Source organism: Polypterus senegalus, chromosome 7 (genome assembly GCF_016835505.1).
Source record: "Polypterus senegalus isolate Bchr_013 chromosome 7, ASM1683550v1, whole genome shotgun sequence".
Lineage (NCBI taxonomy): Eukaryota > Metazoa > Chordata > Cladistia > Polypteriformes > Polypteridae > Polypterus > Polypterus senegalus.
Genome location: NC_053160.1, coordinates 105,281,426 through 105,425,604, shown reverse-complemented (window position 1 = coordinate 105,425,604; position 144,179 = coordinate 105,281,426). Strand labels below are relative to the sequence as shown.

Here is a 144,179-nt window from a genome sequence, read left to right as displayed (position 1 = left end):
TAGCTTTAATTGTTTCTGGACCACAGATTCTCGTAGCATATGGTCCAGAATTGTGTAAATCTACATTTTGAGCATTGAATGATGTGAACGCGAACAGATTATTGTAGATTCAGGTATTTTGTCTGTAGTGTTTGTGGATTTCACTTTCACCAAACAACAAATCTTTTAATTCTCTCCAATACGCCTCTTAATTGGGAAGAAACACAACTTTTCCCTGATGGCAGCACGAATTAGACGACCTACAAGTCTCTTACTTAAATTTTAAAGCCGGACAATATCTGCATACTCCGAACAGTATCTGCATACTTCTGTCATATCACCTATGTCCATATATTTGATCTCTTTTCGCTATTCCGTTATTTCAGTAATAATTTCCGTTTTTTAGTGCTAATGCGATCTTTACTATCAGTTTTTTGAGAGTTTTGAATTTTAGTACTTTCATATTTGCTAACCTCTGCTCTGCATGTATATTGTGCCAACGTTTTTGAACCTCTTTACAATGTTCTACTTTGTCTTCTACTCTTTGTGTTTTATTTCTGTCCCCACTTGGACCTGCTAGGTTTTCAATTCCACTTGCTCTGGGCTGATTATTACTTTCCTTATTTTCCGAATTTGCACTTAAGATTATTATTGTTCTTTTTTTTAATTCTTTTCTCTGCAACGCTTTTGGGCCTCTTTTTGACGTGTTGCCCTTTCTTCTTCGCTTAGTCATTGGCATGTCATCTAGAACATATAAAATTAATGTCCAGAAAAGGACTGTATTGAAGGAAATAAATGGATTATATGTCTAAAAATACTGTCCAGAAAAGCTTTTTTAAAGGATGAAACTGAGGACTTTTCATAAACGACTTAAAATGAGGAAAATGTAAAATTTAAGAGCCGAGAGCGCAGGAACTGTATCTGACAAAACCATTTACACGAATGAAGAGTTGAGTGGACCATGGGCGTGTTTATAAATGGTTGAGAGGAGGGCGGGACTTGACAGAATCTCTTGGCAAAAGTCTTGTCTCAAGATAATAGAGAGATGTATTTCTGGGTGCTTAAAATTAACATTTCTAAAGTCTTGTCTCAAGATTTTCCTTTATAATAGAGAGATGTATTTCTGGGTACTTAAAAACACATTTCTAATACTTATTAAGTATGATTTATATGCTTGCTTATTTTGAAGGCCAGTTCTATTTATTGGGTGTTTTGTGCTTATGATTGCTCACCCAGGACAGTTTTTAAACCATGGGCTGTTAAACTTAATAGACATTTTGAAACAAAAGGCAGCTCACACACTAAAAAACAAAATTATCACATCATGAGAGCAGCAAGTTTAACAGGAATCATAACTAAAGGGAGGAAAATTTGTGCAAGCTGTCATGTTCTTCCTCCTTTGAATGTATTGAAATTGTGAGGCTATATGCAGCTTGTAAAGTGGAAAATGTTTTTTCCTTAGGTGTTTTTGCAATATCACCGTTATATGGGTTACTTTTTTCATGCCATTTCTAATATCCAATTATTTTTCCCACACATTTGTGTTGTTTCACCAGCACAAAGATGTCATTGCCAGGGGAATCAGATTGGCTTAATCCAGGCCTGATCCTACCACATTTGATTTCCTACCGCAGTTGATTTTTCAAGGTTCCATGCTCATTTCCCATGTGTCCTTATAATCTTCCCATAACAGATGAGGGCAACAGAACTGCATCATCTATATTGGTAGTGATCCCTTATGAACAGAGGATAAATTAGATACCCCTTGCAATAGAACTGGTTGCAAAAATTAATTTTTACTTGGCTAGTTGACACATTTATCCAAGGAAACTCAAAACACTTGGGGTACAATTGGTTACATTTATTTAAGATTTTTCTAATTGGAGCACATGCAAATGAAGTGACCTTCTCATGGTCATAGTGTCAGTAATGGGAATTGAACAAACAACCTCGGGGTTTGAGGTCCAAAGTCATAACTGCTATACCACACTGCATGCCCACAAAATTGATTCAAGCCACTGGAATGGCTTTGGACATGTTGCAGGCAAATAACTGTGGCACAGTTATGGGCACTCAATGCTGTACCCACAGCATTTCCTTCCACCTCTCTTTCCCTGTTTGACATTTCCAGCATGCCACCAAGAATCTACTCAGTCTCCTTTCTTTCCCTGCTGAAACCAATAAAGACTGCCATCTTACCAGGCTGCCTGTCTGCATGGAGATGGAAGATTCTTCAATTTCTTTTGGACAAAGAACCAGCAAAATGAAAAGGAATAAATGCTTGAAATCCATCTGTGTGTAATGAATCTATATAATATATGAGTTTCACTTTTTGAATTGAATTACTGAAATAAATTAACTTTTAAATGATATTGTAATTTATTGAGAAGAACCTGTACATTTGTTCATGCTCTTTAAGGTTACAGCCATGAATGAGTCAGAGTTTTTCTGTTGTTTATATGGCCATAATATGTGCCACAGGGCATTTATCTATTGTCATGTTTTTAGAATATTCTGTATCCACCACCCTCTGTAATGATGTGAAATCTTGTTTCAGTAGAATGAGAATGTCATGTACAAACATACCTAAGGCTAAGTTCAGTACTTTTCCATATATAAGGGTGTGATGGGTGATGGGGACTGTTAAAGTGCCTGATACCTAAATTTGGCTGTGATTAACCTGTTGCTCCTTTGATGTCTTCTCTTCAACTCTAAATGCAAATAAACAGAAAAAGAGCAAAATTTGGAAGGTTTCAAATTTTCTATACAGGGGTCTCTGGATTCCTTTTTTATAAGGTACAGTTGGGGTGTTCATCTGCACCATTTGATTTGTTCTAATTTCTTCTAATGTCCTTAATGGCTTTGCCTGCCAAGTAGTGACTAAATTCAGTCGAAATGAACTGTAGTCCATTATCAGTAGTCATAATATCTAGCAGGGCCTACTGGGCAAAAAGATAATCCAGGCCTCTAATGGTGAATTGGGTTGTTAAAGAGCTGAAACAGGGAGGGCTTTTGGCCACTTTGAATGGAGATCATATCCCATGAAGAGATATCCTGCATGGGTTAAAGCATTCTACAATTAACCACAAATATCAACCTGAATGTGCTTTCGGGGAGCAAAGGGCCACTGTAAAGGAGTGAGAGGAGTAGGTGGGCTGAGCGAAAGTTTACCAATACCTCAATATAACTATTTAATTCTATATTGTCACACATGTGCACATGGGAGGCAACTGAAGGGCTCAAAAAGGGTAATTCCATGCCAGTCCATGCCAGATCATGGGGTTGCACAGTGCACTGATCCTTTCTCAACTAATTTCATCTCCAGATCAATCGTGCCAAATGCTGCCTGAACTCGATGACGTCACTGCCGGTACCGGGCCCGATGACGTCATTTCCCCTGCCCGACATTAAAACCATCATGTTTCTCTGTTTGAACTGTTTTGGATTGATATCTGTCAGTCTGTCAAGACCTTTTCAGTTGTTGTACCAGACTCTCATCTTTGGCAGCCTATTTCAAGTATATGGGCGGCTACCCCAAATCTTTTCCTGTGTTGTGTGAATCCTTTTACAATATATTCTGTTGAAAATATGTCTGTTGGAAGAAGCCATTGCACACACCTACCAGTGCATTAAAATCACACTGCGAATTTTGAGAATTTCACATTAAGACCATTTGCACATCATAAAACAAACAGCACTGCAGGAATATTTTATCAATGAGCAAGAGAACAAAAAGATGTTATTTACATAGGGGGCACACTTTGAAAGAGCTATCTGGTCTGGGCACCAAGTTAATTATTGTAAAAATGGAGATATTAAAGAATAAGGTGAACTAGAAATAGAACACAACACTAAGCATAATAGTTCATTTTTGACAATTCCTACTGCAATGGTAGAAGATGACTACATCACTTATCCAGTTACTTTCCATTAGTTTAGCTATTTTTGTTTTTATTGGTTAGTTGCAAACTACTTTAGATACAAAGATTATGAAGCTCTTCCAGCTATCAACTCAATTTCTCAGCTTGTGTTTCCAGTATGGAGTTACACTAAACTAGAACCTATCCTGACAGAGACATTTTCAAGACAGAATCAATCTATTACCAAGTACACTCATGAATGCACCAATGCTCACTCACACTAGGGCAAATTAAAAAAACTAACTACTAATATAACAGTATGTCAATTAACTGCAGGAGGATTCCAGAGTGTCTGACAGAGAGATAGCAATCTAACAAAAGATCCAAGTTCTCTGAAGTGACAGAAACACCTACTGACAAACATAGTTTCTGAAAACACAATTCTAAAGATTTTATACAATATGCCAGTAAAATAAATACATTCTGTCAGCAAGGTTTATTTGCTTTCATAAATTATTTAATATTACTGATTCTAAGCAAACAAGACCCTCTCTTAACTCTTTAAAAACTTAGTATCAAATCATTAAGGGCAATAAAATGTTGCTGGAAATCATTAAATGATTTCTGTTGCTGTATTTAGTTTAATGAAACTAAGTAAAACTGTGGCCCCATAGGTTTCTGCCATATTAAATCATTAGTAATAAGATTTTTAAGTGGCTACAATTTTCCCAGAGTTACTGTCAATTTTGTAAAAAATTAAGTCATTATGCATATGCATTTCGTAGTATTCAGAGTAATTTAAGAAATATAATACCTTTGTATGAATTCTTCTTTCTGTGTCAATGCTCTCTTCAGGTCCACACATATCTCTAAACTACTGCACTTTTCTTTAACTTGCAAGTTATCATAATCCTCATCTTGCAAACATGGATTTTGCTCCATACTCTGAAGGAAAAAGCAAAGATTGTCATGTGCTTAAGATTTTTTCCAATTATCCATGTTCTACTCCTGGTGTAGTGGTGTGATTAGAATGGCACTATAACATTGTATAAAACTGACAATTTTAATTTTAGCTAATCCTTATAAACCCTATGTCAAAATAATAATCTGTCAAAAACAGCTGATTTTAATATGCAATTAAAAAAATACAGATAATTAAAACTGTTGGGATTGCAGGCTTAGGCAAACCATTTCTTTTTAAATAGAAATTCTAAACATAGTGATTGAAATCTGAAAGCTTAAAGTGCAGCTGCCTCAGATTAACTTCCTGATATTATAGATAAAGTAGTCAGAGCTAAACACAACATTTTGTTGCCCACTATAGCTGCAGGTTTTTGTTCCAGCAAGTTCCACAACAAGTACATTGATTTAACTCTGGCTTATCTAATTTTTTAATTTGCTGGTATTTGTTTTCTTCACACATTGCGTACTCAGAAAAAGCACTACATTTCTAAGAAATTTAGATACATTGATATTCTTGGAGTTTGATCATTCCCAGGGCAAACAACACCAAACACTTAAAGGATTTTAACTAATTCATGGAGATATGCACTAGCATGCTCAGATACCAACTATTGTGAATCAGAACACAAGGAAAATGAAAATCATGCTGATGATAATGGAAAACATTAAAACCAAGATAAAATAAATGGAAAATTATCATTAAGCAACAAAAATAAATACCTGCAGCTGCAAAGGACCCCATGACTGAACTTAAGAGCCAATGCTTTTGATGCCTTTCATTACTACAGAATCTAGGATAAAAGTATCCAGATGCTTTGATCCTTTAAATATTTCAGATTACAAATAATACCTTTTTAATATTTTTATTGTAATTTTGTTCTACATCATTTATGAGGGAGGGATATCTGTCAAAATTCAGCATCTGAACTGAAAGGGATTTGTGAGGAAATGCAATGTGGAAGCCAATATACCACATCCCTGAGATGATGGAGGTTTGTGGTGTTCCAAATTGTAAATAAATAACCGGGTGTCCAAGAGCATGCAGGCTTTAAGCAGGTGCACGTGTGCGCATACATGCACCACTAAGAAGTTGACTGGGGTGCTTGGCTGATCATGTATTCACGTGAAAATATGAGTGGGTCAGAGGAGATGAAGGAAAAATGGACATAGCTTCTTTAAGTCTACTAATAAAGATATCTGCAAAATATTTGCAGATCTCAGAAAGATCATTATTATACCAAGCAGAGGGGTAAAACATTAAAGTGGATCATAAACAAACTAGCCAATGTTCTTGAGTGGTTTAGTCAAAGTATTGATTAAAAAAAAATAATAATCTTGATTTAATTTTTTGTTCTTCTTGAGTAAGCAAGATTTTTTAGGTATTTGTCAACTTTAAACAATTGAGAACCTTCAGTAATCTATGGAGAATTTGTGTTTTAACCATGCTGCATTTGTAGTAATGTTTATCACAGTAGTCATATAAGTAGAAGTGTGCTTTACAGCAGCAAATTCAGTTTAATTTATAAAATGGCTTGCTTATTTGTCTGTTCTAAACATTTAACCAAGTTATTAGTCTATTACTTTTTTAAATCATTGTTAAATTAGGCATTCCTCTTATGCACTGATTTGATAGGATCAGAATTTTGATTTATCTAAAGCTTAAAACAAAAAAAGATTCTTATATATACTGCTCACAAAAATTAAAGGAACACTTTAAAGAAACACATTAGATACATCAGATCTCAATATGAAGTTGGATATCTATACAAATAACGACAGGGCAATGTCTTAGGAACAAAAAGATGCCAAGTCTTTTAATGGAAATAAAAGTTTTCCGCCTACAGAGGGCTCAATTGTGTAGACACCCTAAAATCAGAGTGAAATGAAGATGTGGCAGGCTAGTCCATTTTTTCAAAAACTTAATTTCTGCTACTCAAAATGCTTTTCAGTATCTTGTGTGGCCCCCACGAGCTTGTATGAATGCTTGACAACGTCGGGGCATGCTCCTAATGAGACGACGGATGGTGTCTTGTGGCATTTCCTCCTAGATCTGTATGAGGGCATCCCTGAGCTGTTGTACAGTCTGAGGAGCAACCTGGCGCCTAATGGACCGAAACATAATGTCCCACAGATGTTCTATTGGGTTTAAGTCAGGGGATCGTGAAGGCCATTCAATTGTTTCAATTCCTTCATCCTCCAGGTACTGCCTGCATACTCTTGCCACATGAGGCCGGGCATGTCGTGCATTAGTAGGAAACCAGGACCTACTGCACCAGTGTAGGGTCTGACAATGGGTTCAAGGATTTCATCTCGATACCTTATGGCAGTCAGAGCACCATTTCCTACGTAGAAGATGTCTGTGCGTCCCTCAATGGATATGCCTCCCCAGACCATCACTGACCCACCACCAAACCTGTCATGTTGAACGACGTTGCAGGCAGCATATCGTTCTCCTTGTCTTCTCCAGACTCTTTCACGTCTATCACAGCTGCTCAGGTTGAACCTGCTCTCGTCTGTAAAAAGTACAGGGCGCCAGTGGCGGACTTGCCAATTCTGGTGTTCTTGAGCAAATGCCAGTCGAGCTCCACGGTGCTGGGCAGTGAGCACAGGGCCCACTACAGGACGTTGGGCCCTCAGGCCATCTTCATGAAGTCTGTTCCTGATTGTTTGGGTAGAGACATTCACACCAGTGGCCCTCTGGAGGTCATTCTGTAGGGCACGAGCAGTGCTCAGCCTGTTCCACCTTGCACAAAGGAGCAGGTATCGGTCCTGCTGATGGGTTGAGGACCTTCTACGGCCCTGTCCAGCTCTCCGAGAATAACAGCCAGTCTCCTGAAATCTCCTCCATGTTCTGGAGATTGTGCTGGGAGACACATTAAACCTTCTTGCTGCAGCACGTGTGGATGTGCCATCCTGGAGAAGTTGGACAACCTGTGCAACTTCTGTAGGGTTAAGGAATCGCCTCATACTGCCAGTAGAGATAATTACTCAAGCCAAAACTAGCACGAGTGGAAAACCAGCCAAAAAAGATCAAGAGGGAGAAACTTGAAATGACCTCCACATGTAAAACCAGTCCTGTTTTGAGGGTTTTCTAATTGTTGCCACTTTAGTGCACCTGTTATTAAGTCCATGAACACCAATACAGCGGAAAGTGATTAACAATGACCTCAGCTGATTAACCAACCAGAAAATTATCAGACAGGTTTAATTGATTTCATGCCAGGCCCAATAAAAAAAGTGTTCCTTTAATTTTTGTGAGCAGTGTATAAGGTATACCCAGCAGTGCACTATTTAGGAGGCCCTGTTATCAGATTTAAAAAGTATATTTGCAACTCTTTTAAAGAGTCAGCAAGGGAGACAATGTTGCTTTAACATTCTGGTAAGGGAGAATGACACTAATCAACGAGGAGCCATGAAAACATTTAGGATGTCTTCTGCAAGCACTGCAACAATTTAAGATAGGTGGGGTTGTCATGTAGTTTTTTTTTCTGCCATCCTACAACAGCATGTCTCACCTGAAGGGCATTTTTCACAGAAAATATTCATTTCTTATGTATAATTGACTAGCAAATTTTAACAAAAGAGAGATGCTTTTCCTAGTCACATATTGGACTGTATAATGCCTTTTGATATAGCATTTCATATCTTTGGCATTCATTTCTGCTTAATTTACCTCAACCTTTTGTTTTAAGGGTGTCATGCATGTGCGAGTAGGAGGCCGTGGACGGATCTTAAAGTGCTTCGAAAGACGTTCGCCGGCAGGGAGTGGTGGGGTACTAATCTTTCTCCTTTGTCTTCCAGAAAAAGAGACGCTCCACCATCATAGCCTGCCCGTAGTACGTCCACTTCCGCCCTTCCTCCGTCATCTTTCCTGACGTCAACAGTCCCATCCTCCCTCACGGTTCCTTCCCAGCATTCCTCCACTTCCGGCTCCTCCTCTATAAAATGGCCGCCGACGCCTCTGAAGGGTGTCGCGCATATGAACTATTTTGTTTATATTTTGACCTGTTTTCTTTTTGCAATATTGTGGATTGTCTGCAATATACGGGGCCGGAAAACCCCAAAACTTGATATTGTCTATTGCTTCATCTTTTACAAGGGTTACAATCAGTAGTAAATGATACATAATGTAATATAATGTAAGCAAGCCACTAGGATGTGTAAAGTGCAAGTCAAAGGAGGTTATGTATAAGTTGTACAAAGCAGTAGGACACCTCAGATTAGAACATTAGCATGTAAAGATAAACATCCTATTGTTTGTGCCAAAATTATCCTTAATATGTTTACAACTGTGTGCCCATGTTCTAGATCAGTGTTTCCCAAACTCGGTCCTGGGACCCCTGTGGCTGTAGGTTTTTGTTCCAACCAGATTTCTAATCAGTGACAACACCTGATAACACCGATCTCATTTAATTGGTTGGTATTTTTTTTTCTTTTATTTGACATTCAGTAAAGCATAGCAGCATGATATTTACATTTATAAGACATTTATAAATATTTCTGCTTTTGCTATTGATTTTAATGCTTACCTCTCTTTTGTTGATTTCATTATACTTTGCCCTTTCTCTGTGCAGTTTTACTCCCTTCGTTGTATCTTAATAATGCCAATTTAAAACTAACAGATCAAACCACATAGGCAAACAATACTGAATAATCAAAGACTGCAATTACTTTAGAATCAGACCCACTAATTAGTAAATAATGGATTAATTAAACAATTAGAACACCTTTAAAAGTAGAATGAAAATCAAGATGAAAATACTGTTAAAAAGAAAAAAATACATTATTCCTATATAACTGCTTGGTACATTTTAATATTTTTTTTTTGCAAACTTAGTTTTCTAATTTCTATATTGTTCCCTAAACACAGAACTTGGGAAATATCAGTTCACTTAATTAGCCCAGGAGTTCAATTAAAAGTAAAAGCTAGTTGGAACAAAAACCTGCAGTCACAGGGGGTCCCCCAGGACCTAGTTTGGGAAACACTGTTCTAGATTAACTCTTTTTAGTAGCCTGGAGACCAAAACTGCACACAGTACTCCAGAAGAGGCCTCACCAGTGCATTATAAAGCTTAAGCATAACCTCCTTGGATTTGTACTCTACAAACCGTGCTATATAACCTAACATTCTGTTTATCTTCTTAATGGCTTCTGAACACTGGAAGTTGATAGCTTAGAGTTTACTACGACTCCTAAATCCTTCTCATAAGGTGTACACTTGATTTTTAGATGTCTCATTGTGTATTCAAATGGATATTCAGTTAGAGCATTGTGAATAGTTTTGGTCTTCATGTTACAAAAATGATAAAGCGGCACTAGAGAATGTTCACAGAAGAGCAAGTATGCTGATATGGGGACTAGAGGATCTATTAAGAGGGGATATGATTGAAGTGTTTACTATTATAAAAGGATACCACATATAAATATATACAGTATATCCCAGTTGTTACTTTAAAATAAAATCTGCAACAAAAACACAGAGACAGTTAGTCATTTGCTAAGGGCAGATATCGTACAAAGGTTAGAAAGTTTTTCTTCACAAAAAGAACATGGAATAAATTATGTAGTGTAGTAAAGAGCAGGGGCCTCATGCAAAATGCCATGCTTAGAATTCACACTAAAACATGGCATATGGACAAAAGCGGAAATGTGCGTACGCACAAAAAAATCCAGATGCATGAATCTATTCATACGCCATCTTCCACATTCTTCCTCTCTATAAATCCCGGTCAGCGTGAATAGTAATGCACGTGCACGTGCCTGCTGCCACTGCCCAACTCCTCCCACAATTACGCCTATTTGAATATGCAAATCAATATAAACAGCCCTTAAGCTCAGTGTTCTGTGAAAGGGCAATAGAAAAAGCATGGGGAAAAATAACAGAATTTCAGCGAATACCAAGTGGACGCAAGGAAAAATTTACTATTTGTTGGTTTAAACAGTGGTATAAACAACAAATTGAAGTTGATTGAGTGAAAAAAATTGTTGGAGAACCTGAAAAGTTCAAGTTCACAATGTCACGCATTGCCCAAAATAAATAAGAAGTTGTCAGATATCAAAGTCGCCATGAAAAGGTGAGATATATGTCACCATCTGAGATGCATATGGAAAATTAATAGGGTACAGAGTAAAGAAAAATAGGCACACATTGGCAAAAAAAGCTTGCAAATGTAAACTTTAATCTTGAAATTTCCACTTTAATCATGTAGTATATTTCGTCATTAAAATAGAACATCATAAACTTCTTCTTAAAATCATTTAATTTCCTAGTTTCTCAAATACCATCGTAACTAAAGTAGCACGTTAAATACTTTGTATTGTATGTGTTCTTCTATCTGCTCTATGTGTGTGAATCACTATGTGCTTCTTAAACAGGCTTTCTCTTCCTCCAACAGAACACATAATCCATTACATTCATGATATTACAGCTCTCTGAATAAATTAAATACTGAGATGTATACTTGATATAATTTTCATGATGATAAGAATTAAAGCATGTTATTAAATATGGGAATGCAGTGGGACAGTGAAAGTGATGAGTTGGTGCCCTGTCCAGAGATTGTTCCTGCCTCATGCACGATGCTTGCTGCGCCGTGCGTAACCTTCGATGAAATAATTTATTGTGGCAGTACTGTCTCTTTCAAATGTACTAACTCCTAATTCCTGTCCTTCCATTTCTTTCTTCAAGTACCCAATCGCCACACAATCATCTCTGTAATAGATGTCAAGCCATCTGTAAGCTTAGAACACAGATTCTTCAAAACTTTTAAGGAACATTGAAATATCTTCATAGTACATGTTTAATTATTCTATTCATTTATCCATCCAGTGATGCACCAGTCCCAGCAAGAATATAGCATGAGGCAGGAACAATCCCTGAAGTGTTGCGACACTGTGTCCTCACATGTTTAATTATTAACAATATAGATTATTTAAATGATGTTAAAATTTTATCTGTTTAATGTAAAAAAAACATTTTGCTGCATTTCATCATATGATATTGTTATCATATGTAAATACGTGCTTTATTAAGTGACTTAGGTTGTACAATATTATAACTGTATCACAAGTTTACAGTGAGGTAATTGTACTTATAAATACAAACAGTTCTATAAGGAGCACATCATGGACTGATTTAAGTGCATTTAGAGCTCTTGGGATGAAACTGTTTCTGAACCACGAGGTCCCTACAGGAAAGCCTTTGAAGCGTTTGCCGTTTGGGAGAAGTACAACATGGCTATATACTGATAATTCTCTTTCCAATCAGCTGCTGTACAGCTGTGATTCCACACTTGGATACAGTGGGATAAATACTCCAAGTGGTGCATTGAGAGCAACAGTGCTAAAGCAGCTATGGTATTTGGAATAGTTTGGCCATTCCGTGGACCATTATATTATTATGGGTTAATTACAATCAGATGCCTTAAACTAATAAAAAATATGCGGTTAATTTCAGTGTATTTGATAAAGCTGCGTCAGGGATGTGCATCTAAAAAAGGGAAACCACACTGGAACTAAAGAAGGTACGTTGGGTGCCGCCAGTTTGCAAAACCGAGTGGATTACTTGCATATGCCAAAAATTGAGGTGGTGTGAAAATGTGCATGGCTTTATACCAAGTTTAGTTTTTATACATTGCAATGTGAGCGTGGAAACAGGCGTACACAACATTTTTGTCTGTACGCACTGTTTATACATGAGGTCCCAGAACTTTAGAGATCTTCAAAGCTTGACTTGATTTATTTTGAACAATCTAGAATAATAGGATGGACATGCTATTTTGGAGTGAATGGCTTGTTCTTGTCACATCTTTTCTAGTGTAATTAACATCTCTGCCTGCATTATAGATAGGTGAAAAATCTGGATCAACTGAATCCTTGGATATTTAAATTCTGTACTGCAGTAGCATTGAGTATTTCCCTCTAGACTGATTTTCTTCCTTTTTCCAAAACATAACACCAATTCCAGGTAACTTCCATTGTAACACTAGCAGGTGGTTCAATTGTTCCCATTGCCCAGAATACTTCCAGTGAAACCTGTGAGAACATTGCTGTATTTTTCACTCAAAAAATTAATGATATTAGAGATAACATAGTATATCTCCCGAACACTGCAGAACCTCCAAAGCCCCGGTACTCCGTTATAAACAAATTAAATGCTTTCACCAAGATAGATTTACCTGAATTACATAGTATAATCTCTCAACTGAAATCCTCCACCTGCGTCCTTGACCCAATACCAACCAGGTTTTTCAAAGAAATATCAGGCGTTCTAATTGACAATATTCTGGATATAGTAAATTCGTCATTAGATACGGGGGTCTTTCCAGACTGTCTTAAGACTGCTGTAGTTAAACCCCTTCTTAAGAAACATAATCTTGACCCCTCTGCCTTTGAAAATTTTAGACCCATTTCTAACCTGCCCTTCTTAAGTAAAATTTTAGAGAAGGCAGTCATTATGCAGTTAAATGACCACCTAAATAAACATGCTATTCTTGATACTTTTCAGTCAGGCTTCAGAACAAATCACAGTACAGAAACTGCACTTGTTAAAGTAGTAAATGACTTGCGGGTAAATGCAGACAGAGGCCATTTATCTGTTCTCATCCTCTTAGATCTGAGTGCTGCATTTGACACCATTGATCATAATATTCTTAGAAATCGCCTTAGTCAATGGGTGGGCCTCTCTGGCAGTGTCTTAAATTGGTTTGAATCCTACCTGGCAGGGAGAAAATTCTTTGTGAGTTGTGGTAATCAAATCTCAAAGACACATGATATCCGATATGGTGTTCCACAAGGCTCTATCCTGGGTCCGCTGTTATTCTCAATCTACATGCTTCCGTTAGGTCAGATTATCTCAGGTTACAATGTGAGCTACCACAGCTATGCTGATGACACACAGCTGTACTTATCTATAGCACCTGATGACTCCGACTCTTTCGATACACTAACACAATGTCTTACTGGTATTTCTGAATGGATGAATAGTAATTTTCTCAAACTAAATAAAGAGAAAACTGAAATTTTGGTAATTGGCAATAATGGATTCAGCGAGGTTATCAGAAATAAACTTAATGCACTAGGATTAAAAGTTAAGACGGAAGTAAAAATTTAGGGTAACCGTTGACTGTAATCTGAATTTTAAATCGCATATTCATCAGACCACTAGGACAGCATTTTTCATTTAAGAAACATAGCTAAAGTTAGACCTCTTATATCATTGAAAGATGCTGAGAAATTAATTCACGCTTTTGTTTTCAGTAGACTAGATTACTGTAACGCACTCCTCTCAGGACTACCCAAAAAGACATAAATCATTTGCAACGAGTGCAGAATGCAGCTGCTAGAATCCTAACTGGGAAAAGAAAATCCGAACACATTTCTCCAGTTTTGATGTCACTACACTGGTTGCCTGTGTCATTCAGGATTGACTTTAAAATACTGCTTATGGTTTATAAAGCCTTAAATAATCTCGCTCCATCTTATATATCGGAATGCCTGACACGTTATATTCCAAATCGTAACCTTAGATCTTCAAATGAGTGTCTCCTTATAATTCCAAAAGCTAAACTTAAAAGAAGTGGTGAGGCGGCCTTCTGCTGCTATGCACCTAAAATCTGGAATAGCCTGCCGATAGGAATTCGCCAGGCAAATACAGTAGAGCACTTTAAAACACTGCTGAAAACACATTACTTTAACATGGCCTTTTTATAACTTCACTTTAACATAATCCTGATACTCTGTATGTTCAATTCATTCATAATATCTATTCATAGTGGCTCTAAAATCCGTACTGACCCCTACTCTCTCTTCTGTTTCTTTTTCCGGTTTCTTTGTGGTGGCGGCCGCCACCACCACCTACTCAAAGCATCATGATGCTCCAACAATGATGGACTGAAAGCCAGAAGTCTACGTGACCATCATCATCAGGTCCTTCCATGAAAATATGATGATTTATGTTAGGTAGAATGCCCAGAGGGGACTGGGCGGTCTCTTGGTCTGGAACCCCTACAGATTTTATTTTTTTCTCCAGCTTTGGAGTTTTTTGTTTTTCTGTCCACCCTGGCCATCGGACCTTACTCTTATTCTATGTTAATTAATGTTGACTTATGTTTATTTTTTATTGTGTCTTCTATTTTTCTATTCATTTTGTAAAGCACTTTGAGCTACATTTTTTTTGTATGAATATGTGCTATATAAATAAATGTTGATTGATTGATTGATTGATTGACATGGTATGGATTTGTTGAACACCATTTTCCCCTGTTACATAAAGTACTTTGAACAAATTACAAGCAATCTAATGGATAGTATAAAAAATTACAATTTATATACTGTATATCTGCAGAGAGACCAGACCATGGGGAGATATACATAAAGCAGGATTTGATAACCACTTACCAGGATCATATACAGTATATTTACTCACTACAAACAGCTGTAGTCTTTCTGACCCAGGCATATCTAGGCAGACACTATCAGCAAAATATATCAGCTTTGAGAGGAACTATGAGAGAATTTAGAGAAGAGCCATGGCAGGGCTGACTTGCAAAACTAAGTGTAGTACTTGCTATGAATATTCTTCCTCTCAACATCATTGCAGTGCCTTTGCATAACTTTGTGGGTGTTGATGCAAAGACCCACAAGCCCAATGGTGCATTTATTAATTAAATAGCTGCTCCTGGTAGATGTTTGCCTGTTCTATAGTCAATCACTCATTATTGGATTTGGAGCAGATTAAACATTTTATTTTAACAGCATTGTGAAGTGTACTAAATATACCACCACCTTATTTTATTTTACAAATATGTTTAATTTTTTTTTTTTTACTTTTTGTTATTTTGTCTGTTCTAGCCTTGCAAAATATTTTCCTTGATCAATGTTCAAGTGCAAGTAAATCCTACAGTTTATATACATCCAAAAATGTAATCACTCTTGTACTTTTAGTACAGTAAATCTGAGAAATAAAATTGTTTGAATATCACCAATCCCCTTTGCTCTTGAAGTTTTTGTGTTAGTTGGATGGATGGAGAGTGGGATTTTTCTTGAGTCTAGACCAGGGGTACTTGTACCTAGCCATTTGGGGAAAAATGTAAGTAGGAATGGGTGAGAAAGTCAGGTTGTCAGTTGTAGCTGTTCTAGGCATTGTCAATTTATGTATTCTCAATACTCCTCTGAAGGTCATGACAAAATAAGTTGTTGTGCTATAACAAACTGTAGTAAATATCCAGTTTCTCAGTAATTAATATTTTTAATCACTAAAACCATTAAGCAAGCTGAGTAATCAACAATTAGTTCAATTTAAAAGTATGAAAAAAAACTTTACAGCTCTCACTTTGCAACCACTGCTTAAACTCTCCAAGGGCAAAGTCTTCCACTTTTTGCCATAGTTGTGATTTTGTCATAGCTCTTATGAGCTCTGTAATGTACATGTGAACCATTTAAGTTGAAGTGTTTTCCTGTTTTATAGCTTAGCTTTTATTTAAGGTGGTGGTGCTAAAGGAGGTTCTGTGGTAGGGTGGCTTATAATGAAGTGCCTGACTGCATTTCATTTTTTTTCATTATTTTTTAATATTTTTTTCTATATTAGAATTCACAAGAACATTTTTCACCCTCTTTTAATAATGCTCATGTAAACAAGTTTTGCCTATTGGGTACTATTTGTGCCAAACTGAAATAATGAAATACTCACAATAAAACGTACAGTGATATACTGTATATAAAAAAGTAACTGGATTATGAAAAAATGCACAATTCAAGTCACTTAGCTAATATAAAATATAATGTCATTATTTTATTTTGGTTGAATAATGGCCTTATTCCTAAAAACTGTTTTCATTTAACAATGCAACACAGCACATTTCCAAATCCCTCTTTTTTGCCAGTGCTATTAATTTCAGAATGTTGGTTTTGTTACTTCTCAATCAAGACAAAGACTATTCATATTGGTTAATCTTTTATGTTGATTCATTTTCCCCAATTGTAGGCAGTGAACTACTAAAGATCTTTATTTAGTGTTACTTGCAATCCAACAGGTAAAGACAATGGAAATTAAGACTTAGTTTTGCAGGCTAAATAGAATGAGATCATGATGCTATTTTGAGACGAAGTGATGTTATACTGGCAATGCTCCTGACAGATAACAACTCTTTAAAATAATGATGAAGAAACTATTAGTAGTTTAAGGCTCATTGAGCACTACTACCACACAAAAGGGTCCTGTTAATTAATTGCATAGAACATTCACAGATAGAAATTCCAGGTAACATACTTTCAGATGACCTTCTCTGTGGACAACAGTATTTTGAAGAACACTTATCCTTATAAGCACACTCAGGATATCATCAGTTTGTCTTAAAAGAGCCATAGTTAACAATAGGCTGCTCTTCAGATTTGAGGGTCTAAATGCTTGGGTAACAATAACCTGTTAGATTGGGGCAAGACACCCCTATATTCTACAAACCTTGACAATATGAAGAACACATGTTAAGACTTTCAGAGAGTGGAGAAATAGCAGCCCCATGCAGGAGATGTGGATAGTGGATAACTGTCTTGATGCTTTGCTAGTTTGAATGCAAGTAGCACTAAAAACTTTGATAACCTGCTAACACAATGAGGCAAAAGTAATTAATAGGAAAACAATTTGCCAGTAGAAATATGTTCAGCCCAAAACAGTATGTCATCACTGAAAGAGCCATTCTGAAATAAATAGCTCTGGAATTAAAATAGACATTCGGAAATGATCCATTTGGAAAGTGTTTTATTATTGAACAAAAATATTCTTTACAAATAAGGACATTTTACAATAAAACCAGCAATTATTAAATGGGAAATAACAAATAAAATGGTGAAACTGTATAAATTTAAACATTTAATGATACCTTTATGACAATTTGACATTTGATTATTAATTTCATAATTTCCATTTTATTTATTTCATATATGCATGTTGCTGCTACTCCTCCCTGTTAACAACACTTTTTGTTAAGCAAATTGAGCATGGGAAAGGTGCTATATAAATTAAATTAATTAATTATTATTTATTATTAAATGTATTATTATTATTAAATGGTATTCCATTTTGAAATGGACTTCTGTAGTTACTGTAACTATATAACTTCATTTTAATTAAGTGACATTTTCACAGAACCTTTTAGATGTATCAGTTTTTGTATTCTTTTTGTTGGCAACAGCCACAATTTTGTTGACGGTAATGCATGGCTCAGTAAAATAAATATCTGCTTATTGGATCCAAAGAAAAAAAAAAAAACCTTTGTCACTTTCATTCTAGTGGTAGTAGCAGTGAAAAGGCACTACCAAATAGACTTTATTATCAGAACCACTGGTTTGATTTTTGGATGTCATCTTTGATTAGTTTGCTCTGGCTTATTTTTCTGATTTGAAACTCCTGTTTTGTATATCTTTTCCTGGTTATATTTTTAATTATTCTGCAGTATTTCCAGCTGTGTCATAACAACATGCACTGTCAAAAGCATAGTAAACTGCAAAGGTTTGACTGACCTTGATGTATAGGCACTGTAGATTCAGTGTCTTCTTAGAATTCTATTAGTTTCAATCTGTTTTCAAATTAATCTTTTCACTATTGTAATTTCCCAGTTTCTTTCTTATTGCTGCTTAGTACCCACTGTTCAGTTTCAACAGTTTGTCACAACCACTGAGAGTATGCCCCACTGGTCACCTTGGTTGCAAACAAGTACTGCCTTCTGTGTGAAAATTGAAAAAGCAGTCATCTTATCCAGCTGAGACAAAGGAGATCTCTGTTTTTTCCAGTAACAAACTTTTCTCTGACATCCACGGTACCCTTTTCAATAGCAGAATCTGCTACACTCACATATACAATAACACAACCAAGCTAGTGGGACAATCCTGTAAAGCCATCCAAATCATATAGGCTACTTTATTACTGTATGCTGTATGCACCTTGTTACACATATAAAGCTAACAATGATAAAACAGCAAACAAGACTACCCGATACCAGCCAACTATTAATCATAAACTCTAGAATACATTAAAATTACCTAGCGATTAAACTACTATACTGTAATTTGCCACAAATGTATCTTTCTTATCTTGAGGTGCCGGACTGATCATTTCCTCTCTACTAGCAGGATGCATACTTGACTACACCAAACTACCATGGATGGGTGTTAACACAAGTTTGAGCATTGCCTTTCCTCTTTCATGTCTCATCCTATGGTTCTGAAATTCCCGGAACATCTGTCGTGTCAAAGCGTGGTTGAATGTTGCAAATATAAAACACTATCTTTCTTTTTACCTTGCTAATTTACTCTGTCAATTTTCTTTAAAGCACTCCTTTTTCACGTTCACTGGCTCAGCTCCATTTTTTGTATTCATGACGTGTCAGGTGAATTGTTTATAAATAGTTGCAGAATCAAAATATAAATTTTAATCCATAGAGTACTTTAACAGGCATGAAGCGAAAGCAGTTTACATTCCTAATATTTATAACTAATAACATGCACAGCATGTGGATGGTGTTTGATAGCCCTCAAAGACTTGATGATCTCACAGTCATGGCACCTTATCCTTTACCTACACTATAGTACCTCAACAACATTAAAAAAAAGATTTTAATTTTTTGGATACTGTTTGGAAGGTTAAATGCAAATAGCTAAACAGCAATAGTACTTTAGAAAACTTTGTTGAGAATACTGTGACGGGTTTACAAACACCTGCTTTTTAAATATTGAAGAGTTCTTGTGGTATTATAGTGAAATAAGTGACATTATCCGGGTGCTACCGTGCATTGCAGAGTGATGTAAAAAAAACTTTTGATATAAATGTATTTTAAATCTCCCTGGGTACAAATAAGTGTTATAATAATTTTCCTTAATGCAAAAAGTGTGTAAGATGCCAAATTTAGTGATGACTGGAAATTCTAAAGAGTATGAATGTGTATGTGTAAGTGAGCCCTGTGATTGACTGGTGTCCTGTCTAGGCCTGGTTTCTGCCTTGTGCACAGTGGAATAGGCTTCCTCCTTCCAACAGCAATGTAGTGGCATTCTCTATTGTTAACATACATAAACAACAATGCTCACAAGATAGTGTGTTTAAATAATGATCTACAAAATTGCAGAGGTTTCTTAAGAGTCCAGTAAGAGGAACAAATTGTATTTTTACAGTTTAGGTAGTTGAAGTCTATTATTTAGTTAAATACAATATCAAAAAAAAAGAAAACATTATTTAGCAAGCCATCAGAAAAAGAATATACTCTACTTCTCAATTTACGGATACAGTCAGTTTTAGAAGGCCAATACACTTTAAGATCTTATTTTACTTATGCAAACATTGTAACACTAGCCTGAACATGATAAAAAATTTGTAAAATATAAGAAAATATCACTTTTATATACTATATGGAATATTAAAACTTTTCTTTTTATTTTGCTACATGGTTATTTTGAAAACATATGGCATATTAAAATCTCAACTTTGTTTTGAGATTCTACTATGGAAAAGATATTAATAAAAAAATTCTGTGCAGTCTCTCTTATTATTATTAAAAATGCCAAGTCATCACTGTATATGGAAGATTTAGACAACATACAGGAAGCAGCCCAGGCAAACTCTCAGCATTCTTTTTTATTGTTTCATCACAAACATTGAATTAATTTTTAGTTCATTTATTGTTTTATGTTATTTTGTTCTAGGCTTTCATTTCGTAAATACCTTGCAGTACTTCCCAAAAACTAGACCATTCAAACTATGTTGTCAGCAATATCTCCGATGAGGCCCAAAGTGAGATGATTCATAGGGGGGCTGTAATTGGTAAAACCAAGAACCTCACCTAGAACAGGGTTTACTAGGACTAAATTCATATGTATAGTTGGCATTTATCAGCAAATACCTGATGACAAGTGCTATGCCTTGTAACAGATACCAGTAAATTTAGAGAAATGAGTGTGACAGATTTAGACACACTAAATCCTCCATTTAAAATTAAACTTCCTCTTGCCCATACTAGGCTTACATTTCAGGATGTTTTTATTAAAACAATTAGCAAGATGATAGCAAGAAGGTAGTCACACTGTAATGTACACTTGCAACACACTAAATCAATGGTGGCAATGTTTTACATTCATAAAGTGTAAAGTTTCTTTTTTTAAGTTTCATAATACTGAAAATGTTTTTAATCAAAATTTACATCACTGAATTAGTTTCAGTTTGATGTGGAGTCAAAATGTGGCAATTAAATTATAATTTCTACTCACCCCAGATCCCATTTTGATTATTGACATTGATGGTTATATGGCTGTGTTCAAATACTGCATTCTTGTACTGGAATGTGACTTCATCAAAGCAGTTTCTGTTTCTAGAATATGAATCACTGGGTAGTACCATGAATATTGATTTTGGGAGGATAAAATACATGATCCCAACATTGCTCGGAAAATAATGTCTTAATGCAATTTTTTTGTTATTGGTATGATATCCTACATTTAACATCCTATTATGACTTGAAAAACTTCAAGATGTTTGTCTTATTGTGGGGTATTACAAACATTTAGCACAGTCCATGATTAATAATAAAATGGAAGCTTACACAGCCTTTTCAATGAACCTATTATAGTTAATAATTTGATGCTCATATATACTGATTTGAGAGCACAAATAGTTTCCATTTTAATATATACATATGAATTATGTATGTTTACCCCGTGTAACATTTGCATTAAATTGTGTTGAGTAATTTTGTGATGTAATTGAGATGAACCATTCTTCACAGCTTGGTCATTGTCCATTTTTATTTCAATCTTTCTTAATAAAGATGTTGGGTTTCCAAACTTGTGTTTTTGGAGGAATATTTATAATGTTGTTATAAGTCAATGAACAATCTTTCCCTTTCATTAAGTGGATTGTTATACTGTATATTGCCTAAAATGTGGAACAGATTAAGTGGATTGTTATACTGTATATTGCCTAAAATGTGGAACAGATTAAGTGCATTGTTATACTGTATATTGCCTAAAATGTGGAACAGATTAAGTGCATTGTTATACTGTATATTGCCTAAAATGTGGAACGGACCTAGATAGATAGATAGATAGATAGATAGATAGATAGATAGATAGATAGATAGATAGATAGATAGATAGATAGATAGATAGATAGATAGATAGATAGATAGATAGATAGATAGATAGATAGATAGATAGATAGATAGATAGATAGATAGATAGATAGATAGATAGATAGATAGATAGATAGATAGATAGATAGATAGATGTCATGGGGGAAGCAATTGAAAATCCACATGCTGAAATCCCCAATGGAGACCACACATCAAAATCAAAACTGAGAAAAGACCCAGTGTCCACTTGCAGCATTGCTAAAAGTATAATGAACTCTCTGTTAAGGAGCAAAGTCACCCAGGGGCATGTGGAGGTCTTAATCCAGCATTGTCTATGATACAGTGACCGAGTCCCATGATATTACTCGCATGTGATTGAATATAGTCTTCCAATCTGTCCTTTGAAAATAGCTGTTAAGAGTCATTTCAGCCACCAGGGTCCTGCTGCTGTCTAATAACTGGCTTTTAGGTAGAAATCAGATCATATCTGCCCAATGATGCATGCTATTCTAACATATACATTGAAATAAGATAATTGAGACAGAGTGTTGGGGCACCCTTGGGGAAACCCTGCATAACTCAATTTTTTTTTCCAAAGTAAAGCATGTAAAAATACAATATAAAGTCTTCTCAGATCAGAGACCTATTCTGACTGCCCAGGATGGTGGTTCTTCCAGTCGTATGGTGCCTGGGCAGGAAGAGGTGGGCCCAGGCAGATGGACACTGGAAGTGACATTGGTTGTGAAGAGCTGTCAGTCTTTGAGTCTGCAGAGGGAGGAAAAAAATAAAATGTCATTATATAGCACCATCTTCTGGAGTGGCAGAGAATTACCTTCATCAAAGCCCTTAAACTTGCTCCCACGCACATGCATGGCCAAATCAGACTAGCAGGGTCTTTGTTGCAAAGGCAATACCTTTGTTAGACCCCTTAAATTAAAGCTGAAAGTCTATACTTCTGTCAAAACCTTTGTGGTGTTATACAGGGAGAAAATTACAAAAAATGCATCACTTTCCAAATGCTTATGAACATAACTGTATTTATCTACTTCAACAACGTATAGCGAGTTATAGGGCATTCAAAATAAATTGGATTCATTGGAAGGTCTGTGTTGAAAATTTTCCAAGTTTAAAGACCCATTAAAGACTTTTAAGAAACGCTTTGAATGTTTTATATACAATATATTTGATAACCTGCTTGTTATACTGTATTATATAAAGGGAAATAAATGTTTAATTATATTTCATATTTAATCTTAAGAAAGTATATTTGAACAACATATATTTTATATTATATTGAAAGATAGGTCCTCATTTGGATGTATTGCAATGTATTTAAATTTTGCAATGGAATATAAGAATATTTTTTTCAAAGAATGTGATTGTCTATTTTATTGCAACTTCCATTGTATTATTGGTGCAATTATCAAGGTCAAGTGACCTTCAAGATGGAGTCACATAAATAAAAAAAAAAGCTAAGATGTTACTGAAAATCAGCTTTTAAATTACAAGCTGAAACATGAAAATAATATCAGAATTTGAATCCTCATGCTTAAAAAACCCAAAATAGACAAAAACACATATAAAAATAAATGGTAATACTGCATATATACCCACCAAATCATGATACACATACTAAAAGTGTAAAGCACAATAAAATATCTTTCCACCCATCAATTATACATACACATTTCTTCCTGTTAGAGTCATCTAAATTTAAATGCTACGCGTATTCTGTTGGAAAAACTGAACCTAGCTATTATAGTGAACATTAACATATTCACTAAACATGAACATCATTGTCAGAGGAAAAGACAGAAAATTCAATTAGACATTGTGTTTTAGGAGTTAGTAGCATGCAAGAGGCTGTCAATTTCATTTTTTATGTAATAAATATTTTAAATGTATTATATACATTTCTTCATACTATCAATTATTGAAAATGTAATTTTGGAGTAACGTGTATTCAAACTGTAATTTAAGAAAACAATCAAGGAGTTCTTCATCCATGCAGTCGTTTAGATCTGGAATAAACTACCAACACATGTAAATAAAGAATAAACATTATTTGGTTTGTTATTTTGTTAATTTTAAGAATCACAATTCAACATTTGAGACAAAGAACAACAAAGAATTAAATCAATACTACTTTGCAAGCATTTCCATATCAAATCAGTTCAGGTAAATATTAGCACATACACAACTCAAAAATACCAATATGTAGTAGTCCCTGTTATATGCTGAAACATGAAAAATCATCTCTCTATTATAATAAAATAATCCTGCGATGAGATGAGGCTTTTTAGCCTGGGACGAGATGGGACTTTTTCAGAAAGACACTTTCACGTCCTGCGAGTCAAGACTTTGTGCCAAGAGATTCAACCACATCTAGGTCCGAAAATAAAAGACAAAGAGTTGATGACAAAGTAGAACAACATAAAGAATTAAAAAATGTAGGCATGATACACATGCAGAGCAGGTTAGAGATAATGAATGTACTAAAATTCGAAAGTCTCAAAAAAATTATAGTAAAGATCGCATTAGCACTAACAAATGGAAATTATTACTCGGTGAAATAACAGAACAGCAAAAAGATATCTAAAATGTTGTTTGGATTTAAACTTTAAGTTGGAGACTTGTAGATTGTTTAATTTGTGTTGCCATCAGGGAAAACTAGTGTTTCTCCCAATGAATAGGCATATCTGTGAGAACTGAAAGATTTGTTGTTTTTGTGAAAGTGAAATCCACACACGCGAGTGGCAGAGAAGCAAAGTGCCTGGCGTGTAGAGCAGGCTGGTGGAGGTTGCTGAGCGAGCAAGCAGGTGGCAAATCCCCCTAGTAGGTTTACATTTTGAAAAATATACTGCAATATAAAAACATTATAGTAATTTATATATTTTTCAATGTATTTCAGTATACTGTAAGGTACTGTAGTATATTTTCCTTCAAGTAATGTTGCAACATTTTTTAAAATATATTTACAGCATATTAGTAACAATACACTATATATTTTTTTAAATGTAACTTACATTTCATTTTTGTAATAGCTAGTTAGCCATAGCAGTGAAATGTAAACTAAATTTATGATTTGATAAAGTTAACAATTAAATCCATACTGATCCATTCTCATATATAATTCATTTTGGCATTAACACAGATGCTTTAAGTCCATTTGAACTGAAATATAATCACTTTGTAAAACATTTTTTTCAGTAGAGGTATTGAACACTTGAGCACTTTCCAGTCAATAGTTGGTTAATACTAATGGCATCACAACTGCAGCTCACAGATTATACCATTCCAGCTGTAAGAGGGAGAAATGTTCAGATCATTTGGTATCATTTTTATTTGATGCCATGAGGAAAATCTCTTAATCCAATAATTTTCACTTCAATTCACCCACTAACTTCTATGGTAGATACAAAATGATATTTGTTCTTAAGACATTTTCAGTGCTTTCAGTGTCATTTTGTTCCTCATAAAACTCAACCTATTTCCTGATAACACTCTACCTAAATAAAATGGAAACTGTTAGAAAGCAGAATGAAACAAAAGCAACAAGAATGCAGAGTGAAAAAATGCCATTTATAGTGGAATCACTGGTGAGCCATTTCTAATGTAATAAAGTTTTAAATATTTTACCAGTTATTTCATTTAATAAAAAAGTAAAATTATTAGAGATGTAGTCTTATTAGTATATACATTTAATGGTAGAATATGAATCCCTTACTCAGTTTCCAATGATTTTGTTTTAGTGCTCCATTTCTTTTTCTTTGATTTAAAAAAAAATTTGAAAACTGTATGTTATGAATTATTCTCTCTCTGTGATTAATGGGATATTTTTTGTGTCAAGTGTGGCAACAGGCAATAGTGGTGTTTGTCTGTGTATGTGTATCATACCTTAGGTTATGATCAGTAACCAGAAACATATATCTATCTAGATTTTTTAAAATGACACAAAGTGTCTCAAAGTCAAAGTATTAAGAAAAAAATATAAAAAAATTACTTTATGCCAGAAATAGGAGTAAACTACGAGGGACATTTAAAAAGTTTCCGCACTTTTATATTTTCACTGGAAATGGTGACCGTAGGAGGACTAGTAATTGGGCATAAAAAAGTGGATGTTTAGATGCTTATCAGTATTTTTGGCTCTTTTGATATTAAAAAATAAAGTTAAAAGAAACTCTGAAGTCTCTCAAAGCAGCCACTTTTATTCATTATTTTTGCAACATCATTTTAGGATCATTATTATCACATGTACAGAGCATATGAAATCCTTGCATGCACCCTATGATGCCCCCTAAGAATGTCATTGAAATCATCTCTATTTTCATTCAAATTTCAACCTGGTCCAAAACTGTTAATTTTTAATTTGGTAACAGAAGTTTTGGGTTGTATATAGAATAGAACATTATCATCAGAATAATGTTAACATAATATATTTTTGTAATTGTACTGTAATGTTCCAATATTGTGGATCTGAATGTTAATTGTTTTGCATTCCAGAACAGTTAGAGAACAATTATAAATAGGTAAAATAACCATTTCCTAAACCTCTCTCAATGGAATCAGAAACCCAATGAAATGTTGGAAAACCAATCTGTTAAATTCCACCCAAAAAATTAACACAAATGTCGAAAGGGATAACATGAAATATATGCTTGTAATGGACGGCCGGGATGCTTACCTGGACCAGAACGACGGAGGACAGCTCTCCTGGTTTGCTACATTGCCACAGAGCAGGAAAGCTGAACCCTGCTGCGGCTCATGGACACCGGGGCCGTGTGGATAACGGCTGTGCCCTCTTGTGCAGGGCTGCTGTCTCACCCAGAAGTGCAGCTGAAAGCTAATCATGGAACAGCTGGAGCACTTCTGGGTCCTCCGGAGGCGAGCCAGAGTCGGGTAGCAGTAGACAAAGCTTGGAGGAGAGCAGAGGAGTGAAGCCTGCTAGAAAAGAAGAAGAAGAAGGGACTGAGAACTGTGGGGAATGGTGCACTGTGTGCACTGTGCAAGTACTAAAAATAAAGGTGTGCTGTGTGACAATGGTGTGGTGTCTGTCTGTCGTCCGGGCTGGTCTGTTACACATTATATGGATGAAGGTTTTTTCTGACAATTAAAATCTAAAGTTTTTGGACACCCCATTCCAAGACAATGGAAATTAATATGGATTTGCAGTAAACATTCTGAGATTATGACAGCCTCCACTCTTCTGGGAAGGCTTTCCAAAAGACTTTGGAATGTGCCTGTAGGAATATGTGCCCAATCAGCCAAAACAGCATCAGATAGATCAGGCATTATAGTTTTTTAATTGCTAAGACAGATTCTGCAATACTAAAGCTGCTTTCTCAAAACTTTTCATACAGCCTGCAATGCCAACACACTGTCTGACCAAACAGTTAAGCCCGCAGTACAAAATGCACTACAACCACCAAAACAGTTAAGCTCTCCTCTAAAATGAACTACAGCACCAAAACAGCAGCACTTTATGTCATGCTGGAACAACACTATATCATACACATAACAAAAAGCCTACAAAACACTAACAACAGACAGCATTACCTAAAATGTAATATGGATCGTCATGAAAGTATCGTCTGTAAAGCAAATTACATTATTTGTTGCAAACATTCTATTACAAAACAGAACAATTTTGTACTGTATAAAATGCCCAGGAATAAACAAACCACACAGCAGTATATGTCAATTGACTTTACATTACATTAAATTACAGTAGCATACATTACTGCATACATAGCCCTATATACCTTTGTGTTATATTTTACTTCAAATGTTTGTATGGAACTTGTAAGGAAGACATCCTTATTTGGAGCTGTGTATAGTTGCACAATCCTGCTGGAGCAACTCTGGCTTACAAAGGATCTTGCTCAATGGCAAGGTAGTAGGACTTGGACAGGTTTTGTACCCTGGACTGCAATGTTCATAATGTAATCTACAAAGCCACAACCACTAAAGAATGAGACACAATAGATTTATACTGAATAGACCTCTTACCTGGACATATTGCTATCTGAGTTATTTCACTTGTACACTGATCCTCTCAAATGGGACAGTGTATAAGCGCTTCGTGGTTAGTTTATGCTTTTGTAGCAGTCTGGCATTTGTTGCTGTGCTGACACTTGTCACATTGTCAGATTTCATGGAGTCATATGGCATTGTCAGCAGTGACCATGTCAACAATGGCAGTTTCTTGCTCATCATTAAAAATTCTGTCTCTGCCCCCTGTGCAAAGTAATCTTTATATCCTACTGTAAAAACAAAAATCAAAAATCAATAGTCAATGCATGTCAATCAACTGTATATAGCACATACTGTAATGAGCTATTCTGACACTACAAACAACTGCATCCTACCTGCTGGTTTGCTGAAATATTATGATTAATGCGACTGTGGCTCGCTGCAGATTTGGCTGCACTCGTAACCCTGCTTCTCGGTGTTATGTATAGAAATAAATGTAATAATGTTTGGTAGTGTTCCTAGGCAGCAGGGGGCACGACATTGAGGTTAAAAAATATCTTTGTACAAGTGGTTGCAGAAAATTCTTAGTAAAAGACGACTGTGCAGGTAACATTATTTCTGGCCTCAGTGTCTATCATTGAATGTCAGCCATCATCAGCCTCAAAATTACCGGACATAATAAACTGGCAACGAGGATATCAAAGTTGATGCCCAGTGCATGAGTACATCTCTTTGTGACTGCAGCGGGAACTTGTATTCAGTATTAAAAAAAAATTGTGGCAATATGGCTGTGAAGCTGGGGCGCATGGATGATTTTGATAAAAATGTGGAGCAGTGGACCACATGCACTCACCTAAAGGATTATTAGGAACACCATACTCATACGGTGTTTGACCCCCTTTCGCCTTCAGAACTGCCTTAATTCTACGTGGCATTGATTCAACAAGGTGCTGAAAGCATTCTTTAGAAATCTTGGCCCATATTGATAGGATAGAATCTTGCAGTTGATGGAGATTTGTGGGATGCACATCCAGGGCACGAAGCTCCCGTTCCACCACATCCCAAAGATGCTCTATTGGGTTGAGATCTGGTGACTGTGAGGGTCATTTTAGTACAGTGAACTCATTTTCATGTTCAAGAAACCAATTTGAAATGATTTGAGCTTTGTGACATGGTGCATTATCCTGCTGGAAGTAGCCATCAGAGGATGGGTACATGGTGGTCATGAAGGGATGGACATGGTCAGAAACAATGCTCAGGTAGCCCGTGGCATTTAAACAATGCCCAATTGGCACTAAGGGGCCTAAAGTGTGCCAAGAAAACATCCCCCACACCTGCACAGTGGTAACAAGGCATGATGGATCCATGTTCTCATTCTGTTTACGCCAAATTCTGACTCTACCATTTGAATGTCTCAACAGAAATCGAGACTCATCAGACTAGGCAACATTTTTCCAGTCTTCAACTGTCCAATTTTGGTGAGCTCATGCAAATTGTAGCCTCTTTTTCCTATTTGTAGTGGAGATGAGTGGTACCCGGTGGGGTCTTCTGCTGTTGTAGCCCATCCGCCTCAAGGTTGTGCGTGTTGTGGCTTCACAAATGCTTTGCTGCATACCTCGGTTGTAACGAGTGGTTATTTCAGTCAAAGTTGCTCTTCTATCAGCTTGAATCAGTCGGCCCATTCTCCTCTGACCTCTAGCATCAACAAGGCATTTTCGCCCACAGGACTGCTGCATACTGGATATTTTTCCCTTTTCACACCATTCTTTGTAAACCCTAGAAATGGTTGTGCGTGAAAATCCCAGTAACTGAGCAGATTGTGAAATACTCAGACCGGCCCGTCTGGCACCAACAACCATGCCACGCTCAAAATTGCTTAAATCACCTTTCTTTCCCATTCTGACATTCAGTTTGGAGTTCAGGAGATTGTCTTGACCAGGACCACACCCCTAAATGCATTGAAGCAACTGCCATGTGATTGGTTGATTAGATAATTGCATTAATGAGAAATTGAACAGGTGTTCCTAATAATCCTTTAGGTGAGTGTATATTGAGCGTTTCAAAACCTTTGCATTAGCTAATGATATTGTGGAGGACAAACTGGTGCCAGTACTATTAAGTGTAATTGGACGCATAAATTATGGTTTGCTGCATAGCTTTTTAGTACTGGAAAAACCAAAGGACAAAACTTTTCACCAGATATTTTTCTCCAAAGCATTTGGTGATATCCTGCTTGGCAATAGTCTCATCTCATCTCAGAATGTTCTTTTATAATAGAGAGATGTTTGACCCAGAAATATTTTAGTTATTTTTAGGTGTTTATACAGTTCATTGATTTATGACATTTCCACTAATCCATATACTATTTAATATACAAAAAAAAAAGGTATAAATAATAAGACAATTAAAATAGATAAAAAAAAGAAAACTGGTTACTATTATTCAGTATTTTAGACTAAATCAATGCAATTTATTGTATACTTTTCTCCTGTTTTTTTCTGTATGTACATGGTTTTCTAATAATCTGTAGAACCACACTGCTTGGCCTAAAACTTAGTTGTACCTCTTATGGTTTTCCTGGTAATTACATTTTCCTAACCCGGTCTATTTGTTGGTTTATATAATTATTAATATAATTGTCGTATTGCTCTGATTTTTTGTTTTTTGTTTTAATACTTTAGTATTTAGCTTATATTATCCATTTGATTATCATATTTTTAAGGTACATGCAAACCAGACTGGAAATTTACATTTTCTGCTCATCTGAAAAAATCTTTGTTAATGAAAACTGATATGATATTTTACCTACTATCCCATTAAATAGTGTGTTCCCAAGTTCAGTACTGGAGTGTTATAGTGGCTATAGGTTTTAGTTGGAGCCAAATTTTTTTAATTAGAATCTTTGCAGATAACAGAACCAGTTTTAACTAAAAATTTTATACTTGGCTGATGTTTTAGTCTCCACATTAGGTTATTTTTATATGACATGATCCACCCTGTTCTGTGTCCCAACCTGTAACACAGCTGGACTTTCTATACATGCAGTAAGCCACAAGCACAAAAGAACGTCTAAATAAAAACTAAACGTTGAAGCATTATTTCATCTAAACGAGTAAATATTCTGTACATACTCAACAGCCACATCATGAATAATATATCCACAGATGCTCTATGTCTTTGAATGAGAATTACGGGCAAATATAGCTCAAAAAAGGAAAAGGTTGTTCCCGTGATAGGAGAGAAAAGGAAAAAGAAATTCTATTACTTCAGGTTTTTTGTTGTGTAATGTTTTTGTTTATAAATGTAAAAGAAAAATCGATTTTTAAAATCTTAATCTTATTTGAGTTGATCTCTGACAGATTATGGTCTCAGTAGCAGACAAACAGAGACAATCTTCTTGATGAGACATCATTCAAATTATTTTCAAAAATCAAACTTCTACTTCATCATCTGTAGCTGCCATAATCAGGTTTTAAGTACTCAGATGAGAAAAAATAACAAATTGGGTAACTCATTAAGTTCAGAAACATTAGATGCATAGGAACAAGACACAAGGAGAGGAGGTAACATACTATATTCAGTAGGAACTCAACTCAGTGGAAAAGACTGCTTTTGCAATGATATTGCAAATTGAGGGGCAAATGTAAAAAAAAATCTGAATAGTGTGAGCTTCCAAATGTTTTTGAAAAATGTATTTCTTCTTCTTTCAGCTGCTCTTGTTAGGGGTTTCCACAGTGGATCATCTTCTTCCATATCTTTTTGTCCTCTGCATCTTGTTCTGTTACACCCATCACCTGCATGTCCTCTTTCACCACATCCATAAACCTCCTCTTAGGCCTTCCTCTTTTCCTCTTACCTGGCAGCTCTATCCTTAGCATGTTTTCCCGCCTCTCTGACTTTGTCTCCCAACTATCCAACTTGAGCTGGTCTCATTACCGTCCTGTAGACCTTCCCTTTCACTCTTGCTGATATCCGTTTGTCACAAATTACTCCGGACACTCTTCTCCACCCATTCCACCCTGCCTGCACTCTCTTTTTCACCTCTCTTCCACAATCCCCATTACTCAGTACTGTTGATCCCAAGTATTTAAACTCATCCACCTTTGCCAACTCTACTCCCTGCATCCTCACCATTCCGCTGACCTCCCTCTCATTTACACACATGTATTCTGTCTTGTTCCTACTGACCTTCATTCCTCTCCTCTCCAGAACATATTTCCACCTCTCCAGGGTCTCCTCAACCTGCTCCCTACTATCGCTACATATCACAATGTCATCAGCAAACATCATAGTCAATGGGGGCTCCTGTCTAATCTCATCTGTCAACCTGTCCATCACCATTGAAAATAAGAAAGGACTTAGAGCCGATCCCTGATGTAATCCCACCTCCACCTTGAATGCATCCATCACTCCTACCGCAAACCTCACCACTGTCACACTTCCCTCGTACATATCCTGTACAACTCTTACATACTTTTCTGCCATTCCCAGTTTCCTCATACAATACCACAGCTCCTCTCGAGGCACCTTGTATTATGCTTTCTCCAGGTCCATAAAGACGTAATGAAACTCCTTTTGGCCTTCTCTGTTCTTCTCCATCAACATCCTCAGAGCAAACATCGCATCTGTGGTGCTCTTTCTTGGCATGAAACCATACTGCTGCTCACTAATTATCACCTCACTTCTTAACTGAGCTTCCACTACTCTTTCTCATAACTTAATGCTGTGGCTCATCAATTTTATCCCCCTGTAGTTACTACAGTCCTGCACATCCCCCTTATTCTTAAATATCGGCACCAGTACACTCATTCTCCAGTCCTCAGGCATCCTCTTACTTTCCAAGACTCCATTAAACAATCTTGTTAAAAACTCCATTGCCATCTCTAATAAACACCTCCATGCTTCCACAAGTATGTCATCTTGACCAACTGCCTTTCCATTTTTCATCCTCTTCATAGCTGTCCTTACTTCCTCTTTGCTAATCCGTTGCACTTCCTGATTCACCATCTCCACATCATTTAACCTTCTCTCTCTCATTCTCTTCATTCATCACCCTCTCGAAGTACTCTCTCCATCTGCTCAACACACTCTCCTCACTTGTGAGTATGTTTCCATCTTTATCCTTTATCAACCTAACCTGTGGCACATCTTTCCCAGCTCAGTCCCTCTATCTAGCCAACTGGTACAGGTCCTTTTCTCCCTTCTTAGTGTCCAACCTCTCATACAATTTATCATATGCCTTTTCTTTAGCCTTCGCCACCCCTATCTTCACCTTTTGCCTTATCTCCTTGTACTCTTGTCTACTTTCTGCATCTCTCTATCCCACTTCTTCTTCGCCAATGTATTTGAATGGGTAAAATGGACATTACATTTCAAAGCAGCTGGAGTGCAGTGCATCAGATAAACAGTAAGTAAGTACTAGCACCTTAAGCTGAAATTCATGTTCATATGAATGTGCCTTTTGCTATTATGTATTAATAAGGATAGTCTTCATAAGCAAGTTTAATAAGCAACACTTGTCTCAGTGAAATGTTTCATTACACTAGAGGACAAGTGAATTATGTTTGCTTTCCAATACATATTTAGCATATATCTAAGATGCTAAGTCCATTAATATTCTCTCTATATTCTTTATTTCAGAAAAGATGCTTCACAAATCTTGTGTGGAAGAGTGGGATTTTACCGGTAATTTCTAAAATTTATATTATATAAACTATTTTTAAGTACGCTTTCTAAGGAAACAATTGAAACTAATATTAGATTATGCCTGTTGTTTTACGATAACATTAAACTGAATAATCAGTCTGGAAATGTTAGACATACAGTGGTAGCTCATAAACCGTATGGTCAGCTCCCTGAATATGGAAATTGCCCTGATTTGCGGTGTTGATGCCCTTCTTCAAAAATACTTTTATTCCCCACATAACTTGTGGTTTCATCTACATCATTTTCCATTATGTAGCTTTTCATCCCTAAGATTAACATTACATGTACTGCAAATGAGAATCTGTACATTTTACTAGTCTAGTGACAAATCTTTTTTCTCTGCATTGTTAGGAAATTAAATGTAATGTCACAGTAGCAATTATTTGAACTTGAACATAATAAAATGATCTGAAACATTATAAGCAATCTGTCATCCATCCCATTGTTTCCAGCCAATTTCCCAACCTCTTTAACAAGAGCAAGGTTGTGGGGAGCTGGAACCTCTCATTTCTTTTTATTTTTTTTCAGTGGCTTTTTAAAATTTGATTCTAAATCAAATTTTAAACAATGAAGTATAAAATGGAAACAAAAGCTAAATTCTAAAAAGTGTGTTTGATTGTCTCAATTTAATTCCTATTTGAGTTCTTCAAAAAGATACTTACTGCTAAACTATGCAGCTTAGTTTAGTTCACACTTTTAATATGCAAGTTCCGCACGGTGTACACATTTTCAGCTATATTATATTCTAATCTACTCTCTCTCTATATATATAATCCTAAAAGTGCAACAATTTTGTGCAAAGATTTTATGCAACTTTTTATGTCACATTTTTGTCACAATTTAAATCAGGCTAATTTTAAAACTTACATATATATGTTTGGTATAATTCTTTTCATAATTTATCGAACTTTAATGTGATAGTTATATTTTCAGATTCTTATTCCCTGTTTAAATTATAACTAAAAAACATCAAGAACTCACTTCCCACGAGACGAGACTTTGTGCCAAGGGGTTTAAACACACCCAGGGCCAGAAATAAAAGCCAAAGAGTAGATGATAAACACAGCTGCTGTACAGGCTTTTAAATGTTCAAAGCGCTGTGCGAAATGCAGGTCACGTGGCACGGCAGCAGCAGCAAGCCACCAGGTAATTGAGCAAAGAGGAGGTAAAAAAAAAAAACCTATTTGTTTTGTATTGTATCACCGTTTAAGAGGGGGTTTTGGGGTGCATTCTTCACAACACGAGCAGCAGAGACGCGAAGTGGCTAGCACAGTTAGTGCAGAACAGTGAAGTGAGATTAAACATAATAACTATACACAGGTTCATTTCTTTTCATAAAACCCAAAATAAATGCCTCTAGATGAATAATGTGAAGTATCCCTAAAAACAGAAACAAAAAAAAAAAACCCACAATATTATTTGCATTTAAGAACTGTTTCCGGACAGCCCTAGGCACCCCAATATCAAAATACATTTTTTAAGCAACTTAGTTATATGATGCTCCCTGTTGTCTTTCTTTTAAGGCCTGACACATACCGTAATATCAGTGTGCACTCTGTGGTAGCATTCTTGCTTCTAGCTATCAGAGGTCCAGCTCAGACCTGGAATTTGGTTTGGTGTGTTTTTCTTGGAAAAAGAAATTCACCATTTATATTCTGTTCATTGTATATATATCCTGTGGGACTAGAAAAAAAAAGAATTTTAGGCATTTATATAGGACACCTACTGCAAGATATTTTTGCATCATTTATCATACAAAAATAATTTTACTATTCACAGTAATCACTGTCATCCAGACTGGGGCATTACGTATCAGTCACATTATTGTCTTGAATAGAATACACATGTGTTTGAATAGTTGCATATTGTGTGTCTTTAAGTAAGTGGTCAATGCTTTAGAAGAGTTATTCTTCCAACAGGCATTCTGCTCTGTTTAAACTACTATTGAAAATGATGAAAATCTCTGCTTATTTTTTAGATTGCAGCTCCTTCACCTCCTGAAGACACAGACAAACAGAACCAAGTATGTTTATAAGGTTACTTCCTATGACATGTTTTACTAACATGGAAATTTTACAAAATATGATTTATTGTTGAATAGTTTATATTATTGATAAAATAATTTCAAAATATATTAAGTTATTTAGTTAGTGTGCTATTCAGAACATGTATTATTGAATGCATCATGATGGAGGTAATGATTTAAGCACAATGCTGACCCATAATTGTAGCTTTTCTATATATAGATGAAACCTCTTATTTTTATCTATTAGGAAGCACAAGGATTTCAGCTTTTGTATTCTGAATAATGTCATACACTGTAACATTGCATACAGTTGCACAGGATTTTGTTATTGGATCCATGTGAACAGCCACTAACATAAAAAAAAAAAAATTGAAAAGCCTTCTTTGCCGTAAATGTTGTAATGCACAGCATGCAGAGACTGGCATCCCTGCTGGGATTAATAAAGGATCCTTACCCGACTGGAAGGCCAGTACAATGGAAGGAATGGGGGACATGAGAATAGATAAATATTTTCTGCCCCAATACATTTAGGCGGCATCCTCTTAAATTTGCACTCAGAATTGGCTTTGCATTTCTTGGGATTCTGGATTGGAACAGGTTCATATAATGAATAAATTAATCCTTTTACAGGTATACAGTGGAACCTCGGTTCACGACCATAATTCGTTCCAAAACTCTGGTCGTAAACCGATTTGGTTGTGAACCGAAGCAATTTCCCCCCATAGGATTGTATGTAAATACAATTAATCCATTCCAGACCGTACAAACTGTATGTAAATATATATTTTTTTAGTTTTTAGGCACAAACATAGTTGATGAAACCATAGAATGCACAGCGTAATAGTAAACTAAATGTAAAAACATTGAATAACACTTAGAAAACCTTGAACAATAGAGAAAACTAACACTGCAATAGTTTGCGCTATAGTGCTAGGAACCGCTCACTAAAAACACTTTTTTTTAATGAGTTTTAAGCACAAGGAAAAAAAATGAACATTTGAAAAATACGTAATTTAATAAACCACCAAGAAAAAGTAACATTGTCACAAAGCACGCTATGAACCGATCGCTGTAAACAGAACTGAAAACAAAAACAAGTCTTCTCTACCTTATGCGTCAAGCCCTCACTCTCTCTTTCATGAGCCTGGAGCACCTGTGTGTGTGTCTCTCTCTTTCTCTCTCTCGCACACCTGTGTGTGTGTGTGTGTCTCTCTGTCTCTCTCGTGTGTGTGTGTGTGTGTGTGTGTCTCTCTCTGTCTCTCTCGTGTGTGTGTGTGTGTGTGTGTGTCTCTCTCTCGTGTGTGTGTCTCTCTCTCTCGTGTGTGTGTGTGTGTGTCTCTCTCGTGTTTGTGTGTGTGTGCGCCTCTCTCACACGCCTGTGTGTGTGTCTCTCTCTCTCTCTCGTGTGTGTGTGTGTGTGCATCTCTCACGCGCCTGTGTGTGTGTGTGTGTGTGTGTCACGCTCTCTCTCTTGCTCGCACAAGGAGAGACTGAACATGTACAAACCAAATAGAAAACTGTCTTGTTCATATACCGAGTTTGTGGTCGTGAACCGAGGCAAAAGTTTGGTGAACTTTTTGGTCATAAACCAATTTGTATGTGTACCGAGATGTTCGTGAACCGAGGTTCCACTGTACCTTGATTAACGAGATTAATTAATCCATTGGTATTGCCACATTATGCAAAACCTTGCTAATTATATATAAAAACTAATGGGAAAAAATATTTATATATCGTTTAAAATGTGGAAAATCTACATGGAAAAAGTACTGGTATTTGTGTGTATAAAAAAAAAGTCAAAATGCAAACAAAATCTGTATTAATTAAAACTAACATCATGTTTTAGAAGAATTTATGGAGGGTTGTTTAGACTGTTCATTCTTTCTTCTGGCTTACGTAGATCTGTCTGTAACAAGCAATTTGACTTTGTAAGTTGCGGCAGACGAGCGTACTGCCAACATTAGGATCCATTTCAGTAATCTGATGTTTATGGGTTTTGAACATAGAGAACATTGCATCAAATAGTTTCAATATTGTTTCTTTGGTTTGAGTCTCTTCATCTTCATTTTCAGTTGATTCACTTTCTTGCAAAGCCTTCCGATGCTCAATCTCAATCAGGTCATAATCACATAAATCGCTCAAATGTGACACTAATAATTCACTGACGTTTTCAGCATCAATATTGTTGAATCCAAAATTTTTTCCAAGGGTGGATATTTCTTCAATCACTTGCATCAATGATTCTTCAAAGCCGCAAGAATCGATAGCGCACTCGGGTAAAAGTTTCTTCCAAACAGACAGTGAGACGTAACTTGCTTCCAGGATTCGTTGAAATTAAATATTGCATGCTTAATGTTGAATTGCTTCCAAAATTCTTGAAGAGTGATGGTTTCTTCTCCAGTTGTCACTTCAATTGCCTGTTCAAAGGTTATCCTTTCCTTTTAAAACACACGTTATCGGCAATACACTAATAACCCAATTGTGCTCCACTCACTTAGAATCTGGAACCAATGTAGAAAGCATTTTAAGACGGAGAAGCTTCTTTCTGTGGCACCCCTGCAAAAGAACCACCTCTTTCAACCTTCACAAACATATGCAGTTTTTAATATCTGGAAAAAATTTGGAATTAACTTGCTTAGAGATCTTTATATAGACGTCTTTGCATCCTATGAACAATTACATTCCAAATTTAACATTCCAGCTACAAATTTCTTTCACTATCTTCAAATCAGGAACTTTGTTAAACAGAACCTTCCAGATTTTCCTCATCTTGCACCCTCATCCACGCTGGAAAAAATATTGCTCAATTTTGAGGAATTAGACTCCATCTCTACAATATATAAAATCATTTTACAATCCCTTCCTTTCAAAGATCCAAGAGGACACTGGGAAAATGACCTCTCAATTAATATCAGAAAAGGAGTGGAAAGTAGCAATGCAGAGAATTCACTCAAGCTCCATATGCGCAAAGCATACAATTATACAACTCAAAATTATATATCGAGCACATCTGTCTCGACTAAAACTCTCCAAAATGTTTCCAGGGCATGATCCAACCTGCGAACGTTGCAACCTAGCCCCAGCCTCACTAGGTCACATGTTCTGGGCCTGCACCAAATTAACATTATTCTGGACAAAATTTTTAATTACCTCTCAGACAGCCTTGGACTCACAATCCCTCCTAACCCATTAACAGCTGTGTTTGGGGTTCTTCCAGAGGGTCTTAAAGTGGAGAAAGACAAACAAACTGTGATTGCATTCACTACACTGTTGGCACGCAGACTTATTCTGATAAACTGGAAGAACCCAAACTCTCCTCTTTTAAGTCAGTGGGAAACTGATGTGTTATATTATTTAAAATTGGAAAAAATCAAATACTCAGTTAGAGGATCTGTACAGACTTTTTCAAAACATGGCAGGATCTAATCAGTAATATTTTAAAATAAGTTTATAAAGCACAGAGAATTTATTAATTTAGGTATTTTTACAAGCCTTAAATTTTACACCGTTTGGCTTGCTCTCTCTCTCAAGGGTGGGGATCGATCTGTTCTTAGCATAATTCTTTTTTTTGTAAAAACTTGATTGCTATGTATTGATTGTAATAAAATTAATAAATAAAAATTAAAAAAAAAAAAAGAAAGTAGGCTTTGAAGGTTGAAATAATGCCCTGATTCATTGGTTGTGAATATCCATCCATCCAATCTATATACATAAAATTCTTTTCGCGTTTGAAACGGAAATTACGTATGACCATGCAATATGGAAATTACATATTACGTAGTGCGCCCCGCATCGCCCTCTCTCAGCCCTCCGCTCTGAACTCCAGCGCTGAGATACAGACAAAACTGCCATATTATAACTTTTTTTAAATCCCAGTACTTGATAGTAGAACTGATGAAGAAAACAGCTTTGCGTCTTTCCACGTTTTAACTGCGCCGAGCTGTAAACCACCTTCAGCGGCGACGTGCCTAACAACAAAGTGGATGCTGGGAGGCGTGGTTTACTAATCACTTAGTGAAAAGAAGTACACAGAAACACGCCAATCTATCCCATAGAAGTGCGCCCCAACTTACTGATATTGAAAAGAAGTAACCAGAAACACTTACTGATATTGAAAAGTAAACAAATGCACGCCGATCTATGCCATAGAAGTGCGCTCCGCGTCGTCCTCTCCCAGCCCTCGTCTCTGGACTCCAGCGCTTAGAGACAGACAAAACTGCCACATTGTAACTTTTTTTTTTTAATTCCCAGTACTTGATAGTAGAAAACAGCTTTGCTTCTTTCCACGTTTTAACTGCGCCGAGCTGTAAACCGCCTTTAGCGGCAACGGGTCATAAGAACAAAGTGGACGCTGGGAGACACAGCTAAATTTTAATCACATGGGATGTGTTGTTCAGATGGCAATGTGAAATTAACACCTTTAAGCCATCCACCTGTTATCTCTTATTTCTGGCACAAATCCCTTTTCAACTCATTTTCTACAGAACATTACGAAATACAATTCGTGTTTTCAGATGACATCGTTTGGCAGCACGGTTCCTACCGAACAGTCTAGGTTTATGCCGACATTTACAATACCGGTGCAAATTCCCCAAAAAATGTATTGGGGCACTTAAGGAACCGTCAAAATGGACAAAAAGAGTCAGGTTACACAGAGAAAGTGAGACAGAAGCAGATCGAGATAGAAGGCTTGCTGATCAGCGTATGTGACAATCACAATTGAGGGCCGCACAAACACCCGAACAACGTGTTGAACAAAATCTGATTCGAAGGATACAGTCTTCACAGGCTACCACGTCACACAGGCGTCAGTTACCTGATGTGAGCCACAAATTCCTCCAGATTCTGCATGCAAGGATTGCATGCTTTCAGTCTTTGATGTCAATTTTCCTTGACCGCAGTAGGTATCTTCCTCTCCTAAAATTGGCCTGATAGTCGATTCATTGAAGCCGAGATCCCTGCCAATGTTTGCTTTTGTTTCCCCACGATCGTATCTTTTAATCATATGAAGCTTCACATTTAAAGGAATAAGCTTTCTACTCTTCTTTTCACTTTCCAATAAGGACTAACGCTTTTGCTTGTTCATGTGTGGAAAGGGCAAGCGCTTAAAAGAAAGGATAAAAAAGCGTCAACTCTCTGTGCTGACTGTTGGCAACTGAATTGGTGACTCATGACTCATTGAGAGTTCGAATGCCCATTGAAGCCGCATCGTTGGACATGGGTGTCGGGTGGGGGAATCGGACACCTGCACGTTCAGCCGCAACCTCTCATTTCCAATTTCACGCAAATAAAAAAAACGCGCTAATCAAATTTGTAGCCGCGGTATTCAAGAGGCTTTCACATTCAAAATAAGAGCGTTATTCAAAACCCGCGCTTAATACAACTGCGTTAAACAAGGGATACCTGTATTAGATTTTATCTTAATGTATTTTATTTAAAAAAAAATAACATTTCAGTGGCATGCTACTCAGTCAAATAAGTAACAAAAACTTAACAGATAAAACCGTTTATTTTAAAATGAACACAACGCATACATACACAAATAAGCAAACAAAAAATATTCAACCCCAACCCAAGAGTTAGAGAAAAAGAGAAGAGACAAGCAAAAAAAAAATGCCTCAACTAACTTTAAAATAAAATAAGTCATAGCATGAGGCAATTGATCATAGGCTCAATATGTTTATTCTAAAATAAGAATTCTTTCATTTTATTAAAAAAAATGTACATATCCTTTTAAGAGTGAATTCAAATTTCTTTAATTTCAGATAATACAGTATAGAATGTCACTTTCCCATGGAGCTGTATGTGGTGGAATGGAATTCTTCCATTTAAGCAAGATAAGCCTGCATGCTAGTGGTGTAGTATAGACTATTGCAAACAACCTATCCCTTTACTCTTTAATATGGCAGTTAGTAGATTAGTAGTGATTGTAGCACCATGAGTTTCTAAATGGCAGTTAGTAGATTAGTAGTGATTGTAGCACCAAGAGTTTCTAAGAATTATGTAAGAAGTTTTGTGCTAAATGATGTTAGTTTAGAGAATTCCCAAAATATACAGTCAAGAGTTTTGTATTTTAAAATAAAAAAACGTGTACACATTGACTTGGTGAGAATTCCACTAATGTTGGAAATTCCAGGGTAACTTGATATTTAATTTTAAGATATTTAGCATCCCTGTTGAATTGGATCTTGAAAGCATAAAGATTTTTTTTTTTTTTAGAAATGCTATATGAAACTGTAGGATTCCTTTGATCCATTTAGTCCTGAACAGGGTCACAGGGGGTGTTGGAGCCTATCCCAACTAACATAAGGGAGCAAGGCAGGAAAAAACTCTGGAAAGGGCAAACGCACACTCACACAATTTAAATATCATAAAATATTGTCTAAAATCCTTATAGCATATAATATAATCTCATTTCTTCACAGGTATATGTGGAAAATTTTGCAAATTACAGATTTTCATAAAACATATGCTGTTGTCTTGTTTACTTTGGTCCATTGTTATGTAGGATTGTGTTAGTTGTAGTAGGTTCAAATTCACTTTTTAACATGCCCTGCAAACTGCTGCTTAAAGTATATTCATTTAAACAGTGAAGTAGTTAAATAATTTAAAAGCAATGACACAATTTGTGTAGATTGCTTCTGGTTGAATAGACTTTGAACACTGTAAAAAATCAATCCTACTCCCAATTAAAAAATATTAAGTAACTGATTACAATGTGCTTTTTGAGTTTGCCCAACATTATATTGACAAATCCAGCCAATTACAAAATTTGAGTTCACTGGATATAAGCTACTCTATGCCAAACTAAGAAAATTAAATTAGCTCAAGTAGAAATAACTAATATGTAAAAACAGCATTAAGCCCATCTAACATAAATTTTAAGGCTTTGTCAATGTCATCTCTAATTGGCGTAACTAAAAAACCTATGCTGAATAAACGTAAGTAAATTTAGGCAAACTTCAAGGTAGTAATTCAAGAAATAAATATAATTATTTTTTGCAAACTCAAAAAGCACATTGTAATCAGTGTGGACACTTTTTCTCTAGTGTCATTTCTTGTGACTGAAGACAGAGAGATATAATTAAAGTTAGTAAAAAATATTTTATTAATACACACCAGGCAAAGGTAAGAATGACAGAGAAGCACAGTCCTAGGACACCTGCCCTTCATCTGCGCCCAGGTGTCGGTGTCCTAAATCTTTTATAATGCTAAGCGCAAAATTTGACCTTATGACTTTAGTTGCACAAGAATTTCAAGACATTACATCTTTACAATAATTTTGTTTGGATCAGTAGTTACACAATTTTAAAGGTCATCAGTTGGGCACTTGTAACTTCTTGTTCGTTACAGAAAACAGAAGCTGCACTTGTCGCAAGACAGACTTCTCGTGGCCCTTGTCACGCACACCAGATTTGATCAATAACTGATTTTTATTTTTCCACATTCCCCCCTTTTTATCAATCTGGGCATGACAAAGAGTGAAGAAAATTCAGAAGGTGGAGGTAAGGGATGGGGAAGGAGGAGGAGAGGGGGAAAGGGATGAGGAAACTGAAGAGGCAATTTGGAGCATATGTTCCTCGTGTAGCATATAGGCCTTGGCTATAGAAGCAGTGAAATATTTGGATATTATATAGCGAATAAGAGGAACAATGCAACATCCGATAAGTAAAAGGACAATGAATACTACTGCCAAAGAAATAAATACTGATTTTAGCCTTTGGCCCCATGACCCAAAGGTGGACATGAACCATCGATCCCAAGGGTCAGAAATGCCTGAGTTAGTGGCAAGTTCATTGGAAAGAGATGTTAGGCTGGCTAGTGCTCGAGTAATGGACCCATCAGGTGCAGTATTATTAGGGATATATGTACAACAAGCATCACCAAACATAGCACATACTCCACCTTTCTCAGCAAGTAAACGATTTTGCCAAGTCATTAGGGAGGTACGATCTAATTGTTCATGAATACCTTCTATAGCATTTCTAGTAAAATTAAGGAAACGCTGCTGGTTATAATATAAGTAACCATCTATTCTGGTCTCCATAACCAGTTTCTACTGAGAACGTGCTTGTTAAGGTGGTTAGATTCAAAGCCTGGACTAGGGTTTTTCCTCGCATGGATGCAGTAGTCAAAAACTAAGTAGGAAAGGGGGACAGAGGAGAGGGAGCAGGTGTCTTGACCTTAATTTGAAAGAGTCCTCGGGGATCATGACCACTTGCATATGCAGCTAAGACATAAGTTCCTGAATCATGCAAAGAAGGATTCTTTAGAGTAATGATTAATGGGTTACACTGATTCTTAGCACACTCATGAGAGGCATGTCCCTTTAAAATAGAGAATCGAGTCTTTAGGCCATACTGAGTAGCCTGCCAGGGTTCATAACCCCAGTCATTTGGTCCTGTGTTTGCAAACACATCACTCCAGAACAATTGCACAAAAGTCAACCTGGTATGAGGCAGTTTCCTCAACCTGGAAAGTCAGTGTCACCCGTGAAGTGGATAATGGAAGAAAAAACAACAAGAGTATGTATATTATGGGTGCCATCTTTTGCAGTGCGGCGTGAATCCAGGCGGCAATCCTTCAACCTTTACAGCGTGTGGTGTGGACAAAAGAACTTGGAACGGTCCTCTCCACCTAGGCTGATGCCAATGTTTCCTCCGGGTGTCTCGAACCAGGATCCAGGTGCCCAAGGGAATCGGCGAGTCCTTAGATGGAGGGCTGGTTCTCCAAGCCTGATTAACCTGCTCGTGGACTTCCTTCAGGGACGCCGGAGGCCTGTAAGACTAGAGAGAAGATCATTGTCCACAGTATGCAGGTTCACATTTCCTATAACCATGCCAACGGGCATGGGTCGTCCGGTCAGGATTTCAAACGGCGATAGCCCCAATTGCCGGTGTGTCCGTCCCTCAATCCCATTAAAGCCAGGGGTAAAGCATCTGGCCAGGATAAATTGGTTTGTTCACAAATTTTTGCAAGCTTAGCTTTTAGGGTGCCATTGCATCGTTCCACAATACCCCACTTTGTGGATGGTATTTGCAGTAATGATGTACATTGATCTGTAGCCAGGTAGTCAATTCATTTATTATGGAATTCACAAAGTGAGTACCATTATCTGTCTGTAGCTTTTGGGATGCCCCATCTTGGAATAATTTCTTTAATTAGTGCTTTAGCAACCGTTTTGGCATCATTGCGTTTTGAAGGGAAAGCTTCTACCCATCGGGAGAACACATCGACAATCACAAGGCAATATCGGTAACCTTTAGACGGTGTTAGTTCAATAAAATCCATTTGGAGGTGTTCAAACGGACCCATTGGGTTAGGAGTAACGGGACTTACCTGAGTGCCTTTTCCTACATTAAACCTTTCACATAATGCACAGCGTCTACAGAATTGCTCTGCATATGTAGAGAAGCCTACAGCTTCCCAATGTTTTTCAACATCTTGAACCATGGCATCTTTCCCAGCATGGTCAAGGCCATGGGCTATTTTTGCCATACCTGGAAAAGAAGCTTTTGGGAGAAAAGGTTTGTTAGTTTGCTGATGAGTCCAGACTCCATCAGAGAGGGATCCTTCTTTGGACCACTTTTTCTTTTCAATGTCCGTGGCTGCACTCTGTAAAGAAATAATTTGATTATCGGGGTCCTTGTCATTTCTCTGTTGGAATAAAGAGATTGGTGTGTTACTGTATGCAGCCTCTTTAGCAAAGTAATCTGCCAATTCATTTCCTTTGCTGACAAGGTCCTGTTTTCCTGTGTGAGCTTGACATTTAACAATCGCTAGTTTTGATGGTTTAGTTATGGCTTCCAAGAGGGATTCGATTAACTTTTGATGTTGGATGGGCTTGCCAGTACTGGTCTTAAATCCTTCAATTTCCATAATGCCCCATGATCATGGCAGACTCCAAAGGCATATCTGGAATCTGTATAAATTGTTATGATTTTTCCTTCGGACAGCTGACATGCTCGGGTGAGCGCTATTAATTCAGCTGCTTGTGCACTTAAACTTGATGAAATTCGATTTGCTTCCAGCAGGCGGTCCCCTTGGACCACTGCGTAACTAGTTGAGGGTGCTCCGTTTTCCAATCGCAAAGAACATCCGTCTACAAAAATATTTTCTCCAATTTCTAAAGGTGTTTCTTGTAGATCTACTCGAGGCTTTACAACCTTTGTTATTTCTGTATGGCAATTAGTGTATTGCCCTAGCAGTAGTGAGATGGGAGGTCTTAGCCTGTACTAAAATGGAATGTACAGCGTGAGGCACCTTTACTGTTAGGGGGCTCATGAGCACTATATCTGTACTGGCTAGCACAGCTTCTGTTGTGGCAGCCACAGCCCTAAGGCAAGGCGGAAGTGCTGCGGCCACAGGATCCAATTTTTTCGAAAAATAAGCTATTGGCCTTTGTTTATCCCCATGTAATTGTGTTAAAACTGCATTCATATATCCCCCCTTTTCGTCCACGAACAGAGTAAAGGGACGAGAAAAGTCCGAAGGCCCAAGGCTGGTGCCACCGAAAGTGCATTTTTTAAGTCACAGAGAGCCTTCTCAGCCTGCTCGGACCATTGCACCTGACCAGAAAGAGGAAGGCCAGGGGTGTTTGCTAAATTTTGTAACGGCTGTGCTCTTTCAGTGAAATTCAAAATCCATTGCCGGCAGTAACCCAGAATGCCCAATACAGACATAACCTGTTGTTTTGTGACAGGTCTGGGAAGATTTTGAATGGTGTTAATGCGATCGCTAGAGAGAGCTCTTATTCCATTTGTGATGTCATGACCTAAATATTGTACAGTTGTTTGAATTAATTGCAATTTAGCCTTTGAAACTTTATGTCCATTGTCCCCCAGAAACTGCAGTAGTTTTTTAGTGTCTTGCACAATCTTCTTCAGTAGCACTGCATAACATAATATCATCTACATACTGTATTAATGTACTACCTCGGTCCGGCCAGAACCCTTCTAAATTTTGAGCAAGCTTGTCCATACACACAAGGGGCTTCAGTATATCCCTGAGGCATGACAGTCCATGTCCAACGGCGGCTTCGAAAAGTAAAAGCAAACCAGAATTGCGAGTCAGGGTGTACGGGGATAGAGAAAAAAGCATTGGCTAAATCAATTACTGAAAAATAACGAGCAGAGGGAGGGATTGCAGAAAGAATAGTGGAAGGATTAGGTACAATAGGAGCTCTAGGAAAGATTGCAGCATTCACTTGTCGTAAGTCTTGAACAAAACGCCATGAACCGTCAGCCTTTTTTCAGGTAAATGGGAGAATTAACTGGAGAATATTTAATTGGAATAATCGCACCGCGTTTCACAAGATCGGAATGTACGGCGGAGATGCCAGCCTCTGCTTCAGGAGACAGAGGATACTGGGCACGGTGCGGACGGAAAGAAGATTTAGGGTAGATCACCAGAGGCTCACAATGGGCTATCCTTCCATAATCATTTTTACCCTGAGACCACAAAGAGTCAGGAAGCGCTAAGAGCCAAGAAGGGAAGTAGTTTGCAATGACAACGCAGAAAGGGAAGTGCAGCATAATGTACGATGTACTAAAAAATCAGTTTGAAGCACAACTTTAGTTATTAAATGGTCTGAGGTATCAAAACACCTGAAGCAACATGTACCCAGTCTGTTCTATTAAGACATTGTTCTACCCATGATCCGATTTCCACCCAATGGACAGTGCTTGATTTAGCTAAAGAAATATGAGGTAAAAATATTCTGTGAATATGTAAGATGTACAAATGCAGCAGCTTTTGTGGGGAAATGAAAATGCAGGGGATGTGAAGGGTTTGGGCAGGTACCTGATGAAAGAAAAGATTCTAGCCAGGGGTGTCTACTTCTATAGGGAAATATTGGGCAGTGCAATAGGGTGTCAGGGGCTTGGAGATTGGGAAACAAGCAGGAGGGAAATGAGTGAAGGGCTTTAAGAAGGATGGTGTGTGGGGAAACATTTCATTGAAATGGAGAGAGAAAGTTTTGTCATGAGATCCCTTCCTAAGAGGTTAACTGGACAGAGCTGATTTAAAAGAAATCAGTGTGTTAAAGTGGAATCACTGGAATGCAGCTGAACTCGAAGAATCTCTTGAGGCAGGGACCTCCTTCAGCGAAAGGGCTGAGCGCGGGCTCCTGTGTCCACGAGGAAAACAGTTTCAGTGCCATTCACCAGCCAGCAAAGTCAATAATGGATCAGTCTCTGAATTATGGGTGAGCAAAGGTAGTTGAAGAGAAGGGCTGGGGATCCCTGCGGATTCCTATGTCCATGAAACATCAAATTGTTCAGGTGGTGGAGGAGGGGGTGGGCACTTGTGAGGGCAATTGCGGCAGAAGTGTCCCATTTCACCACACCCGTAACAAGCATATGGTGTAGCGTTTGGATCTGGAGGGGAGGCAGCTGAGTGGATGATCCACTTGGATTAGGTAACATATATCCGCTACCTTGTCCCCGTCCACACCCTTGTCCCCGGAAAAATCCTCCACGTCCACGACTTCTGCCGGGAGTGGCCCCACCAGTGTAATAGTTCATTTGTGCTGCAATCAGCTTTGTCTGGGTGTCTGACTCTTTCTGCTTGCTCTGTTGTTCAGCATGCGCTGCGTGACGTTTTACTTCCTCAAACGCGGCAGCCTCTCATCTAATACAGGATACCTTGTTTTGAATGTCGCTTCTAAGTCCGGAAACAAAAGAGGAACTGCAGTTTTAGTTCGGTTGTCTGGATTTTCAAGGCCGGAGTGTGTTGCCATTAACTCTTAAATTCAGTGTGCCCATTCATCTACTGTCTCTTTTTTTTCTGTTTGGCAGCCGAGATAAGAGACCAGTCTCTGCCTTTCTTATACTTGTCCTTAATATTATTTTAACATGTTCCCATTGCGTAATAAAGGGACCTTCATCCCGGCCCCGAGGCAACGCCTCGTTCCACTGCCACGGGTTTCCGTTATGCTGTCCATGATTGACAGTCTCCCATGTGGTGCCAAGCTTTCTCCACAGCACCTGAGTCCATTCTGCGGCATTAGGCTTATACATATCATACAGCTGCTGTAATTGTTCTATGAATTTTTTAAACACACCGATGACTTTGGGATCAGGCAATTCGGACACAACGTCCTTCAGCTCTTGAATGTCTCAGTTACGATGTATCATTACAGTAGTGGGGTTATTAGCTCCTGCAGGTTGCATTGAATCATGTCGGGGGGGTTCTGGGATCTCAATCAGGGGGCATTCCAATAAGGGGCCTGTGGGTTTGGGGACTTTAAGGGGATTGAAAGGTGGTGTTTTGATTAGGGGGCTGAAGGAATAGGGTTTGACTTCTAGTGCGTTGTGAAATGGAGGTTCTAGGATCGTGAAACCCACCTGCCGAACCCATTACGTTACTTTTGTCATTCCCGGATCAGTGTGTAATGAGGGATCATAATGATATTCTTCAAAGAAACCAGACCCCAAGGGATCATCTTTTAATTCTGGTGCGGTGGGCGCTGGAGGTGGTGGAGGAACAAGTGTGGGATATAACGGGTCTTTTTTTTTTCTAGTTCTAACTTTCTGCAGCCAATAATTCATTTCTGTACTGCCTTTAAATTACAATCTTTAATAACCAACTCCCATCTGTCATACATAACACATACCTCTATTACAACATCCTCATACACTTCTACATACAACACCCTTGTGCATTTCTACATAATATTTTTCTAATTTCCTGAATTTCACTTGCGTCTTCTGTCCCTTCTAATGTCCACCGCTCTGCTTATTCCATTTTTTACATGCCCTTTTAAAATCCAATCCTGTGTTTTCTCTATTAACTTTCTAGGTGACCCTTTTTGTGCGGCGTCTGCTGATCCTCCGAAAACAATCCTTCCAGCATAAAAGACTTGAACCCCGGGCGCGGTTGGCAGGCTTGCTGTTATGTATTCCCATTTTTTCCTTTGCTTTTCCCCCCCGAGCCCTGTGCCAGATTTATCTTTCTATCCTTGTCCTACTCGTCCCCTGTCCGATGAACTATTGGAATGCTGAGTGTGCCACTCACCCGCCCCAACGTTCCCTTTAATATTCCCAGGGGAAGTATACTACACTATTTCCTACGTTACTGTCACAGTGCACGGTGAAAGCAAATATTTATTTCTAGTACGTACTTTTTATTACTCCCTTGTTTTTTAACCTGTTATTCTTCTATTCTATGCTCTATCCTCTGTCCAATAGATTTGTCCGGGTTTATGGGTGTGCCACGCACCGGATCCCGTCCTAAATCCCCTTTTTAATTCCCAGAGGATAGTGTTCTATACTATCTTTCCCAACAGGAGTGACCTAAAACAAGGTATTTCTTTTCCATTTACTATTCCTGGTCACTTTTATACTCTACAGCAAGCCCGCCCCCAGCTTATCTTTTTACGGAAACCTCCGGGTTACTTACCCCAGCCTGGGTGTTAGTCAGCTCTGTCAGGAAAATCCTTCTCAGTCACCGTGGTTGTACCAGAAGGAGACCGGGGACTCCTCACGCAGGAGTCGTCTCAGGACAGGGCAGTCCTAACTTTTATCGGAGCTGCTTACTCTGCTGCCGGTGTACACTGTAGCGGCAGTCTGCTTCAAGAAGACAGATCGCTGAGATCGTCCCGCTCGAGGAGTCAGCCGGCCGTCTCCTGCCCCACGTTGGGCGCCAGAAAACTGTGGACACTTTTTCTCTAGTGTCATTTCTTGTGACTGAAGACAGAGAGATATAATTAAAGTTAGTAAAAAATATTTTATTAATACACACCAGGCAAAGGTAAGAATGACAGAGAAGCACAGTCCTAGGACACCTGCCCTTCATCTGCGCCCAGGTGTCGGTGTCCTAAATCTTTTATAATGCTAAGCGCAAAATTTGACCTTATGACTTTAGTTGCACAAGAATTTCAAGACATTACATCTTTACAATAATTTTGTTTGGATCAGTAGTTACACAATTTTAAAGGTCATCAGTTGGGCACTTGTAACTTCTTGTTCGTTACAGAAAACAGAAGCTGCACTTGTCGCAAGACAGACTTCTCGTGGCCCTTGTCACGCACACCAGATTTGATCAATAACTGATTTTTATTTTTCCACATCAGTTACTTAAGAACTCTGACTATATTGAGCAACATATTCTATTTTAACAAAAAAGAAAAAACAGCTTTTTTGAAAATAATGTAGCTTTATTTTCTTAGACATCGCATTACATTATTATTACAATGTGAAATATGAAAATCACTTCTATAAATGTATTTATATTCAGTGCATTCAAATTTTGTCTTAATAACATATTACTAATAACCACAAGCCATGCCATCTCTGATGTTGTGGAATCTTAAATTGAAAAGTGTTACATCAATAATTCCAAAATGTCTTTTTGAACAGAACCTGCACAGGGTAAAGGGATTCTGTCATAACATTAACACTAATTTGCAACAGAGAAAGAATTTCACACAAAGAAAAGTAGATATATCTAACTTAATCTAAAATCAAAATACAAGCACATCCTATTCTGCAGATTTGAGACACATTTGTCTAACATTTATGCAGCATATTTTTGAGTGACAATACTCTATGTGAGTATGAGTCTCCAATATTTAGAAACACCTTCTGCACTGTTTCAAAAGTGTATTTCAGTTCTTTTGGGTACTGAATGTTTAGAGCATACAGAAGACCAACAAGTATGACAAATGCAGTTGTGAAGTCAACAAGCTCTTCAATTACTACTTGACCTTCTATCACCACAGCCACATTCATTGGTGCAGCTCCCGGATGGGTCTCATGGTGCCTCACAACCTCCAATATTCCTATCTTCATTTCATTTGTATATATTTGAAGGGAGTCTGTATCCTAAAAATATAGAACAATGATATAGATAAGGTGTGAAAAATAAACCATAGTTGACTCTTTTCCAAAGCCAAGTGAAAGGTTGTCTACCAACTTAACTTTCTTGTTTGTTAATCATTTAGTTCTACATTTCCAACCGAACTCACATGACATGTTGTTGATAACTTCTTGTATTCTCTTAAGTACAGAGGTAGTCCTTGTAGAACCGTTGCCCTCTTGTGTGTGGTAACATCCATTGTCTGAAAAGTTAACAAGAATGATAGTCATAGAGTTAGAATATACAAAGAAATAATGTTTGAACAAAACGACAATGTAAGAAAACTTAAACAAAACAACTAAATATATTTGATATATTTCCTTCCTCATTACTATATACAAAAGTCCATCTTTGTTAAATGATTCCAAATAATGAAAGGATTTTGTACATCTGCAAATTATTCAAAATGTATGCACACATCCAGAAACAAACAAACAAAAAAATGCTATTAACCTGGGCAATTTCAATTTATAATAAACAGAATAGCTCAGGAATGTACTTTTATTTCTGGTAAAATATTGTTTGTGTAAATCTCACCATTAAAGAAAACTGTAAATTAATACATTATGAATTTGTAGTCCATGACATTGGAGGGAATATGTGTAGTGCCAATGTCTCAGATATAAACATATACAGTATAATTTAGCTTGTTCTATAAAATAATTTTGCATGCATTTGATAACAGTCTATGGGTTTGCCACATGCACCTTCATAAGCAAACAGTTTAACAGCCTTAATTACAACACTGCCACATGCTATGTTAGATAGATAGATAGATAAGTTAATGCTTATGACTATAAAACAATTCTTTCCTGATCCTTATTACGTACCTGTTCATCTAGTAATTCTAAAAGTGATTTCAATTCATGTGCTGTCTTGCCTCCTTTTGCTCTGTACATTTTGATCAGAGCTGTCGAATACTTGTCCAAGGATGTCAGAAATGTTTCTTTCAATTGCACCTGGGTAATGCGATAAAATTCTGCATATACCTGTAACAAAATTCAGAAATTAATAATGTACTTATTTTCAAGATACTAGCATCGCTACTCAACAATTGAATTATAAGATTAGAAAAAACTCACCTGTTGCTCTATGAAAAGGCCTGGCCATCTCTGTTGGACTACAGAGACCAGTGGTTCATCCATGACAATCTCCTTTCTTCTCAGGGAAAAAGTGAGGTCCATTTTGGTGTTGACTAGGTCCAGGTTCATATTTTTCTTCTTCACTTCATCCACAAGCTGCTGCCTCTCTGTTTCAAGATCTTCATCTTTTGATTACAAGGGTGATTTGGCAAGAAATTTACCTCAGATTTACGAGGTTTCTTAAGGCAACCTCTGGGAGAACCAAATCCTCTTTTGTAAGCATTTACCTGCACTTCTGCACAGCCAGCATACCGAAGTTTTTGGCGAAGGTTGTTCATTTTGTATTGAATACTTACTTTCCATCCAAGCCAACCAGCGCCTGTGGCCTCAGTGAGACAAGTATGCTTGGCAATCAAAGCTGCAGCAACTTTCTCACATTCGGACTCATTTGGGTAGGCTTTGTATGAAAACATTACCTCTGAAACTTTACAAAGTATTTCCATTTTAATGTCACGAGTGACATCCAATGGAATCTTCTTCTGTTCATATAATTTGTTTGCTTTCTGGAGACGAAGTTCAAGCTCCAAAGAAAACTTAGGAATTGGAAACTCCTTGGGCCATGGCTCCACTCTATTAAATGTTTGAGGTGATAATGACGAGTCACTTGAAACACTAGCAGTATCTACAGTGAAATCAGACAAAGTGTTTTCTTCTATTGGTGTGACTAAAATGTTCCAGAAAATCTTTAAGGTGACCTTGTCTGCTGGAAGTTCACTAATGTCGGTTAAATTGCACAGTTCATTATTGAAATCAGGATCTTCAAATTGTATAGTGAATCCACTCTCTATGTTCAGTTTCTCACAAAGAATAGATTTGAGGTCTTCAAGGGTCGATACATTGTCAGGGCAGGATACTTTTCTGATATTGTCTGGAGCAAGAATTACCCGCAACAACATTGTAGTGGTTTTTAACCTTTTAGGAAAACAGTATAGGAAAATTTCAGTAATAATATAAGAACTGTTGCTTCATTACAATCTAATTAAGCTGGTGATAGCTGAGAACTCAATTAATCAATCAACATATATCAGATTGATTCATACATTTTAGCAGTTTCATATAACAAATCAGAGGTCACAAATACATCAAGTACCTAGGGAAGTAAGGACCTTTAAAGTGACACCATGAGTCTTCCTGCAATACGGTAGGGAGTTAGTGGATAGAAATCAATAAGGTCCTGAGGAAGAATAGTTATGACATCTGGACAGGCCTTCCTAACAACTTCATAAGCTCTGAGATGTTCAAAATACCAAGTGTCTAATCTCTCAACAATCAAGGAGAGCTCACTGCCAACAACAACAAAGTTTAGGATTCGTCCAAATTCTGGTAGTCCAAAAGAAAATCCAATAGCAACAATCATGTTCTTTGTGTATTTGGTCCCATACAAATGCACAGCAGAGGCTAGAGAAACCTCGGTCTTGCCTACATACTTTTTTTGAAATGCAGCTCTTGTGTTCGAGTCAAGTAAGACAGTTTTAAGTGTTTGTAATTTCTCTATGTGCAACGCTGTTTTGAAAAATGTTGGGCAATCTAAATGGTATGCAACCATGAGTTGATGTTTTGTGGCTAATGTATTTAAAATGTTTTTGAAGTTATGCACATCTCGCACTGCTTTTTTGAAAAAACTGTGCTTCGCTTCAAACCTTATTGTCCAAAAATCAACTAATGGGCCAAAAGAACGAATTAGGTTGGGGTAATGTTCAACAAAGTGATGTTTTGGTTTTAGATTGACATTGGGGAAGACTTCCTTGAACAAAAGTCGATGGTCTGAAACTTTGGTTTCAAAGTAGCACAAAGTTTCTTCTGAGAACTTTGAAGAAACAGAAAGTTCAACTATGTCTTTTAAATCCATGAGGATTTCCCATGTTTTATTTCCCTCAGGTACTAAGACTCCAATAAAGAATGGAAGAAATCTTAACAATGCCCAATTTTCATGTCCATTGCCTCTAAATGTATTCTTTGAAAGATATGTTTTTTGAATTGTTTGCAGTCTGTTTGTTTTGTCTGAATTCTCATAAGGAAATGTTTTGATAATCTGATTAAGCCAATCCAGAGTGAAATACTTGTCTGAAATCAATTTCTGAAGACATAATGAAAGCTCAAAGGGCACAATGCCCTCAAAAAAGTCATGCAGTATATCAGGTGGAAAGCCAGAAACTGGATGAAAAGACTTCAAGTTTTTAGACAAAACACAATCTGATTTGACACCACTAACAGATGTAAGGTGCTGATTTTCAGTTAGCTCTGCAATAAACTTGCTGTGCTCTTCAGGAGTCCTTGGATGAAATTCTTTAGCTTCTTTGGTCTGAATATCTTGCAATGAAGCAAGACAAAATCTGCAAAATTTGTCAGCTCTGAAACACTCAAGAAACACAGCAAGACTATGAGCACCTAAATTATCTGCAGAAACAGCAAAAACAGTTCCTTTTACATGATCAGCCAACTGTTCAACAAATAATCCCTGATGTTCAAGTACCTTTAAGTCTCTTAGCAATGGTTCTAAGAAGGTGTCATACCAAAACTCACGAACATCATTACTCCTCCCGAGCAGACCTAATTGAATGGACTGCAATCCAGATCGAAACCGTACATCCCAATTTAATATTACCCAATAAACTGCAGTTACTTTATGAGTTTTCCGAGAAGTTCCAAGTGGATTACATATTTCAAATTCATCAATATATAAACCGAGTGCTATTTTAAAGTCTTCTCCCCCAAAAAATGGATTAGTTTTATAATATTTACCATCAACAAAGGAAGCGTACAATCCCAGGGGGTTGACAACAGTATTGACAGTTTGTTCTAACACATCAGAACGATTTAACAATAACCTAAGAACTTTTAACAATGGCACATAAACAAATGCTTTTTTCTTTGATCTGCTAAAAACATATTCTATAGGTTCTACAAATGAAAAGTTTCTTTTGAAGTAACAATCTCTTCTATATTCAGAAGAAAGTATTCCATTTGATGTTGCTAGTAAAGGACTCATCTTATGAATAACATTTATAATATCATGAATGATGGTCTGGCTAACCTCACAATTATTTTTCTGCAAAATGTGTTCAATTTCATTTTTAGTATGACTAAGTGAGGCTGAAAATATATCATTTAACCCTTCAATTATTTGTTTGGTAGCACTTTTTGACACGTGAAGAACAGTTTGCACACAAAGAAAGAGTGAAGCAAGTTTGTGCTCAACTGCAGCTCCTAAATCCTCAGTGCAAACAACATATCCATTACCTACATGATCATCCTCACCATCAATACGAGGTCCACTATTGTCTGCAGCAGAGCTACTATTAGGACTGTCTTCTTGGCCTGCATGATCATTACTTAAAATGGATAGCTTGAAATCACGAAAAGACTGACCCCTATGCTTCCTAATTTTATGTACATTAAATGTGGTATATACATTGGTCTGAAAGTCACAGTTTACAAAAGGACATTTCACATATTCATAGTTTTTTAGATGTTTTCTTATATGGCTGTAAAAAGTCTTCCCATCACAGATATCTTGAAATTTACAAAGTTCACAGCTCAAACAAGCCAAATCCTTGCTAACCTCTGAAAGGGTAGCATTGGGATGGATTCTGTTAAGATGTGTCCTTAACGCACCTGCAGTCCGGAATGAACAAATGCAGTCACTGTGAATGCAAGGAAACGATGAATATGGTCCACGCCAGTGCTTCAATCTATAATGTCTGAGAAGTGTGTCCTGAGCTGTAGTACAAAATGTACAGAGCTTGCAATGCATGATGACCCTAAAAATCACAATAAAGAAAGCTGATTCGGATGGCCTTCAAAAGAGCTTGTATACCATAACACTGCATTAAATAGAACTAAAATAGGCTCAGTAATTATATGAAATCATATCTGAATAATTCTATCACAAATGTCTAAGGTGTTATCTAAAAAAGAAAACAGTAAAACTACACATCACGTTTACACATTAGCAGTCGTGGGTCGCGTCTTATATTTATTAACATATGTTTGTGAGTGTATATATTTTTTTCCTTGAAGGAGCGAAGAATTGTTGTTGAGGTCTGCCCAGTATGTTAATTTTAGGTCCGTCCCCTTTTATCGCTCGCTTTCTCCCTCTATGACGCACACCCAATTTTCCTCTATAAAAGAAGTAACAGAAATTGAATGTAAACAAGAAGGAAAGGACTTCAACCAGTAATCGTGTGGCTGCCTTTACAAGCTGTTATGCATATGCACCCCAGCGCCCGTAATAATTTACTAGAACATTCAGTTTAAAAAAAAAAAAGCCGTCACCACAGAGGCGTGCACGCCATTTTTTTTGACTGTTGCCGTTTTTACGAAAAAAAATGGTGCCGTACGCTCTTATTGCCCAATCCACTATGTAATCATCTGCTTCCAGTCTCTGCTCGCAACTTTGGTATGGTGCCTAAAAAGCTTGAGTCGGTCACCGCAGCTACTACGGGAATTCAGACCGCTAACTTTAAGTGAACAAAGTCCTGATGTCGGGTTTTGAGGTATAAAAACATAAGCTGTTATAGTGAAAAAAGGAAAGAAGGAAATAACGCAATTGTGTGGCTTTTGATAAAATAGCCACCACAATAAGCACAACTGAGCTTTCATTTTATAATTATTCATTTTCAGATTCTGTTACAGTCATTAAAATCTTCCGTAGTTAACGGACCCGCCGTCATTACACGCAAATAACACAAGCTAACATTAAACGCATAAAAAACTTTACGTTCGGCAGTAGATTATCATCGATGGTCGTCAAAGTTAGTAAGGTTACTCGCGTGGTAACTGTTAATAAATCGTACCCCGATTTTTTAACTATATAGGTTTCAACAAAGGAAAGTCCTACTCATGTAAATGCATTTACTTACCTTAAATCGGGACTATAAAACGTTAGTAATTACAGATTGTGGAGTCGTGGACTCATGCACGTGTCCAAACCTCATAAATCGAGAACATTCTCGCAGGAAATGCACATTGCGCAAAAGAAAAACTCACACAAACAACAGATTATTAATTCTCACAATGCTGATTTTTACATTTGAACCGAAAAGAAAAATAGAACTCACATCTTCGCCACACAATGAAGAAGAGATTGTCAAGCTAAACATTTAACACAGAAATGCTGGAACAACAAACTTTTTTACACTGGGTCGACTATCACTTAGTTACATTTTTTACAGTGAAGCAAATGACTCAACAAAACTTTCTGCTTGCACTTATTCTAGATTGTAGAGCAGAATATTCAGAGTGCAAGTAAGGTTTCCGATCAACTGCAAGAGACTAATCCATGCAATGCCTTGGAGAGGATGTGTGCTGAGCTAAGGAGTGCTCTGAGAAAAAAAGAAAAAGAAATACAGAGGTAAATGAATTTCTTTCTATGTTTGTAATCTTTAATGTTCTTAGTCATACAATATGTACGAATGTGATAGCGGTGATATAAAACTTCTGTAAGTACTGTTAAAATATAATTTAAATTATACAAGTGCTCTAAACAGGCTTTCTTGAACTGCAATCAAGGATATAACCAAAGAAAAAGAAATCATTAAATTTACATGTTGCTGTCAATATGTAAAAACCGAAGCCCAAATATCATTTGCATGGCTGGTTTAGAGGTAAGAACAGCTGCTTCTAAAGCAAATGGTTGTGGGTTTATCCTGGGTCCTTCTTACATTTACCATTTTCAGTAGCAAGCTGCTGTTAGTATTACTATTATATAGTACAAATATACATTTGATTTGAGTCTGTAACAGCCAGTGTAAAGTTTTGCTACTTGTAAAAGATATCGCTGAATGGATAGAAGCAGAGACAAACAAATGCTGGTGAATCATCTTAGTCTTTTTAGTATCTTGTTGTTATTTGAATTTTTTTTATTCAGTTTTATTCTTGATTAAAAGCACACTTGTTTTGTTACAGCATTGCGAAAGTGTTTATTTTATATTCCAGTAACCACTTGAATGATATCAAATCTGTCTCTGCCTCTCTCATGGATGCACACATACATCCATGCATGAAAACGTCATTATTTGAAAATGTTGTCATTTGAACATATTTTTTCCCAATCTTGCCCAATCTCCAAGTTATGGTACATTGCACTGAGAATGCAGACAGATGTTTTCTTTTTGGGTGCAGCATAGCACTACCAGATCTAAACACTTGAAAGGAGAATTGCATGCATACTGAAGTGGCTTTAGCTGCAGGTGGAAGTTCCCATCCCTCTTTATGGTATTAAGCAGAGCTGTATTACAGTGCAGCAGTTTATTAACCAGCGAAAGCAGTGTGAAGAAGTTGTCTGTTGTTACGGTCCTGTCTTTGTCCTTTATGACCACAATCTCGGAAAATCTCACCTGTGGGATGACTGCAATCTTTTGCTAAATAAGGAGTGGCATTGCACATGTACTTTGTCTATAAAACTGCCGCAATCCAAAATTTTATGCCAAATTTGTTTGGTTTGGTTAAGATGTATTGCAAGAAAGGACAATGGACCTTGGTTGGAAACAGGTGCTCATCAACAGTAATATGTTGCCCGGGGTTGTAACTCAAAACACAGTTCTCAACAAAACGTTGCCACATGTCTGAGATCGCAGCAAATCTGTTGTTTTTGACATGTTCTGCATGATTGTCTTTGTTGTCAAAGTGCAAATGTGGCATGATAGTCTGATAGTGGTCACAGGGCATTGTATCTTTGATTGTTGGTTTAGCAAATAGTTCGGACTAGGCATCAACCACAGCACCAACTGTGGTCATCGCTGCTTTTGTGAAAAGAATGGATATAAACACCATCATCTCAGAGAAGAACAGGCAAGTTCATTGTACCATGTGAACACTAACTTTTATAAGTAGCAAAACTTTACACCAGCTGTTACGGACTCGAATCAAATGTATGTTTTTATTATATAATAGTAATAATAAAAGCAGCTCACTACTCAAAACGGTAAATGCAAGGAGGACCGCAGCTCGAACCCGCAATCTTTTGATTTACAAGCAGCTGTTTTTACCTCTGAAACAGCCATGCAATTGATAATTTGACTTCAGTTTTTGCATATTGACAGCAACTTTTATATTGAATGATTTTTTTTACTTTGAATATATTTTTGAATAGGGTGGCACGGTGGTGCAGTGGGTAGCGCTGCTGCCTCACAATTAGGAGACCCGGGTTCGCTTCCCGGGTCCTCCCTGCGTGGAGTTTGCATGTTCTCCCCATGTCTGTGTGAGTTTCCTCCGGTTTCCTCCCACAGTCCAAAGACATGCAGGTTAGGTGCATTGGCGATCCTAAATTGTCCTTGGTGTGTGTTTGTGTGTGGACTGGCGCCCTGCCGAGGGTTTTTTTTCCTGCCTTGCGCCCTGTGTTGGCTAGGATTGGCTCTAGCAGACCCCTGTGGTTAGGATATAGCGGGTTGGATAATGGATGGATGGATATTTTTGAATAAAGGCACACTTGTTATGTTATACTTTTTGTGAAAGTGTTTATTTAATATTTGGACTTCCGTCTTCATACACTTCCTGTCAGCATTTTGTCAATTAATACTATAAAATGAAAAAAAATTCTGTTTTAGTTAGGTACAGTATTCAACATTTCTTGCCATGCATTTCGTGCCATCGTACATTTACCCAGATCCTTTTAGACACGGAACATGCATGAAATGTATGTATTCCAAATGACAATATATTATTTACCCTGTACATTTCCAAGAACTTCACACCCAGGTATTCAACTCTGAGAATTTAGCGTCTCATTTCAGCTGTGTCAGTGGGGAATGGAAAGCAGGCTGCTTGTGCTAATTAGCACATTTGCAAAGCAAAGATGCTGATGATGAGGTGCGAAGGAATTTAAGGTGGCCCAGTATTATGACTTTTTTCTTATGCTTCAAGGAGTCTAATGTTAACAACTCCAGCATACCTAGCGAAAGCCTGTGTAATCTCTAATATGCAAATAGGAGCAGCTGACTTTAGTATACTCTATTCATCTGTCACACTTTCCTTGACATATCAAGAAAAAGACAAGTTATGAGTTGCAAACAATTAATTTAACAAGTAAAACTGAGTTCAAGTGTCAGGAAAATAATGAGTATGATAATATATATAGCAAAGGTGTGTTTTGCAGATATTTGGATATCCAGACTTGCCTTCCCATGTACTGTAGTAGCTGAAAGAATGGGAATGAAAGGTGAGTTTAAGTTCGATTTAAAAGATGCTGTGTTTCCTATTTTGAATAACCAAAATCTTGTGGAAAGTGTTATTAAAAAAGACACTTTGCAACTGTTTCTTTAAGTGGTATTCTGTAGACAGTGTCTCAAGAATGGAATGCACTTGTACAGCAGAAGAGAATAACAATTATTACGGCAGCTAGTGTAGAGCTGAGAGACACTTGTTAATGCCCTATAGGGTTTTTGGCATTACTGCACTTAAATTACATAGCCAAAAATAAACTTATGACGAGCTATACATGGCTGAACAGTAGTGAATATAACACTCCAAATTTTTAAAGAAAGCCTTTACTTCTGTTTATTATTTATTTTATGTTCTTTTATTTTATTTCTATTTATGTTTATGTTAATTGTATGTTTTTTCTTCTTTTATTTTAAAGCACTTTGGCCACAGCATTCCTATGTTGTTTCAGATGTGCTATATAAATAAATTGACATTGACATTGTTTGATTCAGAAACTTGGAACCAATTTTCTTTTGTGCCCCAGGCTGCCAGCTATCATTGTACTAAGTTTAGATTTCATAACCCATAGAACTGCAAAGTTATACCTTTTGGAACAAGGTGTCCCGATCAAAAGGGAGGAGTTCCTCACATGAAACTTAGAGTGGGTAGAGCGTAACAGTACATCACCAGTACAATAAGAATCATGCTTGAACTGTAAAACTGCATGTATCAACACTTCAAATTATACTATGAGTGGTATTTACAAATCAAGCATAGTATCAAGTCCTTCAGCAAACACGTTGTTCTCAACAGAGAATATTGTGACTCAGTGTCTTCATATTCATATCATTAGCATTCTGTAAGTTTTCTATGACTTCCTCAGTCTTATGTTTTTTTTTTTTTTGAAGAAGAAGAAAAAGACATTTGCCTTTGTGTTTGAGCATGTGATTCATTCTGTGTCCTGAGAGTGGGTAAGTGGCTAATCATCTGTTTCAAGAACAGTTTGCAGTGTTTAGCAATTTTACAGTACATACAAACAGGTACAAAACAGGTATCTTGTCTTTGTTTTGGGTTCTATTGACCTCTTTAGTAGTAGAAAACTTGAAAAATATATTTTGCTGAGTATATAAACTTAGCAATACCTTGGAGTATGGACTCTCTGTTAACCCAATCCTCACATGAATGATTACTACTTAAGTAAACATGTTGTTCAAACTCTTTTGAAAAAATATTTAGCAGTCCATTCTTTGGTGAAAACTCAGCATTCACTGTTAGCTTTATATTTCTTCACCCCAAGCACAAAATGGGAAATCGTCAGTATTGACTCATTTATTTATTATCTCATGGTCCATGAGCCATATTTGGCCTATCGCTGATGTACAGTATATGCTCATCGTTGATGTATATGATAAGTTCTTAAACAAATTACATTTGTAAAGGCAGTTATTCATTGGATAAAAACAACATATACCAATGTAGTCAGTGGTGCAATAGTAAATGGCACACTGCACATATCATGACCTGCAGGTAGAAAATAATCAACAGCCAGTGAAGGACTTTCCATTCCATCGGTCCTTTTCACCGGCAGCATTTTCTGGAGCTTTCTTCCGGGATTCACTGGTCCCTCCCCTTGCTCAGGATGGACGTTCGCCGGTCCTGTCTTTAACCAATCACCGACGGGAACACAGCACACACCGTCGAATCCCTCGCCTATCACGGGGCGGAACTTCCGGTCTTCGGGCATCTTGCCTCTCCCAAAGGAACTGCAACTCTCGATGCCGTCCCTCTGCCTCGGCTGCTGGAGATGTGGCGGATCCTCCCCTTTCTCTTGAAGAACGGGGTTTCAGGCGATGTTGCTGCGTGTTCTGACGCTTTCGCCTTGGGGTTCTCTGCCCACAGAAAATTTTTGTACAGGTCCCCTGCCAAAAGGATGGCCAGATAATCCTGCCGGCTATGCCACTGTGACAGATAGGGGCTCTATCGCTACCTTGAACCCTCCGATCAAACGTCAGACACCAAATAAAAGTCCAATAATTGACTTTATTATTACACAACAATGCACCAAGCACCATTACCGCTGCCAGGATTTAATTCAGGGGGGTGCATAAAGAGATTTTTTTCTTTCTACGCTCCCCCCCGCAACAAAAACTTTTTTTGTATATGTATGTGCCCATTAAATCCCTGCCAATACAGTCGCTATCTCTGAACAGTACAGAGCAGTCAGTTTTTGCATAGATAGATTAACCACTTAAGGCATGACCTAATTTTTAATTTTCTGACAAAAAATCATCGACTTTTTTTTGTTATCATATGATCACTGGAATATAGTTAAAATGTTATTGATGTATTCAGTGGCATAGGTAGTGCTTTTTTCCTTAAGTTTTTAATGTAATTTTGTAAGCACTTACATACAGCTAGACCTCTTTTTACGCCGGTTAATAGTTCCGATTTCTGGGAGAACAGTACACTTTAGAGAAAAATATTTCAAATAAAAATTGTAGACATTGATAAGTTCTACAACTTTTATGATAAATATTTTTCTCTAAAGCGTACTGTTCTGTTTAGAGAGAGCACTTTACGACGATCTTTGATTCCTAATATTCCTCTGTTTTGTGAAACACGTTGGTCGGCAAAGTATAAAAGTATCAGAATATTTTCTGAGAACTTTTGGTAATTGTCCAAGCGCTAGAAAAGCTTACAGAGGACAGTGCGAACAAAAACACAAAGGTTAAGGCTCATTTGCTGTTCACTGCTATTACAACTCCAACTTACATTTTGACGCTTTTAGTAATTGCTACTTATTCGCTAAACTCGAACCTGTGTGCAATCAGTTGCAGCAAGTAAATATGAACATTAAAGATGTAACTGCTCATATAATTCAATTAATAGATGTGCTGCAATCCCATCGAGACAATGTTTCTGAAGAGTTTTCATTGATTTTCAAAAAAGCACAATCGATTTGTGAAGAATTAGACATTGAATTAAAACAGCCACGGTTAAATAAAAGGCAAGTTCACAGATCGAATTTACTTTCTGAAAACGCAGAAGAATATTTTAGGAGGTCCATTTTCATCCCTTATTTGGATTCTATAATATCTTCTCTACAAATTGTATTCTTTTACACAAGAGAAAGCATTTTCACTTTTACAACTTCACCCAAAAGAAATGAGTAAATTGGATAAATCATCGTTTTTAATAGTTCTGGAAGACATTAACAGTCTGTATGGTGATATTCTTCCAAACTTTATATCTGATGCTACCACATGGTATGAGATGTGGAAAAATAAAAACATTGCAAACGAAATTACCGATTGCATGAGTTTAATTGAAGAGGCTACGAAGTTTTATCCGGCTGTTTCCGAGGCACTCAAGATTGGCATGACACTTCCTGCAACAACCTGCAGTATTGAAAGATCTTTTAGCACATTACGGCGCGTCAAAACTTGGAACCGATCTACAATGAGTGACGATAGATTAAGTGGATTATGTATGCTTAGTGTACACAAAAAAAGAATAAATAATTGTCCAAAATTTATCGACAAAGTTGTAGACAAGTTTGGACAACAAAAAAGAAGGCTTGAGATGCTCTTTTAGAAACAAAGTGAATGATTGTTTATGTATAGTTGTAAAATGTAAGCGTCTAATTGTAATTTAAAAATTTAAAATAAAAACTATTTTTTCGCGTTTTTTCTTATTATTGAAAGATTTATTTTTTTTCTCCATTTCCTTTTTTTTCAAAAGCTAGGGGGGTGCACGTGCACCTACTTGCACCCCCCTGCCGGCGCCCATGCCAAGCACCCTCCTATCCACAATACTCATTAAATTACTCAAAATCACAATACAATAAATTCTCCACCACCTCCCAGACGTGTTGCCACCCTTCCACCCAGCTCAGCTCGCCGTCTGGGAGCTGTCACAGTCCTTTTAAAGTCTCTGACCCGGAAGTGTTCCAATCCCCAGTTCAGATAAAAAGTCCTTTTCTTCATCCTGGTAGTACATCACTTCTGCTGTCGCTCTGCCTATGACGCACTTCTGGGTTATAGGGCACATATGACTCTCTATGCCTCCCTGCAGTGTCCTCTGTTGGCCCCTGGGGTATCCAGCAGGTTTGTAGGGGAAAACTCCAACTCCCTGCTGGTGTCCGGGGCGCCTCCATGCTGCAGGAAGAGCTCCATCATGCAGCCTGGGGGTATTGGCTGTGATGATATATATATATATATAATAGAGAGAGAGAGAGAGAGAGAGAGAGAGAGAGAGAGAGAGAGAGAGAGAGAGAGGGAGAGGATTGGATGTCTGAGCAACAGTCACAACAGCTCCTGATCTGATGGAAAATTGGTTACCTATCAGACCTAGGTCAAGGAGCACTAGCATTCTTATGCCAAACTACTAAAGAGCAGAACATGGTCCAAGATTTAAAGGTGGTTGGCCATTTTACCCCTTTTAAAGAGCTGCTAACTTTAAGAGCAACAAAAAACAGCAAACCTTATGCATTTCTGAGGTAAAATTTATCATAGATTCTTGGTACCATTTTTCTTGACGTAAGGATACAAGCTATGTTTGTTTGCATATTTGCAGTGGGCATCATGGGTGAACTTTTGACACATATACCCCCTCCAGTTCTCCAAACTTTCAAAGCTTGCAAAGCTTTGTGTACAATTTTGTCTTTTTCAACAGTTGTGTTCTACCATGAGTTGTTACAGCAGATGGATGTGTGCCCAAATCATATGATTTATTTTTTCCTAAACACAGCATACTTTTTGCTTATTACATTTAATATTGTTATTTTACATAGCCTTTAGAGGGAGATTCATGTCAAGTGGCAGCATGGTAATGAAGGGGCCTATCCTCATCAAAAGTAGTCTTCTAACCTGTGAAATACTTAGAAATATTGTGAAGATTCATCTGAGGTTCACCAAACTGTAAATATGCTTCTTTCAGCTTAGAACCACCGTTAAGATCTCACCTTCCCACTCATTTTAAATGCTTCCCTTATTCTTTTCATTATTTGAATATCAACCTAATTTACAGAAAAAACCTTAAGAGCAACATGCAGGAATATCCATAAATCTTTTCAGCTGTCTTAAGATCCAGGAAGTGCAAGATGACTGGTCCATAAACAAGCTTTACCTGACAGTGTGCTAACTTAACCTGGCTATGTTTTTTTTTTTTTTTTATTTTTCTGAATATAGCCCAAAACATGCAGAGCTGCAGAACACTAGTTGTTTAATTGAATCTGCAGATTATAGCAGTAGGAAGTATGCACATACAGGTGTGTTGGTGTTGTAGAGTAGAATTTTGTGAAAGAAAGAAGAGATCTCTCACTAAGAGGTGGGGTATAAAACCTTTAAGCAAAGTTAAACATTGCAAGATGTTTAATGGTACTAGGGACCAAGGAGATCAAGGTTAAGAATGTATTTATCTCCTGGTATTTTTAACATTCGTACATTACAGCAGAACACAAACAAGCAGTGTCACATGCTGCCTGCAGATAGCCTGCTAGCAGTTCGTGACTAACCAGGACCAGCAGAGTCAAAACAAAATATTACAGTAGAAAGGATAGATAAAAGTAAAACAGATGTTTTTTTACAACAGTCTCTTGTAAAGAAAAAGTTCTGGTGCAGGAATATATACAGTGCAAACACACACTTAGAAAGGAAAAAAAAATCCATAAACGTCCTCAAGGACACAAGTTGTTAAAAAAAAATGAAGAAAAAAAACAAAATGAATACCCAAAAATAGGGCTTTATCCCCAAAGACAATTTTCCCTGTCTGGGAAATAAAAACTGCCTAAACATCCATCCATCCATCCATCATCCAACCTGCTATATCCTAACACAGGGCCACAGGGGTCTGCTGGAGCCAATCTCAGCCAACACAGGGCACAAGGCAGGAACCAATCCCGGGGCAGGGTGCCAGCCCACCATAGGGCACACACACATATGCACACACACGCACAAAAACCAAACACACACTAGGGACAATTTGGGATTGCCAATGCACCTAACCTGCATGTCTTTGGACGGTGGGAGGAAACTATTTTAAAAATAATGCTCTAAAGCAGTCTTAAATAATTCAGCTCCTCAAACTAGAGAACTATCAGGCGCCTGAACTAAATAATGGGAGTCTGTCAGTCTCCACTGAAGCAGCCAGACACTGAGCCACTCTCGCTACTGATAGCTCACCAACACCCATCTATCCCTAAGTCAGTTAACCGACCCCTAGCGTTTGATGTGTCAGACCTTATAAAGCCAATGCCATTTCTCTCTTGGACTACACTGCTGCTGTACGAAACTAACTGTATTCCCTTAAAGGGGAAAATGCTAAATGACTCACAAGCAAACTAAACCTAACCCCACATAACAGAAACAATAACACGAAAACTAATGTCATTTTTGAACATGTTTGCTCACAATAATACAAAAATCAAAAAAGAAAAAAAAAGTTAAACCAACATAAACTCAATACGTTTAAAAGACCTTGCCCCTCCTGGCTTTTTCCAGCTTCCTGAGCACGGCATGTGCTCCCGACAAACGCGCCACGTTTAAAATGGCCTGGACTGACGCACACGTCTTTATTTGAAAGGAGACAGCCGGAGAATAAAGAGCTACGGTAACCCTTACCCTTCATGCGCCGACGACTGACTGTAAGTCTTCTTATTTAAATACCTGCATTCTCAGCCTTTCCTTGTTACAATAAATGTACTGTTTAAATACATCATTGTGCTTCTTTGCACTCAAAGTCGTGCTGGTTTTAGCCATAGACATATATAGCTAGCTGGATGCCACAATCACTGTGTTGCCCAATCGACACGATACATCAGCGCGTCCGCGCTATTGCGAGTAGCAAAAGTGCCATTTAAACTAATACAGGTAGACGTAGAAACCGGGTTTTCTGATGATAAAACAATAAACTTTAAAACAGTATCATTTACATACAACTGTAATGCTATTCTATCTGGCATTCCACAAAAACGTATCCATTGCTTACAACTTCTTCAAAATTCTGCTGCCAGGATAATAACCTGCTCTAAATCCACTGAACATATTACACAGATTCTCTCACAGGTTCACTGGCTCCCTCTTAAATACAGAATACAATACAAAATACTGCTCTTAACATTTAAAGCTCTCCACAACCTCACTGATCTCCTACAGACTTACACTCCCTCTTGCTCATTCAAATCCTCATCTGCAGCTCAACTTTCTGTATACTACACATCAAACTCTGTTCTATGGGAGCTCAAGTGTCCCTTATAGTGATCCTCAACTCGGGAATCCTCTTCCCTCTCATATATGTCAGTTCGATTCAGTAACACATTTTCAAACTACCCCCAAAACTTATCTTTTCAAACTGGCATACCAATTGTGAATTTTGCACTGTTACTGCCAGTTATCATTGTTTGTTTGCTAATTATTGCTTTTTGATTTATCATTCTCTTGTTTTAATTTTACTAATGTTGTTTAATTTTATTGTAAGGTGACCTTGAGTGCTAAGATTATAAAACGTGATTTTCTAATGGCCAAAATATACCAAAGCAATTGTTCAGCCTTACCTATGAAATGTAATCCCCCGGGATCTGGTTTGGAGTTTACAGTGGTTTGTACAATCCCAAGCAGCACATGCGTGAGGCATCTTTATCATTACTTCACTCCACAGCAGTGCCACTCGCAATATGGCGGTAACGTTGATGTATGATGCTGCTGGTCATACGGCGTCTAGTAATTCTATGTCTATGGTTTTAGCTGCATGTTTCTATGGAGACGCGTCTCCACGTCACAAGCAGTTCAAGGTAGCTAAATAAGTAAGAAAAGTTAAATATAACATAATGACTTGCAGAGGTATTTAATATTGTTATCATAAGTGTACTATGAGTGACACTTTGTAGTCCAAGCTATATTTTTTATTATAATATCTATCTTATTTTCAGGCTTCAAATTAAAAACGAAATTCTCAAGGCAGAATCAAATGAGCTAGGATTTCAATTAAAACGTCTCCGCCTAGAAGTTCAGATATACTTGGAAGAAAATGAGTCATTAGAAGCTGAAGTTAATGAGCATCCCATTGAAATAAAAAAGCATCTTGAAGGCAAGGAGGATCATCCTTTAATTTCTACTGACATACCTGAAACTAATGAAGAGATTGTTGACCTCAAATTGTTGCAGGAAGAAGTACAAAAACACAAAGTAATAAATGATGCTCAATGGGAAGAATATAATGATCGTTCCAATGAAATAAAATGGCTGCAGCTAGGAATGGGCAAATATGGCGCTAAGAATGATGTTCTCAAAGAAGAAGCCAAGCAACAGATATTTGAATTAGAGGTGCTAAACCAAGGAGTGACCGAATGCAGGACAGAAAATGAGAAGCTCTGGGCTGAAGTTAAAGATCAATCCCTGCATATAAAATGGATTTCTGATAAAATCAAATATTACAAGGCAGAAAATGAAGTAATTGGGGGAAAATGTAAAAAGCAGGTCATGGAAGAAAAAAATGTATATCAAGAAATGGCAAGGTACAGAAGTGACATTAACAAGCTTCAGGTTGAAGTTAAAGAACAGATTAATGAAATAGATAGGCTGCAAAATGAAATAAAAAAGTACTTTTCTGAAAACAAGCTACATGGGGATAGGGAAGAAAAGAAGACAACTAAAGAAAAAATATCATCTCAGGAAGTGCCTAAGTACAGTAATCAACCTGCAATATATCAAACTAAATCTACAGATGTAAGTCCTGGAGAGAAATTGGTAAATTATGAAATGCCAGAAAATGTTTTGGTGAGTATGTTTATATTTTTCTTGATATAGCTATTTAGTTATTTCGCTTTTTATCTCTGCAACTTTCTTGGCTTCAGATTTATTTCTGTGGGAAAGATATGAGATAATCTGACCTCTTAAGAAGGCCTTAAGAGTTTCCCAGAGTATTCCTGCAGAGATCTCGGGTGATGTATTTGTCTCTAGGAAGAATTTGATTTGTTTGGATATAAATTCCGTACAATTCTCGTCAGCTAATAGAAGCGGGTTTAGGCGCCATCTGCGGGGTGAGTGTATGGGGCTTAGTAATTTTAGCTCCAAGATCATAGGTGCATGGTCAGAAATAACAATAGCATCGTATTCACAAGATTTAATCAAAGGCAAGAAGTTATTGTCTATAAAGAAGTAATCAATCCTTGAGTAACAATGATGATGATATAGCTATTTAACATGTAATTGGGCATTCTTTGTAAATCAACTTATTTCTGATACTGTCATTACATTGACTAACAAATGCCACTTTGGCTACTATAATATAACATAAAAAGGCAACAGTTTCTTGTTTGTAAATTTGTATTATTATATAAATTATTTTATTATTATTATTATTATTCTTGGCCATCAGATTTGAACAGTTTAAATGCAGTAAGTTACATTTTGTCTGAAGTCTTCTTCTGTAAAGATGGTAGAAATCCCCCAGTAGCCACAATGAAGTAGTATATCCATTGAACAATACAGAGAAATTTGTATTGCAACATTAAATAAGATATCATTTACCCTACAGTGCACAAGGAAGTTTGACTTTGGAAATTCCTAAAAACTGACAGATTTCAAACTGTGTCAATTATATAGAAAGAGTGATCAAACCAAGAGTAATAGTATAATTAATTTAACATGCAAGTTGGAAAACTAAATATAGCAGTTATTAAAAGAAAAAAATGTATAGACTGTCACAAATACATCAGATTTTGTGTGAAGAGTTGTAAAAAATGTTCTCCATCTTCATCTTGATTTTTTTTTTTTGATCAAACTAAAACAAATGGGAGGTCAAGACACTGTGTGCTGGTAGGTCCAGATTAGCATAAACAGAAGCAACATAGAAATTCTTCAGAATTAGGAGATGTTAAAAGTCAGGTCCCTTGGCATTTGGGACCTTGCCCTTATGTCTTTGTAATTCTGTTAGCCTTCTTAATGGCCTTGGAACACTTTCTGGAATTTGATAGCGTGCAATCCAGTACGACTTCTAAATCCTTCTCATAAGGTGTACTATTGATTTTCAGACATCCCATTTTATTTTCAAGCCTAACATTTTTACTTCTTATGTGTAATACTTTACATTTACTGACGTTAAACTTCATCTGCCACAAATCTGCCCAGGCCTATATGTCGCCCATGTTCCTCTGTAAAATAATTTAATGGATTCCAGATTATTTGCCAATCCACCTATCTTGGTATCCTCTGCAAACTTAATACTTCCTATCCAAATCATTTCTATATATACAGCATATTTTAAAAATAGCTGCAGCCCTAGCACTGACCCCTGTGGAACACCACTCTAAGGGCCCGTGTATACTTCATGCTCAGAACGCGTACACGCACACATCATGGCTGCCATGTGTTCCCAACGTTCATTTGACGCGTCCTCTGAACATGTCCTCAGAAATTAATACTACTCATGCCAGCAAAAAGTCTTTCGGTGCAGTGTGATCAAGTTAGTACATAATGTCAGAGCCTCTGTTTACTATTTACAAATAGAAATATCCACTTTAATCTCGTAGTTTACTTTATCATTAAACGTCATCTTAAAACCAACTCAGTTGTTAATCGCTACATGCTGGCGCTTCCTCCTGAACTGACAGCAGCAATCGCCACACAGAACACAACACATTTATGCTATTCCAGCTCTCTGCACATTTAGAATTGTTAGATTTATACTTGATATCGTTTTATGATTAAATGCATTAAAGCATGTATATTACATTTTACAGATAAGTCGTTAACTTCATTTAAACTAGGCTGCTCGCTTCGCTCGCCAACCCGTTTTTTTTTTCCGGATACACACTTTTTTTGTTTGAATTGCTGCTATTTCAATAGTTTCACATTTATTTCAGAACTTCTGTAAAAACAATATTTTGAATCTTTCGAGTCCCAATGTGCTGAATCTTTTTAATGAGGTCAGTGAGACATACTGTATGGAATTTCAGCACAGACAAAACGATCTACATCATCAGCAGTTAATAATTGTTTTTGTAAAGTAACCAATAAATGTATGTGAGGAAAACTCAGTTTTTGAAATTCTGTTGACTTAAACTTCAAAGCGTTACAATATTTATATATTTTTCTGACATATCACCTACAGTTGGGTCCATAAATATTTGGAAAGAGACAACTTTTTTCTAATTTTGGTTCTGTACATTACCACAATGAATTTTAAATGAAACAACTCAGATGCAGTTGAAGTGCAGACTTTCAGCTTTAATCCAGTGGAGTGAACAAAACGATTGCATAAAAATGTGAGGCAACTAAAGAATTTTTTTAACACAATGTGGTAATGTACAGAACCAAAATTAGAAAAAAGTTGTCTCTCTCCAATTATTTTATGGACCTAACTATATGTCCATATATTCGATTTCTATTCGCCTTTTCGTTATTTCTCCGAGTAATAATTTCTCTTTCTTTGAGCTAATGTGATGTTTACTTTCTTTGTTTTGACACTGTCACTTTTTTCTGCTTTCATATTCTGTATCTTGCTCTACATGTGTTTCTATGAGTCTTTTGAATTCCAGTTTTCACTATCTCTAACCTGCTCTGCATGTGTTCGGCCCCTTGTTTTTTAACCTCTTTATGACGTTTTACTTTGTTTTCTACTTTTATTACTGTCCCCTGTATTTGTTTCAATGACACCTGATTCGTGGTGATTACTTTTCCTTTTTCAAACTCCGATCTGAGATCACTTCTGTTAAAGCACTTCTTTATTTGAAAACAGCAGTGTCAGATCGAGGCGAGCATGAACGCGACTGAGAGAATAAAAAAAAATGCTAACATTTACAAGTACCATACATTTACACCGGCTGTTACAGACTCAAATCAAATGTATGCTTTTATTGTATAATAGTAACAATAAGAACAGCTCACTACTCAAAATGTTTATTTTGGGACACGTTAAGACTCAAACCCAGGACCTTCTGAATAGGAGTCAGCAGCTCTAACTGCAGTACTACCCAAGAAGGCAGGATAACAAGCAACACTAACCTGATTTCTTTTTCTTCGGTTATAGTCTGGTTGGGGGAGCACATTTGTTCTGTCATACTTGCATCTTTTGTGAAAGTGCTTATTTGATATTTGCACTTCAGTCTTCACACATTATACACTTCATGTCTACATTTTGTCGTTAGTAGTAAAACATGGAAAAAGTTTGTGTTTTAGGTATGTGTTCAACATTTCCTGTCATCCTAGACACTTACATAGACAGTACATCTTTGTACACATGGAACACAAGTAAAATAGATAGATAATTTATTAATCCCCAAGGGGAAATTCACATACTCCAGCAGCAGCATACTGATAAAAACAATATTAATTAAATAGTGGTAAAATGCAGTGCAAGTTAAAAAATGCAAGGTGGAGAGAGCAAGGCAGGTATAACAGACAATAACATTATATAATGTTAATGTTTAAACCTCCGGGTGGAATTGAAGAGTCACATAGTGTGAGGGAGGAACGATCTCCTCAGTCTGTCAGTGGAGCTGCTCCTCTGTGTAGAGATGATACTGTTCAGTGAATGCAGTGAATTCTCCATGATTGACAGGAGCCTGCTCTGCGCCCATCACTCTGTCACAGATGTCAAACTGTCCAGCTCCGTGCCTACAATACAGCCTGCCTTCCTCACCAGTTTGTCCAGGCGTGAGGCGTCCCTCTTCTTTATGCTGCCTTCCCAGCACACCACCGCGTAGAAGTGGGTACTCGCCACAATCGTCTAATAGAACATCTGCAGCATCTTATTGCAGATGTTGAAGGACACCAGCCTTCTAAGGAAGTATAGTCGGCTCTGTCCTCTCTTGCGCAGAGCATCAGTATTGGCAGTCCAGTCCAATTTATCATCCAGCTGCACTCCCAAGTATTTATAGGTCTTCACTCTCTGCACACAGTCACCTCTGATGATCACGGGGTCCAGGAGGGGCCTGGGCCTCCTAAAATCCACCACCAGCTCCTTGGTTTTGGTGGTGTTCAGTTGTAGGTGGTTTGAGTCACACCATTTAACAAAGTCCTTGATTAAGTTCCTATACTCCTCCTCCGGCTCACTCCTGATGCAGCCCACGATAGCAGTGTCATCAGCGAACATTTGCACGTGGCAGGACTCCGAGTTGTATTGGAAGTCCAAAGTATATAGGCTGATCAGGACCGGAGAAAGCACAGTCCCCTGCGGTGCTCCTTTGCTGCTGACTACAATGTCAGACCTGCAGTTCCCAAGACGCACATACTGTTCATCCATGCCACCAGGTATGACTCTACTCACATCTCTGTCAGCTTGACCCTAAGGAGCAGATGTTGGATGGTTTTGAAGGTGCTAGAGAAGTCCAGAAACATAATTCTTACTGCACCACTGCCTCTGTCCAAGTGGGAGAGGGATCGGTGTAGCATGTAGATGATGGTATCCTCCGCTCCCACCTTCTCCAGGTATGCAAACTACAGAGGTCGAGGGTGTGGCAGAACTGTGGCCTCAGGTGGTGAAGCAGTAGCCGCTCCATGGTCTTCATCACATGTGACGTCTGGGCGACAGCCCTGAAGTCATTCAGCTCACCAGGACGTTTTACCTTTGGGACTGGGGTGATGCAAAATGTTTTCCAAAGCCTTGGAATTCTCCCCTGTTCCAGGCTCATGTTGAAGATACGCTATAGAGGACTCCCCAGCTCCAACGAATAAGGCCTTCAACAGTCGTGGCGATACTCCATCTGGACCTACTGCTTTGCTGGCACTAAGTCTCCTCAGCTTTCTGCTTACCTGGGCTGCTGTAATTGTGGGTGGGGGGAAACTCTTTCCTATGCTGATAACCGCAGAAGGATGGGTGGAGGATGCGTACTCTGAGGTGAGAGTGAGAGTGGGTTAGGGTGGTCAAACCTGCTAAAAAAGTTGTTCATCAGGTTTGCTTTCTCCCTTTCTCTCTCAATGGAGGTACCTCGCATCGAGCTGCTGCCAGTGATGATCTTCATCCCATCCCACACTTCCTTCCTTCCTTCTGCACGCGCTTGAGCTCATGCTGATCACCGCATTTAAAAGCCTTTTTCTTCTGGTTCAAAATGCCCTTGATGTCACTTTTAATCTATGGCTTGTTGTTAGCATGGCAGCGTACTGTTCTTACTGGAACTACAATGTCCATACAGAAGTTGATGTAGTCAGAAGTGCAGCCAACAACCTCCTCAATGTTCTCACTATGTGACCCCCGCAGGATATCCTAGTCCATAGTTCCAAAGCAGTCTCTCGGAGCCTGCTCTGCCTCAGGGGACCACTTCCTGAATGAGTGTGTTGTTATAGGTAGTTCTCTCACTCTTGGTTTGTAGTGAGGCTGAAGCAGAACCAGGTTATGATCTGCTTTCCCAAGTGCAGGCAGCGAGATGGCGCTGTATGCATCCTTAACGTTTGCATAGAGTAGGTCAATAAAAAAATCTCCAGAGATTAGCACAAGTGCCTTGGGGTGCTGTGTTTGTAGTTTAGCAACAGTGGAGTGGATAATGTCACACGCTATCTCCACATCCACAAGAGGAGGTATATAAACAATAACAACAATGACATGTCCAAACTCTCTGGGCAAGTAGTAGGGATGCAGACTTATGGCCAACAGTTCAATGTCCCTGCAGCAAGTGGAGATTTTGACGTTTACATGTCCAGGGTTGCACCACCTTGTGTTCACATAGAGAATGAGTCCTCCTCCTTTCCGCTTCCTGCAGGTATTTGTGTCTCTGTCCGCTCTAACTGTGCTAAACCCGGGTAGCTCCACGTTAGCATCTGGGATGCTAGTTGTTAGCCACGTTTCACAAAAACACAACAAACTGCACTCTCTGTAGGTCCTGACATTTTTCACCAGCGCAGCCAGTTCGTCGATCTTATTTGGTAGTGAGTTCACATTTCCTAGGATCGCAGAAGGCACCGAAGGCTTGTATCACCACTTCCTCGCTACCTGCTTAGCCTTTAGCTTAGCGCTGTCTCTGCTGTCATGATACTGCCTTCTTACCTCATCAGGTAAATAGAGAACCACACCGGCACGGGCCTTTGTTCTCAGCACTAGAAGCTGACTACCTGAATAGATGAGTCTCGGCATGTAAAAATCCATGTCCAAGTAGTAAAAAGTAGTAAAAAGTGTCCAGGAAATGAGTCCACATAAAAGAAAGTGGTAGGAGTGATCAGAGAGACAGAGGAAAAGGTAGAAAGATAAGAAAATAAAGTCGTACACGAAGCTGCTGAAAAGGCTGCCACTCACAGCGACACCTAACTACTTGGAAATGCATGTGTTCCGAATAACAATATATTTGTTTAGCCTAGGTACCTGACCCCCTGATAAACAAGGCTTCAGTTGGGAGAGGGTTTTGCAGTTTCTCTGGCGGTGGGCAGCAGGCTGCTTGCTGCTTGGGATTATCGACACATTTACAAGACAATAGACGTGCGAGTGGATTTAAGGTGGGCTGGATTTACGAGTTTTCTCGTAAGCTTTGGTAATTCTAGTGATAACCTAGCTTCCATTACTCATTCGCATACCTTTATGCTGGCGGCTCATCAATTTTATCTCCCTGTAGTTACTACAGTTCTGGACATCCCCCTTATTCTTAAAAATTGGTACCAGTACACTTCTTTTCCACTCCTCAGACATCCTCTCAACTTTCCAAGATTGCATTAAACCATCTGGTTTAATAACTCTACTGCCATCTCTCCTAAACACCTCCATGTTTCCACAGGTGCTGTATGTCATCTGGACCAACAGCCTTTCCATTCTTCATCCAAATCATAGCTTTCCTTACTACCTCCTTGTTAATCTGTTGCACTTCCTGATTCACTATCTTCACATCATCCAACCTTTTCTCTCTCTCTTCATTAATCAGCCTCTCAAATTACTCTTTCCATCTGCTCAACACACCCTGCTTGCTTGTGAGCACATTTCCATTTTTATCCTTTATCACTCTAACCTGCTGCACATCTTTCCCAGCTCGGTCCCTCTGTCTAGACAATCTGTACAGATCCTTTCCTCCCTCCTTAGTGTCTAACCTCTCATACAACTCATTATACGCCTTTTCTAAAGCCTTCGCCACCTCTCTCTTCGTCTTACGCCTTATCTCCTTGTACTCTTGTCTACTTTCTGTTCTCCTTGTACTCTTGTCTACTTTCTGTATCTCTCTGACTATCCCACTTCTTCTTCGCCATCATCTTCCCCTGTATACTCTCCTGTACTTCCCCATTCCACCACCAGGTTTCCTTTTTCTACTTTCTCTGCCCAGATGTCATGCTAAACGCCCTTCTTGCTGTCACTCTTGCTACTTCTGCTGTTGTTGCCCAGCTGTATGTTAACTCATCACTACCACCCAGTGCCTGTCTTGCCTCTTCCCAAACTCATGCATACAGTCTTCCTTTTTCAACTTCCACCATTTGATCCCTGGCTCTGCCCTCACTCTTCTCCTCTTCTTGATCTCCAATGTCATCCTACAGACCACCATCCTCTGCTGGCTAACTACACTTTCCCCTTTTACCACTTTGCAATCTTCAATATCCTTCAGGTTGACTCTTCTGCATAGGATATAATCTACCTGTGTGCATCTTCCTCCACTCTTGTATGTCACCATATGTTCCTCCCTCTTCTTAAAATACATATTCACCACAGCCATGCCCATCCTTTTCGCAAAATCCATTATTATCTGACCTTCATTCCTCTCCTTGACACCATACCTACCTGTCTCGTCCATCGCACACACAGCTTGCAGGGCATATGCACTAACAACATTCATCATCACACCTCCAATTTCCAGCTTCATAATCATTACTCTGTCTGACACTCTTTTCACCTCCAACACTAATACTGTTCTTTCAGAATAACCCCTACCTCATTTCTTCTCCCATCCACACCATGATATAATAATTTGAATCTACTCTTGATCCACCTGAACTTACTCCCTTTCATTTAGTCTCTTGCATGCACAATATATCAACCTTCCTTCTCTCCATCATATTGGCTAACTCTCTCCCCTTAACAGTCATATTGCCATCATTAAGTCCCTACCCTCAGTTCCATTCTCTTTACCGTCCTCTTCTTCTCTTGCCTCTGGAAAAGTCTCCCACCTCTTCTTCTCCTTTGGCCAACAATAGCCCAATTTCTGCCATCACCCTGTTGGCTAACAGTACTGGTGGCAGTCGTTGTTAACCCGGGCCTCAACTGATCCAGTATGGAAATTTTTATTGTTGTCCGCATATTGATCTGGAAATGTTTTACACCGGGTGCCCTTCCTGATGTTACCCTCCTTATTTATCCGGGATTGGGACCAGCATGAACAAACATACTGGTTTGTTTATCCACTATGGCTGAGTAAACTTAATTTAAGTAATGAATACTGTTAATAATCATGCACATGGGGGTGGCACAGTGGTGGAGTGGTAGCACTGCTGTCACGCAGGGACTCATGTCCCTTGTGTTGTCTGACTGGAGTTTGCATGTTTTCCTGGTGGGTTTCCTTCCAAAGACATGAAGGTTTGGGGATTTGGTGATGGTAAAATGACGCTAGTGTATGTGTTTGCTTGTGTTCACCTTGCAATGAGCTGATGCCCTGTCCAAGGATTGTTTCTGCCTCATGCCCGATTCTTGCTGGAATGGGCATATCCCTGGATTAATGGATGTAATCATTAAAATCCTTTTAATCGATGTTTCAGGCAGTTCACAACAGAGCAAAGCAGAATGTTTTCTCAAAGTGATGAAATCATGCACTGCCACCTGGAATCTTCCAGATTTACATAAAGTACATGTGCAAGTATTGTGGAGAAATCTTCAGAAAAACAAGCAGAGTCTTCAGAAGGGCAGTCAGAATTTAGACTTTATTGCACAGCATAGAATACAGTTGCAAAGCACATTAAGCCTGTCTCAGTTCATAAAGTGAGGCTGGTGGTTTGGGTGTGTGGTTCCTTTTTATTTCAGTTGTAATCACAAAAACATCCCCATTTCGTACATAATTCTTTTCATCCACTTTACTTGTTATCTTCGTAATAATGACCTTGTGCTATACCTGTTTTTATAACAATTACTTTGCCTTGTAAACTTCTTTCCCCCTTTGCCCCTCCTGAACTGGAGGGGCACCAATGTATTGGGGAGGCGTATGTGTAGGCTAGTCGAGGATTGTTTAAACTAGGGAATGGGGGGGCAGGGAGTTTAGGACAGGCCAGATTTAGATCTATACATGGAAGAACAAACAATGGTGTAGAAATAAAAATGCATAGTAATGTAAATTGTAAGCAAACACGTAAAGATAGAAGGATTAACACATTAAAAATAGCTTGCCTTAATGCTAGAAGTATCAAAAATAAGGTAAGTGAGTTGGAGTTGTATGTAGCAGAGCATAATTATGATATTATAGCAATAACGGAAACCTGGCTAAATAACAAAGATGGGGATGAGTGTAACATAGAGGGATACACATTTTTTAGGAAGGATAGACAGAACAGAAAAGGAGGTGGGGTTGCTGTTTATGCCAAACAGGGATTAAATGTAAGTCATTTTCAGTTGGATGAAGAGCCCCATCTTAGTGAGGACATGTGGCTTCGCCTGGAAAATATTAGGGAAAAAGGTCTCATTTTAGGAGTGTGTTATAGACCACCCAATTCAGACAGTAATTTCAACACACATCTTTTTAGTAATATCAAAAAGGCAAGTTTACAGGGGGATATTATAGTCATGGGGGACTTTAATTATCCAAATATTAACTGGGATAACCTTACAGATGGAGGAGCACAAGAGCAGGAGTTTTTAGAAGTAATCAGTGACTGTTTTTTAACACAGCATGTTAAAGCACCAACAAGGGGTGAAGCCTATCTGGATTTAGTATTCTGTAATAATCAGGATAGAATTGAGGGTGTAGAGGTGATTGAACCACTAGGGTCAAGTGACCATAATGTAATACAATTCTCAGTATTTTGTAAGAGTACAGATGCAAAGACTAAAATTGTTAAGTTGAACTTTAGTAGGGCTAATTTTGAGCAGATGCGACAAAGTCTAAGTAGGATAGACTGGGATAAGCTTTTAAATGTGGAGACAGTCGAGGAGCAGTGGAACAGGTTTAAAATGTTTTACATGTAATGCAGGACAGATACATACCTAAATTTGGAAGTAATAGGAAACTAAAAAACTCCACGATGGATTAATAAAGATTTAAAAAGAAGTTGCAAAGGAAAAACTGCTGTATAAGGCATATAAGACTAATGACTGCAAAGAGAACCGTAGCGTATGAGAAAATGAGGGCAACCATTAAGAAGGATATCAGAGAGGCTAAAAGACAGTTGGAGAGGAATATAGCAGATAAGGCGAAAGAAGACCCCAAGAGATTCTTTCAGTATTTTAGTAGTAAAAGAACAGTTAAGGAGGAGGTCAAGTTCATCAGGAATAGTAAAGGGAATTAAAAGATACAGACAATGAAATAGCAGATGCCCTAAACTTACATTTTTCTGAGGTGTTTACAAGTGAGCAAGTGGATAACCTGCCAGAGGTAAACGCAACTACTAAGGAGGTACTGAGGGATTTGGAAATTGTAGAGGGAGAAGTGCTGCTCAGATTAAATAAGATGAAATCAAACAAATCACCAGGCCCAGATAATATTTATCCTCGTGTTCTTAAGGAGGCTAGTGAGTACATATATAAACCCTTGACACATATTTTTAGGAAGTCACTGTGCACTGGAGAGATTCCAAAGGACTGGAAAATGGCAAATATCATCCCATTATATAAAAAGGGTGACAGGGCAGATCCAAGCAACTATAGGCCAGTAAGCTTAACAAGCATCACAGGAAAATTAATGGAAGGAATTATTAAGGATAAGATTGAGCAACACATGACAAGGACAGGAGTTATTCTGAACAGTCAGCATGGGTTCAGAAGAGGGAGGTCGTGTTTTACTAACATGTTGGAATTCTATGAGGAGGCAACAAAAGGATACGATCAAAGTGGAGCTTATGATATTATTTATCTGGACTTTCAGAAAGCATTTGATAAGGTGCCACATGAGAGGTTGGGCATCAAGTTAAAAGAAGTGGGAGTTCAGGGTGATGTTTTTAGATGGGTGCAGAATTGGCTCAGACACAGGAAGCAGAGGGTGATGGTGCGAGGAACCTCATCAGAACTGGCGATGTTAAGAGTGGTGTTCCACAGGGGTCAGTGCTAGGGCCGCTGCTATTTTTAATATATATAAATGATTTAGATAGGAATATAAGTAACAAGCTGGTTAAGTTTGCAGATGATACCAAGATAGGTGGATTAGCAGATAATTTGGAATCCGTTATATCATTACAGAAGGACTTGGATAGCATACAGGCTTGGGCAGATTTGTGGCAGATGAAATTTAATGTCAGTAAATGTAAAGTATTACACATAGGAAGTAAAAATATTAGGTTTGAATACATAATGGGCGGTCGGAAAATCGAGAGTACACCTTATGAGAAGGATTTAGGAGTCATAGTGGACTCCAAGCTATCAACTTCCAAACAGTGTTCAGAAGCCATTAAGAAGGCTAACAGAATGTTAGGTTATATAGCACGATCTGTGGAGTACAAGTCCAAGGAGGTTATGCTCAACCTTTATAATGCACTGGTGAGGCCTCATCTTGAGTACTGTGTGCAGTTTTGGTCTCCAGGCTACAAAAAGGACATAGCAGCACTAGAAAAGGTCCAGAGAAGAGCGACTAGGCTGATTCCAGGTCTACAGGGGTTGAATTATGAGGAAAGATTAAAAGAGCTGAGCCTTTACAGTTTAAGCAAAAGAAGATTAAGAGGTGACATGATTGAAGTGTTTAAAATTATGAAGGGAATTAGTACAGTGGATTGAGACTTGTATTTTAAAATGAGCTCATCAAGAACACGGGGACACAGTTGGAAACTTGTTAAGGGTAAATTTCGACAAACATTAGGAAGTTTTTCCTTACACAAAGAACGATAGACACTTGGAATAAGCTACCAAGTAGTGTGGTAGACAGTAAGACGTTAGGGACTTTCAAAACTCGACTTGATGTTTTCTTGGAGGAAACAAGTGGATAGGACTGGCGAGCTGTGTTGGGCTGAATGGCCTGTTCTCGTCTAGATTGTTCTAATTCTAATAATAATTAATCTTTTCTTAACAATCATTAGGAATTGAAGGTCGTACTTGCTGCCTGGCCTCGGGATGACCATCATCTGATCATGTTTTACATTCCTCACATTCCCAATCTTGAGATAATAAAAACTGGAGGCCTTTTAATTGATCAGCCCTCATCATTAAGTTGGAATTAGGATGACCCACATATGAAAAACTGAACAATTCAATTAATACTTGTTGCACCAGCATCCAGTAAGACTAAAATCATAGTCTCCGTGTTCAATGCGAACCGTAGCACAGGCAGCCAATTTGTCCAATCCTGATGGTGGTCTCCGACAAAAGATGCTATCATTGTCTTTAGGGTCCGGTTCACCCGCTCAGTGCAATTAGATTGGGGATGGTACGATGTTGTCTTCAGGTGAACCACCCTGCATTGTTTCCAAAATTCTTCAGCCTATGAGCCAGTAAACTGCAGGCCCTGGTCTGTGACTATGTTCTCTGGCACCCCCCATCAGGTAAATATCTCATCCGTCAGGGTGGAACATATCTTCATGGCTGTGGCATTAGCCATAGGGAATAGCTCCACCCATCGGGTAAAATAGTCCACAACCACCATCAGGTAGGTCTTCCAGTCCCTAATGGCAGGAAATGGTCCCATTAGGTCCACGCCTAGGCTCTCCCCCAGTGTAGTGATGGTTACTGGCTGAAGCTGTCCCGAGGGGAGACCAGGTGGGGTTTTGTATCGCTGAGAATGTACAAGTCTGGACATGGGCCACCATGCCAACTCCAGGATTTTAAACCATGCCATCTCCAGGAGTCTTCGTACGTCCAAGGTGACCACCTATCTTACTGTCATGGTAATACTGTAGGAACTTGGGCACATACAGTATGTCTCGGCACTACCAACTGATAATGGTAACCCCGATCTTTTGTTGGAACACAGCAATAGCGTGCCCCTTGAAGTTCCCTATAATGTATGCGGTCAGGCCTCCCCCCTGGGCCCTCTCTCAACCCCTGAAATCCTAGACTGGCTGCTTGAGACTGGATGATTTCCTGCATGTTCAGGGGAAGATCAGGCCAAGGGTTAGAAACAGATACCGCACATACAAGCGATGCAGACTTGTGAACCCGTGAAAATGCATGTTTGAGAGAGAGCGGCGCCGAGCTCAAGGTCACTTGCGTCAGTGTGGACCTGAAAGATTAATTATGGATCAGGCTGTGTCAGGACTGGTGGTGATGTCAGTGCCTGTTTGAGTCTTTCAAAGGAGGCCTGGAATGCTGGCGACCACTACCAAGGGGATCCCTTCCTCATCAGCTGGAACAATGGGGCAGCGATGTCAGCAAACCCGTGGACAAATTTGCAGAACCACTAAGCCATCTCCAGGAAGCGTTGGAGACTTTTTACCTTCTGAGGCGCTGGATAGTCCAAGATGGACTTAATTTTCTTTGGGTCCACCCCAACCCCATCTGGCGACACCACATGGCCAAGGAAGGTCAGATGGTCTTGTAGAAATCTACAGTTCTTGGTGTTGAGTGTAAGATGAGCCTTATTCAGTCCCCGGAAGATGTGGTCAAGGTCTCTTAAGATGTTTTTGACAGATGGGGAGAATACAATGATGTCATCTATGTAAACAAAACAGGTCTTCCCAATGAGACCCTGGAGGACCTGCTCCATTAGCTGTTGGAACGATGCCCCTGTGTTTTTAAGTCCAAAGGGCATCACCCAAAGCTGGAACAGCCCATCCGGGGTGATGACGGTGGGCTTCTCCATTCTACTCTTTCCCATCCTCACCTGCCAATACCCAGACTTCAAATATAGGGAGCTGAACACCACTCCTCCATGCAAAGACTCCAAGATGTCATGAACGAGTGGCATGGGGTAAGCATCATTCAAGGTCTTCTTGTTTAGTTCCCGATAGTCCACACAGAATTGGTAGGTCCCGTCGGCTTTTGAAAGAGCACCGCAGGGCTAGCCCACGGTGAGGTGGAAAGCTCGATGACCCCATCCGCCAACATCTGGGCAACCCATTCCTTGATTATCCCTCTTTTCAGAGGAGACACTCTGTAAGCTGTGTGCCGAACCGGGACGGGGTCGACTGTGTGAATGTGGTGACACACCACCTCAGTCCGACCCAATTTGTCTGTCCACACAGAGCACCACCTCCTAAGCAGTGACTGAACGAGCTCCGGTTGTTCAAGAATTGCCTTCTCTACTGGGCTGGGCTCGTCCACCAACTACACGAGGTAATAATACAAGTTAAGCCAAACCAGATTACTTTGAGCCTTCGTCCCAAACCAATGGACCTCACCCCCCGGCAACTCATACTCTAGCCACGACAGATGGATGGCAAGACCTACCGACACAAGAGAGTCCATTCCAAGTAATAAGGGCATTGACAAATGGTCATCTTCCATGATGTAAACTTCTGTATCCCAGTGTGTCTCATGTAAGCAGAACCTCATAGGAACCCTGCCCTTTGCCCCATGCACCCTTCCATCCGCAAGAAAGAATTTTACTTTTGCACTTTCCCTTAACTGCTTTTCCCACAAGCTGTATTTCATAAGGGTATAAGTGCTCCCTGTATCTACAACCGCATCTCCAGTGACTCCTCGCACTTGTACAGGCACCACTAAGAGGGGCAAGGTGGCTTGAACCAAGGTGAGATCGGCACGGGGATCCACTGGGGCTTTTCCTTGTGGTTTGGGACAGGGGACTTCTTGAGACGTGGGCCCCTTTTGAGACCCACTAATCCTGATAGCCGCCCAGTCCTTTCCACTCGGGTCCCCACCTTCACCAACTCATCCACCGATTTCATGACCCCCTTCAGAGTAGCTGCCACCCGAGGGTCACATGCATCAAGGACATGTTGCAATATCTCTTCCTCACATGTCAGATTCAGGCAATTCAGGCACAATGCACGGAATTCAAAGACAAAGTCCCTGACACTCTGTGATGGCTTTTGCACAAAGGCCGGAGCTTTTCTTCCAAAAGCACCTGGTATTCATCTGAGAGGAATGCTTTCAGAAAGGCAGCATGAAACTCCGCCCAGTTGATACAATTGTGCCACTCAGCAAACCACCAAGAGCACGCAGGACTGCTGAGTGCTGTGCTCAGGAATCCCTGCATCTCATCTCCACTCAGAATATGCAGCTCCACGAGCAAGTTGACCTCCTCTACAAAGTCAACAATGCTTGTGGGTGCACACTGAGGGGACAGCTTAGGAAACTCCATCCGCGGCACCGTAACGGACAAGGATGACTGTCCCCAGTCGTTCCCCACTCCTGCTACAGGAGTCAACTGCCTTAGTGGCTACGAGACGGCACCCCAGCTCTCCTGCACCTGCCTCCTGATCTCCTCTCTCATATTTGCTTCCAGACACTGCACACACCACGCGAAGGACTGTTCAAGACGCTGCACCCTCACAACCGCTTTTCCGGAAACTTGGGTGGCCATGGCATTGATGTCATCAACCCGCGTCTCTAAATGTTCTAGGTGCAGCGTCAGGTCTTGCAGAACCCGTCCCTCGCCGGTCTCGGGCTGCTTTGGACTGGAGACACACAGGGTATTCAGCAGGCTCAACTCTTCCTCGAGAGGGGCTATGACAGTTACATGACGTGGCCTAGGCATCAGATGCATATCAATCAGCGGCACACTTAGTTCAAGCTCCACGCCCTGCACTGCGCTTTCAACAGACATGACTTCTGTGTGGGTGCAAGTGATATCGGACTAGAAGGGAACATGTAAAAAAAAAAACCTGGCTCCTACCCGGCTCATCAAAATCTGTAGCAGTCCGGTGCCGCTAAGATTCACACCATCAATATGACGATGATTTATTTATTTTTATAGAGGAGATCCCAGGGACGCTCCTAGTCTTGGCCCGACCCGCACACACTCACAAACAAAAGTACACTGGGAACTAGCAACAATTAAAGAATATAATGAAATTAAATAATATAAATGAAAACAATAATACCACCCCGTACCCCTACGGCGATATTGCATTAAACATATAAACACAAACAAGTCCACACAGCAAAGTCCATGGAAAACAACACCGGAGGCAATGAAAGATGATAATAAGTAGTAGTAAGTCTAGTAAGACTAGTAAGTCCAGAGATCTGTACGCTGAAAGGGAATAAAAAGATAGTCCCACCGGTAGACACTGTAAGGGTGAAGACGGATGGATGGTTTAGGAGCGCTCCTTTTCTTGCGGGGAAGCCAATGAATCCACTATCAGTCCTCAGCACACAGGTAGACAGAAGACGATCCAGATCCCAACAATGAAACAATCTTGGACACAAATCTATACTAATAAAAGGCAAAGCACTCACTCACTCACTCACTCACTCACTCACTGACTCACTCATCACTAATTCTCCAACTTCCCGTGTAGGTAGAAGGCTGAAATTTGGCAGGCTCATTCCTTACAGCTTACTTATAAAAGTTGGGCAGGTTTCATTTCGAAATTTTACACGTAATGGTCATAACTGGAACCTATTTTTTCATCCATATACTGTAATAGACTGCAGGTCGATGGCCGTGGGAGGCAGAGTTGCGTCTCGCATCATCACGCCTCCTGCGTAATCACGTCAACTGACTATGAACGCAGTACGTAGAGAACAAGGAAGAGCTCCAAAGAGCGCTGAAGAAAAGATGCATTACACAATTGAGAAGGCAGAAAAAGAATATCAAGCGAGTGACGCATACAAGCATATTCATAAGTGCAGCTACTGCGGAAACAAAGCACCCTGTAAACCGTAAGTTTAAATTAAGTTTATAGACACGCTCCTTAAATTAAGTTCATAGACAGGCTGCCGCTGGCGTTTGTCAAGCCCACGACTAATACGATATTCGCAGGACACAAGTTTAATGAGAGAACGCAGGGTATAAACGAGAGTTTTGATCACTTTGTAACTAAGTTAAAATTGCTGGTGAAGGACTGTGCTTATGCAAATTTTGAGACACTGTGTTTGGGGGGGAGTCATTTCAGCATCTCCCCTCCCATTCACCTCATTTCATTCACTTCATTTCGCTCTGAGCTGCGCTCCGCAGCTAACGCGGTCTTGCGGAAGCAACTTTGTGACGCTGCCATCAAATACTCACAGAAAAATCCACAAGTTAATACACACGCTGTCTCTAGGGTTTCTACACCCTCCAGGCACTACTGAGCATAATCTAATTTGCAGGGTTGGGACACCAATAATATTACTGAAAGTCTTACAGCCACCGAGACTTTGTAACGGCACAAGACTTCAGGTCCCGTGTCTGCAAAAGAACCTAATTGAGGCAACTATTTTTACTGGCGGTGGCTCAGGGGAGAGAGTTTGTATTCCTCGCATCCCCGTTATACCGTCTGATCTCCCATTTCAATTCAAATGCCTCCAATTTCCAGTGAGGCTCTGCTTCGTGATGACAATTAATAAGTCTCAGGGAGAGACCCCACAAAAGGTTACATTGACAATCATGTTACGTTATTTTTAAAATGTTTCCTTTTCTTAGCACAAGCACAGCTGAGAAGCTTCGATGCATGTGCTCCATAACGCGTTAAAAAAATAATGCATTTAATCACACTTTGCATTCCAAGCAAAGGGGAACTTTTGTCAATGCATGATTTCCTGGTACATCAATTTCATTGATGCACACATCAGAGCTACAAAAATGGAAGAGTCTGAAGAAAGCGCGTTGCTAGGACTGATCGGAGGCAAATTTCATTTAAAAAAACTACCCGATGGAAGCCATGATAAAAACGTGGTTTTGTGCAAACTGTGCAAAAAGGAGTTTGCATACCACCGGCGCACTTCAACCTTACGGTACCATCTAAATGCCAAACACGTTACAGCAAACACAGAAACTGTGTATGATGTTAGCACTACCAGTACGAGTTTGAGTACCAACAAAAGGTCTCGGCAGCCCAAACCTGATAAAATGACTGGCTTCAGGACCAAAATTCGTAAGTCAACATCGGTCAAACTTACAAATTCTCTCGCAAAATGGATTGTTTTGGACTGTAGACCAATGACAGTGGTGGAAGATAGGGGGTTAGAAAATGTGCTACAGTTAGCGTCAGGTGATCCAACTTTCCAACTGCTGTGCCGAGAGACTAATTCAAGTAAAATTCAACAGCTTTATGACACTGAAAAGCAAGCAAATTTAGATGCATTACAAAAAGCGGACTTTGTGGCTCTTACTGGGGCTCATTGGACTTCCGTGACTGTTAGTAATTTTAATTACATCTAATTACAAAATGTTCAATGATCACACTGTTTTAGCCTAATATACCAAAATAATTTTGGCTAAGGTTACTCGGAGTTTAAAGGTGAAGCTGGTCAAATTACCTTTTATGTTTCTGCCTTATTTTTTTAAGAAGAAAAACTACACTTTATTTTGAAATTTTTGTTATTATTATTTAAAGACAATACCATTCTGAACATGTACTTAAAGTACTTACAATACCACTTCTGCCCAATTTTAGCCAGGGATGATATTTTTGTTTCTGTTTTGAACTGAAATGCAGTAAATGCATTTTTTTTTCAGAAATTAAAAGACCTTGAGTTTACAATATTCATGTCCATGTCTATTATTTGATTCTGTCGCCCACTAAAACCCTTTTAAATTAAAAAAAACATTTGCGCATTTGGGCAAATTTTCTTAAGCGATTACATGCGATTAATCAAGATTAATTAATTACAAAGCCTCTAATTAATTAGATTAATTTTTTTAATCGAGTCCCACCCCTAATATATATATATATATGTAGATATGTATATATATATATGTATATATATATATATATATATATATATATATATATATATATATATATATACTAATAAAAGGCAAAGCCCTCACTCACTCACTCACTCACTCACTGACTGACTCACTCACTCACTCACTGACTCATCACTAATTCTCCAACTTCCCGTGTGGGTGGAAGGCTGAAATTTGGCAGGTTGATTCCTTACAGCTTCCTTACAAAAGTTGGGCAGGTTTTATATCGAAATTCTACGCGTAATGGTCATAACTGGAAGCAGTTTTTCTCCATTTACTGTAATGGAGATGAGCTTCAACGCCGTGGGGCGGAGTTTCGTGTGACATCATCACGCCTCCCACGTAATCACGCAGTACATAGAAAACCAGGAAGACCTCAAAAAAGCGCTCAAGAAAACATGCATTATATAATTGAGAAGGCAGCGAAACAATAAGAAGCGAGTTCTGCTACTTCGGAAACAAAGCACGATGTAAACCTACACTTTAGGTTTTCATGTACTCACATCTGTAAACCCTACTGGAGGGTGCTCAGAGCTGAGAGTCACGTGTGCTTTGTGCTGACGTGTGCTTTGCAAACGCTAGAGTCTGTTGAGAGTGTTGGTTTGTTCTGTGGTGTGAGATTTACATTAAAAAAATACATTTTGCTCTTAAAAACTTGGGTTTTGGTTTCCTCTAAGGAACCGTGTGGGAATTTTAAAGCTTTTTTCCCTTTAGAAGGGTTTTTGCTTTTTTCGCCCGCACAAGAGCAAAAGTAGCTGGGTGTTTGGAAGTGCGCTTGGAAAAGTTATTTGTACTTGTTCTTTTCTTGTTATCTGTATTTGAATTAGCATCGAGGCGGCAGGGTAGAAAGCAGCAGTAACTGATATCGGCATTTGTAAATAAATAACCGCGTCGTCGTAACAGCGATTCCTTAGTTTAAAGGAAAAGAAAAAAGGCGCGGCTGACTTCAAAGCAGTAAAAGGTGGAAACTCAGTAGTGCGCAGGTAAGCGGCCTGCGTTAAGACACCGTCAGGCACAAGGAGCAGTAGGAGCAAATAAGGTAGTAAAGTTTTATTTATTTGTTTATTTTAGATTAAACAGTCCTTAGCCGTCCAGAGGCAGAACAGTTAAGTGGGCGACAGCGTATTGGTTCATTAATACGGGGGAATACAAACAGTGCGAGTGAAGAGCTTATAAGTAAGAAGAGCGCAAAGCTAGAAGAGACAGAGAAAAGTAAAGTTAACCTCATAGAAAGGCAAACAGCAGGCAGCTGAGAGGGAGAACAGTACAGGAGCTTAAGGGGAAAAGGTGTAAAATATCTGTAGCAGATCTTAGTGTTACCATTTAAGTTAAGGAGCAGCTGAAAGAAGAAGAAATTTAATTTTAAGAAAGAAAAAAAATATATAGTTAAGGCAGCTTAGTAATCCCAAATCAAATTTTAATAATGAGGCCAGTGCAATGCAAGTCCTGTTGGATGTTGGACTTTTTAGATGATGGTTTGGAAGAGCCAGTTGTCTATGAGGGCTACATCTGCAAGAGATGCCAGCTGATCCAGCACCTCGAGCTCAGGGTCGCTGAACTGGAGGAGGAGTTGGCTGACCTGCGTTGTAATAGAGAATTGGCGGACTTGGCCCAGGTGTCCTTTAGAGATAGTGTGCACCCCTAAGGTGGCGGGAGGAGATTCCAGACCAGACAGGTAGGAATAGGTGGGTCACGGTCGCAAGGCGTAAGGTAAAGGGTGCACACTGTCCGGGGGCATCAACCCCAGAATTAGAAGTGTCTAACCGTTATCATGTCCTGGCGGAGCTGGACGGTGACTCTGATAATTCTGAGGTGGTAGGCAGGGTTGAGGAGCCCCAACGGGCCACCTCAAAACCAGTTCCCAAAAAGAGAGAGGTAGTGATAGTTGGGGACTCAATCATTAGGGGGATTGAAGCGCAGGTGTGCTCCAGAGAGAGAGAGTCTCGACGGTGTGTTGCCTTCCGGGAGCACAGGTGGGAGACCTCCTGGAAGGGTGGATAGGCTCTTGGCCAGAGCGGGTGGATCCAGTTGTCATTGTCCACGTTGGAACAAATGACATACATAAGGGTAGTCTGTCAGTTCTGCGATCCAAATTCAAAGAGTTAGGTACCAAGCTGAGGAGCAGAACTGACAAGGTAGTCTTCTCCGAAGTTCTGCCTGTGCCACGCGCCAGTCCAGGTAAGATTGAGGAGATTAGAAGGCTTAACGCGTGGCTCAAATCTTGGTGCAGGGTAGAAGGGTATAGGTTTATGGGGCATTGGGACTCCTTTTGGAACAGATGGGACCTGTTCGCCGTGACGGGTTACATCTGAACCGGAGGGGCACCAATGTATTGGGGAGGCGTATGTGTAGGCTAGTCGAGGATTGTTTAAACTAGGGAATGGGGGCAGGGAGTTTAGGACAGGCCAGATTTAGATCTATACATGGAAGAACAAACAATGGTGTAGAAATAAAAATGCATAGTAATGTAAATTTTAAGCAAACACGTAAAGATAGAAGGATTAACACATTAAAAATAGCTTGCCTTAATGCTAGAAGTATCAAAAATAAGGTAAGTGAGTTGGAGTTGTATGTAGCAGAGCACAATTATGATATTATAGCAATAACGGAAACCTGGCTAAATAACAAAGATGGGGATGAGTGTGACATAGAGGGATATGCATTTTTAGGAATGATAGACAGAACAGAAAAGGAGGTGGGGTTGCTGTTTATGCCAAACAGGAATTAAATGTAAGTCATCTTCAGTTGGATGATGAGCCCCATCTTAGTGAGGACATGTGGCTTCGCCTGGAAAATATTAGGGAAAAGGTCTCATTTTAGGAGTGTGTTATAGACCACCCAATTCAGACAGTAATTTCAACACACATCTTTTTAGTAATATCAAAAAGGCAAGTTTACAGGGGGATATTATAGTCATGGGGACTTTAATTATCCAAATATTAACTGGGATAACCTTACAGATGGAGGAGCACAAGAGCAGGAGTTTTTAGAAGTAATCAGACTGTTTTTAACACAGCATGTTAAAGCACCAACAAGGGGTGAAGCCTATCTGGATTTAGTATTCTGTAATAATCAGGATAGAATTGAGGGTGTAGAGGTGATTGAACCACTAGGGTCAAGTGACCATAATGTAATACAATTCTCAGTATTTTGTAAGAGTACAGATGCAAAGACTAAAATTGTTAAGTTGAACTTTAGTAGGGCTAATTTTGAGCAGATGCGACAAAGTCTAAGTAGGATAGACTGGGATAAGCTTTTAAATGTGGAGACAGTCGAGGAGCAGTGGAACAGGTTTAAAATGTTTTACATGTAATGCAGGACAGATACATACCTAAATTTGGAAGTAATAGGAAACTAAAAAATCTCCACGATGGATTAATAAAGATTTAAAAAAGAAGTTGCAAAGGAAAAAACTGCTGTATAAGGCATATAAGACTAATGACTGCAAAGAGAACCGTAGTGCGTATGAGAAAATGAGGGCAACCATTAAGAAGGATATCAGAGAGGCTAAAAGACAGTTGGAGAGGAATATAGCAGATAAGGCGAAAGAAGACCCCAAGAGATTCTTTCAGTATTTTAGTAGTAAAAGAACAGTTAAGGAGGAGGTCAAGTTCATCAGGAATAGTAAAGGGGAATTAAAAGATACAGACAATGAAATAGCAGATGCCCTAAACTTACATTTTTCTGAGGTGTTTACAAGTGAGCAAGTGGATAACCTGCCAGAGGTAAACACAACTACTAAGGAGGTACTGAGGGATTTGGAAATTGTAGAGGGAGAAGTGCTGCTCAGATTAAATAAGATGAAATCAAACAAATCACCAGGCCCAGATAATATTTATCCTCGTGTTCTTAAGGAGGCTAGTGAGTACATATATAAACCCTTGACACATATTTTTAGGAAGTCACTGTGCACTGGAGAGATTCCAAAGGACTGGAAAATGGCAAATATCATCCCATTATATAAAAAGGGTGACAGGGCAGATCCAAGCAACTATAGGCCAGTAAGCTTAACAAGCATCACAGGAAAATTAATGGAAGGAATTATTAAGGATAAGATTGAGCAACACATGACAAGGACAGGAGTTATTCTGAACAGTGTAAAAGGAAGAGACTTGACACACGTAAAGAAAAGTTTGGGGCAGCCACCCGTATAATATTCCTAGCTGCAATGGATTTTAGATTTCCGCAACAATGAAGTTGACGGTACAGAGTCCAAGACTGAACTGCTGAAGGTTGTTAGAAATGGCGGTTTTATATGGTCAAACAGGAAGTGATGTTTCAGGCACCGGAACCGGAAGTGACATTCCTCTAGGGGTGGGAACCGGAAGTGACATTTTCCTAGGCACCGGAACTGGAAGTGACGCTCTTCTAGGCGCCGGAACTGGAAGTGACGCTCTTGATTCAGAAAGGTTTTCCCGCGGCTGGTCTGCAAAGATAATAGGAGAAGGTTTAATGCACTCCGCCCTCCCCGGCCTGGCGTGGAATTGCCTTCACTTGGTCCACACAACGCCCTCCTATGCGCGCGTGTGTGACATGGCCCCCCCCTCAGCCCAGACCCATCGGTCGGGCGTACCGCCCGGTGTCGTGGCACCTGGAAAGGGCATCAGCATTGGCCTGCAGAATACCCCGGCGATAAACGATCGAATACTTATATGGCTGGAGATCCAAAAACCACCTCGTGACCCGCGGATTGGACTCCCTGTGCAAGGCCATCCACTGTAAGGGTGCATGATCTGTCACAAGAGTGAATTCACGTCCCAAGAGGTAGTATCTCAGCTGAGTAATCGCCCATTTAATAGCCAAAGCCTCCCGCTCCACTGCCGCATACCTGGTTTCCCGATCCAACAGTTTCCGGCTCAGGTACATTATGGGGTGTTCAACTCCATTGACGCTCTGGCTCAGCACGGCTCCAAGTCCTGTGTCCGCATCCGCCTGGAGAATAAAAGGTTCAGAAAAATCTGGTGCTTTTAATATAGGAGCTGACGTAAGGGCCAGTTTCAAGTCACTGAATGCAGCTTCTGTTATCTCATCCCATACCACATGATTAGGTCGACCCTTCTTTGTGAGGTTTGTCAAGGCGCTCTCTCGGAAGACCGAGGTACAAACCGGCGATAGTAACCCGCCAGTCCGAGAAATGCTTGTACTTGCCTCTTGGTTATCGGACGGGGCCAATTTGCAATGGCATCAATTTTGGAACACTGTGGTCTCACCATACCCCGGCCCACTAGATAGCCTAAATATTTGGCCTCTACCAACCCAAAGAAACACTTTTTTGGGTTGATACGAAGTCCAGCTTGTGCTAGTGTCCGCAACACAGCTCCAACCTGCTGTATGTGTTCCTCCCAGGTGTTGGAATAGATGACAACGTCATCCAAGTAGGCAGCACTATATGAATTATGAGGACGGAGCACTTTATCCACCAGACGTTGGAAGGTCGCAGGTGCCCCATGTAATCCAAATGGGAGGACACGATACTGCCAGTGTCCACTAGGGGTGCTGAACGCTGTCTTTTCCTTGGCGGAGTCCGTTAAGGGAACCTGCCAGTACCCTTAGTCATATCTAAGGTAGTCAAAATTTGGCATGTCCTAGCCGCCGAGGAGGTCATCCACTCGTGGCATTGGATAGGCGCCAAATTGGGAGACTTGGTTAAACCGACGGAAGTCATTGCAAAACCTCCAACTTCCATCGGGCTTACTGACCATAACGATAGGACTGGACCAGGGACTATAACTTTCCTCAATCACACCTAGCTCCAGCATTCGTCTGATCTCCAACTCCACTTCAGCCTTTTTTGCCTCGGGAATTCTGTACGGACGTTCTCGGACAATAACCCCAGGTTTCGTCACAATGTCATGCAACCAGGGAGGTCCGACCTGGGTTTTCACTGATTACCTCAGGGACAGACAGGATAGCTGCTTCGAGCTCCTGACGTTGTTGGCGAGTCAAATTATGTCCGAAATTAAGGTATAATTGACGAGCGAAGAGAGAGCGTAGCTGTCCGGAGGAGGGCTCGGAATCCCTATCCTTCCACGGTTTCAGCAGATTGATATGATAAATCCGCTCGCTGGGTCGACGATTCGGTTGTTTCACCAAATAATCGACCAGCCCCTTCCTCTCCTTAATTTCATAAGGGCCTTGCCAATGGGCCAATAATTTGGAGTGTGAGGTAGGAACTAAAACCATGACCGGTCTCCGGGCGGAATTCCGGAGAGACGTGCCGGTTATAACATCGGGCCTGAGCTGTTTGCGCTTTCTCCATATGTGTTTTCAATATTGGTCTAATTTTTTCAAATCTATCGCGTAACTGCGCGATATATTCCAATATATTTGTTGATGGGAGAGCCTCCTCTTCCCATCCTTCCTTTAGGATGTCTAATATGCCCCGGGGTTGTCGTCCATATAGTAATTCAAAAGGTGAGAACCCCGTGGAGGCTTGTGGGACTTCCCGATATGCAAAAAGGACGAGGGGGAGGAGCTGATCCCAGTTCCTTCCGTCCTCATTGACTACCTTACGCAACATCTGTTTGAGAGTTTGATTAAACCTCTCCACAAGACCGTCGGTTTGAGGATGATATACCGAGGTCTTTAAATGCTTTATTTGAAGTAGCTTGGCAGTCTCCCTGAACGTCTGCGAGGTAAAAGGAGTCCCTTGATCCGTCAGGATTTCTTTAGGGATTCCGACACGCAAAAATACTCCCACTAATTCCGCGCGATAGCTTTTGAAGTAGCTGAGCGAACGGAACAGCCTCTGGAAATCGAGTAGCATAATCGACCAGAACCATTATATATTTATAACCTCTGGCTGAGGGTTCCAGGGTCCCACCAGATCGACCCTATGCGTTCAAACGGGATATCAATTAAGGGTAAAGGAACTAGAGGAGCACGGTCCCTCCTAGGAATTTGCCTCAATTGACATTCTGGACAGGATGTGCAAAAGCGCGAACCTCCTCGTTAATTCCAGGCCAAAAAAATCGGAGTTTAATTCTCTCCAGTGTTTTTTCGGGGCCCAAATGGGCTCCCAGCAGATGGGTATGTGCTAGTTCACAGACCTGTCGCCGGTAGGTTCGTGGTACTAACAACAGTGACCTCATCTGCCCCTCATGTTCTGCTACCCGATATAACAGATCATTATTAAGCACAAAGTGAGGACCTTGTGGCATGGGATGTGGCGCGTTGGCCGCCTATTAAAACGACTGCATTTTTGCAAATTTAAGGGAATCATCGTTCCATTGTTCCCTTTTAAATGAAGCCGGCGTCTGCCTGAATTGAAACTGCAGACATGAGAGAGGATCGGATTCAACCTCATGGGGCGGAGTTTCGTCCGAGACGTCGGAGCGCTTACTGATGGCGTTTTCAGGCTGCGACGCCCCGGTCTTTCGTCGTCATCACCAGAGGCGAAGTCCGGCTCCCCAGCCGGCTGTAAACACGCGTGGAGGAAGTTGAGGGCGCTGAATTGCGTCCGTGACTAGACCTAGCGATTGTGGAGAAGTGTCTATATTACGCTGTTTATTTCGACCCAATCTCTTCCTAGGATCACGGGGAAGGGCGGATCATCCATCACTGCCACCATTATTTTTTTAACGATGCCGTCCTGGCATATAAAACATTTGGCGGATCGATAATACCGGACATCCCCGTGAATACAGGTAATGCGGTCTTATTCTTACACCATTGTCGCGTAATATTAATTGGCCAGCAACAATGGAAATGTTACTGCGGAATCAAATAAAGCGGTTACTTTAATTCCATTGACTAACACTTTTCCCGTATGTGAACAGGCCAGTGGATTAGCAAGAGCACACCGCACCTCCTCCCACTTCACTCCGCAGACCCCTTTGTTGCTTCGTAGTGCCCGCCGGCGCGTCTCAGGGTCCACCCGAACATGCCTCAGTTTATAGCCAGGGGACTCGGTATTAGGGACGCAAGCACACCCGGGTTCGCACGGGTTCCGTTCTGACGCCCCCAAGCCGGTTTCTGCCCTAAAGTGATCTATGATCTCCGCTAAGGCGGCAATATCTGTATATCCCCAGGCCGGCTGGGTGAGTTTTCCGGGGAGGCTTTTGAGTAATAAGGCACAGGCCACCTGCTCTGCTATTTGGTGGCTGGTATTTTTATGAGGCTGTAACCAACCAACTACCTTACCCCATAAAGCCATGGCCTGCTTCTTAGTTGCCTTAGCAGTATTAAATTTCCAGGCCATTATGGTTTCCACCTGCCAGCCTGGGCTTGCCCTTCGTGGGATAAGCTGGGGCAGTCCCCACACCTGGTTGGTCATAATAAGCACCCGATACGTTCCCTGATGTACCTGGCTCTAGCCTGTGGGTTCCGGAGCTATTTTTCCCCGGACCTTTAACAGGATGATGGGTTGAGGCACATTCCAGTTTTCCCCAACACGCTCCGACTGACGCCCACTCAGCAACTCGGGAGCGGTACTTACCCATCCGATGCTTTGTTGATTTATAAACGTGTGTCAAGTCAAGGTTCAAGTTCGCCTTCCGATCTCTCCAGGAGGCCATCATCCTGCCGACTACGCCACTGTAAAAGGAAGAGACTTGACACACGTAAAGAAAAGTTTGGGGCAGCCACCCGTATAATATTCCTAGCTGCAATGGATTTTAGATTTCCGCAACAATGAAGTTGACGGTACAGAGTCCAAGACTGAACTGCTGAAGGTTGTTAGAAATGGCGGTTTTATATGGTCAAACAGGAAGTGATGTTTCAGGCACCGGAACCGGAAGTGACATTCCTCTAGGGGTGGGAACCGGAAGTGACATTTTCCTAGGCACCGGAACTGGAAGTGACGCTCTTCTAGGCGCCGGAACTGGAAGTGACGCTCTTGATTCAGAAAGGTTTTCCCGCGGCTGGTCTGCAAAGATAATAGGAGAAGGTTTAATGCACTCCGCCCCCCCCTGGCCTGGCGTGGAATTACCTTCACTTGGTCCACACAACGTCCTCCTATGCGCACGTGTGTGACAACAGTCAGCATGGGTTCAGAAGGGGGAGGTCGTGTTTTACTAACATGTTGGAATTCTATGAGGAGGCAACAAAAGGATACGATCAAAGTGGAGCTTATGATATTATTTATCTGGACTTTCAGAAAGCATTTGATAAGGTGCCACATGAGAGGATGGGCATCAAGTTAAAAGAAGTGGGAATTCAGGGTGATGTTTTTAGATGGGTGCAGAATTGGCTCAGACACAGGAAGCAGAGGGTGATGGTGCGAGGAACCTCATCAGAACTGGCCGATGTTAAGAGTGGTGTTCCACAGGGGTCAGTGCTAGGGCCGCTGCTATTTTTAATATATATAAATGATTTAGATAGGAATATAAGTAACAAGCTGGTTAAGTTTGCAGATGATACCAAGATAGGTGGATTAGCAGATAATTTGGAATCAGTTATATCATTACAGAAGGACTTGGATAGCATACAGGCTTGGGCAGATTTGTGGCAGATGAAATTTAATGTCAGTAAATGTAAAGTATTACACATAGGAAGTAAAAATATTAGGTTTGAATACACAATGGGCGGTCGAAAAATCGAGAGTACACCTTATGAGAAGGATTTAGGAGTCATAGTGGACTCCAAGCTATCAACTTCCAAACAGTGTTCAGAAGCCATTAAGAAGGCTAACAGAATGTTAGGTTATATAGCACGATCTGTGGAGTACAAGTCCAAGGAGGTTATGCTCAACCTTTATAATGCACTGGTGAGGCCTCATATGGAGTACTCTGTGCAGTTTTGGTCTCCAGGCTACAAAAAGGACATAGCAGCACTAGAAAAGGTCCAGAGAAGAGCGACTAGGCTGATTCCAGGTCTACAGGGGTTGAATTATGAGGAAAGATTAAAAGAGCTGAGCCTTTACAGTTTAAGCAAAAGAAGATTAAGAGGTGACATGATTGAAGTGTTTAAAATTATGAAGGGAATTAGTACAGTGGATCGAGACTTGTATTTTAAAATGAGCTCATCAAGAACACGGGGACACAGTTGGAAACTTGTTAAGGGTAAATCTCGCACAAACATTAGGAAGTTTTTCTTTACACAAAGAACGATAGACACTTGGAATAAGTTACCAAGTAGTGTGGTAGACAGTAAGACGTTAGGGACTTTCAAAACTCGACTTGATGTTTTCTTGGAGGAAGCAAGTGGATAGGACTGGCGAGCTTTGTTGGGCTGAATGGCCTGTTCTCGTCTAGATTGTTCTAATTCTAATTCTAATTCTAATTTAAATTAAGTTCATAGACAGGCTGCCGCTGGCGTTTGTAATTTAGTGCCTGCCCATAGAAGGCCGTCCGTCAGCGGCAATCCAATAGCAAACTGCCACGGGTAAATATTCACGGGTGAAGGACTGTGCTTATGGAGAGGAAGATGAGATGGTCAGGGTGGTGTTTGACACAAACTCAGCGAAACTGCGAGAGAAAGTTTTAAGTGCCAGGACTAAGGTAACATTAAATAAAGCTATGGACATAGCACGAGATGGCACAAGCACAGCTGGGAACCTTCGATGCAAGTACACCGAGTGGCTCACGTGAACTGACGCAGTGCACAGATAAAAAGCAACAGTTCCAAAGAGGGCTGAACAAAAACCGAATTACACAATTGAAAAGGCAGCAAAAAATATGAAGCGTCTGATAAGCATATTCATAAATGCAGCTATTGTGGAAACAAAGCACACGGTGGAAAAAGTCAATGTCCCGCTAAAGGAAGACAGTGTAAAAAAAACCCGTGCATGCAGTGTGTCAGGTCTCAGATAAAGAAGAAGACGAGCTGTTTATTGATGCAGTAAGAAACGAATCGATGAATGAAACCTGTCATCTTTACAACGATTGACAAACACGGAATGTAACTTGAACACATCCTACAAATACGACCCTGATTGAAACAAATAATGATAATCAAATCCTTGATGACAGCAACACTCACAAAACAATTACTGTATATTGACAATCATGTTACGTTATTTTTAAAATGTTCCCTTTTCTTTTTCATAACTTCTACTTCTCCACTGCGATACGCGGGTATATATTTAAATGTATATATATACCCCTATCTACAGTACATACTCTTGATAGACAAGCCACATGCTGTGGCTCAATTGTAGAGTCTTAAGCCTCTAATGCCGACATTCGAGGTTCGATTCGAGAGGGGATGCACTGAGTATGTACGCTACTGATTCATTTTACCTTCGCATCTCCTTGGTTTGGGACGTATGAAAAATATTCAGGTTAACGCAGAATCATGTTACGTTATTTTTAAAATGTTTCCTTTATTAGCACAAGCACAGCTGAGAAGCTTCGATGCATGTACTCCATAACGCGTTAAAAAAATAACGCATTTAATCACACTTTCAATTCCAAGCAAACGGGAACTTTTGTCAATGCATCATTTCCTGGTACATCCATTACACTGATGCACACATCACAGCTACAAAAATGTTAGAGTCGGAATAACGCGTTCCTACGACTGATCATTTCGACTTCCCGAGCGAAGCCTTGATAAAAGCATGGTTTTGTGCACAATGAAAAGCAAGCAAAATTAGATGCATTACAGAAAGCAGACTTTGTGGCTCTTACTGGGGATCATTGGACTTCCGTGACCGTTAGTAATTCTAATTACATCTAATTACAAAATGTTCAATGATCACACTGTTTTAGCCTAATGTACAAAATAATTTTGGCTAAGGTTACTCAGAGTTTAAAGATTAAGTTGGTCAAATTACCTTTTATGTTTCTGACTTATTTTTTAAGAAGAAAAACTGCACTTTATGTTGAAATTTTGGTTATTATTATTTAAAGACAATACTATTCTGAAAATCTACTTAAAGTACTTAAACTACCACTTTATTTTTAAGTCTGCCCAATTTTAACCAGGGATGATATTTTTGTTTCTGTTTTGAATTCAAATGCAGTTTAAAGGCTTTTTTTCAGAAATTAAAACAGCTTCAGTTTACAATATTCATGTACATGTCTATTATTTGATTCTGTCGCCCACTAAAACACTTTTAAATTAAAAAAAAAAAACATTTTTAATCGAGTCCCACCCCTAATATATATATATATGTGGATATATATATGTAGATTTGTATATATAAATGTGTATATACAGTATATATGTAGATATGTATATGTGTATATACAGTATGTATATATACAGTATGTATATATATGTATGTGTGTATATGTATATATATATAACTGTGTATATATATATGTGTATAGATGTATATATATATATATATTTATATATATATGCCAGCAACACTCATGACAATGACAAAACAATTACATTGTCAATCATGTTACGTTATTATTAAAATGTTTCCTTTCTTTTTACTTCTCCTGCCAATCGCAGGTATTTTGCTATATATATATATATATATATATATATATATATATATACATATATATATATATATATACAAATATATATAAATATATATATACAGATATATATAAATATATATATATATAAATAGATACATATGACAACAACACTCAATATCAATGACATAACAATTACATTAACAATCATCTTACGTTATTTTTAAAATGTTTGCTTTTCATTTTCATAACTTCTTTAACACACTACTTCTCTCATGGCGTTGGTATTTTGCTAGTATATATATATATATATATATATATATACACACACACACACACATATATATATACATATGTATGCATATATATATGGATGTATATGTATATATATGTGGATGTATGTGTGTGTATATATGTGTATATATATATATATATATATATATATATATATATATATATGTATATATATATATATTTATATATATATATGTATATAGAGTATGTATATATGTACTGTATATGTATGTTGTAAAAAGAAGAGACTTGACATACGTAAAAAGGTTTGGGGCAGTCACCCGTATAATATTCCTAGCTGCAAAGGTATTGAATTTTTAAGCAACAATGAAGTTGACTGTAGAGAGTCTAAGACAGAACTGTTGAAGGTTGGAAAAGATGGTGGTTTTAAATGGTCAGACAGGAAGTGATGTCTGTTAACTGGAAGTGATGTAGGTTGACTGGAAGTGATGTTTCTCTGACATCAGCCTGGGAGCCAGGACCGGAAGTGAAAGTCTTCTGGGCGCCGAAACTGGAAGTGACGTTCTTCTAGGCACCGGAACCGGAAGTGATGTTCTTGATTCAGATAGGTTTTCCCGCGGCTGGTCTGTAGAGATAGCAGGAGAAGGTTTAATGCACCCCGCCCTCACCTGGCCTGTCGTGGAATTACCTTTACTTGGTCCACACAACGTCCCCCTATTCGCAAGTGTGTGACATGGCCCCCCCCTCAGCCCAGACCCGTTGGGTTGGGCGTACCGGTCCGAGAAGTCGTGGCATCTAGAAAGGGCATCGGCATTGGCTTGCAGAACACCCCGGCGATAAACGACCGAATACTTATACGGCTGTAGATCCAAAAACCACCTCGTGACCCGCGGATTAGACTCCCTGTGCAAGGCCATCCACTGCAATTGTGCATTGCCCGTCACAAGAGTGAATTCATGTCCCAAGAGGTAGTATCTCAGCTGAGTAATCGCCCATTTAATAGCCAAAGCCTCCCGCTCCACTGCTGCATACCTAGTTTCCCGATCCAACAGTTTCCGGCTCAGGTACATAATGGGGTGTTCAACTCCATCGACACTCTGGCTCAGCACGGCTCCAAGACCTGTGTCCGAAGCGTCCGTCTGGAGAATGAAAGGTAAAGAGAAATCTGGTGCCTTTAATATAGAAGCTGACGTAAGGGCCAGTTTCAAGTCACTGAATGCAGCCTCTGATATGTCATCCCATACCACATGATTAGGTCGACCCTTCTTTGTGCGGTTTGTCAAGGGCGTAGCTCTCTCAGAAAACCGGGGTACAAACCGCCGATAGTAACCTGCTAAGCCGAGAAATACCTGAACTTGCCTCTTGGTTATCGGACGGGGCCAATTCACAATGGCGTCTATTTTAGAACACTGTGGTCTCACCATACCCCGGTCCACTAGATAGCCTAAATATTTGGCCTCGACCAACCCAAAGTAACACTTTTTCAGGTTGATACGAAGGCCAGCTTTTGCCAGTGTCCGCAATACAGCTCCAACCTGCTGCTTGTGTTCCTCCCAGGTGTTGGAATAGATGACAACGTCATCCAAGCAGGCAGCATTATATGAATTATGAGGACGGAGCACTTTATCCACCAGACGTTGGAAGGTCGCAGGTGCCCCATGTAATTCAAATGGGAGGATACGATACTGCCAGTGACCGCTAGGGGTGCTGAACGCTGTCTTTTCCTTAGCGGAGTCCGTTAAGGGAACCTGCCAGTACCCCTTAGTCATATCTAAAGTAGTCAAAAATTTGGCATGTCCTAGCCGCTCGAGGAGGTCATCCACTCGCGGCATCGGATAGGCATCAAATTGGGAGACTTGGTTAAGCCGACAGAAGTCATTGCAAAACCTCCAACTTCCATCGGGCTAACTGACCATAACGATAGGACTGGACCAGGGACTATAACTTTCCTCAATCACACCTAGCTCCAGCATTCGTCTGATCTCCAACTCCACTTCAGTCTTTTTTGCGTCTGGAATTCTGTATGGGCGTTCTCGGACTATAACCCCAGGTTTCGTCACAATGTCATGTGCAACCAGGGAGGTCCGACCTGGCTTTTCACTGACTACCTCAGGGACAGACAGGATAACTGCTTAGAGCTCCTGACGTTGTTGGCGAGTCAAATTATCTTCGAAATTAAGGTGTAACTGATGGGCGAAAAGAGAGCGGAGCTGTCCAGAGGAGTGTTCAGAATCCCTATCCTTCCATGGTTTCAGCTGATTGATATGATAAATCTGCTTGCTGGGTTGACGATTCGGTTGTTTCACCAAATAGTCGACCAGCCCCTTCCTCTCCTTAATTTCATAAGGGCCTTGCCAATGGGCCAGTAATTTGGATTGTGAGGTAAGAACTAAAACCATGACCCAGTCTCCCAGGCGGAATTCCCGCAGAGATGTACCACGGTTATAGCATCGGGCCTGAGCTGCTTGCGCCTTTTCCATATGCCTTTTCAATATGAGTCTAATTTTCTCAAATCTATCACGTAACTGCGTGATATACTCTAATATATTTGTTGACGGGATGTCCTCTTCCTCCCATCCTTCTTTTAGAACGTCTAATATGCCCCGGGGTTGTCGTCCATATAGTAATTCAAAAGGTGAGAACCCCGTGGAGGCTTGTGGGACTTCCCGATATGCAAAAAGTACGAGGGGAAGGAGCTGGTCCCAGTTCCTTCCATCCTCATTTACTACCTTACGCAACATCTGTTTGAGAGTTTGATTAAACCTCTCTACAAGACCGTCGGTTTGAGGATGATATACTGAGGTCTTTAAATGCTTTATTTGAAGTAGCTTGGCAGTCTCCCTGAACGTCTGCGAGGTGAAAGGAGTCCCTTGATCTGTCAGGATTTCTTTAGGGATTCCTACACGCGCAAATACCCCAACTAATTCCGTGCGATAGCTTTGAAGTAGTTGAGCGCAATGGAACAGCCTCTGGAAATTGAGTAGCATAATCTACCAGGACCATTATATATTTATGACCTCTGGCTGAGGGTTCTAGGGGTCCCACCAGGTCGACCCTAATACATTCGAAAGGGATTAAGGGTAAGGGAATTAGAGGAGCACGGTCCCTCCTAGGAATTTGCCTCAATTGACATTCCGGACAGGATGTGCAAAAGCGGCGAACCTCTTCGTTAGTTCCGGGCCAAAAAAATCGGAGCTTAATTCTCTCAAGTGTTTTTTCGGGGCCCAAATGGGCTCCCAGCAGATGGGTACGTGTTAGTTCACAGACCTGTCGCCGGTAAGTCCGTGGTACTAACAGCAGTGACCTCATCTGTCCCTCATGCTCTGCCACCCGATATAACAGATCATTATTAAGCACAAAGTGAGGACCTTGTGGCATGGGGTGTGACGTGCGTTGGCCGTCTATTAGAACGACTGCATTCTTTGCAAATTTAAGGGAATTGTCATTTCATTGTTCCCTTTTAAATGTGGCTGGCGTCTGCCGGAATTGAAACTGCAGACGTAAGAGAGGATCGGATTCGACCTCATGGGGCGGGGTTTCGCCCTGAGCCGTCTGAACGCTTGCTGATGACGTTTCAGGCTGCGACGTCCCGGGTGTTTCTTCATCATCACCAGAGGCCGAAGTCCGCTCCTCAGCCGGCTGTATACATGGCGTGGAGGAAGTTGAGGGCGCTGAATTCGTGTCTGGGACTAGACCTAGTGATCGAGAAGAAGTGCCTGTATCACCGATATTTATAATACCGGTACATCCCCGTGAATACAGGTAATGCAGGTTTTATTCTTACACCATTGTCGCGGTAATATCAAATGGCAAGCAACAATGCAAATGTTACTGCCGGAATCAAATAAAGCGGTTACTTTAATTCCATTAACTAACACTTTTTCCGGGACTCAGTATTAGGGACGCAAGCACACCCGGGTTCACACGAGTCCCGTTCTGACGCTCCCAAGCCGGTTTCTGCCGTGAAGTGATCTATTGTCTCAGCGAATGTGACAATATCTGTATATTCCCAGGCCGGCTGGGCGATTTTTCCGGGAAGGCTCTTGAGGAGTAAGGCGCAGGTCACCTGCTCCGCTATTTGGTGGCTGGAATTTTTATGAGGTTGTAACCAACCAACCACCTTAGCCCATAAAGCTATGGCCTGTTTCTTGGTTGCCTTAGCGGTGTTAATTTTCCAGGCCATTATGTTTTTCACCTGCCAGCCTGGGTTTCTCCCACCTTTATTAAAGGGCTTGCCCTTTGTGGGATAAGTAGAGGCAGTCCCCACACCCGGGAGGCCATAATAAGCACTCAATGCGTTCCCTGATGCACCTGGCTCTAGCCTGTGGGTCCCAGGGCTATTTTTCCCCAGACCTTTAACAGGATGATGGGGTGAAGCACATTCCAGTTTTCCCCAACACCCCCCGACTGACACCTACTCAGCAACTCGGGAGCAGTACTTACCCATCTGATGATTCGTTGGTTTATAAATGTGTTTCAAGCCTAGGTTTAGGTTTGCCTTCCGATCTCTCCAGAAGGCCGTCATATTGCCGGCTACGCCACTGTAAAAGGAAGAGACTTGACACACGTAAAAAGGTTTGGGGCAGCCACCCGTATAATATTCCTAGCTGCAAAGGTATTGAATTTTTAAGCAACAATGAAGTTGACTGTAGAGAGTTCAAGACAGAACTGTTGAAGGTTGGAAAAGATGGCGGTTTTAAATGGTCAGACAAGAAGTGATGTCTGTTAACTGGAAGTGACGTAGGTTGACCGGAAGTGATGTTTCTCTGACATCAGCCTGGGACCCGGGACCGGAAGTGACAGTCTTCTGGGCGCCGGAACTAAAAGTGACGCTCTTCTAGGCGCCGGAACCGGAAGTAACGTTCTAAGCGGCGGAACTGAAAGTGACGTTCTTCTAGGCAACGGAACCGGAAGTGATGTTCTTGATTCAGATAGGTTATCCCGCGGCTGGTCTGTAGAGATAGCAGGAGAAGGTTTAATGCACCCCGCCCATCCCTGGCCTGGCGTGGAATTACCTTTACTTGGTCCACACAACGTCCCCCTATTCGCACGTGTGTGACAATATATATATGTATATGTATGTATATGTGCATATGTATATATATATATATATATATATATATACGTATATGTATGTATATATGTATATGTGTATATGTTGTGGTAGATAGGGGGCACTCTCGCTCCCTTGAACCCCTATCCACGACTCCAGACACCAGGTAAAAGTCCAATTGTTGACTTTATTTTGTTGCCACAGTGCATAAAGTTCACTCTTCACCACAATACTCATTAAATCACTAATACTAAAAATAATTACAAATACTACAATCCTCCAGCTCCCAGACGCGTTGCCACCCTTCCACCCAGCTCAGCTCGCCGTCTGGGAGCTCCCACAATCCTTTTATAATCCCTGACCCAGAAGTGTTCTCAATCCCCAGTCCATGTGATCCTCAATCACTTCCGGGTCAGGTAAAAGTTCTCTTCACCCCGGAAGCCCGTCGCTCTTCCTATGACGAGCTTCTGAGTCATAGGGAATAAATGAGTCCTCGGTCCTCCCTGCAGCACCCTCTTGCGGCCCCTAAGGTATCCAGCAGGGCTGAGAATAAAAACTACAACGTCCATGATTCCCTGCTGGTCTTCGGGGCACCTCCATACTGCAGGGAGGGCTCCATCTGGCGGCCTGGGGGTATTGGCCGGGATGATAAGCCGGCCAAATATCACAGTACTCCTCCCCCAGCGGAAAACCGTGGTTTTTCGCGGTGTGTCCCCCGAGGGACATCTCCCACCAAGGTGATCCAAAGACCAGGTCCCGGCGATACAATTGGTACTCCCGTACAAACCTAATATAGAATAAGTATAAGCAGTAGGACGTCCTGCCCTCCTAGGACAACCTTTCCACTCGTGGCTCGGTCTGCGGCATTTGTAGCACAGCCGCGGTCCCCTTGGTAGTCTCTCTCGTCGGAACACGAAACACCTGGGCATTTCTGGCTCCGCCCTTGTCTCCGCTGGGGAGAATTCCCCGGCCGCCTTTGCTCTCTCATGGCCCTTTTCCACATTGTCAGAAGACCTCTGTTCTATTTTATAAGCCTCCTGTTTCCTCTGGGGCTTATATACAGTCTGGGTCTCTCTATTACAAGAAGAGAGCCCTTTTACTGTTTGCACCCCTTTACTTTTATTAATAATTGGTGGTGGCGTCTTTAGGGCTGCCTCGCTCCGGGAGTCACCACTATGTAGCTGTCCCGGATCAATTAGCCCTTCTGCCGACCACTCAGTTAACGTACCGACCTCACTTGTAGGGCACGTAGTGTACTGGCACCCGCTATTTATTAAAAGCGGGCCCGGTTTACACTGCGTCCCTTGTTTTATTTAGGGTACGGGTTTCACATACCTGTACAGCCACATCAAGATATATGGGAGGGTCTCCACCAAACCGGCGCATGTAATCCCTCAGCTTCTCCAACGGCGCTTTGGCTGCCGCTCCCAATTCCCTGACGATCTTCTCAATGGTCGCCAGGACCTGTAAAAAACTTGCTACGGGCTCGATTAGTTTTTCGAGCTCCCGTACATCCACAGATTTAATTACTTCGACCGGCAGAAGACTTACTTCCTCGTCTGTCTTTCTTGCCGGCCGGGAGCCAATGAGCATGCCCGCTTCTGGCACGTGCTCTGACGGGTCTCGCGGAGGCTTCTGGGACTACTCTTCATAGGTTGAGGATCGGGCCGCTTGTGTTAGCAGGCTGCGGTCTGTCTTATTTATTATTTTTGTGACCTCCCGATCATCCATTTCCCGACCCTCCTTACCTTTTCGGGGTGGCGGTGCCTCGCTCGCCTCCCCCTTCCCCTTCGGAATGTCCGAGTCCGTTCCTTCGGCTCAAAGGCGCAAACAGCGGGACGTGGACCTCCTCCTTCTCAGAATGCACCAGGTTTGCCGCTTTGTCCCTCGTCGGCTGCCGTCATGCGGAAGACATCTCGTAGGTGCTCCGGCTTCGACAGGAGCGTGCCATCGTCTTTGGGGCAGTTTCCTTTTCCCCGCGGAGCCTCCAGGGGATCATCTCCGAGGTACATGCACGGAACAAAGTGAGTAATTACAAATTGATTATCCAATTGGGGGTATTGGCCGGGATGATAAGCTGGCCAAATATCACAATGTGTATACAGTAATCCCTCACTATATCGCGCTTCGACTTTCGCGGCTTCACTCTATCGCGGATTTTAAATATATATCACGGATTTTCCGCTGGTTCGCGGATTTCTGCTGACAATGGGTCTTTTAATTTATCCTACACGCTTCCTCAGTTTGTTTGCCCAGTTGATTTCATACAAGGGACGCTATTGGCGGATGGCTTAGAAGCTACCCAATCAGAGCATGTATTACATATTAACTAAAACTCCTCAATGCTATAAGATACGTTTGCCGTGCGGTGCTTGATTGTTTGCTTGTCTCTACCTCTATCTCACCCTCTCTGACATTCTCTGCGCCTGACGGAGGGGCTGTGAGCAGAGGTGCTGTTTGCACAGAAGCCGTTTGCCTAGTGAATACGGACACACCTCTAAGAAATGCCGCTTTATCGCGGTGCTTCCAAAAGCACACTTATTGATTTTTTGATTGTTTGCTTTAATCTCGCTCTCTCTCTCTCTCTCTCTGACAATCTCTGCACTTGACGGAGGAGATGTGAGCAGAGGGGCTGTTTGCACAGAGGCTGCTTGCTTAGAAGATACTGACGCTCCTCTAAAAAATGCCGCAAGAAAACTTAAAAGCACACATATTGATTTTTTGATTGTTTGCTTTTCTTTGCGAGCGCTCTCTCTCTCTGAAATTCTCTGCTCCTGAAGAGAAGAAGATATATTTGCATTCTTTTAATTGTGAGAAAGAACTGTCATCTCTGTCTTGTCATGGAGCACAGTTTAAACTTTTGACTAAAGTTTACAAGGGATGCTATTGGTGGATGGCTTAGAAGCTACCCAATCGGAGCATGTATTACCTATTAACTAAAACTCCTCAATGATATACGATATGCTTCCCGCGCGGTGCTTGATTGTTTGCTTTTCTAAGTCTCTCTCACTCTCTCTGCCTGACGGAGGGGGTGTGAGCAGAGGGGCTGTTTGCACAAAGGCTGTTTGCCTAGAGGACACAGACGCTCCTCTACAAAAAGCATGTATTGATTTTTTGATTGTTTGCTTTTCTTAGCGAGCGCTCTCTCTCTCTCTGAAATTCTCTGCTCCTGATGCGCGCACTCCTTTGAAGAGAAGATATATTTGCATTCTTTTAATTGTGAGAAAGAACTGTCATCTCTCTCTTGTCATGAAGCACAGTTTAAAGTTTTGACTAAAAGTTGTTATTTCATGTCTAGAGGGCTCTAATAATGTTAACAGTGTGGGAGAGTATATAAGGGCTTAAAATATATAAAAATAACCATACAAACATATGGTTTCTACTTCGCGGATTTTCATCTATCACGGGGGGTTCTGGAATGCAACCCCCACGATCGAGGAGGGATTACTGTATATATATGTGTATATATATATATGTACAGTATATATATATATATATATATATATATGTGTGTATATATATATATATGTATACGTATATATATTTACATGTATACATATGTATATATATGTATATGTACATATATGTATACTAGCAAAATATCCGCACTTCGCAGCGGAGAAGAAGTGTGTTAAAGAAGTTATGAAAAAGAAAAGGAAACATTTTAAAAATAACGTAACATTTGGTTTCTATTCGTTTGCATAAGCACAGTCCTTCACCAGCAATTATTTAATGTTAGCTCAGACCCGCCACTTAAAAGTTTCTGTCTCACTTTTGCTGAGTTTGTACCAAACACTATTCTGTCCCTGACCATCTCATTTTCGTTTGCATAAGCACAGTCCTTCACCAGCAATTTTAACTTAGTTACAAAGTGATCAAAAGTCTCGTTTACGCCCCGCATCCTCTCATTAAACTTGTATCTCGCGAATATTGTATTCGTCTTAGGCATGACCAATGCCAGCAGCAGCGTGTCTATGAACTTAATTTAAAGTTAAGCTTTACACCTTGCTTTCCTATTTTAACTCCATTACAAAGTGATCCAAAGTCTCATTTATACCTTGTGTCTTCTCATTAAACTTGTATCTCACGAATATTGTATTCGTTATAGGCATGACAAACGCCAGCGGCAGCTTGTCTATAAACTTAATTTAAACTGTATTTTAATTGTTTCCGCAGTAGCTGCACTTATGAATATGCCTGTATGTGTCACTCGCTTCATATTCTTTTGCTGCCTTCTCAATTGTGTAATGTGTTTTTTGTTCAGCGCTCTTTGGAGCTCTTCCTTGTTCTCTACGTACTGCGTTCACAGTCAGTTCACATGAGCCGCTCTCTTGTGTGATCTTGCGATGTCCACGGCTTTATTTAATGTTAGCTAAGACCCGGCACTTAAAAGTTTCTTGCTACAGCAATTTTAACTCCGTTACAAGGTGATCCAAAGTCTCATTTATACCTTGTGTCTTCTCATTAAACTTATATCTCGCGAATATCGTATTCGTCGTAGGCATGACAAACGCCAGCAGCAGTGTTCCTATAAACTTAATTTAAACTTACGGTTTACACCGTGCTTTGTTTCCGCAGTAGCTGCACTTATGAATATGCTTGTATGCGTCACTCGCTTCATATTCTTTTGCTGCCTTCTCAATTGTGTAATGCGTTTTTTGTTCAGCGCTCTTTGGAAATCTTCCTTGTTCTCTACGTACTGCGTTCACAGTCAGTTCACGTGAGCCAATTGTGATCTTTTGTGTGATCTTGCGATCTCCATGGCTTTATTTAATGTTGGCTAAGACCCGGCACTTAAACGTTTCTCTCGCACTTTCGCTGAGTTTGTGCCAAACACTAGACCATCTCATCTTCGTTTGCATAAGCACAGTCCTTCACCCATGAATATTTACTTTATATGGGCAGGCACTCAATTACGTGGGAGGCGTGATGATGTGGGACGCAACTCCGCCTCACACGGTGACCGAGCTACAGGCTATGGCCGTATATATGGTCGATAGTAGGTTCCAGTTATGACCGTTGCGCGTAGAATTTCGAAATTTCAGCCTTCCACCTACTCAGGAAGTTGGAGAATTAGTGATGAGTCAGTGAGTGAGTAAGTGAGTCAGTCAGTCAGTCAGTCAGTGAGGGCTTTGCATTTTATTAGTATAGATGAATATATGTATATCTATAGTAATAAAAGGCAAAGCCCTCCCTCACTCGCTCACTCACTCACTCACCTCACTCACTGATTCATCACTAATTCTCCAACTTCCCGTGTAGGCAGAAGGATGAAATTCGCAGGCCTTATTCCTTACAGCGTTACTTTACAACGTTTGCCGTGTTGAACTTTCTTATTTATGGCCCCATCTTCACGAAATTTGGTATGTGCTTCCCTGTGCTAACCAAAACCGATGTACGTACTTATTTCAGTGGTATGATGCCACTGTCGGCCGCCATATTGAACTTTCCAATGTCACTAATTCTCCAACTTCCCGTGTAGGTAGAAGGCTGAAATTTGGCAGGCTCATTCCTTATAGCTTACTTATAAAAGTTAAGCAGGTTTCATTTCGAAATTCTATGTGTAACGGTCATAACGGTTGACAACGTCCGCCATGATGAACTTTCTTATTTATGGCCCCATCTTCATGAAATTTGGTAGGCGGCTTCCCTGCGCTAACCGAAACCAATGTACGTACTTATTTCGGTTTTCAACGGTCTTTGTTACTTATGGGCCCATCTTCAAGAAATTTGGTACGCGGTTTCCCAACACTAACTGAATCCTACTTACGTACATATATACGTCCATAGCCTGCAGCTCGGTCACCGTGTGAGGCGGCGTTGGTTCCCCATCCCAACGCCTCCCCGTTGTTGGCTGCCTGCCTATATAAGGCCATCCGTCGCTCCGGTCTCTACATTCCCTTCCTTGCTTCGCCACAGGATTCACGTCTCCCTGCTGATAACTGCAGTCTTTTTATTTAATCCACAGCTTCTCCGCTGTTTTATTGTTCATTTATTATGATTATAGTTATTGTGTAGGTATTTTAGACTTACTTTACATTGTTCAGGTACCCATTTTCTTTATCATTCCAACCGTACCCCCATTAACATGTCTATTGAGGTGATCACCATCGATCAAAGAACTGTCACTTATCGAGTGGTTTCCATGCCCGGAGATGGCACCTGCCTTTTCCATTCTCTTTGTTACATATTGCATGTCCATATCAGGCTCACTCTTGATATCCGGAGGAACATTGTGTCTTATGTATTGAATGACTGGGACAGGTTCAAAGTGTGGACTGATGATGGTACAGGAGATAATTATACTACACAGGAACACTATAAGAGTGAAATGCTTAAGCCCTTCACCTATGGTTCTGCATGTGAGTTGATGGCTGCCGCTGAATTGTTTGGTTGTTGCTTTCAAGTGTCCCGAAATGGCCAAATATTTTACACCTTTCGACAACCGCCAATGCCTCTTAAACATCTTAGATTCACAGGTGATAATTTCAGTAGTGGACACTTTGATGTTTATGAATGTTTAAACTCTCAAAAGCTGGATGTGAAGTTATCGATGAAACTGGTTGTATGCTTACAACGCTTGACAGATGCCGAATGTCACTTCAACACAAGTCCTGCAAATACTGTCGTAATTGAAACAAACCATGAAACTCAAACCGATTATGACAGCAGCAATCCAAGCTGATGAGATTTGAGACAAGATTACTTTTCACATGGCCAACTGTACGTTGCATGTTCAAGAGTAAGCTCAGCGCACAGCTTGGTCATATTACAACCGGAGGGCCGAACTCAAAATGTGCTATACAAAGAGATCCTTAACAAATAATTATTGATATATTTTCCCTCAGTTTAAAAAGGTTTAATTTTCTTCTTAATAAAAATTTTAAGGCAGTACTTCGCTGCTGCGAAGCGCGGTTATTTTGCTAGTATATTTATATATCTATGTATATATGTATATGTATATATATATATATGTGTTGTCAGGGATGCCAGGGGCAACGACCCGGCTGGGACGCCATGAGAGACCGGAAGAGGGTCAAGGCCCACCCTGGATCACGTGGGGGCTGCCTTCCTGGTTGCTTTGGGGGCCACGGGTTGAGGGCATGGAAGCCCCACCCTGTAGGGGCCCGTGGTCACCGCCAGGAGGCACCCCAATGCCTTGGGGACCTGGTACCTCAGCACTTCTGCCACACCCGGAAGTGCTGGGGGGAAGACTTAGGAGGACACCCGAAGAGCTGCCGGGAGAACAGCCGGCACTTCCGCTATGCTGGGGCGTGGCCAACGGGGGGGGTTTGTGTCAGAACCACCTGCAGCTCATCCGGGAGCATATATAAAGGGGCCGTCTCCCTTCATTCAGGGCTGGAGTCGGGTGGAAGAAGGACGAGGCAGGAGCAGAGATTGTGGAGGCGGCTCGAAGAAAAGGCATTGAGTGGCCAGGACACCTATCTGAAAACATCACCCTGAACTCCCACTTCTTTTAGTTTGATGCCCAACCTCTCATGTGGCACTTTATGAAATTATTTTCTAAAAGTCCATATAAATGATATTATAAGCTCCACTTTGATCATACACTTTTGTTGACCTCCCTCTTCTCAGCTCCTGCTTACTGATCAGAATAACTCCTGTACTTGCCATGTGCTGCTCTATTTTATCTTTAATAATTCCTTCCATTAATTTTCCTGTGATGCATATTAAGCTTACTGTTACAGCTCACCCGTTTTATATAAAGGGATGATAATTGCCATTTTCCAGTCCTTTGCAATTTCCCCAGTGTGCAGTGTCTTCCTAAAAATATGTGTCAAGGTTTTATATACAGTATGTACTCTCTAACCTCCTTATGAACTTGAGGTTAAATATTATCTGGTCCTGGAAATTTGTTAGATTTCAGCCTATTTAATCTTAGAAGTACTTCTCCTAGAATCTCCCAATCAATCAGTACCTCCTTAATAGTCCCAATCAATCAGTACCTCCTTAATAGTCCCATTTACGCTGGGAGTTTATCTACTTCCTCACTTATGAAGACCTCAGAAAAATGATTAGAGCATCTGACTTTCACTGTGTGTATTTTTAATTCCCCTTTACTATTCCTGATGCACTTCACCTACTCCTTGATTTTATCTTTTGCTGCTAAAATACTGAAAAAATCTCTTTGGGCTATGTTCCTCTCTAAGTATTTTTTAATATCCTTCTTAATGATTGCCCAATTCTTATATGCCCTATGATTCCAATTGGTGTTATTAGTTTTATATACCTCATACAGCTGTTTTGTTTTCTTTGTAGCCTCTTTTTTAAAACTCTTTTTGTTTTTTTTTTTGTTTTTTTAATCTCCTATTAATTCCAAATTTACTTATGTACCTGTCCAGCATTACATGTAAAAGATTTTAAACCTGTTCCACTGCTCTTCAACTGTCTCCACACTTAAAAGCTTATCCCGGTCTATCCTTCTTAGACATTGCTACATTTGCTCAAAATTTGCCCTACCAAAGTTAAACTTAACAGTTTTAGTTTTTGCATCCACACTCTTACAGAACACTGAGAAATGTATTTCATTATGGTCACTTGACCCTAGTGGTTTAATTACCTCTACACCTTCAATTATATCCTGATTATTACAAAAAACTAAATCTAAACAGGCTTCACCTGTTTACTTCTTTTACTTTACATACAGTATAAACATTGAGTTAGAATTTACATTACTATGCATTTTTATTTTTGCACTATTGTTTGTTCCTCCATGTGCAATTCTAAACTAGGCCTGTCCTAAACTCTCTACTCCCTGCTCCCTAATTTAAACAATCCTTGACTAACCTACTCATGTGCCTTCCCAACATATTAGTGCACGTCTGGTTCAGATGTAACCCGTTGCGGGGAAACAGGTCCCACTTTTTCCAAAAGGAGTCCTAATGCCCCATAAACCTATAATCTTCTATCTTGCACAAAGATTTGAACCAATGTGTTATGCCTTCTAATCTCCTTAATCATACCTGGACTGGCTCTGGAACAGGCAGAACTTCAGAGAAGACTACCTTGTCAGTTCTGCTCCTTAGCCTGGCACCTTGGCACCTAACTCTTTAAAGTTGGATTGCAGAACTGACAGACTATCCTTATGTATGTCGTTTATTGCAGGACGGTCTCTGGAGCAAACCTGCGCTTCAATCCCCCAAACGATTGAGCCCCCAACTATCACTACCCCTTTCTTTGTGGGAACTGGTTTTGAAATGGCCTGTTGGGGCATGCTTGCCTACCACCTCAGAATCTTCAGAGACACTATGCAGCTCCACAAGGACCTGCGAACTGTTTGACATTTAAAATTTTGGGGTTGATGCCCTCAAACAGTGTAAACCCTTTACCTCATTCCTTGTGACCGTGCCCACCTACCTGTAATTGTCTGGCCTGTGCTCTCCTCCCACGCCACCTTAAGGGTGCACACTTTCTCTCTAAAATATACCTTGGCCAGGTTTGCCAATTCTCTACTACAACACAGGCCATCTAACTCCTCCTTCATTTGGGAGACCCTTAGTTCAAGGTGTTGAATCAGCTGGTATCTTCTGCAGATGTAGCCCTCATAGAACACTGGTTCCTCCAAGCTATGATCTAAAAAGTCCAACATCAACAGGACTTGCATTGCACTGGCCTCTTTGTTAAAATTTGATTTAGGATTACTAAAACTGCCTTAATGTAAAAACATTGAATAACACTGACACAAAACACCCAGGCTCCCTGCTCAGCCTGCTCGCGCTCTCTCTCTCTCTGTAGCGCACACACACACACACCACCCACCCCTCCCCCTCCCTTCCCTGTCAGCAGCACGTGCTTGCTCTCTCTCTCTGCGCTTGCTTGCCACATGCTCTCTCTCTGCGCTTGCTCGCTCGCACTCTCTTTCTCTCTGTAGCACACACACACACACACCACCCACCCTCTGTCAGCAGCATGTGCAGCAGTTTTTTTAAAATGAATTTTAAGCACAGCGGAAAAAAAGGAACATTAGAACAAATCTGAACTTTAAAAACCAACCACAAGCAACCAAACAACATTGCAGGAGTTCATGATAATAGCCTTACAGCCCGATCGCTGTAAACACTTTTTTTAAAATGAGTTTTAAGCACAGGGAAAAAAGCGAACATTTGAAAAAAGAGAAAAGTAACATTGCAACTAATCACGCTATAAACAACTCCATCTGTAAACACTTTCATGAGTTTTAAGCACAGGGAAAAAATCAAACATTTGAAAAAAGAGAAAAGTAACATTGCAACAATTCAAGCTACGAACTGAAAAATTAACTTTTGAAAAATCTGTAATACAAAAACCACCAAGAAAACTAACCTTGCATGAGTTGAGTTCTGGCATGAAAAGTGTTTTCCTTCAGGTGTTTTCTCTCTTGTGATTTCTTGTGTTTCTGGTGTTTTTAGCTGTTTAGCTGGTGGGAGCGAAAGCCTCATGCGGCCATTCCAAAAAGAAAGTCTTTGTGACCCAACCCTTCATGTTTTCCCTCCACATTACTGGCAGTCTGGCTTTGTTTACATTGTGCTGCTTGTAAGCACAAGGGTTCTCAAATTGGTAAATGAGTAAACTGGTAAACAGTTTTTCCACCTCTTGTAATTTCTTTCTTTACTTCGATTTCAATTTTCTTCAAAACTTTCTTCTCACCACTCTTCACTTGCTTAGAAGCCATAGTTAACTGCAAAAGCACACGAAATACTGTAGAGCACAAAGAGAGTGCACGTCTGACTGAGAACAATGAACAGGTTAAATGAAAAAGCCAGGCAGGCACACGGCTTGCTCGCTTTCTCTCTCTCTCTTTCTCTCTCTTAACAGGCAGGCTGATAGGCAGGCAAACACGTGCAGAATTCTCCCCCACCCCAGCAGGCACGTGGCTCGCTCGTTCTCTCTCTCTCTCTCAGCTCAAGCAGGCAAGGGAAACTGGCTTGTTCGTATACCAAGTGTGTGATTGTGAACCGAGGCAAAAGTTTGGCGAACTTTTTGGTCGTGAACTGAGTTGTACGTGAACCGAGACGTTCGTGAACCGAGGTTCCACTGTATACATATGACAGTAAAACTCATAACAGTGACAAAACAATTACATTGACAATCATGTTACGTTATTTTCAAAATGTTTCCTTTTCTTTTTCATTACTTCTTTAACACACTACTTCTCCGCTGCAAAGCACGGGTATTTTGCTAGTTTTAATAAAACTACTGCAATATGTTGACACCAATAAAAGACTAACTTTATCTACAAGCAGTTCATTCTGTCATATAAGTACATGTATCTAGTTCAGGGGTGCCAACACTTTTTCGGCTTGCGAGCTACCTACATTAAAAATGCTATATATATATATATATATATATATATACTGCTCAAAAGAATTAAAGGAACACTTTTTAATCAGAGTATAGCATAAAGTCAATGAAACTTATGGGATATTAATCTGGTCAGTTAAGTAGCAGAGGGGGTTGTTAATCAGTTTCAGCTGCTGTGGTGTTAATGAAATTAACAACAGATGCACTAGAGGGGCAACAATGAGATGACCCCCAAAACAGGAATGGTTTAACAGGTCTGCAAGTCTGCACTTCAACTGCATCTGAGTTGTTTCACTTAAAATTCATTGTTGTAATGTACAGAACCAAAATTAGAAAAAAGTTGTCTCTGTCCAAATATTTATGGACCTAACTGTATGGGTGCATGTGGGATGACCAGTGTGTTAGAAGGAAAGAGATCTCAGACTGACCGCCCTGTATGTCAATCAAGTGGCAAATGCCATATGGAGGATATACTGTATGATAAACTAACGTTTAAAAAACTTTTTTTTTTGAATGCAACGCGATCTACCTGATCAGGTACTGATACACTTGTTCTAAACAACGCCCGTTCTTGCCGTTGCTCTGAAACACCGCCATTTCAGCTTTTACTGATACATCCAGTTTCTTGTCATCCTTCTGTGATGGCAGGTTTCTTGACACAGATAATGCAGATGCAACAGACTGACGCATTGCAATTTCAAGTTGCTGTTCAAAGCAGTTGTCTGACAGACGTCAATGAAGTCTGCCCCATCCCGGCATTCATGAGCTGCCAAGTGCAGACTCCTCCCAGTCCACTATACTCATTCTTAGTCGGAGCCAGGAGACTGATGACTGCTGCTGGTTGACTGAATTAATCTGGAAAACACTACACCGTGGGCCAAAAAAACGCGCCACTTAATTATTTTCAGCTATAACTGTTATTTCTTGATAGATTTTTACACTTTTACATGCTATATATGTGAGCTTGGCCATTCCTGGTTTCCCAGGAATTACAGCAGTTTCAAATGTCTCCCAGTAATCGGGAACCCAGAAATGGATTCCCTAGTCATGACTAGTGCTGGACAGTTGCAGTCAAAATATAGAACTTTCTAATTGAACAAATTTTGCAAACAACTTAAACTAAAATTTTGACAACATATTTTCAACCATCCAAAGAGGCATTTAGAATTAGTAAAATATCCAGATATGCTTGTCAAAAGTTGTATTGCACTGAACATGTCTTAGAAAAGGAATAAATAGTAAATATTTTTTGTAAACTAACAACACTTTCTGTTAATGTTAAAAATCTCTGTCCACTGCCACGTTAAAGTGACTTTTTAAACAACTTTGCCATCATTAAACTGCATAATATTTAAACTAATACATAATAACAATAAATAAAACTGCAACTTCTAGTAATAATACTATTACTTCAAGACTTCAAGCCCAGGTGCATTACACAGTATTCACCAAATAAAAATAAAATAAAACAAGTGCAACTTGGTGATGACATCTTTACCAACTGAACCATCATTAAGGCAAATTGCATTAATATGGATCTAGCTTCAAGCTAAGCTATATATATATATATATATTGTGGTCCCCGGCCGGGGCGCCCAGGAGGACGAGAGGAGGGCTTGTGCCTCCTCCACACCGCGAGGGGGCGTCCGTCCTGGTTTTGTTGGGAGCCACGGGTCGAGGGCATGGAAGCCCTACCCTGTAGGGGCCCGTGGTTACCGCCAGGCGGCGCCCCGATGCCGGTTGATCCCATGCAGTCGCCGGCCGGAGCTGGAGCCCGGCCGGGACGCCTTGGAGGACGAGAGGAGGGCTTGTGCCTCCTCCACACCGCGAGGGGGCGTCCGTCCTGGTTCTGTTGGGGACCACGGGTCAAGGGCGTGGAAGCCCAGCCCTGTAGGGGCCCGTGGTCACCGCCAGGCGGCGCTCCGATGCCGGTTTACCCCGTATGGTCCGCGGCTGGGGCTGGAGCCCGGCGGGACGCTTGGAGGACGAGAGGAGGGCGAGTGCCTCCTCCAGACGGAGTGGGGGCGTCCGTCCTGGTTAGGCAGGGGGCCTCGGGTACAGGGCATGGAAGCCCGGCCCTGCAGGGACCCGTGGCCACCGCCAGGCGGCGCCCCAGTGCCTAATTATCCCGGGAGCCCGGTACTTCCGCCACACCAGGAAGTGCCGGGGGGAAGACTTTATGTGGGGCCCGGAGAGCTGCCAGGAAGGCAGCCGACACTTCCGCCACGCTGGGGCGTGGCCAAGGAGCAGATGCCGGAAACACCTGGGGCTCATCCGGGGGCGTTATATAAGGGCGCCTCCCTCCACTGAGTGGTGGAAGTCGGGAGGAAGCGGACTGAGCAGAAGGAAGGACTGGAGGCGGCCAGGAAGGCACAAAGGACTGTGGGCCTGGACTTTGGGGAATTCGGTGCGAGAAGGCACTGGGGGTGCACGTGAGCAAAGACATTGTATATATTGTACATAATAAACAGTGTGTGGAGTAAAATATGTCGTCCGTCTGTCTGTGCTGGGGCCAGCGTTTACAGTGGCGTAGTCGGCAGGATGCTCCGCTTGGTTCAAGGCGGGGACCTGCATCAAAATCAAGAATGTCTGTGAACGGCCCGGCGCAGCAGCGGACCCCACACACTGGCCGCGGGAGCGGCCGCAACCCAGCGGGCGTTTACCCCGGAAACCGCCGCCGGACTGAAGAGAGGCCATCCCCGGGTGCGGAGGAGGAACGGGCCTCGCTGGAGTGCAGCGGGCTCCGAGAGCCGCGCTGTTGAGACGGACAGCCAGGCCGGCGTTGCTTCGCTGAAGGCCACACCGAGGCAGGGGCCTCGGCACGACGGGATTCGGGAGGTGAGTACCCTGCCCTGCGGGGTTGGATGTACCTTGTTCTCCGCAGGGAGGGACGAACCGGATCCGCGTCTGTGGCAGGAGCACGGGCCACGGGCTGTCGGCAGCGGCGACGGCCGCTGAGGAGGCAGCGAAATCGAAGCCGCAACTGCGGTGCGGCGAAGAGGCACGTCTTCGCAGCCAGAACAGGGGAGACAAGATGGCCGTGGGCCGGAGGTCCCGCCCGCTGACAGGCACGGGATTGGCCGGTGTGTCTTGTGTGCCCGCCGATGATTGGATAGAGGCGGGCCAGAGGGAGTGGCCCAGAGGAGGCAGGCGTCGCGTGGAGCTGATGAACAGGTAAGCCCACCGGCGTCTGTCTCTCTCTCTCCACCAGCGGCTGGGCGTGTCGGAGGAGTCCCTTCGGCCCGCCAAGCCGTCTTTAGAGGAGTTGCTACGTGTTCTCGCCGCTCAGTGTGAGCAGCTGTCGGGAGAGACGCCGCGTGAGACGGAGGATCGGCGCGGCGCTGGAACCGGAGGCAGGCAGAATACAGCGGGAATGGTGAGTGTTGCCGTTCCCGTAAAGCAAAGGAGGGAGTTCGCCGAACAAGGCTGTGACCTTTTATGGAACGATCAGCTCCGAGTAGGCAACTTCCCGACAGCGGACGCGGCGGTGCAGGCGGCTGAAGAGGCTGGGAGATCGAACACGCAGGGGCTGGTAGGATCGGGGCTGCTGAGTGCCCTGGATCCTAGCGCCCTGCGCTCCAAGCCCGCAGCAGTCTCCTGTCGCTCTGCCTGGACGCAGACGGAGGCGGGTTTGAGCTTTGCTGTGCTCAGACCCAGACCGTCAGGGCGTCAAGAAAGAAGGAGGAACCGAAGGGTGCATGCGGTTCCTCCGATAGGAAGAGCTGGCGCTGGAGTGCGGCGTCCGGAGAAAGGCTGTCCTCTGTGCGGGCAGAGGAAGTCCCTGGGCGGCTGGGCGAGCTGCCTGTGAGAGCGGTGCCGCGGACGAGCGGACGGGCACGGAACCAGCGGCGGAGGACTTCAGCAGGCAAGTCGGGGGCTGTCGGAAGGGGCAGGAGCACTGCGGTGCGGAGACCGGCAGGGCGCTCGGGTGAGTGTCCTGGCAGTGCTTCTGGCCCTCTTTTCCTTTTTCCACAGGTCCAAGCCCCGGCGGCGCTGAGGGCGGCGTCGTCAGGGACCTGCCCTCCTGAAGCGGGCCGCTCTGCGGGAGAGCTCCACGCCGGGAGGCCAATAGTGACCCAGCTGGGGGGACAGGGGGGCGGCGCGCGAGCCAGAGGGGCACGCTTGCGCGGCGGGGTGCGAAGATGTCCCAGGGTGCCGTGATGGACCCTGGGGACATAGTAGGACCCTCTCCGGGGACGTGCTGCCCTTTCGGGTTGTGCCGTTCGGACCCACGTGTCCTCGCTAGCGGTGGGGCACTGTGGTCCCCGGCCGGGACGCCCAGGAGGACGAGAGGAGGGCTTGTGCCTCCTCCACACCGCGAGGGGGCGTCCGTCCTGGTTTTGTTGGGAGCCACGGGTTGAGGGCATGGAAGCCCTACCCTGTAGGGCCCGTGGTTACCGCCAGGCGGCGCCGATGCCGGTTGATCCCATGCAGTCGCCGGCGGAGCTGGAGCCCGGCGGGGCGCTGGAGGACGAGAGGAGGGCTTGTGCCTCCTCCACACCGCGAGGGGGCGTCCGTCCTGGTTCTGTTGGGGACCACGGGTCAAGGGCGTGGAAGCCCAGCCCTGTAGGGGCCCGTGGTCACCGCCAGGCGGCGCTCCGATGCCGGTTTACCCCGTACGGTCCGCGGCTGGGGCTGGAGCCCGGCCGGGACGCCTTGGAGGACAAGAGGAGGGCGAGTGCCTCCTCCAGACGGAGTGGGGGCGTCCGTCCTGGTTAGGCAGGGGGCCTCGGGTACAGGGCATGGAAGCCCAGCCCTGCAGGGACCCGTGGCCACCGCCAGGCGGCGCCCAGTGCCTAATTATCCGGGAGCCGGTACTTCCGCCACACCAGGAAGTGCGGGGAAGACTATGTGGGGCCCGGAGAGCTGCCAGGAAGGCAGCCGACACTTCCGCCACGCTGGGGCGTGGCCAAGGAGCAGATGCCGGAAACACCTGGGGCTCATCCGGGGGTGTTATATAAGGGGCCGCCTCCCTCCACTGAGTGGTGGAAGTCGGGAGGAAGCGGACTGAGCAGAAGGAAGGACTGGAGGCGGCCAGGAAGGCACAAAGGACTGTGGGCCTGGACTTTGGGGAATTGTGCGAGAAGGCACTGGTGTGCACGTGAGCAAAGACATTGTATATATTGTACATAATAATCAGTGTGTGGAGTAAAATATGTCGTCCGTCTGTCTGTGCTGGGGCCAGCGTTTACTATATATATATATATATATATATATATATATATAAATAGTAACACTGCATCTTGCATTTATAATGCTATTTGTGGTATAGCGCTACGGAATCGTATTAGGGCCACAGTGAAGAAAACAAATGATATGTCGAGAATAACGTCAATATGTCCACGTTATTCTCAACATATAGTTTTTTTTCTTCCCTGTGTCCGTATTATGTCCTGTTTATGTTGAGATTAAAGTCGACATTTCCACTTTATTCTCAGATTATTTTGTCATTAAAGTAGAATGTCGTAAACTAAACTTCATCCTAAAATCAATGTTTAATTTACTAGATTTTCTCAAACCCCGTCATAAGTTAATGTAGCACATTAAATGCTTTGTGTTAAGTGTTCCCTGACCCAGTTGTTAATTGCTATGCGCTTCTTAAACTGACTTCCTCTGCACTAAGAGTAGGCACAGGCAGCGATTGCTGCACAGAATCCATTCACTTCTTGATATTCCTGCTCTCTGAAAATTTAGAATGCCAAGATAAATACTTGATATAATTTTCAGGATGAAATGCGTTAAAGCAGGTATTAAACATTAACGGTAGTGTGGTAGTAGTGCTGCTCCCTTGCAGTATGGGGTCCCCAGGTGTACATTCAGTGTAGAGAACTTTATAGCAGGTGTGACGAGGCTCCAAAAATCTGGATGTATGAATGGGTATCACATAGGTTTAACTTAAATATTGTGTAAATGTTGGGTTCATGATCTGGTGGATTAGGACACGAACACAGAATTCAATGGATGTTCATCTGAGCGGGCTTTCTTTATTGTATGCATGCTGTCCCTGTCTGACGTACCAAACCCCGAGTTCCTATCTTTCCTTTTTCTTTCTCCACATAACCAATCACCACACTATAAACATTTTGTGAAATTAAAACTAGTTATAAACTTATAGACCTCGGAGTGCTCAGAACTTTAAAATAAATCTTTGTTATACATGTTTAATTATGCCATCCCTTCAGGGTTGCGCCCATCCCAGCAAGCATTGTGTGTGAGGCAGGAGCAAATCCTGAATGGGGCCAGCATATCGCAGGGTGAATGCGAGCAATACATACAGTAGCAGGATTAATATAGCTTAACAAAACCCCACATCTTACGTAACTTTGAAAGGAAACTGAAGCACGCAGAGTAAACCCACCAGAAAAACATGCAAATTCAAGCTGGGAACACCCGGGACCCCTTTGCTGCGAGGCAGCAGTGCAACCTCCACGCCACTGTGCCCCCACATGATTAATACATGCTTTAATGCATTTCATAATGAAAATTATATCAAGTACTTGTCTTAGCATTCTAAATGTTCAGGGATCAGGAATATCATGAAATTAATGTATTCTGTATGCTGCCTGCGCCTCCTCTTAGTGAAAGAGGAAGTTAGTTTAAGAAGCACGTAGCGATTAACATGGCTCGGGGGAACACTTAACACAAAGCATTTAATGTGCTACATAACTTACAATGGGGTTTGAGAAAATCTAACAAATTAAATATTAATTTTAAGATGAAGTTTAGTTTATGATGTTCTACTTTAATGACACATTACAAGAATAAAGTCAATATTTTGACTGTAATCTTGACATAAACGGCGAGAATAGAGTAGAAATGTCGAGAATAAAGTCAACATGACGACTTTATTCTCATCATAAACATCAAGATTAAAGTGGAAATGTCGAGAATAAAGTCAACATGTCATCACACTGTTACACAGTACCCAGGTACATTACACAGTATTGAAAAAAATAAAACAAGTACAACTTAGCTTGCAGTATTATCCAGTAGTATAGAAACAGTATTCACACATTTGAACATAATGGTCCACATCTGACCTTTTAAATCCAAATTATCTCCAGACAACAGACATGACTCCTTTTTCCAGCAAAAGTTCTTCTGTGTCATCATGTTCAACTTTATTGTCTGCTACAGTTTCAGTTTGTTGTCTGTCCATTTTCACAGCGCAATGCCTCCACTACCGCGTGTACTCCGTTGCATGCCTGTTCAGTCGGTGTAGCAGTGAAAAAGTGCCCCTGCGCAACACCTCCACTAATGCATGTACTCCGTTGGATGTTTTTAGCGTTGTATCAGTGAAAAAAGTCCCCCTTAAACAGTTCCCTGCTGCGCCATGTTCCGAACGTTGTTTAGGCAATTTAAACTGGTGTTCCGGTGTAAGAAAAATCCATATCATAACAAAAATAAAAAGCTGTTTTCGATATGAACCGGTATACCGCCCAGCACTAGTCATGACTTTAAATTGATACACACCACATACTGTATTGAATACAGTCTTCTCTCTGTCATCTTCTGCAACCTCTACCTGCCAATAACTGTTGGAAAAATCAAGGGTGATATACCACGCAGAATGGCTTTGAACTCTTGCAACAGTGCAGCTAATTGTCCTCTCTGCTCTGGGGAAAGAGCAAGAGAGCTCAAAGCTTTAGAAGGCAGAGGCTCAGACACACTAAACACATCAGCCGGAGTTGAAATAACATCCTCTTCTGCGGTACTGTAAAATTGACCTAATAAAGACCCTTGATGTAGGTTTATATCCCTTTCAGTAAGGTTAAGGAGGTGAGCCATCACAACCCCCTTCTTTACTAATGCAACTGTGTGTGCCACTACCAACTTCATGTTTACTCTGTTACTGGGTTCTAAATAGCCTATGTAATTATCAGGAGGGAATGATGAAAAACTTGGTGATTTCACACAAGCTGATATAATACTTTCACTTAGAGGAGACACAGTAATATTGGACATAACAGTTACATCACAACATCCTTGCACCATGTATTTTATATAAGAGAGGAGCTGATATATTCCACTTCTTTAGCTCACACTTGACTTTGTCTATAACTGCATGATGAATGACAATAAAGTCCCACCCCAATAGCAAGGGTTGAGTAGTGTCACGTACTGTATTACATGCACTTCATGCTGCCAGAAGTCTGAATCAATGTGTACTGTCAAGTTAATTGTACCCAAACTGTCCAATAACTATTTACTGTGTGTGCTAAAAGACAGTTTTTTAGAGAGGGGATGTTTCCTCAATGCAGGTGCACTCAATTTAAAAGTATTGTTTCTGACTGAAACATGTAAGCCAGTGTCATTGAGAATGTCTATAACCATTCCTTCAACAATACCCCAAATAAATGCAGTGGGGGTCTTGACATCCTGAGTAGCAGTCAAATATTCTCTTGCTACACGTTCTATATGTAATTCAGAGTCAGAAACCTGGCCCTGAGCAATATGAACTGGAGTCTGTGCCACGACACCAGTCAGTTGAAGTTTCACGACTTCCTCTATGTATTCACAAGTGAGGGACTGCTGTTTCAATACCCTGGTAAAAGAAATCGAACACTCCTGCTTTCCCTGCCGGTATGTTCACTTCTTGATCTAGGGCTAGGGCTTCGTCTAGGGTGCAAGCTCCTGGAATCTCTGTGAAAGCTCCCATACACTCTAGAATGAAAATCCCTGTCAATATGGTTCTGTGACTGATGACCTGGTGAGTGCTCCCTTTTACAAATAGGTGACCCTGATAGGTGGCCTGCAGCAGCATTAAATGGACAAGTGCAACACTCACACTTACCCTGTGACTGTACTGGTCTTCAGAGGAGTATGTAGAAGAATGTCTTTCTCTGTAATCCTCCCTTTGAACTGTGTAGTCTTTCTGTCTAGATGTTCTTAATTGCCTCACCTGTTTGTAAATTGTTCAGTTTTGTTGTTAAATCTGCCACTGCCCTTAGATGGTGGTTCTTCTCAGATACTGTATTACCATAAGATTTTTACGTACTGAGCATTGTTGGGTATTGCACTGTCCTAAACAGTGTATTAGATAAATTTGAAAATTTGAGAGCCTCTCTTGCCTGTTCAATTTGGCTGTCAATTACAAGTGCTTCATCCAAATTCATAGCACCCAACTCTTTTCACTTTGCTTGTAAAGCTGGATCTAACCCAGCCAGAAAGCATCTATTTTTTTCTCTGTTCTGTGCCTTATTGTCATAGTCTGGAAATACTTCAAGCACCAGTTTAGTAATCTCAGTGGCAAAAACTTCCAAGCTTTCATTTGCCCGACATGGACATTAACACATGTTTGGAAATAGGAAATAAACTACTTCTGTCTGAATGCTGCCTTCAGTTTCTCTTTCACGCTGTCGTAATCAGCCTGTATGACTCCAGAAAGCACTTAGGTAGCAGGGTTGATAAAGTTGTCTTATAAGAGAGGCTGTCCTCACTGACTCCACATAGTGCTCGCAGGGCAATTTCAAATCACTAGCCCATCAGAGAAAACACGGATCACCATCTCCCTTAAAGGCCGGAGGGAGTTCGATTTTTAACACATCGTATACCAGCGTCATCTAGTTTGTATATAAAATTATAATCATTTGATGAGAACATTTTTATTTCTTCTAAACAGTTCAATACATGGCAGATTGTATATCTCTTACTTACTGTATCCACCAAGTACAGCAGTCAAGGAGGACAGCCACGTAACGGTTCATGGAGTACAAACTGTGTGAGAGGAGAACTTTGAAGTAAAGAATAAGAGGAGTGCAAAGTTAAGAGAACAGACAGAGAAAAGTAAACTTGTCCACAAAAAAGGACAAATAGCAGGCAGTTGAGTGGGAGAATATTACAGGAGGCTAAGGGGCCAGAAGGTGTAAAATAGCTGTGCAAGTTCTATAATCTAATTTCTTTGACTTACATTTTTTTTGCTTTATCATTTAAGTTCAATCATTTAATTTTAAATAAAAAAAAAACAAGAAAAATTTATGGTGGTTTTATTAATCCTAAATCAAATTTTAATAATGAAGGCGTTGCAATTCAAGTCCTGTTGGATGTTGGACTTTTTAGCTGACAGCTTGGAGGGGAGAAGCCAGTAGTCTATGAGGACTACATTTGCACCTTGATCTCAAGGTCTGTCAACTGGAGAAGGAGTTGGCGGACCTATGTTGTAGTAGAGAATTGGTGTACCTGGCCCGGGTGTATTTAGAGAGATAGTGTGCACACCTGATGGCGCAGGAGGAGATTCCAAACCAGACTGGTAGAGATAGGTGGGTCACTGTCACAAGACGCAAGGTAAAGGGTGCACACTGTCTGGGGGATCAACCCCAGATTTTGAAGTGTCAGAATGTTTACAGGTCTTTGTGGATCAGGACAGTGTCTCTGATTCTGAGGTGACAGGCAGGGATGAGGAGCCCCAACAGGCCACCTCAAAACCAGTTTCTAGAAAGAGAGGTAGAGATAGCTGGGGATTCAATCATTAGGGGATTTAAGCACAGGTTTGCTCCAGAGACAGAGAGTTTCACATGATGTGTTGCCTTTGGGATGCAAAGGTGTGAGACCTCTCTGGAAGCGTGGATAGGCACTTGGCCAGAGCTGGGTGGATCCAGTTGTCATTGTCTATGTTGGAATAAAAAACATACATAAGGGTAGTCTGCCAGTTCTATGATCTAAATTCAAATAGTTAGGTGCCAGGCTGAGGGTTACATCTGAACCAGAGGGGCACCAATATAGTGGGGAGGCGTATAAGTAGGTTAGTCAAGGATTGTTTAAACTAGGGAATAAAGGGCAGGAGTTTAGGACTATAATGAGGAACAAACAATATTTGTAAAAATAAACATGCAAAGTAATGTAAATTATAACCCAAAGTTTAAATGTTAAAGGAGTAACACATTAAAAGGATCTTGTCTTAATACTAGAAGTATCAGAATGAGGCAAATGAGTTGGAATTGTATGTAGCATAGCATAAATATGATATTACTAGTGACTGGGAGCCCGATCCAATCAGGCTACAAATTGTACATTTGTGAAATGCATACTTTCTCTGCAAAGAATTATTTGGTTTTTTATGTCCTTGAAATGATTTTGTTATCATGGCACTGTGATTTGTGCTTAAAATAGACCTTTTCGGCCGATGAACTGAAGAGCTTCCTTTTTAAACGGGGCTGCGAGACATGAACTCAGCTCTTCGGTGCACCTCATTTTTTCCGGTAAACAAATCTTCAAAACAAACTGTATTTTACGACTCTAATCAGAGTCGAAGTAATAGTTATGTTGGCGTGGTCATTTTAGATCTGAGATAAAATTTAAACAGTGACCATTGTTAATACCCAGCCATCATTACTCAGTTTGCCAATAGATGTCAGAAGGTCGGATGCCAAAACCGAACTGCCCAAAGATAGATTTTGATGTACCAAGCAAATGGCGATACATTCTAAATTACTTACGGTTCCGGAGCTGTTGAAGGGTTTAAGTCAGTCAACAATGTTAGTCCTGGAAAGTACGCCCCACCAAACCAACGTTCCAAAAACCAACCGAACTTACTGTTATCTGCTCGAACCAACACCAACTTATTACACTCAGCCGTCCAGCGGCGTCACTGAAGCATTCGAACATTCTTAACCAATCATGCAATACTGTGTCCACGATTGCCACGTTATGTTCTAACTACAGAGCCAGAGTTCCATTGCATGAATTTAACTTGTATTGAGTTGAGGTATTGATGCGAATACCATACATATGGGGTATTGATGTGAACACCATACATATGGGGTATTAGCGCGAACACCATACATATGGATAGTATCAAATTATATATAAGGATAGCAATAACTGAAACCTGGCTAAATAACAAAGATGAGGATGAATATAACATAGAGAGATAAACATTTTTAGGTAGGATAGACCAAAAAGGTGTGGTTGCTGTTTATGTCAAAAAGAATTTAATTGCAAGTTCTAAGTGAGGCCAAGAAAGCGTTAGGGAAAGAGGCCTTGTTTTAGGAGTGTGTTATAGACCACCCAATGCAGATAGTAATATTAACACACATCTTTTTTAGTAATATTAAAAAGACAAGTTTTTATAGGGGGATATTATAATCTTGGGGGACTTTAATTATCCAAATATTAACTGGGATAACCTTGAAAATGGCGGAGCACAAGAGCAGGAGTGTATACAGGTAGTCAGTGACTGTTTTTTAAAGGTGAATTGAATAGAGAATTAAAGGAAAGGCAATTGAGAATTTGCTAATCAGCCTGTACAGAGGTGGTGAGGCAGGTGGTCAGGGGTCTGCGGAATAACTAGTGATTGTTGCTCTAGGGGCAAATTGGTTCCCTTGCTGAACAATTCAGGGATAGTGGGTAACTGGGATGATTTCCATAGGGAATTCAGAAAGTGCCACTTGTTGTTTGTGAGGAAGAAGGGAGAGCTAACTCGAAGTGATATGGCAGATGTGCCGAAGGAGGCAGTCATGTAGAGATCCTGTTGAGGAAGTGATGGTAGCAGCCTATGTCTCTGTCGACTGAGGGACTTCTAAGGGGAGGCAAAGTTGGAAAATGTGCTGTGCTGAAAGATAAGAGAGGAATAGTAAAGGTGAGAGAGACAGAGATTGGAGGTTAAAAGGTAAGAAGGAACTGAATGAAAGAGACACTGAGGGGAGAGAGAGCAAGTGCATGCATTTTGAAGGAGTGCGAGGCAGGTGGTTGAGAGAGAGAGCCTCAGGGCTGCAGGTGCCAGTGGCCTTAGAATATGTACTCCTACTGAGTACTTGCTTGTGAGTAGGATCAGCCTGAAATTTGTTGTCTCCCATGGACAAAGATGAACTGGCAGCTTGTGCAGTGGTTGGCGTGTGAGAATCAGATTGGGACCTACAGTATGTCTGCAAGGTCAAGAGCCAATCAGTGAGTGTTGACTACATCTGTCAGTGGGTGTCTCCTCCCGTTGTGAGGTCTGAACAGGACAAGGGGAAGAGATGACAATTAAGAAGGGAAGCATTGGTGCTTTTGAGTTGATTTTATGGACTGAACTGTCTCTGTGATTTTAATCTCATTTTATTCTGGTTAGTAGTTATATGCATGGGGGTTTATGTCAAAATGACGCAAGACCGGAAGTCCCACCACCTATGACGTCATACCGGAAGTCCCACCCCATGACACAATACCGGAAGTCCTGCCCCTATGACACAAGACTGGAAAGTCCTACCCCTCCACGTGACCTAGCCCTGCCCTCCGGCACCTGATTGGTTCAGGAAACTGTCAAGGGCATTTTGATGGATGTCTGTCCCCTGAGTGAACCGCCCCCCGGCACCTGATTGGTTCAGGAAACTGTCAAGGGCATTTTGATGGATGTCTGTCCTCTGCTTGAACTCACGCCACAGCCACCTGCTTAATTAAACAAACTGTCAAGAGCAGCCCCCCTTCTCCCGAAGACATGTCCAGGCCTGTTACAGACCTGTTGGTGGCCTACTTCTTTCGAAGACAGATGCACAAGCGTTTCAAGGGGCAGAGCTGTCTGCCTCTACGGTTTGGGTAAGAACTCCTGTATATATCTATTATTTAAAATAATCTATGACTTTAAAGATCTAAACCTTAGTTTGCCACCGTTTTTTATTTTATCTAAGTCAAGCCCCCAGACATTCTCTGCGCTGACAAGCAGTCCCTTCACTCTCTCTACACAGTTGACGCATGAAAGCTGAGACAGCCTATGCGTGCACCCCCGACATGCCCTAGGGTTCAAAGCTCCAAGCGTACATGCAGGCAAGCTCGAAATACGAGTTGCCGGCTCTCTGTCTACACAGCCGAGTACCTGAGTCTGTAAAAAGCTGAAAGTCTCTGAGCCCCTGCGAGCAGGCTATAGTTGTAAAAAAACCCTCCTGCTGCGTTCTGCGCAAGCATCCTTATCAGCAGCTGGGCATAGCAGCAAAGAGTATAGTTCCATTCACAGGCCGAGAAACTGACAGCCCCTGTGCGTAAACTCCACCTCCTACAACCCCCAGGCGTCGGGGGTGCGCTTCACAGCTCATAGGCAACAGGTTGTGTCCGATGTGAAAAATTGCCCTACGTTGCGGAATGCAGCTTGTAAAACAAAGGATGTTTTTCGGAGACATTCCAAAGACACGGGGCAACAAACATTGCTTGTGTCCGGTTAAAATGATTGGCAAACATTTGCTATCATAAAGCACTTCCAAAATACCGCTCTATAAAGAGAGATGCTTTAAAATTGGTCTAAAACCTTTTTTCACCCCCTTTTAAATATATTTTGATATATAAGCCTTGTAAAAATCACACAGTTAAATAATAGGCATCAGGGACCTTTTAAAGAACTTTTGAGACGTCTTAAAATCTAGCCTCGGATGTGTATTTTGTATATCTTAAAAAGCCCTATTCCATTACCTCCCATTTTAAATAATCAGCTGACCCTAAGGAAACACATTTAGAAAACTATTCACCATGCTTTCGCAAAGTTAGAATTGTACTCAGATAATCCCAGAGTGAACGGAGCACAAATATTTACCAGAAGCGGAATTCGAAACAACGCTGGCTTTTGTCCCTTGGATCTTAAAGCCAAAGCCTTAAACAGACCGGCTCTCTGGGGATACAGAAATGCGCTATAAAACACTCTTTGCCAAAACCTTTGGGAGCGATTCACAGCTCATTCCTTTTGCTGACCTTTAACCTCACGTCGGATCATCCAGTGGACAGTGTGAAAGCGCCCTTACAGAGAGGCATGCAGCTATTTAAAGAAATCAACGGCGGGCAAAGGTGACTTTAAAAAAAAAAAAATGCTGAACTTTTCGGCGTCCGGCCAAAGGACATTACAGGAATGTCCAGCAAAAATCATTGTCAAACAGCTGCTATCACAAATCGCCGGAAAATCGTCCAAAATACTTCTCTTTTCGGAATATAAATAAGTGTTCAGACCGGTCCATTACTCAGCAGGCCGTTAATTCTGAAAGAGGACAATCTCGTCGGGATGATCCAGGATCACGGTAAATACTATTCATGATTATTATATACGACAAACGAGTATGTTTTAAAAAACGGAAGGCTAAATCCTTAATATGACTATTTCCAAGGTGATTTTTAACTTGCTCGTGTGTCCGTATAAAATAAGATGCTGCACTTATTTCTATCTACGTGTACGATGATTAATGTACAAATTCATAGGACTGAAGCAAACAATATTAGTTTTTTTTCATACCGAAACGGGCTTTACAATCAAGTTTTTGTCTTGGCGTCTGAAAATTCAAATAGAGCCTTTTCTCTGAGAATATTCAGGCATGGTTTAAAAGCGCAGGCCGGTTGTGTATCAGCTCTGGCGTAATAAGAGGTCAGTATTCTGAACTACGTACAGAAGGGACAGGTTTGTGAAATGCCTACTCTTTCGAAACGGCCTCTCTCTGTACGGAGCCACCTGTTTTTAAAAGGCTGAGATAACATAACATTTTTGCTTTATAAACTCTCATTTGGACAAGACTCCAGGAGATGACTGTAACGGTGTTTTCATTCATTTCGCTAAATGTAATTATTTTAATACAGAATAGTAACCCAAAATCTGGATGATTTTAGACATGTTAGTAATATAATGAAGTTATTTTTAAAAGTAACCCCACACCGCACAAGAGAGACAGATTCCACGTGTGTTTTAGGATTTGCTGTGGCCAGTGTTTTAAAATTTTTTGCTTAGCTCATTTCTATAACATAGGAGCCTTTTGACAAAGGAAAACTCTGTAAATACACTTTATAAAAAAGCAATTTTCTACCTTATCCCAGTTTTTTACATCCATGTAAAAGCACTCACTGTTACACTAGCACAAAATGTAGACATTTTCTGTCTACTCAAAAACAAAAATTTTTTATATTAACACAGGTGATAATTAGAAAACATTTTCCATCCATCCATTTTCTAACCCGCCGAATCCGAATACAGGGTCACGGGGGTCTGCCGGAGCCAATCCCAGCCAACACAGGGCACAAGGCAGGAACCAATCCTGGACAGGGTGCCAACCCACCGCAGGACACACACAAACACACCAAGCACACACACAGGCCAATTTAGAATCGCCAATCCACTTAACCTGCATGTCTTTGGATTGTGGGAGGAAACCGGAGCGCCTGGAGGAAACCCACGCAGACACGGGGAGAACATGCAAACTCCACGCAGGGAGGACCCGGGAAGCGAACCCGGGTCTCCTAACTGCGAGGCAGCAGCGCTACCACTGCGCCACCATGCCGCCCTAGAAAACATTTTACTATTTTTAATTAAAAAGTTAAAAACAGAAAAGTCCAATTCTGATTTTTGTTTTGTCATGGGAGGGTCCTAGGATGACACTTTTCCCTCTTTATACTCTCTTAAGTAAACCTTAACACATATTCAAATATTAGAACAGCAACATTGTTATAGAGTGTAGAGGTTTGTCTTGCATTCTAATTCTTAATGCTCCATCAAACTATTGTTAATTTCAAAGCAAAATGCCAACAATCATTTTGTTTATAGCTAAATTAAATAAACCTTATAAATAGATCCCGGTGCTTGATAATACTTAACCCTAATTGATATCATTAAATGATACTTCTGTGTTTTATTCAGATTTAATATTTTTAAATTGCTTTTTCAAAATTTTTCAAATTGTAATCACTCCACTTTTTCATGTGGTTATTTACTTCATAATTAACTCTATTTATTTATTTTGGCACAAATTTCCTTACCATCAAGACTACCAGTCTAGTTCATATTCTAAATTCCAATATTTAATGTTCTTCCTGAATCAGGAGGAACACAAGCCTCACTTTTAGTGCCAGGTAAGATTCTAACAATAACCGGCTAATGTTAATTAGGCTCATACTAGCAGATGTTAAATAATGTTTTCCCCAACTCTTTACAACCCCGTGGAACTGCCTACATAGATGATAGTTTAGCTGATAATATACAGCAGAACACGTAGGTTCTGTTGTAGTGTGCGGTGAGCTTGGGGTGATCCCTTGTTGATCCGGTCTTAAGATGTTTTTTATTCTCCTCTGTGACTTAGCATTTGTAAATTTTAGTTTTTACTGCTTTATCTTTGTGATAGGGGTGAGTCAATGTTTCATTTTGGAATAATAATGTCTAGCTTAACTCTGCCCCTGACTATGAACCCCGCACAAACCCTGGTCCTTTGACTCGTATTCAAGACGTTTGCAGACACTTGGAATCACAGTTCAAACTTACTGTACATCCCCTTGACCCTGAATGCTACTAAAACAAAGGATGCTTTTTCACAAACAGAGGGGAAAAGCAGTTTTCAATGACAACTGTCCTATGTCACCTGGACTAACAAAAAGAAAGAATAACCCTCACTGTTTTAGTAAAATTATAATCCTTGTGCTGACGCATATAATAGATATGATGTAACTATTCACTAAAAACATTTTCCAAAAAGGGGACTCGAAGATGTGAAAAAAAGAAAACAAGAATCGAAAATATCAAAAATACATCTATTGAACCCAAAACAAATTAACTTAAGCTACATTCTGATACAGAAAAATAAATATAGAGATAGATAGATAAATGTCGATAAAAGTTAAGTAGGTATAATAAAATATGCAAATAAAGTGTCATGAGAATAAAATCTGATTTATTTATGTATTTTTTAATTTAATTATTTATTTGTATTTTCATGATTAGCAGGCCAAAGATTTGGCCATTTGAGAAAAATAATCGTACATTTGTGTTTTAAGCAGAATCTGAATGACTTGGGCTGGCAAGAAAAGATATATGATAGAAGATATCTGATGTCTCCAGTTCCTTTAGGGACTTTATTACTGGCTATTATCATTTAAAATGAGTACAGAAATTAAGTTATATGCTATGTTTGGGGTGGATGTGATCACTCAAGAAAACTGTTGGAAAAATGGGCAGAACTCTTTTGGAAACAAGGATTTTTCTTATGATGTTTTAAAATTTGATCTTTAACCAAGATGCTTTATTTTCTAAAGATGCTTTATTTTCATGTTAAAGCATCTGGTCATTTTACTTGGCTACTGAAAATGTATTTTGTTCACTAATGCTTTAGTGTTTAATTAAGAATTACCTGAATATTTGATAATTAGTTTATGCAGAAAGAGTAATCAGCTCTGCTATTTTGTGAGCTATACAAGCGTGCTGAGCTGTTGGCTCCCAGTTTTGAAGTCACTAGCATGAGCTAAAGCTGCTGATTTAAAAAAAATGATTTTAGTTCAATGAACTTCAAATGTGCAGAAGAAGAGCTCTTCACTTGCCTCTAGTTAAACAAGCACCCCGCACTATAACCTCCTGGCTCCAAGAGCTATGAATGAATTTTCAGAGACAAGAAATTTAAATGTAATAAAAGGAAAAGTTGTCTTGGAGACAGGATGACCGCATCATATCTAGATTACCTTTATAAAATCAGTACAAAAGCTGATCAAAAAACAATAAAGGAAAGATCTTGACTTATGGCTGATACCTGGAAAAAACAAAACATCTGGCAATACCAGGTTGTGTGGTGTTCACACTTTATTTTGCTTTTGTTTTATGGCACTGTGTATTTGTCCTATAATACTTTTCTCTTGCCTGTTATGGATCTTTGTCTAATTACCTGAAGTTACAGGGATTGGGAAGTGATGAACTATTTTGGTAAGAATATGTGTTAAGGTTTACATAAGAGAGTATAAAGAGGGAAAAGAGTCATCCTAGGACCCTCCCATGACAAAACAAAAATCATAATTGGACTTTTCTGTTAAATCATAATTGGACTTTTCTGTTTTTAACATTTTAATTAAAAATAGTAAAATGTTTTCTAATTATCACCTGTACTAATAGAAATAATTTTAGTTTTTTGAGTAGACAGAAAATGTCTAAATTTTGTGCTAGTGTAACAGTGAAGTGCTTTTACATGCACGTACAAAACTGGGATAAGTTAGAAAATTGCTTTTTTATAAAGTATATTTACAGAGTTTTCCTTTGTCAAAAGGCTCCTATGTTATAGAAATGAGCTAAGCAAAAAATTTAAAAACACTGGCCACAGCAAATCCTAAACACACGTGGAATCTTGTCTCTTTACTTTTAAAAATAACTTCATTATATTACTCACTATATTACTCACACGTCTAAAATCATCCAGATTTTGGGTTACTATTCTGTATTAAAATAATTACATTTAGCGAAATGAATGAAAACACCGTTACAGTCAGCTCCTGGAGTCTTGTCCAAATTAGAGTTTATAAAGCAAAAATGTTATGTTATCTCAGGCTTTTAAAAACAGGTGGCTCCGTACAGAGAGAGGCCGTTTCGAAAGAGTAGGCATTTCACAAACATGTCCCTTCTGTACGTAGTTCAGAATACTGACCTCTTATTACGCCAGAGCTGATACACAACCGGCCTGCGCTTTTAAACCATGCCTGAATATTCTCAGAGAAAAGGCTCTGTTTGTATTTTCTGACGCCAAGACAAAAACTTGATTGTAAAGCCCGTTTCGGTATGAAAAAACTAATATTGTTTGCTTCAGTCCTATGAATTTGTACATTAATCGTCGTACACGTAGATAGAAATAAGTGCAGCATCTTATTTTATACTCACGCACGCACTTAAAAATCAACTTGGAAATAGTCATATTAAGGATTTACTCGTTTGCCGTATATAATAATCATGAATAGGATTTACCGTGATCCTGGATTATCCCGACGAGATTGTCCTCTTTCAATATTAATGGCCTGCTGCGTAATGGACCGGTCTGAACACTTATTTATATTCCGAAAGGAGCGGTATTTTGGAAGATTGTATGGTGATTTGTGATAGCAGCTGTTTGACAATCATTTTTGCTGGACATTCCTGTAATGTCCTTTGGCCGGACGCCGAAAAATCCAGTATTTTTTTTTTTAAAGTCACCTTTGCACGCCGTTGATTTCTTTAAATAGCTGCATGCCTCTCTGTAAAGGCGCTTTCACACTGTCCACTGGATGATCCGACGTGAGGTTAAAGGTCAGCAAAAGGAATGAGCTGTGAATAGCTTCCAAAGGTTTTGGCAAAGAGTGTTTTATAGCGCATTTCTGTATCCCCAGAGGGCCGATCTGTTTAAGGCTTTGGCTTTAAGATCCTTCTGGTAAATATTTGTGCTCCGTTCACTCTGGGATTATCTGAGTACAATTCTAACTTTGTGAAAGCATGGTGAATAGTTTTCTAAATGTATTTCCTTAGGGGCAGCTGATTATTTAAAATGGGAGGTAATGGAACAGGGCTTTTTTAAGATATACAAAATATACATCCGAGGATAGATTTTAAGATGTCCCAAAAGTTCTTTAAAAGGTCCCTGATGCCTATTATTTAACTGTGTGATTTTTACAAGGCTTATATATCAAAATATATTTAAAAGGGGATGAAAAAAGGTTTTAGACCAATTTTAAAGCATCTCTTTTTATAGAGCGGTATTTTGGAAGTGCTTTATGATAGCAAATGTTTGCCAATCATTTTAACCGGACACAAGCAATGTTCGTGGACCCATGTCTTTGGAATGTCACCAAAAAACATCCTTTGTTTTACAAGCTGCATTCTGCAAGGTAAGACAATTTTTCACATCGGACACAACCTGTTGCCTACGAGCTGTGAAGCGCACCCCCGACACCTGGGGGTTGTAGGAGGTGGAGTTTACGCACAGGGGCTGTCAGTTTCCTGGCCTGTGGCTGAACTATACTCTTTGCTGCTATGCCCAGCTGCTGATAAGGATGCTTGCACAGAATGGAGCAGGAGGGTTTTTTTACAACTATAGCCTGCTCGCAGGGGCTCAGAGACTGTCAGATTTTTACAGACTCAGGTACTCGGCTGTGTAGACAGAGAGCCGGCAACTCGTATTTCGAGCTTGCCTGCATGTACGCTTGGAGCTTTGAACCCTGGGGCATGTCGGGGGTGCACGCATAGGCTGTCTCAGCTTTCACGCGTCAACTGGGTAGAGAGAGTGAAGGGACTGCTTGTCAGCGCAGAGAATGTCTGGGGGCTTGACTTAGATAAAATAAAAAACGGTTTACAAGTGCTAAACTAAGGTTTAGATCAGGGCTATTCAATTACAAATTCAGTTGGGCCAGATTGTCAAACCAAGAAGGTTAGCTGAGCCAGTCATTTTAGCGGCAAAGCAGCTCGTAATGACAAATTTTAAAACCAACACAAACAAATTTATTGAAAAACATAAGGTTTATTCGTTGTTTCTCTTTTCACTTTGGTCAGTTTGCAGAGCAAAAAGTTGCATACAAAAAGAGCTGAATTAACAGAATCTGAGGTAACCCCTATTTTTTCCCCACTTACAAAAGAAAAAAAACTGACCTAGGCTACATATCTGACCTATCTGATCACAAAGTGCATAAAACAAAATAGTGCACAGTAGTAGGCTATTAGAAATAACATTGTTTCCTTTTGAAACAAAATAAACAACTTGCACACATTTGACCCAGGAACATCTCAAAGTGCACAGTATTCACAACTATAACAACACTGAGGGAACATATTTTAAATCACCATGTGTGATTAGGCATGCCTCTGTTACGCATCCCACATTATATTGATGTATTGTAGGCTACAGTTACCCTGCTGACTTAGTGGGAGAAGTGACATTTTTTGTTTTGAACGAGAGCAGTGACTTTAGGCTCGTAAGTTGTCAATGCAATTCGAAGGCATTGGTGGAGAGTATGGTCAGTCAGGGAGCAACAAGAGTTGCTTTTTATGGAGTTCATGTGTGAAAAACTTGACTCACATGTATATGTTGATCCAAACATACTGAGCATGACGATCGCTACTTTCTTAATGTTAGGGAACTGATGTGCGTTGACATCAGTCCAAAACATTGCAGGCCCGTTAGTGGAAAGCTCCTGTGCCATGGTTACAGATGACTGCATGTCAACAAGTTCGAGTGTGAATTTCCCCTCGTCAATGGAAGGGACCAGTTTCTTAGCTCTGGCGGATAAGTCCCTTCTATTGCAACAGTGAACGGGTCTCTGACAAAAACGGCCAACTCTGTGGGCAGATCAAGTCCATCCAATCGACCAGCAAAGTTATTTTTCAACATCGCAATGAAATCTGTCATCACATCCGTGATTTGTGCGGGGATGAGATGCATTTGCGGAGTGTCGGAAAATGCAGCATTCGGCCTGTGCTCAAATCATTTGCGAAAAGGTCCAGTTTAACTTGGAATGCGTGCATCTGTTCCACAAGGTCGATGACAGTTTTGTCTCTGCCTTGTAGTCCCAAATTGAGATCGTTCAGGTGTTTGAATATGTCGCTCAGAAAGCAGGCATCGGCCATGAAGTTGTCGTCCAGTATGCGACTCAAGTGCGTTTCTGCCTTTTTGCTTGCTGCCGGGAGGAAAGTTATGATCTCTTCTCTGAGACCGCAGAAACGCTCCAGTGCTTTGCCTTTGGACAGCCACCTCACGTCATTATGCAAAAGAAGGTTGTGGTGCTCAGCAGACATTTCTGACAGCAGCATGCGGAATAAGCGGTGTTGGAGGCTTGATGTGGAGCGAATAAAATTAATTATAGCCATAACGCTGTCCATTGTCGTTTTGAGCGCCCCGCTTAGTTTTGCGCACAACACCGCCTGATGCACAATGCAGTGTAAGGAGATCAACTGAGGTGCAACAGCGGACCAACGTGCTGCCAAACCATTCACTTTCCCTGTCATGGACGGAGCCCCATCTGTCACAAGCATGCACACACGCTTCATATCAAGACCACTGTCTTTAAAAAAGGCGGAAATTTTCCCAAAGACTATATCGCCAGTTGTGTGTCCTTCTAACGGCAGTAGGCGAGCAGCTCCTCTCGGAAGCATTTGCCATCAAAAAACGGACATATATGCACAACTGAGCAGTATCAGTTTTGTCTGTGGACTCATCTACTGCTATAGACATAGTATCAGCTTTCATCAGGTCTCCTAACAGCGTTTCATACACATCTGCAGCAAAAATTTCAACCCTACGAATGTTTGAAGTATCGGACAGGGGTACGTTTTTTATAGCAGATACCACGCTCATTTTAAATTTTATCGTCATTTATCACCTCATCCACGACAGCCAGCATACAGTCCTTCACGGTTTCAGAGTCTGTGAATGGCCTTTTCTTTTTTGCCAGTATCCAGGAAACACGAAGGGATGCTGCAGTAGCTCTCTCTTGGGCTGTGAATGACCGCACCATGGTAGTACTGCTCCGGTTGTAAGATGCAATCAAACTCTGCACTTTTGCAGCCCTCTCTTGAGATCCCTCTGGAAAATTGGTGCGAAAAGTGTGGTGTTTCTCAACATGATGCCTCCGCACATTGTAATCTTTAAATACTCCAACGCACTCATTACAAATTAAACACATCGGTTTGGCGTTTGGATGTGGCGGTAAAATAAACAAGTATTAGTCAGTCCAGGCAGGGTTAAATTTATGGTTTTCATTGGCAATTTTACGTTTCAGTGTATTGATAGTAATCTAAGCTACTACCGGCACGCTCTGCATTGTTTGCGTGTTGCAGGCTATGTAAATTACGTAGGAATGTGCGTTTTTGGCGGGACCATAGACATAAATACTTTATATTTATATTAATATACTATATATTTATATTAAATTATATTAAATAACAATTTATGAATAATATATATTAATTTATTATCTATGGGCGGAACCACAGGCTGGGCCACTCGGAGGTTGATTCTGGGCCGCATGTGGCCCGCGGGCCGCCAATTGAATAACCCTGGTTTAGATCTTTAAAGTCATAGATTATTTTAAATAATAGATAGATACAGGAGTTCTTACCCAAACCGTAGAGGCAGACAGCTCTGCCCCTTGAAACGCTTGTGCGTGTGTCTTCGAGAGAAGTGGGCAACCAACAGGTCTGTAACAGGCCTGGACATGTCTTCGGGAGAAGGGGGGCTGCTCTTGACAGTTTAATTAAGCAGGTGGCTGTGGGGTAAGTTCAAGCAGTGGACAGACATCCATCAAAATGCCCTTGACATTTTCCTGAACCAATCGGATGCCGGGTCGGTTCAAGCAGGGGACAGACATCCATCAAAATGCCCTTGACACTTTCCTGAACCAATCAGGTGCCGGAGGGTGGGGCTAGGTCACGTGGAGGGGTCAGACTTTCCGATGTGACCTCATCGGGCGTGACTTCCGATATTGCGTTATACGAGCGGGACTTCCGGTATGACATCATAGGGGCGGTGCTTAAAGGTCATAAATCATTTTGACATAAACCCCATGCATATAACTACTCTGGTTATTTATGGACTTGTTTTTAACCTCCACTTGGACACTGTTCGTTTCAAAGGATTATTTATTGAACACTTTTTTCACTTTACTATTTATTTGGATACTGTTGTGTTTGATGGTTTTAATAAAAGTACTTTGGCACCTTTATGCACCTACCCTTTATCTTTGCTGCATTTGTCCTCATCTGATAGGCTTGTCCATTTGTTACTTTACAGCCCATGGCAGATTTAAGAGCAACTGGGTGTGTGGAGTTGACCCACACCATCACAGTTATATGAGTTAAAAAGAAAAAAAAAAAAAACAAAAAACAGGGAACAGGGGCACATTAAACATATCTCTGCATTCTACTTCAAGGAACGAACAATAGAAATCAAACACTTCAGTAGTCCAATGTCATGCCAGCTATCTGAAATGACAGCAGTTGCCTGGCCTTCTACTGCCATCACCATAAAGCTTGGCTTGAGAAAATGATTCCATGGCACCAGTGCATTTTTTATTATCTATCTGGTTGTAAATACAGAGTCACATTACCTTAAAGGGGAAAGACACTTCTTTACTCCCAAGTTGTTACATACAGTTGTGCTTGAAAGTTTGTGAACCCTTTAGAATTTTCTATATTTCTGCATAAATAGGACCTAAAACATCATCAGATTTTTCACTCAAGTCCTAAAAGTAGATAAAGAGAAACCAGTTAAACAAGTCAGACAAAAATATTATACTTGGTCATTTATTTATTGAGGAAAATTATCAAATATCAAAATTTGACTTGATGTTATTTTGGAGAAATTTGGTTGATAAGTTTGGCAAGCTGTATTGGCCTGAGTGGCCTAGTCTTGTCACAATTTTTCAAATGCTCTGATGTTTACTGAAAAGCTACAGAAACCCTTATTTAATCTTAATCAATCTCCCATTATCTTAAAAAATTGTATTTAGCATAGCTTTTTTGAAACCTTGAGCATTAGAGGGTGCATGAAAGAAAGCAGTTCTGGAATTGACAGCATCTTTTGTAAAGGATATATACCTTAAATGTTTTAAGGTTTCACTATAATTTGTCTAATATTTTATCACCTTTTGGTTTATAGACAGATGGTTTAAGCATTTTCTGTGTGCAGATACAAAGAGAAGACACCCTTGTGTGTAACGTTTTTGGAAAGTCAGTGAAAATTAAAGTTTATCTCATGTTTGTAATGCTTTATGGAAATTCACTCCAAGTTCAATGACCATAGATAGGACCAAAATATTCTTCCTTGTGCTATCCAGGCAGCCCACTGAGTCGAGAGTTTTATTTTGCTGATCTAAGCATATGCCACTTTAGCCTAAGGAAACTACTGCCCCAGAATCCTTGCTTATTGAAGCATGCTTTGAAAACAGTTTCTTTTTCCTAAATTAACAATACTAATTTATCCCTGATTTTCTTGGTTTTTACATATTTATAACCGAAAAAGGAGGTTAGTATGGTAGGTAGTTTTTCTTTGTTCTGGAAAATATTTATGTTCATATTTTTATAAAGATCAGGCAAGCATTGTAATTGTTTAGGTTGCTAGACATTGTTTAAAATTAGTGCCCCCATTTGCTTCAATTTTATCTGACTTTTTGAATCAAGTAACAGTTTTTAATTTGCAATACATTGTATTGTTTACATTAGATGTCAGTTATACTGATATTTACATTAACAATTATCATTTTTCTTAAAGAACAAAAAGAATGATGTGGCTAAAATGGAGAAGGATAATTCAAGTAGAAAACCTTCCAAATTCCCTCTTCTTTGTGAAATGAAAAATCATCCAGGTATTTTTAAATTTAAGAGAATTTAATACATTTAATCAGTTGTTTTCAGACCATTCCAATCTTTGTCAATCTGTCTTCCAGATTTTGAACCAATATTTGAGAAATATAATTTTGGTCGTGTTCTTGGTGAAGGAGGTAATGGCCAAGTAAGAATCGCTATGAGGAAATCTGACAACCTGAATGTAAGTAAATTTTATTAACTTCTGAATTTAGTGCTTTACTACAGAAGTCTGAGAATGAATAATCTTCCATGTATTCAAGTATGCTACTACATAATAAAAGTTAATGAAAAGGTTTACAATACTTACCTCCATGTGCATATTTTCAAGGTCTCATTGTATTGGTGTTACATTTTTCTATAAAGAAGAACCAATGCATAGCATGCAGTGGCTGTCTTCAGCTGCTGTCTGCATGTCTTACCCAATGATCCATGAATAGCAGTGACCTTAGAATTATGTACAGAAAAGTAATAACCATAAGATTGACCAGAACAATATCTACTATACAATCCTCCTGACTGTCCTGTTTTTGTAGAATACTATACATTTTCAACACTGTAGCATTAGGCATGAAGCTCTTTTAAAAGTAGTAATAATGGGGGTGAACATTAATGTTGATTAAGGTAACACTGAAAAATGAAACAATGATGATTTGCATTTATACACCATT

General features: G+C 40.3%; 1 protein-coding gene across 1 annotated transcript; it reads right to left on the bottom strand.

Annotated features, from left to right (window-relative positions):
- Positions 1-51,101: 51,101 nt before the first annotated feature.
- On the bottom strand, positions 51,102-53,031 carry LOC120532047. Its single transcript, XM_039757959.1, has 5 exons — positions 52,932-53,031; positions 52,559-52,743; positions 52,307-52,465; positions 51,586-51,678; positions 51,102-51,442 (listed from the first exon to the last, which is right to left on the bottom strand). The coding sequence occupies exons 1-5, from the start codon at positions 53,029-53,031 to the stop codon at positions 51,128-51,130; spliced, it is 852 nt and encodes a 283-aa protein (XP_039613893.1). The 3' UTR covers positions 51,102-51,127.
- Between the last annotated feature and the right edge of the window lie 91,148 nt (positions 53,032-144,179).

Coding starts and splice junctions, on each gene's coding strand:
- LOC120532047 (XM_039757959.1), bottom strand. CDS start 53,031: ATGTTTTCATACAAAGCCTACCCAAATGAGTCCGAATGTGAGAAAGTT. Junction 52,466..52,558: donor GCCTTTTCATAGAGCAACAG/GTGAGTTTTTTC, acceptor ATTTTGTTACAG/GTATATGCAGAATTTTATCG. Junction 51,679..52,306: donor TAGAATTACTAGATGAACAG/GTACGTAATAAG, acceptor TTAACTTTTCAG/ACAATGGATGTTACCACACA.